This window comes from Ctenopharyngodon idella, chromosome 12 (genome assembly GCF_019924925.1).
Source record: "Ctenopharyngodon idella isolate HZGC_01 chromosome 12, HZGC01, whole genome shotgun sequence".
Classification (NCBI taxonomy): Eukaryota; Metazoa; Chordata; class Actinopteri; order Cypriniformes; family Xenocyprididae; genus Ctenopharyngodon; species Ctenopharyngodon idella.
The window spans coordinates 7,752,149-7,896,327 of NC_067231.1; the positions used below are offsets into that span (position 1 = coordinate 7,752,149).

The following is a 144,179-nucleotide window of genomic DNA, read 5'->3' on the forward strand; positions in this document are numbered from 1 at the left end:
TCTTGGATTTGTGTAAAGTTTTGAAAAAAATAGGCAAAGTTTTGAAAATGTGTGTAAGCAGTTGAAAAAAAACTAACTACACAGGAATAAATAAGTAACGCACTATTAGTAACTACTATTAACTAACGAGAAACTCTGATTAACAAATTAGTAATAGTGCTCAGTTGAATGTGGTATATCACTATTAGCTAATCAATAACTAGATTTAATAGCCAGATTTGTTGTTTATGTCCTATTCTATTTAGAATATGTTCTGATTTTCAGGGCAAAATGCATCCTTTGGAAATGCATGGATGTATTGAGTGATTTTACAATGTGGAGAGAAATAAATATTTTCATTAATGTGCAGTACTGGTCTTGTTTGGTCAATATATTCATGTACTTAACTTTAACAATATCTCTGAAAAAAAAAAAAAAAAAAAAAACACTATTTCATTAGAAAAGTAGAAGTGTTTACTTCTAGTTTTTAAAGGGTTAGTTCACCCAAAAATGAAAATTCTGTCATTAATTACTCATCTTCGGAACACAAATTAAGATATTTTTGATAAAGTCCGATGGCTCGGTGAGGCCTCCATTGCCAGCAAGATAATTAACACTTCCAGATGCCCAGAAAGCTACTAAAGACATATTTAAAACAGTTCATGTGACTACAGTGGTTCAACCTTAATGTTATGAAGCGACGAGAATACTTTTTGTGTGCACAAAAAAAAACAAAATAACGACTTTATTCAACAATATCTAGTGATGGGTGATTTCAAAACACTGCTTCATGAAGCTTCGAAGCTTTATGAATCTTTTGTTTCGAATCAGTGGTTCGGAGCGTGTATCAAACTGCCAAAGTCACGCTACCCAGTGGTGAACCATTGAACTTTTGGAACACTTATGATGTAACGAAGCCTCGTTTACTGAAATCACGTGACTTTGGCAGTTTGATACACGCTCCGAACCACTGATTCGAAGCTTTATGAAGAAGTGTTTTGAAATCGCCCATCACTAGATATTGTTGAATAAAGTAGTTAATTTGTTTTTTTGGGCGCACAAAAAGTATTCTCGTCGCTTCATAACATTAAGTTTGAACCACTGTAGTCACATGTAGTCACATGAACTGTTTTAAATATGTCTTTAGTAGCTTTCTGGGCATCTGAAAGTGTTAATTATCTTACTGAGCCGTCTGATTTTATCAAAAATATCTTAATTTGTGTTGAACGAAGGTCTTACGGACATGAGGGTGAGTAATTAATGACAAAATTTTCATTTTTGGGTGAACTAACCCTTTAAGATGTATGAACCATGTGTGTGCGATGCAGTGTCAAAATTGGGTTTTGTTAAATTATTGTGAAGTTTTGAATGAAGTGTTTAATTTTGCAAAAGATCTGATGTGTTCTACAACTTTTATTTCATTAATTGAATTAAAATTTTGTCTCCGTATATTTTATTTTGTTTAAAAAAAAGGTAATACTTTTGTTTTAACATAGTTATTTGTTTTGTTTGAAATTTAAAGGCAATGAATGAATGAGGCATTTATATAGCGCGTTACTATGTATTGTACATCCAAAGCACTTTACAATCAGGGGTCTCTCCTGAACCATCACCAATGTGCAACATCCACTTGAATAACACAACAACAGCCATAGTACAACAGCGCCAGTGCACTCCCAACACACCAGCTATAGGTGGAGAGGAAAGAGAGTTACATTCGGAGACAATGATTGATAAGTGCCAATGGAGGGAATTTGGCCAGGATACCAGGGTTACACCCCTACACTTTAAAGAGAAGTGGCATTGGATTTTTTTAATGACCACAGAGAGTCAGGATCTCGGTTTAACATCTCATCCGAAGGACAGTGCTTGTTACAGTATAGTGTCCTCATCAATACCCTGGGGCATTAGGACCCACAGGGTAACCACAGGGTGAGCACCCCCTGCTGGCCTCACTAACACCTCTTCCAGCAGCAACCTAGCTTTCCCAGGAGGTCTCCCATCCGGGTATAACCAGGCTCAACTTAGCTTCAGTGGGCAACCAGTCTCCAACTGAAAAAGGAAAGATCATGAAGTATTAGAAGGATTGTTGTCATAGAGGTGAAGGGTCAAATACATCAAGCTCATGGAACGGAAATGACCCAGTTTCTTTCCACCAGTGATGCCAGTGACGATTACTTTATATTTAGATTGATTCACTTCTAAATGTTCCCTTTTTGAACAGTCCTCCTCTTAATGATACACATATGTAAAAATGATCCTAGAGTTTGTAATAAATCATATGCAACAACATGATTTGGGATGAAATTCATTGCTGGATTTCTGAAGTAGTTTTGAGACAAAATTAAGAAAAGGTTTTTTAAAAATCCCCGAAGAGCAACGATTCATTATTTGAAAATGAAAATGAGATGTGGTGTCCCATACTTGGAATTTGTGCTCTGCATTTCACCCATCCAAGTGCACACACACAGCAGTGAGTATTGAACACACACACAGAGCGGTGGGCAGCCATTTTTGCTGCGGCACCAGGGGTTAGGTGCCTTGCTCCAGGGCATCTCAGATGCGAGTAATGAGAGTGGAAGACAGAACTCCCCCCCACCTTCATTTCCTGCCGGTACTGAGACTCGAACCCACGACCTGTTACAAGTCTGACTCTCTAACCAATAGCTTTCCACAATTGCTAACAAATCCAATCTGAATGCAGTGCCACCATGATTTGTGAATGTAGCAGCACTTTCAGTTATGAGTATCTGTCTGCCTATTCTGAGCTAGTTCATGCTAATGGAGGTTTTTGTGGGAACACACTGAATTTAGCAACACCAATGTTCCCCTTTCTCTATGTGTAAGTATGTGGAGCTGTCTGTTTCTGTTTCTCCCCCACTCTCACAAGGAAAACAGACAAATCTTTTTTCTGCTAAAATTAGAGACTTCTACTGTGAATGAACATGATGTGATGGTGAAGTCACATTTATTTTGCTTATGTCTTACACACAATACTGCTTGTTTCCATAGAAACATTTCTTCCCCTTTCCCCACATCACTTTGACACTCTCTTCCCCTCTGCTTCCTCTGAAGGAAACTCTGCCTGTGCTAGATTACACAACAATCACACCACGCGTTTCTACCATGTGTTTCGGTGTCATCGTAGGAAATAATGAGTGATCTATCTATCTATCTATCTATCTATCTATCTTACAGTCAAGAGAAAATTATTACGTTTTTCTCACCTCTGGACATTCTAACAATTAGTTCAGCTATAATCTCCAAGGAAACCTACTTAATGTAATCGTGAAGACTATTATTTGAAATAATAATCGACAGATGTATTTTGATCAATTTACATTTACTCATTTAGCAGACACTTTTTTGATTCATTGTGCACTAGGAAAGAATTGCTTACTGTATTAACTCATACCCATTGCAATGTACTCAAACTCATCAAACCAGTAGTGAAAATCCCATTTTACGTCATAACTGGTTGGCATCAGAAGTTGAGGTTAGTGCAACATGGAATTTCAGGAGTGAATTCATTTAACCTCACATATAGTACATGACCTTATAAAGCAATACTGATATATTTGAAAGTATCTGTCTCATCACTTTCTATTTTTATCTATGTTTCTGCTTGGGAGTAAAAGATAACTTAGCGGTCCAAAAACTACACTCTGTCTGTTGTGAAATCCATGGGAAAGAAAGAGTGCAATACTTTTTATGTCACACAGACTTCGAATAAGTGTATGAATACACCCACGCTGTATCAAAGGTAAAGATGGTATTACATCATAATATAACATAACATAATATCTTCTCGACCATAGATGGCGCAAAAATCTTATATTAACATTTAATGAGTAGCTATGCTCTTATTAACTTTGTCATTTCATTTGAATATCATCATTTGTGACATTTAGTCAATAAAACCTGTTTCTAATTGATCTAATTTTGTTCTCTGAAAAGTAGTAGTTTGTGACATATTATGTTGAATATCAAAGGCTTTTGTGACTATTTGTTATTGAGGCATTTGTGGAGGCGTTCACGTTTTTTAGATTTGTGGAGTAATTTATGAATTAATTAATATATTTATCTATTCTTTTGAAGGCAAAAGGTAAAAACATTTTGTGCTATGTCGCGCACAATAGCTGTTTCTATTTATTTCTTCCTTAACACATCACCTGCATCATCATCTGAAAGTCTGTATAAAAATCTCATGAAACCTGATAAGATGTCCCTGAAAAATCAAAAGAAAAAATATTAAATTATATCTTACATACAGACATTTGGCAAAAAAAAAAAAAAAGTTTCATTTGTTTTATTCAAATTATGCTTTCATAATCTCAGATTTTGTACTGTTCTCTGTTCATGATGTTTTATGTTTTTAACAGCATTTAAGTGAATTTGAAAAGTGTCTGTAGTAAAATAAAACTCTAATTCATCAGCATTTAGCTACATATATTGTAAATAACTATCAATAATAACATTTAAAAATGACATGCCAGTTTAATGTTCATTTAGTTAGTAAGAAATGTCGGTAACACTTTATTTTAGGGTCTTTTAACTAGTTGCTTATTAGCATGCTTATTACTAGAATATTGGCTGTTTATTAGTACTTATTAAGCACATATTAATGCCTTACTCTGCATGAACTTATTGTACATTCTTAATCCTACCCAATACTTAAACTTAACAACTGCCTTACCAACTATTAATAAGTAGTAAATTGGGAGTTTATTGAGGGAAAAGTCGTAGTTAATAGTTTATATGTGTTCCCTGTACTAAAGTGTTACCGAAATGTCTTGGAACTTTTTTATAAGGTTTACAATAAGGTTCATTAGCTAATGTATTAACTAACACGAACTAAGCAATACATTTGTAACTGTATTTACTAATCTTCGTTAATGTTAGTTAATGAAAATACAGTTGTTCATTGTTTGTTCATGTTAGTTCACAGTGCATTAACTAATGTAACAAGATTTTAATAATGTATTAGTAAATGTTGAAATGAACATTAACAAAGATGAATAAATGCTGTACAAGTGCAGTTCATTATTAGTTCATGTTAACTAATGGAGTTAACTAATGTTAACTAATGAATCTTATTGTAAAGTGTTACCGATATTTTTATATATACTCATATATGAATACACATGAACTACTGAAGTCTCTCAAATATTACATAATGTTTGATAGTGATGTACTAATGCATAATCATCAATAAGCTTAAGCATGCGTCGACCCAGAGTTGACTTGTCAGTCTACGTCAGTCTAAAAAAAAAAGAGGAATTTCCCCTGCAGGATATATAAATTCTGAACATGATGGGGCTTTGTTAACTGTTGGACTCTGGTGACTTTGCACATTTTCTTTTTCATTGCTGTTCTTATAATGAACTTCCAGGGTAAGCTTTTTTATTTTTCAAATAATTGAAATAATGATTCTGTTTAATATACTATATTCAATAATGTTTGCATATGCTATACTATTTCTACCACTTTAATATACGTTTATAAACATAAATGACTGTTTGGAAATAAGTATAAGTTAGGCAACCACAGTACCAGTCTGTTAGAATCAGGTGCATTTATGTGAAATCATGATGTTCATGTGAGTGCTTGAGCCATGTGTGTGACATCTACGTCACACTGTTATGCACTTCTAATTGTGTCTCTCGCTCTCTCTCTCCTGCAGTAGCTCTGTTAGTCACCTTAGTGGGAATCGTGGGATCTGCCCCTGTCTCTCACAATCCGAATATTATGGATACTATTGAACAGACCCACAGCTTAATCAGCAAAATTCTTGATGATATTCCTACAGTGCACACAGCCTGGATACAAAGTCAGGTAAGCATTTTCATGTTTCAGGGCTGTAACATGACACTGAGGGGCAATGTCCCCAAAATTCCGAAGAGTAGTCAATCAATATGGGGTTTTCACTGATTGATTCTATGAATCAAAACATTTTTGGAGGCGTTTGGACACTTGGGTCACATTTAGGAATGTTATTCGCATTAGATCCAAATATAAATCCAAGTGGAATCTCACCAAACAAATGATTTTAAAAACCTTTCTCAGAATAACTTCACTTTGAAATGATTTTTAACTTGTGTAAAGGTTTTTTTTTTTTACTGAAATTATTTTCCCAGCAGATTATCCTAGTAGTGTAACCATCAGTGTAGTTCACATTAACTATGGACAGTGTTCCACATTGTCTGACAATCATAGCATGTCCAAATACTTTTTGGGGCCGCTGTATGCAAATTTACTTTGCTCTGGCATGTCTGTGAGGAATTAAAGTAATAATTCTTTGTGTACTGACGCAAGAACAAGAAATTTTGACCTGTCGTGTTTTAACACGTCAAATGCTTGTCTTTTCCCTCAGAGCTTGATTTTGGGTGACAACACAACTAGGCAGCTGCTGCAGCACTTAAAGGAAAAAATGATACCCTCTGCCCCAGTTCTCCAGAACATCTCTAGTAGCTTCACTCAGGTGAGTTTCATTCAGTTTTTTAGATTAATTGCAAGTCAAGCATGTCTGTTGCTCTTCATCTAAGGCTAGGAAAACTCCTAACACCGTTTAGTACTGTAAAAACACACCATTTGTGCCTCAGACGTAAATGATACCGCAAACTATGTAGATTGTTAAGGAGAGGAATGGGGGTCTGCAGCGAAGCCAATATCTGTATATGTATCTGTAGTCAGATAAAACTTGAAGGGCTTGGGGCTTAAGTCTGTCAAATGTCATGAGAAGCCCATTTTAAATGTGATTTAAAACATTTATACTTTAAATTTAACAAATATGCCTCGTATAACTCATAAAATTTTCCTTCATAGAGTGTTTAAAACATTCAAATAGACATATAAAATAGTAGAAATGACATATAAATGATGTGTAGAATAGTAGAAATGATGAGTATGATGTAGTATAGTTGATATTACACTGATTTATGAGAGATGACAGCGCGACTATTTGATTTGACTGTTTGGTTTGCGATTGAGTTTACACTTACATTCACACACTCATTAATGCATGATTTTCTATGTGTAATATCGCGCTATCCCCTCACTCAAACATGAGGAGTGACTGTGCCTGTCGAATATTTTTCCAATTATTCCGTAAAATTCGTTATTTTGGTTTGAAACCATTATCTGTGCCTTTCTGAATAAGGTATTCAGCTTCTGGACCATCTACAGGAATATGCTATTCCTTTTCTAAGCAATCAGACTTATGAAAAATTTACACAGTAAAAAATTGTAAATGAAACAAAGATTAATGAAGTACACTTTACAAGAAAATACTATTTCATACTTTCAAAATTTCACGTTTAATTTTTTCCAAGCCAATTCTTTCCTTGTAGTTGTATTATTATAGTTTGAGAAGAATTCTTAGGCTACTTTGTTGACTTTATGATGGCAGATTTACAGAGGAACACAATTTAAAGATTTAACAGGAAGTTCAGCAAATAAATTGTGAGATCTCTCCGTTATTGTCACAGGAAACCTGCCTTGCTCACATAGCGAAGGGACTGCAACTACATCTGAATCTCTTGAAAGAGATCAGCAAATCACCCATGCTGGTTCAGACAAAGCGGGTGAACGATCTTCAAGATGAAATTCAAGACCTTCTGTATCAAATCGAAGAGGTATGGAATTCGACTTGGTGACTGTTCTTCTGTTAACGTGCACATTTATACGATTGCTTTGAACTACAGTCTTGTAGTCTCAGTTCTTGAATTGCATGAGTGTTAGTCATGGCTTGATTTAGGAACTCACTTTCAAGCACTGCTAAATTTAAGTCATGTCTGGAGTCATATTGCAGTGCCTCTCTTAGGATAGTAATCAAGAAGTGTGTTTAATCTAAAGCAATTTAAATAGGGAAAGTCAACCTGATTTCATGAAAAGTTGTAATAATTCATACAAGATTGCAGAAAATGTTCTAATCAAACCTAAATCTAACAATGAAGCCCATTGTAATAAGAAAAAACCTATAAAGGTCTTACTCATGATCAAGTGTGTTGGCGACTTTTGGTTTTCTTTTCAAATGCAGTTTAACTAAACTGTCTAATAATATATTGCATGTTATAATGCTTCATGTATTTATGTATTTTCACAATTGCAGAATCAACCGGGATTTGACCACTCACAGCAGGCATCAGACAAGAAGTCACAGACTGATCTGGCTAAACATCTGACAAGTGAATACTTAACTCAAGTGGCAGCCCACCTCACCCTGCAACAGCTTCAGGACTTCAGTTATGATGTCCTACGCAGTATCCTCAGTATACGTAGTATGTCCACCTCAGAGAACACTAACACTGTGCAGCTCTGGGTAAATGCATCAGGCGTATGAGTGATCTAGACTATTAAGCCCAAAGTGTACTTCAGTTTTAACGCGAATGCTTAGTGACGACAATGGCGTTTCGTCTCTGGAAAGTTTTGTCTTTGTCCTGCGTCAGTGCTCTTTTTATCCAGAAGTTAAGACTGATCAAAACTGCCGCCTTGTAGTGCCGTTGGTTTTTATTTTTTTTTTTTTTTCATTCATTTTTCCCAAAGGGATTTTTTTTTTTTTTTAAAGAAGCCATGAAGCCATATATTCAAGTATTTTGACAGCATAGCGAGACTCAATTTCATCATTTCGTGGAAATAGGCAAATTTTCTGTACAGTATAATGGGTAATGTAGTTATTCACCACAAACTCAGCTGTCAAACAAGATTATTTTAAAAATAAGTTGGAATAATAAGGCTTCAACAAAAGCATATACTCACAGTATATCTGTTTTTAAAGGTTTATAGGTTAAAAATCAATTTCTCTATGAAGAAAATGAACCCGACTATTGCATTCTATAGAGTAGAATATGCAAAGTTAGAAAAGTCGGGCTGCGTATGTATAGCACTGTACAGTAGTGTATTTGTAAAAACTGAAGTTTACTTTGGGCTTTACACTGAACAGATGAAATTTGGTAAAGTGACGAGCAAAAACAAAACAAAAAATATTTGATATGTTCTAAGGGTACGTTTCACGACAACAATGACTACTAAAAACAGAAAAGTTTTTCATTTAGTAAAAAGATTCGCGTACAGACGACAACGTTGTCAAAGGGATCCCTGTTCACACGGATCTGCATAAATGACTAAAAACGCTTTATTATGCATGCCAGGCCAGTAATTGGCGATGTCAATTTGTAAAAAAAAAAAAAAAATACATGCGCCTGTAGACTGAACATGTATTTCACATGTGGCATCACCATTTTCACTAATTCGTGTTTTATTTTAGTTTACACAGAGATGATAACAGTATTGCTTTCAAAAACTCGCACTTTGAAACCTGTTTTCTAAAGTTTGCATTTTTTTATACCCCCATAACGTGTTTTTTAGGCCCCCGTTGTCGTGTAAATGAACAGCCAAAACGCATACAAGTTTTTCAGTTTTTAGTTGAAAAAGGTGTTGTGTAAACGTCCCCTAACTGGCTGTGTTTTTCATACAGCATCTTTGCTTTAAACAGGCAAAGAGACATAGTGACCATTTAGACATGGTGGCACTGCAGGGTATCAGTTTTCTGACAGTTTTCAGTTGGTATTTTGTGTATTTATTAATTACATTATTTATTTTGTATTTCACTTCACATCTTATTTATTATTTATTAATTTAGGAGCTTATTTAAACTGCTGTATTATTCACAGTCTGCCTCAGAATACAATACATAATTTAACTGAATATGAAATACTTTACAGTGTTACACTTTTTAAAGGTTATTTATTGAGCACATGACCATGTCTCATACGTTGCTAAATGAGATCATGGTCATTGGATTGATCTCCTGATCTCTGTGAGAACTACCTACTGCTTTTATTATTCATTGCATGTGATATTATGTTGTTTTTGTTTTTCTTCCCCATAAAAAGCAACCATAAATGGAATTCCAGATTATTTAATGTATGATTAAATTATATTAAATTCTATAATATTATTTATTTATTTAAGTGAAGAATAGTTGTATTTATTTTTTGCCAATATTTGTTTATGATATGTTTGGAATATTTTATCAAAATAAAAGAAATATATATATATTGAAAAGTTTGTTATTTGTCATTTGCTCATATTTTATCCCTGTATTTTTCTGTAATTGAGATTTAATTGTGTCATCTTTAGCCAGAAGACAATTAACTAATACATACAACAACCCATTCAGTTATAGGCAAATAATGCACAAGTGGTATTGTGGCCACGACGCAACACATCAGGTGTGCATTATTTTTCAATAATTAAACAGTCCAAAGTTTTTTGCTTATATGGTTACCACACCTCAAAAATATTTTTAAATGTTTGTCCTTAAAATGCTCTTGTGTATAGAAGTACTTTAATGAAAAATGTCATGATGCTTTTCAGTAGTTTTTTCAGTAGGTTTTTTTTTTTTTTTTTTTTTTTTTTTTTTTACAGTCACGGGGCAGCACTGACAAAAAGTTCCTGTGTGCGAGTGCTTTTGTGTGTGTGTGTGTGTGTGTGTGTGTGTGTGTGTGTGTGTGTGATTTCCAAAAAAAAAAAAAACTTAAAAATAACGCAGATTGATGGCTTCAACAAAAGAATACCTCTTACAAAAGAATACAGTTAACTCTGGTAGTTTCCTTCTGTTACCAAAAGTGAGGTGACTTTTCATGAATGGATCAAAACATTTACAACTAGCTGAAATTCTTCTATAAATTCACAAAATCAGACATATTTCCACTTTCATTCAATAGATCCATGAAAAAGGGTGTATCATATTCAAACCTTTTGTGTAAAAAAATATTTTATTCCTGAAGGTGATATGGCAATTGTTCCACCCTTGTGAAAAATACTTTAACATACTTTTAAGAGTACTTATTACGGACAGTGTTGGGGGTAATGCATTACAAGTAACGCGAGTTATGTAATCAGATTACTTTTGCCAAGTAACAAGTAATGCATTACTTTTACATTTACAACAAAATGTTACTTTTTCAAATAAGTAACGCAAGTTTTATTTCACATTTATTTATTTACACCTCTCTTGACACCATGCTGAGGGAAATCAGGAGTAAGTGCAGAGGTGTTGTGTGCGCTGTGTAAACATGATTTTTTAGTCCATTTCTGGACTAATTGTGAGCATGCATTTATTCATGTTACTTGCACAAAAACAGATTCAGTATTCCACAAAATGAATAAAAACAGTAAAATACAAACTCAGAATATTATGCAAACAATAATTAAATATGTTAAATAATACAAATGTACTTTATGTATTTAATCTCACTTTATTAACCAATGTCTTTGCTGCTGACCTTTGATGATCCAATTAATCCAACAATATGATGTTAAAGGGCCTTTAAATGTGCCTTTTTTTTTTTTTATTAAAGGGGTAGTTCACCCAAAAATGAAATCTCTGTTATTAAGTACTCACCCTCATGCCATACCAAACCCATCAAACCTTCGTTTGTCTTCAGAACACAAATTAAGATATTTTTGATGAAATACGAGAGTATATCTGATCCACACATAGGCAGCAACGACATTGCACCTTTTGTCATACTGCTATGCTATTTTCGTTGCAGTGCTTCAGTGTTTTTGTCTGAATGTGGGCTCACGTATGCATCGTGCTCTTCACGTGACCAGAGCCAGCCAATAATGAGCCGCCGTTCGGACGTAAACACTGAAGCTCTGCAACGAAAAAGCGTAGCAGTATGACAGGGGACAGACGAATTTGTTGAATAAAGTCGTTATTTTTGTTTTGTTTTTGCACACAAAAAGTATTCTCATTGCTTCACAATATTTAGGTTGAACCACTGTAGTCACGTCAATGGTTTTAACAATGTCTTTAGTACCTTTCTGGCCCTCAAAATGTGCAATGTCGTTGCTGCCTGTGTGGATCAGATACCCTCGTATTTCTTCAAAAATATCTTAATTTGTGTTCCAAAGATGAACAAAGATCTTACGGGTTTGGGACGACATGAGGGTGAGTAATTAATGACAGAAATTTCATTTTTGGGTGAACTCACCCTTTAAAAATCAAAAAAGCAAGCCCAGCACAGGTGAGAAAAAGTAACGCAAAAGTAACATAACCAATTACTTGCCATAAAAAAGTAACTATGTTTTTTAGAGAGTAATGCAATATTTACTGATACATATTTATATACAATATACAATATTTACACTGGTTATGGAAATAATATACTATGGTTATATACTATTGTTTAAATATGGTGAAAATGTACTGCTGAATGTACTGACAAGATGGTAAACTAAAAGTTTAATTTAATGTGATTTCTATTAAATCGCGTATATCATGTATTTAAATATCTTTGTAATTACACATTTGTATTGATCAAGTTGTAGTTAAATAGGGTGGCCAGATTTCTCATGGTGGAAACAATACGACAAATACGATAGAGAGAAAAAATAAATAAACTTGTTTTTCAGATACAGTAGGTTTATTTACCATATATACATTTATTTAACTTCTTTTGTTGTTTGATTAACATTAATGACAGAAAAATTTAATTTGATTTAGGCTACTGTCCCTTTAAGACCGAATTCAATATACTGACACATATCCGGTTTTCACCCACCTGTTTACGTCCACTTAAGCCATAACCGACAGTATTTACGTGAGATACTCCACACGATGGACATTTTGACAACTGTGTGTGCATTTGACCATTCAGGCACAAGGAAAGCTGATCGCGCGGTGTCTGAAAACCGGGCTCGCGCGCAAGAAAAGAGAGAGAGCGCGTGCGAGAGAGAGCGCTTCTGGTGTGTGTCATTCAGCGCGATTCCGCCTATCCCGTCTTCACTAACTACAAGTTAATCGATAACGAATTGTGATTGGATGGTAATTTTGTTCTATGACGAATTGATTGGGCTGTTCTGACTTGTTCTATGATCACCCAGTTGTAACGAAATTAAAAATAAAACATAAAACATAAAAGCAAAAATAACAGTTATTTTAGAAGTCTAAAATAAGTTTACTTGTAGAATTCAGTCAAATAAATAGAATGAATAATTTTACATTTCTCCGAAGGAAAAAAAAAAAAAAAAAAAAAAAAAAAAAGGGCGACCCTCTGACAGACACTGTTCTGACGTAGTGGGAATTCCTTGACGTGCACAAGGGCATTATTGAAACACAGGATATGATGTAACAAGTTCTATTTTTATCCAGTTCTTTGGTTTTTTGAGTGGTATTGTTTTCCATTTGATCACACAGTGTTATTTCCCAGACATACAAGGTTTCAGTTGAATTTTTTGCTGACTCACAACAAATTGAGTTAACTCACTTTATCCACTATCACTTCATGCCTACTACAGTTACAATTTCTCTTAATTAATGGGTTATTATATAGGATCCATTAGCAGTTATATCACACACCACTGTTCTCATATTAAAAACACCAAGTGAAAATGACCAAACTTCCCAAAGATGTTCAACATTTGTGACCCTGGACCAAAAAAACAGTCATAGGGTCCATTTTTATGAAATTGAGATTTATACATCGACTGAAAGCTGAATAAATAAGCTTTCCATTGATGTATGGTTTGTCAGGATAACTGGCCAAGATACAGCTATTTAAAAATATGGAATCTGAGGGTACAAAAAAAAAAAAAATCGAAATCAAAATATTGAGAAAATCGCCTTTAAAGTTGTCCAAATGAAGTCCTTAGCAACGCATATTACTTACAAAAATACATTTTTGATATATTTACGGTAGGAAACATGGAACATGATATTTACTTAATATCCTAATGATTTTTGGCATAAAGGAAAAATCGATAATTTTGAACCATACAATGTATTGTTGGCTATTGCTACAAATATACCTGTGCGACTTATGACTGGTTTTGTGGTCCAGGGTCACATTTTGTATTCTGACTATAAATAAACAAAACTAAAAGACTTTGTGAACTAAATGAAAATTCTAAAACACTGAACACCAGAACTGCAACATCCTGTCACCTAATAAGAGATAAACAAATCAGAAGTATATAAACTTCTCTTCTTTGAACCACTGAATTGAAAAAGCATAACATTCATATGTATTTTTAAGAAAATAGCCACGCCATGGTATTCATCAGCCATAATTATTTCACAAACCTTGGTGTGTCTGGTCTGAACTGCCTGTGTCAGTTTACGTCAACTGGATTTGGGTCTTGACATTCCCATGCTTGATTTGGTTAAGGCTCTTTGGTGGTATAGGCATTGTTGAGTTGGTCTTTGTGCTGTCTTGCTCTTTAACATGATAAGCAACAACATTTTATGATGACAAGTGTCAAGATTAAAACAGTTTTTAAAAGGTTTTAACTCTGTAAAGCCTGACATGAAAAAAAAAAAAAAAAGCAAAAATTACTGTGGAAGTCAGTGGGGCCTATGTTTGGTCACAACATTCTTCAAAATATTAAAAAATTCAAAATAACTTGAGGGTGAGTAAATGATGATTTTGGGGCGAACTATCCCTTTAAGTGGAAAAAATACCTTAGAGTCTCAAACTGAGCAAAAATATATAATTTGGAGCAGTTGCTAATATTTATGTGGATAAAAAGAGAAATTCTGATAGCTTGTAATGTAAATCAGTTAGATCTCTATAACAATATAGCAGACTAGTTGCATAAAATGCATATTAATATCAGTTGTCATTTAATATGTTTCAGTAAGATGCTTACACTGTAAACCCTAACGCTCAAAATACTTAATTGATTTGAGTAGCACAAACTTAAATTAAACAAATTAGTTCAGTTAAATTAACTGTTACGAGTATTTAGCACTTTCTTTTTCTTTTGAGTTCACGGCACTGACATTTTTCAAGTAAACTGAACTGTTTCATTGTTTTGAGTTGTATGAACTCATTTCTTTTAATTTAGGCTAACTTAAGTTTAACTAAAACTGGGCTTGGATTCGAAAGGGAGAGTAAATGATAAAATTAAGTGTTATATAATGTTTTTTTTTTGTGTGTGTGTGTGTGTGTGTGCAAGATTAATTGTAAGGGAGATTTAGTAGCGATTAATGTTTTGTTATGCTAATTTAGAAGAGTTTCTGTTAATATTTTGTTTTTGGAGAGTTACCATCATGGTGACAAGTGGCACATGTTTGGTTTGAGAGCAGGTAAGTTACATGTTTTAAGTTGCTGTACACATTCAGTAAATGCTATACCATGCTATTGTTAACATGTTAGCAAATTAGCAAGTTGGCATTTTCTGAATTAGTTTATGTTTACTAGCAAAATATTTATGTTGAAATAACCTGATAATTTTAAGTTAAATGTATGAATCAAGTGTACTCAAATATTTCAAGTTAAGAAAAATAAAAATGTATGAGTGCAAAATAAAAATCTTACTTAAACTTTGAGTTTAACTTAAAAAAAATTCTCATTCAACTTTTTTGAGTTCTGACAACTTATTAGGGTTTACATTGAAGTAATTAACACATTTGATTTGCAAGAACTCAAAATAAAAAAGTTAACTAAATCTTTTATGTTAATTGATATCAAAATATATGAGTTAGCTAACTCAGTTCTTGAAGTTAGGAGCAATTAACATGCATGAGTAGGCTATTACACACTAAAAACTTGATAGTTTTGCTTGCTTAAAATTGGGAACATCATAACTCAAAAAATTTGATGTAACTGATTACCTCAAATTTTTTGAGTTAGCCCAGCTTATTTGTGCTTACAGTGTAGTTTTATAATCAAAGCTCTGTAGTTTTCATTGTGTGCAATGCAGTACAATGATGATCGAGAAAAAAACATTCCTCAAAAGTCTGATGCATCATTTTTGATGCATAATGTAAAAAAAACAAACAAAAAAAAGTAAACCTAAGAAGCTTCAGTGCAGTAAATGTTCATCTTTAAATATTACTAAAAATATAAAAGTTATTCATATGTTTACATTATAAAAATGAGTAAAGATTTTCACAGAAAAAAGACCTGAAGGTGGACATTTTGGACTTATATTAAAATGCCTTTTACTTGCTAAAAAAAAAGTGTAAAACATCAGTCAGATGACAGAAGGCATGTATAGTAGATTGTGTACATCAGGTTTTTCAGCAAACTTTTGATCATGTTGATAATTTAATAGCCTTAGAAAATTGTGTATCAAATATGATACAGTACTAGCCTATTTGTCTAAAAGGCCTCTAATTCAATACTGTTTGCATTTAGCATACAGGTGAGGAGACATGTTTGGAAGTTCTGCTAAAAGCCATACATATACAGTCACGTGAAAAAGAAAGGACACCCTTTTGAATTCTATGGAATTAAGTATCAGGACATACTAAAAAGTCATCTAGGGGCCTCATTTATAAAGCGTGCGTATGCACAGATTTGATCTTAGAGTGTGCGTACGCTTAAATCCACGCCAACACTCATATTTATAAAAACGTCTTTGACATGGACAGTGCTTAGCGCCACGTCAGGGTCTGAGCACACGTATGCACTTTTCCTTGTCAGATTACTGCAGGTTTTTGGAAATCTAAGCTATTCTTGCAGCTCACCATTCTAAATTAAAGGATTTGGACGATGACTGGTGATCTTTTATATGTAAATGACATTAATTAGGTGAACTGAAACCATTCAGCTGCGCGCAAGCTCTAGATCATTTGCGATTTATAGATTTTACATCTGAAAGAGAGGCGTCTGCTCATTTTCCGTGTGTGCGTTCATTCTATGAATCACATGTACGCACATCTGAGAAATGACCGTAAGATCAAATTTAGGGCGGTTTCTGCGCAACATTTTATGAATGAGGCCCCTGGTCTTTAAATTATACAACCTCAGATGAACAACAACTCATGACACATTACACTGTGCCATTATTTACTTAACAAAAATAAAGCCAAAATGGAGAAGCCATGGGTGTCAAACTAAGTACACCCTATGATTCAGTTGCTTGTTATTGCCACTTCAATAACTTGAAGTAATCATTTTCTGTATGACTTTATCAGTCTCTGACATCATTCTGGAGAAATTTTTGCCCACTCTTCTTTACAACATTGCTTCATTTTTTTTTTTTTTTTTTAGGTTTGTCGGCATTTGTTTACGCACAAGCTCTCTTAAGGTCCTGCCGCAGAATTTCAGTCGGGTTGAGGTCTGGACATTGACTAGGCAATTGCAACACCTTGATGCTTTTCTTTTTCAGGCATTCTGTTGTAGATTTGCTGGTGTTCTTGGGATCATTGTCCTGTTGCATGACCAATTTCTTTTTGGCCAATCTTTAGCTGTCAGACAGATGGCTTCACATTTGACTCAAGAATACTTTGTTATACAAAGAAGTTCATGGTCGACTCAATGACTGCAGAGTGCCCAGGTCTTGTGGCTGCAAAACAAGCCCAAATCATCAACCTTCCACCAACGTGATGGACAGTTGGTATGCTGTGTTTGATTTTCACCAAAAGTGGTGGTGCGTTATGGCCAAACATCTCTACTTTGGTCTCGTCTGTCCAAAGGACATTGTTCCAGAAGTCTTGTGGTTTGTTCAGATGCAACTTTGCAAACCTAAGATGTGCTGTCATTTTTTTTTTTTTTTAGAGAGAAGCAGCTTTCTCCTGGCAACCCTTTCAAACATGCCATACTTGTCCTGTCTTTTGTAATTGTACTGTCATGAACTTTAACATTTAACATGTTAACAGAGGCCTGTAGAGTCTGAGGTGTAGCTCTTGGGTGTTTTGCGATTTCTCTGAGCATTGTATGGTCTGACCTTGGGGTGAATTTGCTGGGACATCCACTCCTGGAAAATTGGCAACTGTTTTGAATGTGTTCCACTTGTGAATAATCTTACTTACTGTTGAATAACAGACTTCAATTTGTTTGGAAAAGGCCGTATAACCTTTCCTAGATTGATGGCAGCAACAATTGCTTCTCTAAGATCATTGCTGATGTCTTTCCTCCTTGGCATAGTGTCAACACACACCTGACTGCTCCAGACCAGCAAACTGCCAAAACTTCTGCTTTTATAGAGCTGGTCACACTTGCCGATGATCAAAGGCATTTCATCAACAATGCCTGACTGCTACTTACCCTCTTAATTCCTGTGGAAGCCATAAGGGTGTACTTAGTTTGTCACCCATGGCTTTTCCATTCCATTTTTGGCCTGGTTTTTGATGACTAAATAATGACACAGTGTTATATGTCATGTGTTGTTGTTCATCTGCAGTTGTATTTACCTAATTTTAAGACCTGCCAAGGACCAGATAATTTTTATTATGTCCTGATATGTAAAACCATAGAATTCAATAGGGTGTCCTTTCTTTTTCACATGACTGTATGTACATACACACACTGATTCTGAGATTTAAACAATTCAATTTAATTTTTTTAATTCAAGTTATGTATAGCACTTTTTACAATATACACTATATTGCCAAAAGTATTGGGACACCTCTCCAAATCATTGAATTCAGGTGTTCCAATCACTTCCATGGTCACAGGTGTATAAAATCAAGCACCTAGGCATGCAGACTGCTTCTACAAACATTTGTGAAAAAATGGGTCGCTCTCAGGAGCTCAGTGAATTCAAGCGTGGTACCGTGATAGGTTGCCACCTGTGCAATAAGTCCATTCGTGAAATTTCCTCACTACTAAATATTTCACGATCAACTGTTAGTGGTATCATAAAGTGGAACCAACTGGGAACAACAGCAACTCAGCCACGAAGTGGTAGGCCATGTAAAATCACAGAGTGGGGTCAGCGCATGCTGAGGTGCAAAGTGCGCAGAAGTCGCCAACTTTCTGCAGAGTCAATAGCTACAGACCTCCAAACTTCATGTGGCCTTCAGATTAGCTCAAGAACAGTGCGTAGAGAGCTTCATGGAATGGGTCTCCATGGCCGAGCAGCTGCATCCAAGCCTTACATCACCAAGTACAATGCAAAGCGTCGGATTTAATGGTGTAAAGCACGCCGCCACTGGACTGGGGATTATGGTGTGGGGTTGTTTTTCAGGGGTTGGGCTTGGCCCCTTAGTTCCAGTGAAAGGAACTCTTAATGCTTCAGCATACCAAGACATTTTGGACAATTTCATGCTCCCAACTTTGTGGGAACAGTTTGGGGATGGCCCCCTCCTGTTCCAACATGACTGCGCACCAGTGCACAAAGCAAGGTCCATAAAGACATGGATGAGTGAGTTTGGTGTGGAGGAACTTCACTGGCCTGCACAGAGTCCTGACCTCAACCCGATAGAACACCTTTGGGATGAATTGGGATGACTGCGAGCCAGGCCTTCTCGCCAACATCACTGCCTGACCTCACAAATGCGCTTCTAGAAGAATGGTCCAAAATCCCCATAAACACATTCCTAAACCTTGTGGAAAGCCTTCCCAGAAGAGTTGAGGCTGTTATAGCTGCAAAAGGTGGGCTAACTCCATATTAAACCCAATGGATTAAGAATGGGATGTCATTAAAGATCATGTGCACATAAAGGCAGGCGTCCCAAACCTTTTGGCAATACAGTGTATATTGTTTCAAAGCAGCTTTACAGAAAATGCTTGTTCCAATGTTACAGTTAGGAAGTATTCTGTTGTCAGTCAGAAATGAGTGTGTCCATATGTCAGTAATACAGCTATAAGATAATGCGTTATTTGGTTAGTTAATGTTTGGTTTTCAATTAAGCAGACACAATGAACATGTTAAGCAGCAATTACAGCTTGTGCTCATAATGATTACAATATAAGGATAATATTCAACAGTTTTGTATGTCATTCTAAATTTAGCATCGTCTGAAATCTTCGCAAAGATTTTAAGGTAAGAGAAGTTATATGCACTCAAAAAAAGCTTGCCATTAATTGTAATAATCCAGTGAGATTTTTGTATGCACAAGGATTCTGACAACAGCCGTTATGCTCCTGTTCTTCTGGATTTAGTCTGTCTCAGATTTTTTCTGTTTCTTCATGTAATCCCAGATGAACTCGATGATGGTGAGATCAGATCTCCATGTGGAGCATACCGGCTGTTGTCAGACTCCTTGTGCATACAAAAATATCACTGTTTTACAATTAATGGCAAAAGGAATGTTTGGAAATGTAAACGGATATTTCCTACTGACACATTACAGCAAAATATATAAATAACTGGCTTAAAACCAATTGTGTGTGTGTGTGTGTGTGGGTGAGAAAATACTAACGATTCGGGCAGATTGAGAAAAGGTGGCCAACTAATGCTAAAATACACCCCCACCCCCCCCCATTATTTGTTCCAGTGAGCACAGATAATATCTAATCGTACAAATCATCCAAAGACAGATATGTCTTGGTGTGAAACCAGAGAAAATTCTGACTGTTCAGTGGAAATCAAATAACTAGTAACTGCTGCTGAACAAACACTTTTGCTCATGTTTGTCGACAAGCATATCCTGCACCATATAAAGCCAAATTTAAACAAAAGATACGAAAGAGAAAGATACGAAAGAGAGAAAAGAAAAAAAAAAAAAAAAACAGTTTTACCATTTTATTAGAATTTTAGTAAAAATATACGTTGGGTTCTTATATTTTGCAGAAAATCCAAATCACAGATATTGTTTACAAAAACACACACACAAAAAATTCAACTTTTATAAGATACAAAATCAAACATTATCCCACAATGCAACTTTGTTTTCACTTCTGAATGATGGAAATAAATGTCAAATTAATGTGAACAGTCAGCAGTCAGTTGCTCTCAGTTCACAGGTGTGCCCACATGTGTCAAATCAGAACTAACACTGAGCTGTCCTCTAGACAGCAGACGCGAATGCAACATCACAACATCAGTGGTTACTGGAAGCCTATGTAGATGATGGGAAACGACTTCATTCTCTTTTGGCAAGAGAGGTCGGAGCAGTTTCCTCACTGTCGCACACCTACCAAAACCACATATTCTTAGAGGCGTGCTGGAGTGAATGTCCTCTATAGAGTAGCGATGGCTTTAGCTGCCATTCTCCGGCCCAGTGGAAGGCTCAAGTCTGTGATGGACAGCACAGTTTTGGGTTTTGCCAGTGCCTGAAGCTTAACCAGTTCTGAAATCTGTGAAGACAAATTCAAAAAGTAAATTATTTTCCATACTAAAATTTAGGGCTGAATGATAATGGTTAAACTAATGGTTAAAAGATTTTGTGGTAACACTCAAAATGTTTACATATACTTACTCTAGTAATAACAGTAAATTATGCATAACTACATGCAACTATAAACCAAACCCCACCTATAGTAAGTAGGTCGTTGATACTCCTCAGTACTTAAATGTATATTTACACTGAAACAAGGACACCTTTAAATAAAGTGTAACCGATTTCAATTATTGATCACAACTTCTCATTTGATAAATTTCTTTGGTCACATTTTATTTTAAGGTGTCCTTGTTACAGCGTAATTATACATTTAGGTACTGAGTAATACTAATTAACATTATGTACTTACTATAGGGTTTGGTTTAAAGGGTTAGTTCACCCAAAAATGAAAATTCTATCATTAATTACTCACCCTCATGTCGTTCCAAACCCGTAAGACCTTCGTTCATCTTTGGAACGCAAATTAAGATATTTTTTTATAAAATGCAATGGCTCAGTGAGGCCTGCATTGCCAGCAAGATAATTAACACTTTCAATGCCCAGAAAGCTACTAAAAACCTATTTTAAACAGTTCATGTGGCTACAGCGGTTCAACCTTAATGTTATGAAGTGACGAGAATACTTTTTGTGCGCCAAAAAAACAAAATAACAACTTTATTCAACAATATCTAGTAATGGGCGATTTCAAAACACTGCTTCATGAAGCTTCGAAGCTTTACAAATCTTTTGTTTTGAATCAGTGGTTCGGAGCGTGTATCAAACTGCCAAAGTCACGTGATTTCAGTAAACGAGGTTTTGTTACGTCAATTTTTTACGTCATCGAAATTTCAATGGTTCATCGTTACTTTGGCAATTTGATACACGTTCCGAACCACTGATTCGAAACAAAAGTGTTTAGAAATCACCCATCACTAGATATTGTTGAATAAAGTCAATATTTTGTTTTTTTGGCGCACAAAAAGTATTCTCGTCGCTTCATAACATTAAGGTTGAACCACTGTAGTCACATGAACTGTTTTAAATATATCTTTAGTAGCTTTCTGGGCATTGAAAGTGTTAATTGTCTTGCTGGCAATGCAGGCCTCACTGAGCCATTGGATTTTATGAAAAATATCTTAATTTGTATTCCGAAGATGAACAAAGGTCTTACGGGTGTGGAACAACATGAGGGTGAGTAAATAATGACAGAATTTTCATTTTTGGGTGAACTAACCCTTTAAGGTTAATTGCATGTAAATATGCACAATTTACTGTTAAAGCCATAGTAAGTATATGTAATATGTAACAAGGACATTGTAAAATAAAGTGTTACAATTTATTCAGACTTTTCATCAGAATTTTTGCACGTTCATATAAGCACAAATCAAGAGAAAGCCAACTCATATGCAGGGTTTATTTTTTCTCATCTAGTTTCCTGAATTATTATATGTATTATTTACATTAACACTCATGATTATGAAAAACTGTAAGACCTTAAGAAGCTTCTTTCAAAAGCTAACATCAATTCTAGATATTCCAAATTGTTAATGTTTTCCTATTAAAACAACAAAACTTTGCATTGTAGCACAGAGGCAGCGCAAGTGCATCCAAAATCGGCAAAAAAAAAAAAAAAGTCAGAGTCAAGTTTATATTTGGATTATAGTCAAAGAATGTTTACTCGCAGATTTAGTCAGCAAATAGCACAAGCGGCCTCACGAAGAAAGACTGGCTGTATTACGCTTTCATTTGAGCAGAATATCACAAAGCAGATCACTAAACTACAAAACAGTTTTGTCAGCATTTTCAGATCATCAGCGCTTTTTGCAGTGCAAAGAGAGCACGTGTGCATGGTTGCCATGTTAAGTAAAAAACTGGGACAGAAAATGTAGCCACAGAAAAGTTCTGATTGGGGGATTTAAACTCTTGACTTCTGGTGACCAAAACAATGCAAGATATCAGGAATATCAAATGAAAAAATCATGATAAATAACCAGTAGGCCAACCATCACATTTAAATCACGATTTAAATAAGATTAATTGTGCAGCTTTACCAGAATGTTGCATGTTTATCAGTGTGTGTGTTGTGCATGTATACTAGATAATTCCCTCACCATGGTAAATGGCATAAATTGCAGGATACTGCCCCGGCTGCCCTGCTCTGAACACTCCACACACTCCTCGATAAAGCTCTGAACAAACTGTGTGTGAGGGCCTGCTGTCTTAGACCCCAACAGAGAGGAAATCAACAGGAACAGATTTGCTAAAAAAAAAAAAAAAAAAAGAGACAAGAATCTGCTTGTAAGCACGGCTTGTAAGAGGTAGTGCAGTGATGGTACTACGGTACAAAGATCTAGTGGGACTAAATGTTCAGCAGAGATACAACACAAACCTAGCACTCTATTGAGAGGGTCTCTCATATTGACGGTGTGAAGTTGAGAGGCAGACAGTGAACTGCTCATGGATCGGTCACCTAGAAAGATAAAATCAGTTTACTTTGTGTCACTTTTCATTGACCTAAATGTTGTAACATACATAAAAACCGTAAAAAAGGAATTTTGTAATGTGTCACAGTGGCTATCAAAGCAGATTTCACTATACTTCTTTCTCGGTTCAATGCGTGAATAAAACCAACACTTTCATTTCCAGCTCTTCCTCCTCTTTTTTTTTTTATTTTTTAGTGAAAGTGACAAAACAGCCATGGCAGAAACTACTTATAACAACACAGTTTTCTTGATATTTCTCTATTTCTAGTTTCTATCTATCCATTTAGCAGATGTTTTTATCCAAAGTTACTTCCAAATGAGGAATAAAACAAGCGATTCACCCTAAAAAGATGATCATTTGAGAAGTGCTACCAATTTAAAGTTTCAATCATTGTCCAGAGCTAGAACAAGGAGGAAAAAAAAATCTATTTTTAGAGAAGTAACTGTAAGCTTAAAAGGCAATTAAGTGATTTTTATGAATTCAGCAAAGAATCTTAATCTAAATGAAGGAAATGTCTTCGGAAAATTATTTTTGGAAAATTATTTTCATCCATTGTGTCATGGACACACTAAGTGATACTGCCACAGGAAGCTCAAAACTATCGCAAGCTATGTTGCTTTTTTTGGGGATTTTTCTGTGAAATTGAGATCTTACAATTATTGCAGCATAAGCAGGTTTGGTTAACACTACACTAAAAGAGCAAGTTTCTAGATTGACTAATAGATAAAAATGACACATTAATCCCCAGAAGGACGTTCAGGTGCAGAATGAAGTTTACGTAAGTTTAATGCAGTTGTTGTTTTTGTGCAGCTTGTGGTAGGTGAGGCAGGCAGGAAATGACCTGGACTGGACAGCATAACAGTCTCATCCTCATTGGAGCTAAGCAGACGCATCAGTTTAGATGGTTGTGTGTCGTCCAATGGAAACAGGCTGCTGTAGTCCTACAACCAATGAGAAAAGAATGAGTGAGACTTACTATTTAGTTTAAGTTTTAAGAAGTATGTGTGAAAGATGTAAGACATACATGTGTTAAGTATGCAAATGTGTGTAAGCATACACAGCATTACTGAGTTCAGTTAAAGTGCCCCATTATGGTTTTTCAGACATTACCTTTCATGTAGTGTGTAATACACTGTGTTCCAAATTATTATGCAAGTGACATCTCAGTAGGATTTCAGTACAATAAACATTCAGATTTTAGTTTTTCTAAGAAAGTGTTTGTTTGTTTATTTATTTTAGATAACTAGTATCAATCTCAGACAAAATAATTTGCCAGGTCTACTTAACGCTACTTAAGTAGGAAACAAAAAGATGTTGTTCCACATTATTAAGCAAGTCACAGTTCTCATGTAATATGGGGAGGAAGAAAGATCTTTCTGAAGATGAAAATCATAAAATGGTGCAATGTTGTGCAAAAGGCATGAAAACAATTAATATTGTGTGAAAACTGAATGGAGATAATCGAATTATCATAAGATTTGTGAGTGATTTAGAGCACAGCAGAACTCGGTCAGATAAAGGCTTATTAAGGAAAGTTTCTATCAAATAAGTTAATTGTATTAAAAGGGCAGCTATAAAAAAAAAAAAAAAAGCCAGTGTTGAGCAGCAAACAGGTATTTGAAGCTGCTGGTGTCTCTGGAGTCTTGAGAACCTCTCCATGCAGGCTGGCAGTTGTGTGTAAAACTGCATTTCAGCCACCACTAACCAAACCTCACAAAGAGAAACATTTACAGTGGGTGTAGAAATACATTTTCAAACAGTTTTATTGATGTGGTGTTTTTTTTGCAGCATGGGATAGTGCATAGTGCATTGTATTTCAGAAGGCACTATCCTTCTTTTTTACCATAGCTGAAAATGGCCAGTTATAAACTCCACATATCTTTGAAGTCGTCATTTTGACACCCTAAAGGGACCTTCCATCTCACTTCCCATTATTCCATCCCAAATCATCACCCTGCCAGCTCCCTGCTGCTCCCTGCATGAAGTCTTGTTTGAACGTGGTGGCCACTCACCAACCATCCAGAAATCCATCCATTTAGACCATCCATTGTAGTATGGCATTCGTCAGTGAATAAAACTATTTAAAAATAGTCTTTACGTATTTCTGAACCCACTGTAAATGTTTCGCTTTGTGAGGTTTGGTTAGTGGTGGCTGAAATGCATCTTTACGCACAACTGCCAGCCTGCATGGAGAGGTTCTCAAGACTCCAGAGACACCAACAGCTTCAAATACCTGTTTGCTGCTCAACACTGGCATTTTTTATAGCTGCCCATTTAATAAAATTTTTTTTTTTGACAGGAACCTTCCTTGATAAGCCTTTATCTGATCGAGTTCTGCTGTGCTCTAAATCACTCACAAATCTTATGATAATTCAATAATCTCCATTCAGTTTTCACACAATATTAATTGTTTTCATGCCTTTTGCACAACATTGCACCATTTCATGCTTTTCATCTTCAGAAAGATCTTTCTTCCTCCCCATATTGCATGAGAACTGTGACTTGCTTAATAATGTGGAACAACCTCCAAGTAGGTTTTCCATTTACCTAAGTAGACCTGGCAAATTATTTTGTCTGAGATTGATACCAGTTATCTAAAAAGACATGGATAAATAAACACTTTCTTATAAAAACTAAAATCGGAATGTTTATTGTACTGAAATCCTACTGATGTGTCACATAATTTGGAACACAGTGTATACTGTTTGTGAATGTAAAAGTTCTGCAAAGTGCACAATAAATGGAGTTATTATTTGTCTCCCAAAAGGAAGATTGATTCTGCCTGAAACATCAGTATTTCCAGTCTTACTTCCTGCACAAACCTACCTAGGTTTGTAACAAATGTGCATAATGCCAGCCTATGGTCTTCATTGGCTGCATGTGAACAACAGTGACCGGCCTTCAAACACTGTAGTTGAGGCATGGAAGAGTTTGGTATGTGTTGTTGACATGTCGAAAAGATGCTGTTTTCTGCGCTGTGAAAGCAAATCCACTTTGCTTGCACTTCCAAAGGATGAGGACTCGGACTCGAATTGATGGTGAAATTGTTACTGTTCATATCACTGTGTATCAAAAGCTGAGGAAGCCTCTGGAGCAGGAATTCATATATGGTAATATAGGCATTTCCTTGACACACACTGTAAGCAACAGACTGGTACATCTGACCAATCAGAGCAGAGAAAGCTCTTGGTAAGGAGGGGTTTATAGAGACTGAATCGTTTATCGAACCATTTCAGACACTGTGAGAAAGAGGTAATGCTGCAATGTATATTATGAGGAAATTAAAGCATTTTTTGACCTTGAATGCATGTAAGCCTATTTCCAAAACCTTTAAAATAATATAATAGGGGCACTTTAACATAGGCTGGGTGAGAAACCTCTGTGACCGACCTCTATATCCTCACGTTGTCTCTTGCGCTGTCGTGCTGATGCTTGACCCTTATGATGAGACGAGTAAGAACTGAGAGCACACCACACTGACAATCTATAACACACACACACACACACACTCATTTTTTCATAAAGACCTTGTGAAAACAAAATTGGAGTTTTGTGGCTTTTAGTTCCTGTCTGTTAGCTTTGAAATTAACATCTCAGTGCTAGTATACTTTGAAAGGTTGAAAGAATAGACATTTGAAATCTCTCCTCTGAGTTAAAGCAGGTGTTCCTCCACGCAAATTCTGTCAGATGAAAGAAGGTTTACATCTAGTAAGGGTGTTTGATCTCATCTAAATGTTCATTTAAGTTACTGTAACTAAAATTAAAAAAAAAAAAAAAAAACCAAAGGAGAAACCAAAGGAAAAGCCTGACAATTGCATATCCATCAGAACGGATGTCCGTTTTGAATCTCAGACTGATAAAAGAGGAAGCAGATGAAAGAAAGCAAGTAAAAAGAGGAAAAGAGAGTAAAGAACTTCAGAGGCCATTCATATATAAATTTACTATTAATTTATGAATCAATCCTTTCTACGAAAAACTTCTGACCTGCAAATGAATGAATAAAGTATTACACAATAAAAGCAAGTAAAGAGTTATTTGGTGTCTTTCAAAAAATTAACACAAGTACATGATAATGGGGACTTTCTTGTTGGAATAAATAATAGTGTGAACTGAACTGTGAAAGAATACAGTTGTTATAGAGGATATTAATAATAATATTTATATAAATTGTATTTACAATAATATATTAATTTAAATCATTTTAATCCTGTGGAAGTTTGCTGAGGCACTACTGTGCTAGGGTGTTCTCAGTGTTTCTTTTGATTATTCCACCAGTTATATTTGTGCGTTCAGCATGAAAAAATTATGATATTAATACTGTATCTTAATGTGGCAAGCAGGAGGAGTGGTGACGTGATTAAGTGTGCCTAAAGTGTGTACTGTGTTTTTATTCAACATTTTAACACAAAATTCTATTTAAAAAAATTCATGTCATACTTTGCAAGGGCTCTTCCGGGCGGATCTACCAGGCTGTGCCAATGTGCAGGGTCAGTGAGGAGACGTGGCAGAATGTGTCCCAGCAGGGTGAGGGTGATCTGTTGTGTGTCCAGGCAGAAAATACTGTACAGCAACTCCACCACACGAGATGCCCACTCTTTACGGGTCTCCTTTAGGAGCTCCTACAACAGACACAAGCAAAATTTTACAAAGTCTGATTACAGGTACAATTTATTTCCCATAATTTTTAATAGTGCAATCCCAAACACACTTACCTTAACCAGGTTGTTAGTAAACCAGAACACCCCTCCCATATGTAGTAGGTTCTCAAAGAGATGGAATGCATGGGAGTCCACCCAGCCCTTCTCCAGAACCTCCCTGAACTGGGTCTGCAGAGCCTGGCGGATAGGCTGGCGTGCTGGGAGAAGGTTACGATAGGGAATAATCTCCTGACCCTCGACTGCTGGCCGCAGGGACAGTCCTGTCTGCTGAAATACATCAGCACACATGTGCTCCAAGATAGAGCTCATGATCACCACACTGGAGAAGGTGTGAGAGACAGGGAGACAAATACCAGTCTTTTAGGGCTATTCAATTCTGTTCCTGAAGGACCACGATCTGCAGAGTATAGTTCCGAACCTACTCAAACACACTTACCTGTAATCTTGAAGACCTGGAACTAAACACTGCAGGACATGGCACACAATTTTCATAAATTTCATACATTTCAAAAGTTTTGCTTATAATCACGTTTACCCACAAACGTTCATTGCGACGTTCGAATAACATAAAAAAACTAAATTAGACCACGTCTCTCACACACACACACACACATACAGTATACTGTAAAAAAGAACGGACACCCTATTGAATTTTATGGTTTTATGTATCAGGAAAAACATAAAAAATGATCTGGTTCTTGGCAGGTCTTAAAATTAGACAAATACAACCTCAGATGAATAACAACACATGACATATTACACCATGTCATTATATATTTAACAAAAACTATGGGTGACAAACTAAGTACACCCTTACTGCTTCCATAGGAATTAAGAGGATAAGTAACAGTCAGGCTCTGCTAATCAAATGTCTTTGATTAATTGATCATCAGCAAGTGTGACCAGCTCTATAAAGCAGAAGTTTTGGTAGTTTGCTGGTCTGGAGCAGTCAGGTGTGTATCAGTCTAGGAAAGGTTATACGGCCATTTCCAAACAATTTGAAGTCCATTATTCTACAGTAAGAAGATTATTCACAAGTGGAAAACATTCATGGCAGCTGCCAATCTTTCCAGGAGTGGACGTCCCAGCAAACTCACCCCAAGGTCAGACTGCAATGCTCAGAAAAAAGACTCTACAGGCCTCCGTTAACATGTTAAATGTTAAAGTTCATGGCAGTACAATTATAAAAAAAAACAGGATAAGTATGGCATGTTTGAAAGGATTGCCAGGAGAAAGCTTCTTCTCTCTAAAATGAATATGATACCATGTCTTAGGTTTGCAAAGTTGCATCTGAACAAATCACAAGACTTCTGGAAAAACGTCTTTCAGACAGACGAGACCAAAGTGAAGATGTTTGTCCATTATGCACAGCGCCAAGTTAAGTGAAAACAAAACAGCATATCAGTACAAACACCTCATACCAAATGTCCATCACACTGGTGGAGGGGTGATGATTTTTGGCTTGCAGTCATTGAGTCTACCATGAACTCCTCTGTACAACAAAGTATTCTAGAGTCAAATGTGAGGTGATCTGTCCAACAGCTAAAGCTTGGCTGATATTCGGTACGCACAAATTTATGTGTGAAATGTGCGTACGAACGATTTTAAGAACAAATCATGATTCCCCAAAAATTTCGGTGTTTATTGTGAGAACTGATGAGAATGGCACACTTGGAGTTGCTCAAGGATTGGTCGAGAGCGCGTCTGCAAACAGCGGCATGTTTGCCGAGAGTGACAAAAGGCTGTGCGGAAAGCCATTATTTGGAGATGGTTTGGAGACGCAGCTGCTCATTTAGAATACTCCAAATTCACTAACATCAGAACGAGGTTAAAAACAAATTCAAGTGCGTATGCACGTGTTGCGAATTAAGCGGAGATTAAGCGGAGTTCTCCTGTGCGTACAAATATGGAATAATCCACACAATTATTAGCCAATGAGACCCAATGGTCCCAAGAACACCAGCAAATCTACAACAGAATGAGTGAAAAAGAAAAGTTGCAATGGCCAGACCTCAAATGATTGAAATGCTGTGGTGGCAGGACCTTCAGAGAGCTGGCATTAACAAATGCCCACAAACTTCAATGAAATGAAGCAAGGTTGTAAAAAAGAGTGGGCCAAAAGAAAACTATTTCCTTCAACTTATTGCTGCTAAAAGCGGCTCTACAAGCAACTGAATCATAGAGTGTACTTAGTTTGTCACCCATGGCTTTTCCATTTTGGCTTTATTTTTGTTAAAGGGTTAGAAAATTCTGTCATTTATTACTCACCCTCATGTCATTCTATACCCCTGAGACCTTCGTTCATCTTCGGAACACAAATTAAGATATTTTTGATGAAATCCAATGGCTCAGTGAGGCCTCTATTGCCAGCAATGTCGCCGAACCAGTAATTTGGATCGCGTATCAATCTGCTGAAATCACGTGACTTTGTCGCTCTGAACAACTGATTCGAAACAAAAGATTCGTAAAGCTTTGAAGCAGTGTTTTGAAATCGGCCATCACTAGATATTGTTGAAAAGTCAATTTTTTTTTTTTGGCGCACAAAAAATATTCTCGCTTTTATAATATTAATATTATTTTATAATATTAAGGTAGAACCACTGTACTCGCATGAACTGTTTTAAATATGTTTTGAGTACCTTTCTGGATCTTGAGAAGTTCAGTGTCATTGTTGGCAATAGAGGCCTCACTGAGCCATCGGATTTCTTCAAAAATATCTTAATTTGTGTTCCGAAGATGAACGAAGGTCTTACGGGTGTAGAACGTCATGAGGTGAGTAATAAATGACAATTTTCATTTTTGGGTGAACAAACCCTAAATAAATAATTACACAATCCAATGTAATTTGTTGTTGTTCATCTGAGATTGTACTTACCTAATTTTAAGACCTGCTAATGACTAGATGATTTTTATTATGTTCTGATATGTATAACCATAAAATTCTAAAGGGTGTCCTTTCTTTTTCACATGATTGTATATAAACATTTTTCAGATCTCGTGACCTGTGGAATAAAGTGAACAAACTAGCTAGTCTTAAATCAACCACAAAGAAACTTTAGAACATTTTACCCCTTATTCAAACTAAACTTATATATATATATATATATATATATATTTAAAAAGGACTCTGTTCACGTTCAAAAGTTAGTTGTGAATTACACCCTGCCTATGTATGCAGTTTATTTCATAAGATATAATGTGGTTATGTACTCTGATGTGTGTAAAGATCCGTACCGCTCATGGTAGAACTGCAAAGTGTTTTCTCCTGACATAGGAGTCATGAGCTGACGAATCATAGTCTGAGGTTTTTCTCTCTCATCCAATCCCAGCATCCGAACATGAGCCACCAGCCACGCCACTGCACAGATGGCCATACTGCACACCTTCCCTTTGATGTTATCTGTGATCTTCTGCACTCACAGAAAGAGACTTCTTCAGTTACAGTCAAAGATGAAACTACTGTATTCTGACAATATAGCACAACTCAGGAAAAAAAAAAAAAAAATCTTTTCAAATTGTCATTATTCTTATTGATTTTAGAAACAGTGAGCCTGGTTAGGACATCAGGATGCTTGGTTTCTCACCTGAACAGCTTCTACTGATAAAACTCCATTCTCCCAGGCATTAAGAACCTCCAGTATAGCTGCTGGAGTACTGAGACATATTTCATGCCATTTCATCTGACTGCAGAGAGAGACACAGAACATGTTTTACTAATAGATTCTTAAGACAGAAAAAAGCAGATCATTAACATGATGGTTCACATAACCTTGATTCAACAATTAATTTGAAGTCAAAAATGGTTTTCATTTATTAAAACGTTCCTCAAAAGATTGTCCTATCCCTTGTATGACTATGAATAAGCAAATTCTCAAATGCAGTCTGAGCGAGTTCATAGAACTGCCCTGAGCGAGTTCACAGTCCGCCATTGCTGCACTGATGAGAATGTCTCCCAAGCGTTTTAGGTGTTCTGAAGCTGGGTGGATTAATCTACATAGCTCTCTCTCCTTTTACTCCCTAAATCTGAGCTGCTGAAGATGAGGTGGATTCATTTTGTTTTTGAAGAAAATGCTCCCTCAACTCTACCGAAATTCGTTTATGTCTGCGTGAATCATTTCACACCGGACTGCTTTATGAACGAATATCAATACAAAGGGACAATACAAAACAGAGGTTGTGCTAAAAATTTGTTACTCAAGGATATACAAGTACAAACTGTTTGTGATTCAGCTTACAGTCTCCAGAGTGATACTGGATACGGCAGTAATGAAGGTGAGAGCACTTTATTACAGTTCATCGGAGTTGATTTACGGATATAAAGTTTACCAGTTTATTTAGCACCACCCAAAAAGGCATAAGGTCTTTATATTTGTTTACTGTTAGTTGTAACGAGTGTTTCTGTGTACTTCGCTGTGTATGTTGATGATAATACAAGGGAAAGAGAGAGTGTTTTTGGATGTTTTAATGCACACTTGCACTGTGTTTTATTAAGCTCTTACAGTGATTTTCTAGAGTGAAAATGGACGCTTCATATTTTGTGCGAAGTACAATAAACGTCATAAAACTCATCTGTAAAGTTTTGGCCATCATTTGGACAGGTACAGACAGTACAACAGGCTTGTAGTAATATAGTGGATAAAAAAAAGACAATATAAGTTATAACCGTAATTAAACTAAACTATACATGTTCTATCTCCATATATGCATATATTCGCAGTTTTTGACATTATAGTGCGTCCTGACTGAATCCTGTCACCGGAGAACGAGCTCTTGAAGCTCTTTTCATTGAAGGGTCATTAAAAACATGATGTGGCTTCAACAGCTCAATGGCTTTTGATTTATGAGAGGTGGTTCAGAGTGTAGAAAAGACAACCATCTTTTTTAGAAACAGTGGCTAAGAAGCAGTCTGCCAAAAAAACTCATCAACTTTTCCATAAAATTTGCTGTGGCCTTTCTTATCACTCAAAACTGACTCATTTCAAGTGATAAAGGCAGATTCTCACTGTCACAGCAAATTTTATTATGGAAATGTTGATGAGTTTTTGTTTTTTTTTCCTTATCTGATGTTACACTAAAATGATTTACTTCATGTAAATGAATGCAAATATAATATTATATTAAGAACAATGAATAATGCAGCCATGTGATCGGCTAAAGAAAAAAAGAAAAAAAAAAGAAAAGGAAAACACAACCAGCCACTCCCACCCCTTCTGCCAGAAGACCTAATTCCGAATTCCATCGCGTCAGTTCCGTAAGTTGAATAGGGAAGGTGTAGGACGTAGCATAAGCTTTTTGAACTGCTAGAGTTTTACACTTTCTTCGTAAGTAGAATACGAAAGGTGGTCTGGTGGAAGCTAGATATTTTACTTCATTACTTGTTTATATATATCTTCAGACGGCCTTTAATAATCCCCCGGAGCCATGTGGAATATGTTTATGATGGACGGAGACACTTTCTTCAGCTCATACTCGTTTGGTAACGCTTACTGCCATTATAAAACTCGGATGCGCCAGGATATTTATTAATATTTCTCCGATTGTGTTCATCAGAAAGAAGAAAGTCATATACACCTAGGATGGCTTGAGGGTGAGTAAAGCTTGGGGTAATTTTCTTTTGAAAGTGAACTAATCCTTCAATGCTTCTCTGTTTGCTGACAACAACAGATTTATAAACAATTCTTATTGCAAATTTTGGAAGATGTTTGCCGCACATTTCATTCCCAAATGCAAATTACAAGCGACTCAAACACTCAGCACTTGCAGAGAAGCATTTGCTGTAAATGGAAACTGAAAGCTATGCTTTACTCCTAAACATGCACAGTGTCATACTATATTTACAATGGAGAGAGAAAAAAAAAAAAAAAAAAAAAAAAAAAAATTTACATCCCTGATAACGCCATTATTACAGAACACTCTCAAAATAAGTTTGGGAGAGAGTTCAAGACTGGATGTCAAATATCCTGCACTGAGACGGCACTAAAGCTGAACAATATAGCAAAAAAACCTTGACATTTTAATGATATTCAATTGATATATATAATTTTATGCATTTTATGCCTTAAAAGGGTTCTTATCTTTTTCTCTCCAATCAGAGGAACTATCATTTTAAACAGCCAGTGTAGACAAGAAATATAGTTAATTTTTTTTTTTTTTTTTTTAATTAAAATAATGAAGGCAATTTTTTCCACACAGGTTCCACATATTATCGACCAGCTCTCTATATAAAGTTGGATATATAACTTTACATAACTTTAATTGCATACATAAAGTACGCTCATGTAAACCGATATATACTATATAGCACATCTTAACTGCTTGATTGTATATATTGTCAAAAAATTTAAACAATATTATTATCAATAATATTATTATGTATATTATCATTATATAAAGTTGGATATATAAGTATATGATGAATATTACCTATTCAGTTAAGATTGGTATTTCACCATTTTCATTTTTAAGCACAAATATATATAGTCAAAAATGGCATACAGGGACTTTTTTTGAGTGATGACCCAAATAAATTGAAGAAATTCACAAACAGTTTGAATTGATTCACAGAAATAAATTAAACTTGATCATTTTAACACCTCTTGTAGTGGACGCTATATAAATCAATGTTTTATGAAGATACTAATGTGACAAGAGTGATTGGTTGATGTAGCTGATGTGAAGAAGCACTTACACAAGCTTCATCTCAGAGGACGAATTGAGCAGGGCCACCAGACTCTCCACCTTCCCAGACTCAGGTCTGAAGCAGGGGTGGTCTGGATTCAGGGTCTTCCCTTCCTCTGGCATGCAAGTCTGCAACCATGTCTCAAAAAAGGGCGTCTCGCTCGACGGGCTGGGGTCCGAAAGAATCACCTGGACAGACAAGGAAGATGTCAATGACAGATATAGGAGAACATCTGAAAAAGAAGAAATATTTTTTGATGGCAGGATGTGGTTATGAATTATGTAATAATGTTATGCAACTTTATCAGATTGTAACATCCATCCGCTCTATAGTTCAAACACTTGATCTGTATAATAATTGTGTGTGTGTGGAGACTGACCTCTGACCCATAGGTCTGCACGACATGACACAGCATGAGGAAGGAAATGTCGAAAAGCAGAGCTCGAACTGACGCAGACTTCGCTAGAAAGTACATTCACAGGCATTATGTAAAAAGTGAATTCAATCTCAGAAAATACTCACACATTTTCACACACTAAAGCTAAAAATAATCAAGATCACACTACAAATGTGGCCTGTATTACCGTAGTAATACTTGAGGACACAAAAGTGTGTCTTTCCGTTATAATTTATACATGAAGATGACAATTAAAAGTGCACCGAAATTTTATCTAGCATAAACAGCCTAATGCCCATCTGAAAAATAGCAGATTAACAGGCTGCATGTAATCGTAGCAAAATAGAGCATGACTTACATCCTTCTCCACTGATGTGTTTGGGAAACTCATTCAGCCTGGAAGAGAACAGCAAATATATATCAATCTCCTAGACACTTTGTTTATGTATTTATTTGAGTAAATATATAAGGTGGCTGTGATGCAATGTATCCAGTTTCTGTCATATTGTCTTACTTGATGAATTTGCGAGCGAAAGACTTGAGCTTTCCAGTCGCTGCGGCAGCGGCGAGTAGCAAATCAAGACTCTTCCCTGAGAGCATGTGACCCAAAACTCCCAGCAGCCCCTCAGGAGACTTAGAATGATCTGCGTCCACTGTCTAGACAACCAGAAATAGAAGAAAATCTGTCAGCTAACAGTAAAACTTTACAATAAGGTTCCATTTGATAATATTAGTTAACTGTATTAGTTAACACAAACTAACAATGAAAGAAATATTCAAAAGCATTTATTAATCTTAGTTAATCTCAATTTCAACATTTACTTTTACATTATTAAAATAAAAAATTGTATCTGTTAATATTATTTAATGAACCTGAGCTAATAGGAACTAACAATGAGCATTTGTATTTTTATCAAATAAAGTTAAAGATCAATAAATACTGTAACAAAAGCATTGTTCATCGTTAGTTAATCTGTATTAACTAACATTACCCAATGAGAACTTATTGTAAAGTGTTACCCAGTACATTTTTTTTTGAACTTGTTAAATAAATGTTGAGAGCATGAAACCATTTATTTAACTCACTTGGAAGAGACAGACAATTAGAGGTGAATGTCATATTCAAAAATCATTTCACACTCCAACAGGGAAAAAAAAAAAAAAAAAAAAAAAATTATACATATATACACACACACATATACATTATACACACACACATATACATTATATATATATATATATATATATATATATATATATATATATATATATATATATATATATTTTACGTAATAAAAATGAAGCCTATTTCCAGGACCATTACTTTTTTTTATTTTGCCATTATTTTTATAACAATTACACACATTTCCCTCCAAATTCTCATTACTCCAATACATCAAATTTTATTTCGATGTATACATTAAATACGTGGTTTAAAATATTAGCGGTTGGCGCTCTGCTTTTATAAAGTGGGACCGAAGGCCTATTCCACTGAATCGTTCTTCTTCTTAAGACCACTGATTTGTCACCGTTTCAACAAGTCGCCACAGAAAAGCACCTCTTCAGTGGACAGCATCACAAGTTGCTATTGTGAACACGCCATTCTGCTGCAGTGTTGTGGCGAGAAGACGTACAAGAAGCTGAGACCAAGAGGCTCTGTCAAAAGAGCTCACTGCGGCCACTGATTATATATTGTTCATCCAACGCATCACTGAAATAAATACTTTTTTTGCTTATTTGAATTAAAAGTTATGTTCGGAGCTATTATTCTCTCTTTCTGTTTTGTTTTTCTATGATTCAACGACATTTTTTTTTTTTAAAGGTTTAAGGGGGGGGGCATGAACAAAAAAAGTTTGATAACCACTGCATTATGATAATGACAAAAAGTTTAAAGTACTGTAAATTTGAACGTAAAAAACGTTTATGAAACTAAACGTCACTAAAGAAAATCTTGAAATGGAAATTCAACCTATTTTCTAAATGCATGTTATAGATTGTTCTGTGAACGATTCATCCATGTAAGCGTTTCACTTTTTTTATTTTATTTTTTTTTTACCTCGAAATTTATCAAAATGCCATAACTGGCTCTTCCGGTGAAAATGACAGACTTCTCTCTGGTGATGTAAGCAGGACTTCTCCAATCATTTAGTTTACTTTGCTTAAACCCCACCTCTGCAATCTTGTGTTCATCTGTCTGTACTTTTGAGTGCCACACCCACATCTCAAAAACCAATCAAAAACTGACTAAGTCCCCTACATTTTTCTTTCTGATAATCCGTTACACTCGGATGTACATCATAACGTGCTACTTCTGTTTCATCGCGACTCTAAACAAGCTAATTTCTTATTTTTTGATATTGGGGTAAAATATAACTTACACAACTTTTTAACAGACTATGTGAGATTCATCCCAAGACATTCTATATAAAATTATATTAAACCAGCTGTGGACCTTGAGGATGTTGGTGACTGTTGGTTCGGCTCTCAAGATGAGGCCTGGGTTGGGCTGAATAGCGGCGCTCTCTGTTGTCCTCAGTCTGGGTGCATGTTCTCTGTCCTCACTCCTGAAGATAAAAAAAAAAAAAAAACAGCAGAGAGAGAAATCAACAAGGAACATAGATGAAGAATGTTAATATTGTCACATTTTAATGATAAAATAAAAATAAGAACAAAACTTTCTGACCATACCGTTTTTCAGTAAGATTGGCAGTGTTCGCCTCAGACAGCAGGCCCAGTTTATTACACTCCTGCAGTAACAGACTCAAGCAGTCACAGCTACACACACACACACACGCGCACACACACACACACAACAGTGAACAACATCCTTATAACTAAACAAAAACACTGTTGTGAAGCCAAAAACAATTGTGGCGATTTAGTGGTATTCTTAAAGCACCATATACACACCATGGTTAAAAAATCAGTGTGTATATATTTATGTAAGCGCCAGGCTCTACCAGTTTATCTATACTGTAGTATTGATAAACACCTTGAATGTACTGCCAGTCATTTTGATTAAAAGCAACATGAAGTTTCAGTCCATACAAATCATTATTCCAGCTTCCTGTGGTTCAGCACATAACTAACAAAGGTATTGGTAGTGGCGACATACTTGCATCTCTGGTCGGCTTTATCCAGCAGTGGAGTGAGATTCAGAAGATTTTCAAATGCCACATTCACATCCTCCGTAAAATCCTAACAAACACACACAGAGAGGTCAAATGGAGCGATTAACATTTCGGATGATGTGGACTGACATATTTTGATGGCAGACATATGAGGGGTCAGGTGTTATGAGAGACACAAATTGGAACTAGAACCAAAATAGTTAAAATCCTACATGAACAGGTGAGGTAAACAGTTAAATAATTGTACCTGTGTCTTTTCTCCTTGTGGGTACTTCTTCAGCCTTAGTAAAACCTGAGGAATCTGGAAATGTAATGTTTATGGAGTAAAACTCAGCTTTTTCACAACAGCTTGACTCCATGTAACCTCCAAACAGAGAATAATTATGTATGAATTCTGAAACAAAGTCACGTAACATCGATAAGGATATTATGTGACTTTGTTCTTCCAATAAAGTGATTGTTGACCAAAAAAATAAAAATATGCTGTCATAATTTGCTCACCCTCATGTTTTCTCAAACCCATATGACTTTTTTCTTAGGCGAAACACGAAATGAGAAGTTGATGCTGCTTCTTCCATACAATGACAACAAATCGCACCTGCTGTGTTACACATGATAATTTGTGACGTTCTTGAGCTCAAAACGCCAGCAAGGGTTTGAAATAGCCTAACATCCAACTTATATAATATAATTAGAGTTATGTGTGACTGTTACGCATGCTAATCTCTTCCATACTAAATATACTTTATACTAAAACAAATAGGCCTAGCAGAGACCCCCAAAATGTCTTGTCTGCTGAGAATTATTGCTTTTCTGTAATTGGCCAAAATGTGACATTCAACATTTCTGAGAACCTCTACTCTTCCCTGTGGAACCCCGAAGTTGGATCTCTGACCTAATTTCAGTACGTTTTGAATTTTGGAAAATTTGGTGTTTCAAATTTACTCTTCAATGTTGAAAACTTGAAGCTGCATTTTTAAGAAGTGGATATTTGCAGTCTAAGAATTTAGAACAAAAAAATATGCTGTTTGAAAATACATATATAGAAAATTATGCCATAAAAATGTTCAATTTTGTTAAATATCAAATGTCCAGGATTCGAGTTTAAAAAAATTCAAATTCAAAACGATATAAAATGGCACTTAATATTCAATTATGCTAAATGACATTTGTCTATAATTCAAATTTACACAATTCAAATTCAAATCATATTTTCATTTCTAGCTCCATAGTTTTTCCCCATGGTATTGATTAAAAAGCACAAGCCACAGTGGCTGGTGAGCAAAAAGGTTTGGAACGATATGTGGGTGAGTTTTGGGTGAACTCTTTAAGTGGCCTCTGTTGACATAGCCATTATTACAACTGAAAGTTCAAGAGAGACCAGTGATTGTTTACTCAACCACACCTTTAGGAAGGTGAAGGCCGTCCACTTGAGCTCCTCGTTCCCCTCTGGAGACTCGATGAGTCCAGTGAAACAGGCTTTCCAGATCTCCAGTACAAACAGTGGAGCTGGGATACGCTACAGAGAAGGACCACAAAAACACATCAGAAAACCCAAACATACACCACTTAATCTCAAGTACGAATACCGCTGTCTGAAGCCACCTGCATCCTCTTGATCATCATGAGCTGCTCAACTAACGGCTGCGTCTCTCCGGTGAGATTCATGGTTCCCTCCAGCATGATGAAGGCGTGGACTGAAGGAAATGACGTGTGGACCGGTGGATCACACTGAAGACACAACATCTGAGGAATACTACGAAAACACAAAGGAATCATTTAAAACAAACAAACAAACAAACAGTTTGAACTGAATCATGGAAATTAATCAAATTACCAATTTAAGTTTTAAAGACCCCCTGTGGTGAAAAATCATTTTTTTTAAAAATGTTGTTTATATGTCTATATGATGTTTTTAATATGCTTTAAGACAAACCATGTGCAAATTCATCAGTCAACACAAATGCTAAGTATTTTCTCCTTAAAACTGCAGTTTACCAAAGACAGTCTCAAAAACGCAGTTTGAAAATTGCCCTTGTTCTCTACATCACAAATATGATGCAACCAATCCGGTCAACACGGGAAGCAGGCTTTAGCATAACATTAACTATGCTGCGAAGCAGGGGAGTCTTAAGAGAAGCCAGGTTATCCCGGTATATTTTTCTGTTAATATGAAAAACCGGGTACATTTAGCAGTATAGCGGGTGAATTATGTATATGATGTATATTACAATGTTATGAGGAACTATATGCCTTTCTCCACTGACGTTTTAAACTGTTCAAAGTGTTTCTAAGGATAGGCTGATTTTTAGAAGGCAGACTGAGATGGCAAACAGGAACATAGTTTGTGTTACATTAGCAACACATTATTAGCTGTTTGATAACATAGTCATTAGTCAAGCAAAAGGCTAATCATTATTTACCGTTATGTGTCCGACGTTGTAGAGAGCGATACATAAAATGCATTACCATTTTTATAGATCGACTTGTAGACCACCCTGTATAATTCACTTTTCCTCATCTTCTGAATCAGTTTCTAGTTCAAACATATATGGATGAATTAAACCAGTATTTCCACTTGCCATTGTGCAGCGTTTACTACAGTAAAGTTGAGTGAGTGGATCAGGTATTCAGAGCTTGTGTGATTGAGTGGAGGCGGAGACTAATTTGTATATTAATGGATCCGTGTATATTAAATGAAGGGGTAGAGTTACATTCAAGCTAATTTTTCAAGCTATTTTTCACAGGAAAAAATGTTTAAATATGTAATTTTGGTGGTGAAAGATGAGTTTTAAGAGAAATATTGACTACAGGGGGACTTTAAAGACTTATCTTTGTCATAATGGTTTTTGGATATTAAGTGTTAAATGTAGAAACATTTAAATGATTCATTTGATACAATGCAATTACTGTTTAAATACATGTAGGTTTTTTTTTTTTTTTTTTTTTTTTTAAACCTTTAAACCAAACCATACACCATGAATTCCGTCTCGAACCTTACCCATATCCCACCTCAATAGCAGCAAAACTGTTTTGCAATACAACATGAACATAAGTACATTGTACCAAACAATTAACTTTTTTTGTCATAGGTGCATAGTAGCGGAAGGGATAGTTCACCCAAAAATGAAAATTTGATGTTTATCTGCTTACCCCCAGGGCATCCAAGATGTAGGTGACTTTGTTTCTTCAGTAGAACACAAATGACGCTCAAGGCAGATGGACATAGTGGTGTGTTAGAGGTAAAAAATTATATAAATAGTGTTCGGTTTCTCACACAAAGCGATCGTTTCGTGTCTTAGGACATCAATGTGTCGTCACGAGCCGCAGGGTTTAATTTGGATTTGTCTGTGCATGTTTTTTTTGACTCTTATAGATGTAATTCCCATTGACATGCATTATACGACTGACAGACCACAACGGTTGGACTTAAAAATCATCATTTGTGTTCTACTGAAGAAACAAAGTCATGGATGCCCTGGGGGTAAGCAGATAAACATCAAATTTTCATTTTTGGGTGAACTATCCCTTTAAAGACACCTAATATAAAGTGGGACCGTGTCTCCTCGTTATTGTGAAACTAGCCTAATGACTAAATGGCCAAATTGCAATAAAATCACTGCAAAAAAAAAAAAAAAATCACAATGTTACTTTTCTACAATGTTATTTTATAATTGCCAGCAACATCTTTGCAAATGCATTGTGAGTAATCAGTTTATTGTTCAGCTCTATCATTGCTGCACTCCAAACAGTCAGTCTGAGGTCTTTTTGGATTCTCACCTCTTGACCAATGAAACACACTCCTCAAGATTTTCCCTCAGCGTTTCATTGGTCACAGCATTGAGATTTTCGGACAGCTTGAGCAAAGCTTGCTCTACATTGGTCCAGGATGCTTATGAGACAAGAAAAGACATGGAATGTTAAATTGCATTCAATATAATGATCGTCATGATTTAATAATTTATAGACATTAAACAGTCATTCAATAAACATTAACATTTACCCACATATAATTTTTTAGATTAAAAACAACAATTGAAAATAATTTCTGATTGGTGATGCAAACAAATTGGTAATTTGTTTCTCTGAAAGGCAGAGTTTAAAAGAAATGATTTGTAAAAATGAATCACACTGAGTCACACTGAATAATAAGCCGATTCAGGACGCAAAAGGGTTGCATGGGAATGAAATACAAGATGACTACTAACTGTATCCTGTGCAATACACTAAGTGAAACTGCAGGCATTATGCAATAAACATTGCTGCAGTGTCACATGGCCTCATCATGTTACAAGTGACAGAGTAGGCAACGGTGCCCACAAAAAATGGATGAGAGTGAGACAAAGAAACACAGTACCAAAACAAAAAACAACAACAGAAAAACAAAGCAGATATTGCAAAATATGAAATTACCAGTTAAAGGGTTAGTTCACCCAAAAATGTATTACTCACCCTCATGCCGTTCCACACCCGTAAGACCTTTGTTAATCTTCGGAACACAAATTAAGATATTTTTTTTTAAATCCGATGGCTCAGTGAGGCCTCCATAGCCAGCAATGACATTTCCTCTCTCAAGATCCATTAATGTACTAAAAACATATTTAAATCAGTTCATGTGAGTACAGTGGTTCAATATTAATATTATAAAGCGACGAGAATATTTTTGGTGCACCAAAAAAACAAAATAACGACTTATATAGTGATGGTCGATTTCAAAACACTGCTTCAGGAAGCTCGGAGCGTTATGAATCAGCGTATCGAATCATGATTCGGATCGCGTGTCAAACTGCTGAAATCACATGACTCTGGCGCTCCAAAACGCTGATTCATAATGCTCCGAAGCTTCATGAAGCAGTTTTTTGAAATGAGTTATTTTTTTATTTTTTTTATGCGCACCAAATATATTCTCGTCGCTTTATAATATTAATATTGAACCACTGTACTCACATGAACTGATTTAAATATGTTTTTAGTACATTAATGGATCTTGAGAGAGGAAATGTCATTGCTGGCTATGGAGGCCTCACTGAGCCATCGGATTTCAACAAAAATATCTTAATTTGCGTTCCGAAGATTAACGAAGGTCTTACGGGTGTGGAACGCCATGAGGGTGAGTAATAAATGACAGAATTTTCATTTTTGGGTGAACTAACCCTTTAATAAATCAGTAATTTTTTATACATGGTGTCTTGACTAACTTTTTATCTAGTTACAATTATTATTATTCAATTTGATTGGGTTCCTAAAACACTAGTGTGAATGTAATGTGGACTGAGACATTATTGCAATTAAAAAGAAGTGTGTCCACTTTAAAGTCCAGCTACAAAGTAAAAACAAAACACTTACTAAAAAAAAATATTCTAAGATATTTCTATTATCGATTTATATTAAATATCTATTTACTTCCATGTCATGTGACCATTAACTGACATCAGAGAACTGTAAAAATGTGAATGTGTCATTAAATTATTGAAATATTTACTTTATAAATCTTTATAAATCAATATAAATCTCAGGGGGTGATTCAAGTAAATATTTTATGTCTAAGGGGTTCGGCTAACAAAAAAAGTCTGGGAACCCCTGCCACAGCCTATACTATTATATTATATTGAATGATTCTTTAAAAAGAATCAAAAGATAGATTTGTCAGCTATTACTGTATTTGTACGTGGAGATTTTTTTTTTTTTATCATTGTTTATATTGTTAATGTTATTATTACTTTTTTATTTGGTTGTAATGAAAAACCCTATTTACTTTATTGCCTTCACAATGTTTGACAAATAAAATTATTGTTACAAAAAAAGATAGATTTGTTCATTGTGCACTAAACAGAGTGCATTAACACTGTTGTTTCATTTTATAAAAGCAACATTCTTTGTAAGTATATCAAAAAGAGATTATTATCATTAATAATTCTTAGTGAATACACACACACCTTGTTCCTCCAGGCGTGCGATGTGCACCAGGGCTCTGTTCTTGGTGCTGTGTAACAGATTGGTCATGCGCTCCAGGCAGGCTCTCAGGCTGTTTTCTACTGCAGGCAGAGCGCTGGACTCCCGCAGTCTCTCACAGTACCACGCACAGCCCTGCAGGAGCCAAACCACGGTACACAGCATTGCACGGCACAGCCCGATACACTCTTCTGCCTTTCCATGGCAGCTGCAGAGATGAAACACAAGAGAGAAAAACATATTACTTCTGTCCTAGGAAATCTGCATCTCACTGACCGTTAAATGGACTGATGCGTCTGACTGATGGATGGCTACCTGAGTCTGTTGGAGAACATGTCCATAATCTCAAGCAATGATTTGATACATAGCTCCCGTGAAAAATCATCAAACTGTGGATGGACAAATGAAAATTTGGTTATTTCAATTGAGTCAAAAAAGTCTTTAATTTAAAAATAATTTGTTTAAAATAAAATAAACACCAACCTTGCTGATTGCTGTCAGCACACTAGAATATGACACCATCTAGAGGTGGGAGAGAGAATATCATGACAAGAAGCACTCGGGATTGTTTTATGCGTGCTGTGCTGGGCCTATAGCAGTCATCTTGAACTTATACCGACACCTAATGGTGTAAATGCAGCATCACACAACAGTAAAGTTTACAGTTCCTGTTATTGTAGAAATTAGCTATTAGCAGACAGCCATGATTCATTTATTCTCTGAGAAATGTGGCAAATAATAGGATATGATAAATCAAGCAGTATATTTTACCTGTGAACTGATAGCATACTTCAGGTAGGACAAGATGAGAGGGTTAGGTGATGGGCCAATCATAGCCTGCTCCAGAAGAGCTTCTGTATCAGGAGAAACAATAATCACACCTTAACAACTATACGACAGGTTACATGCATCACAGAGAGTTATCTAACACAGCGACTGCTAACTGGAGGGTTACAGGTTCCGTTCTGAAAGGGTTGTGGACAACAAAGGGAAAAAAAATTAAATGTTAAAAGCAAATAATAAAATGCAGCTAACCATAATGTGCATATTCAATTATACTAAAAAAAAAATTCTAATTAAAAGTTGCTGGGTTCTCGACTGAGCCCAGTTTCTCCCAAGGTCCATTCTGTCACCTGATGGAGTTTGGGTTCCTTGCCACTGTCGCTTGCTTAGTTGGGGACACGTAATATTCAGCAATATTACTGATTTGACTGCACTGACACTACTGGATTAGAACTTAGCTGGATGATGACATCACTGTTTTCTGCAGAGATGCTTTATAGCTGAATTAAACTCATTTCATAACTGATGAGCTTTACACAGTTATTGAACTGAAATGACTCAACACTGAACTGATTTTAACTGAATAATGACTGTTTACTATTGTCTTTTTAGAGCTGCTTTACAGCAGAATTTAAATCTGTTTGCATCATTGAATCATTATTTTCCTGTTTATCACTGTAAAGCTGCTTTGAAACAATCTGTATTGTATAAAGCTCTATATAAATAAAGGTGACTTGACTTGACATGACATGTGTCCTCAACAGTGGGCAAAATGAATTGGCTAAAACTGGGTTGTGTATAGTGTGATACAGTAATTCCTCTACATATCATGACGTGATATATTTAGATATGACCTGCTAGATTGAGGTAGTCCCATGTGGCTCCTTTAGGGCAGTTCTTCTTGATGTTAATGGCCCATTGATAATCACTCCAGCGCTCCTTCCATGCCTGCAGGATAGCCTGCTTCAGATTCACCACCTTCATTCTGCCTGTTTTATAAACTAGAGATCAAAACATCAATTAATCAACCATGTAAATGGAGTTTAAAAGTCGAATCCCAGTGTATGGCAGAGGAAAACCAGATATCAGCTCTTTTCATGGCGTCTCACAAAAAAATAACACACATTCTCGTATAAGGTGCATAAATCAAATGCACAAATGGGCTAAAATACAATTTTGATATTTTTTTGTATTAAAAATCCTGCTTACCACAAAATATTCCAGTAAATGAATCAGGTTTTTGTTCATTTCCAATTCTCAACACCCCAACGCTGCCATATTGGTCTGTAAGATCACGTCCTCTGATTGGCCGAGAATGTCGGTTTGCTGCAGTATAGCTCATTCCGATTTGATGGTGTGATATCGCGTCCTCTTATTGGTCGAAGATTGTGTTTAACTTTTGATTTTGGTGGAGGAACGCTGACAATGTTTCAGTTATAATAAGTGATATCAAAAGTAATTTAATGTATTGACATAATACCATGGTAATGGTTTTCTTTCATGTAAATACATGATATGGGGATATTGTAACTTAATAGCCGATAAAATGAAATGATGAAATGATGTAAATATGTCGATATCGTTTGAAATATATCACAACTCTAGTCTACATCACTTTTTTAATTATAAAAACAATATGGGAATTTATCAATTCTGCTGGTTCCGATTCTGGATCATCTGCTTAATTCCAAAGATTATTAAACATGGTTTTACTACAAATAAAACAAAAGAAACAATGGTTAATGTAGTTAAACCATGGTAACCACAAATTAACCATAGTTTTACAACAGCAACTATAGTTTAACCATGGTATTTGTAGTAAAACTGGTTATAAAAATGGTAATCAATCTGTCAAAAAAAAAAAAAAAAAATGTTCTTACTCTAGTAAAGTAAAAGTGTTTGTTTTTCATTCTTATCCAAATAAAAGCACAAAATAATTACTCTGATTGAAATATTTAAATAATACTGAAATATTGACTTGTTCTTACCTTATCATTGAATCCCTGAGTTGTAACAGTTTTTCTCAGTCGATCTGACACATTTCTCCAAACACAGGTCACTGCTCTAAGTGAACTATCCCTTTAAATGCTCTTCTCTTCTCCACTCATCTTTTTCTGCCTGTTTCACACTTCCTCTCCCTCTCATTACACCCATTCCTCAACTCTGTCTCCACCACTTCCCAGTCTTACACCTCTTTCTTTTCCCCTTCCCCTTCTCATACTTATTCTTTTTTTGTATAACAAGGTTTGTTACTTTTGAAAATATTATATTTAATGCAAGTGTGATAGCTGTGTAAACAATTAGAAAAATTGCATTTCCTGTGATCTGTGTATTATTAAACCAGTAGATACCAGTTTGGGGCCAACTGAAATCATTCCATGTGCAATTGAGAATACAACAAATTACAGATTACAATTTGTATGAAATTAATGAAAACACTGGTCACATTAAATGTTTCTGATTCACTAAAAAGGACCAGCAATTTGTTCATTTGGGCATTGGTCTACTCAGGTCTCTTTGTATTGGACAGTAGATTTAGAAGTTGAGGCCCTTTGGGTGATAGTCTAGTTCCTCCTGCTCATCCATGTTTTGCCCAAAGCTGCAAAATCACATTAATGACATTGATTTTTATCTACAAGACAGCTCCATAGCACCCCATGTCACCATCACAACTTACATGAACACCCTTGAACTCAAACATTTCTCTGTAATGACAGATCTAATGATACAGGTGGCATATTTATCATTTATTTTGTCAAGTGTAAGTCTGTCGTCAAGCTGGCTGCTATTTAAGCGCTTCTTGAACTATTTTTTTATTTCTAAATTATGTCAATATTGGTTATTTGTGGAGGATTTCATGTCCAATAATATGTTGGGAATGTCTTATTATTGTACAATAAGTTACAAATGTACCACAATGTACATTAAACAACAATTTCTGTGACCCATAAGGAGTTAAATTAATGATAATTAATAAAAATGACACACTTCATCTGCTTTAAACATCTTGCACTGATATTCCAGAATCACTTTTTCAATAAAATATCTAATGAACAATTTTGCAAGTTGTCTTTATTACTATATCAGTAATACATTGTGAAAGCCAAAGCAACGTTTGACATTAATAATGGCACCTGCAGCATAAATGTATTCAGTCTTTCAGAAATGCCATCAAGTGGTCAGTAATTTTTGTCCATCTTCACTGTGTCCATTTTTCCCGCTGTCCCGTTTTCCATTAACGTTGTTCTGTCGCTCCGTCCTATCTTTACCAGCAGCAGAAAGCATCTTCTTTTTAAAACTGAAATCTGCGCCTCGACTGTTGTCACAGTCATTCTGAAAAAAAGGAGCAAACTATACCTTTAATGTTATGCAACAGTGGTTACAGGTGTAATGTTTAAAGAATGACTTAAGCAAAACAACAGGCAAATGTACCAAATGCTTTAATTTAGCATATTCAAACAGCACAGCAGTTTATTCACTGAGCACAAATTGAATATGCAGCACAAACCACCTCTAATATGATTAAGCTAGTGTGAATCTGTTTTACTTCAATATAATATGATTGTCCTTCATAGTGAAAGATGGTTGTATGCTGTATAGCAGTGTGCCAGTGCCATCGATCTCCAAATGTTTCTCTTTGCATTTGAGAAGACTGAAACAAAAAATCTATATTAATGTTCTACCTGTATATACTAAAATGTTCCTGCAAGCAGTTCTGCAACCTATCTGTCCCTTTTTGCATTTAGCATTAAATAGCTGCACTCTTAGGTGTAATTTTTATACACTACCATGCAAAAGTTTGGAATAATTATGATTTTTTTTTTTAAACATTTTTGAAAAAAGTCTCTTTGCTCAGCAAGGCTGCATTTATGTAATCAAAAACACAGTAAAAACAGTAATATTGTGAAATATTATTACAATTTAAAATAAATGTTTTTGTTTGTTTGTTTTTAAGATATTTTAAAATGTAATTTATTCCTGTGATGGCAAAGCTGAATTTCCAGCAGCCAAGTAAATAGCATTTATTCAGGGATGCAAACAGGTAAGGGGGAAAAAGGTGAGAACATTGCATGGGGCAGGGGGCATGCTCCGCACTGATTTTTTTTACATTTCGCTTTGCTTTTTACATTTCGATTTGCTTTACATGCTTATTTGTAGTTATTTTAAGTTTTTTTTTATTAATTTTTTTTTTTTATTACCTTATACAGACGTGGACAAAATTGTTGGTACCCTTGATAAATATGATCAAAGACTGTAAAAATAAATCTGCATTGTTTATCCTTTTGATCTTTAATTCATAAAATTAGCAAAAATCTAACCTTTCATTTGAAGGAAAAGAATTGAAAGTGGGGGTAAAATCACATTATGAAATAAATGTTTTTCTCTCTTGGACACAATTATTGGCACCATTTTATTCAATACTTTTTGCAACCTCCTTTTGCCAAGATAACAGCTCTGAGTCTTCACCTATAACGCCTGATGAGTTTGGAGAACACCTGACAAGAGATCAGAGACCATTCCTTCATGCAAAATCTCTACAGATCCTTCAGATTCCCAGCTCCATGTCGGTGCTTCTTCTCTTCAGTTCACTCCACTAATTTTCTTTAGGGTTCAGGTCAGGGGACTGGGATGGCCAAAGCAGAAGCTTAATTTTGTGCTCAGTGACACATTTTTGTGTTGGTTTTGATGTTTGTTTTGGATCATTGTCCTGATGGAAGATCCAACCACGGCCCATTATTGGATTTCTAGCAGAAGCGGTCCGGTTTTGATTTTTTATCTGTTGGTATTTGATAGAATCCATGATACCATGTATCTGAAAAAGATGTCCAGGACCTCCAGCAGAAAAATAGGCCCACAACATTAAAGATCCAGCAGTATATTTAACCGTGGGCATGGGGTACTTTTTATCCATGTGTGCACCAAACCCATCTGGTGGGTTTGCTGCCAAAAAGCTCTTTTTTTAGTTTCATCTGACCATAGAAGCCGGTCCTGTTTTGAAGTTCCAGTCTTGTCTGACAGCTGAATATGCTGGAGTTTGTTTTTGGATGAGAGCAGAGGATTTTTCTTGAAACCCTCCCGAACAACTTGTGGGGATGTAGGTGCTGTTTGATCATTTTTTTTTAGGCTTTCTGAGACTCAAGACTCAACTAATCTCTGCAATTCTCGAGCTGTGATCCTTGGAGAGTCTTTGTCCACTCAAACATTCCTCCTCACCGCACGTTAGGATGATTTAGACACATGTCCTCTTCCAGGCAGATTTGTAACATCTTTAGTTGATTGGAACTTGTTAATTATTGCCCTGATAGTGGAAATGGGGATTTTCAATGCTTCAGCTATTTTCTTACAGCCACTTTCTATTTTGTGAAGCTCAACAATCTTTTGCTGCACATCAGAACTATATTCTTTGGTTTTACTCATTGTGATAAATGATTAAGGGTATTTGGCCTTTGTGTTTCCTCATGTTTATACTCCTGTGGAACAGGAAGTCATGGCTGGACAATTTCATGCTCCGAGTCACCCTGGTGTGCTAAAAAAATGTCAGTATGAATGGGAATATACTTCAGAGATATTTTACATAAAAAATTCTAGGGGTGCCAATAATTGTGGCCAATGTGTATTGGAGAAAAACATTTATTTTATAATGTGAGTTTCCACCCACTTTCAATTATTTTCCTTCAATGAAAGGTTAGATTTTTGCTAATTTTATGAATTAAAAATCAAAAGGATAAACAATGCAGAATTATTTTTACAGTCATCTTTGATCATATTTATCAAGGGTACCAACAATTTTGTCCACGTCTGTATGTCCAAAACTGTAATTTTTCACACACACACATACACACACAAAAAACAAAAAAACAAACAAACAAAAAAACAAATAACAAAAAACATATTGTTGCAACATTTTACCAAAATCAACATTGGGTCATGTTATAAAAGATGAAGTGCTATGCACGCTATTTAAGGCGGTATTGGCTGAATAGACGGCAATACTGCGCTAAACTGCAAACTGTTTGCCCTCTCTCTCTTCACCGTTCCCACATCTCAGACCTTAAATACATAAAATATTACCCTTTATAGGCATAGTTTTTAAAGTAAAGAGTAAAGGAAGCACTGTACAGTACTTATTGAAACAACCAGTTCTTTATCTACCCTTGTAAGTTCACAAGTACCTTTGTAAGACGTATATTAGAATGATTTCTGAAGGATCATGTGACACTGAAACCTGGAATAATGATGCTGAAAATTCAGCCTTTTCAACATGTTTGTCACATGCGTCCCAATTCAGAGGCTGAATCATTCGAAGGCCGATTGCATCACCGAGGCACGACAAAGGCTGTCCTAATTTGAAGGCTCCTTCAAATGCGGCCTTGAAATGCATCCTTCATTTCGGGTAATGAAAGATACAACAGATGGATCCTTTGCGTCCTACCCTACCCCAGAATTCATTGTGCACCAGTGATGACAGTATTTTTTGAAAGAAATTGCCAGATTACACTTTTAAATGCAAGTACTGGGTTTCAACTTTTACTCAAAAAATCTTTTGTATTAAATGATACAAATGTAAAAAATAAAATAAATAAATAAATAAATAAATAAATATATAAAGCATTATATAGAGGGTATGCATTGATGTCACTTTCCCGCCAGAACACGCCCCCTCAGCCGGACTGAGTGGCAAAAAAGCCTGCTGCATGACTGGATTTAATAGGGGAAACTGCGGAAATACGAGTAAAACACAAGTAAACAAATGATTAAACTGAAGGTTGGACTCGATAGTGCTCCTGTTACAACTTACCAAAGATTCAGTAATCCATGGATAGTGACATGCAGCCAGGAATCGTGTTTCCAGACATTTATGTGCCTGATTTCGACACCAGGGAAACACATAAAGCAAATTTGGCTGTGAACGCTTTATAGAAATGCAATATAGGAAGGTCTAAATCCGGGTGATCACTTATATCAATGTTATATATATCATCCAGTCCTAAAACGTATAGTTTCGTTAGTGTTTATTTAAAAACACCCAATTATGCAGAATATAAAATGGTAAATATTTAATTGATGAGTTGTCAATACAATATATAACAATACAACATATAGGGTATGATTTTACCGGTAACACTTTATTTTAGGGTCTTTTAACTAGTTGCTTATTAGCATGCATATTACTAGAATATTGGCTATTCATTAGTACTTATTAAGCACATATTAATGCCTTATTCTGCATGACCTTATTCTACATTCTTAATCCTACCCAATACCTAAACTTAACAACTACCTTACTAACTATTAATAAGCAGTAAATTAGGAGTTTATTGAGGGAAAAGTCATAGTTAATAGTTTATATGTGTTCCCTATACTAAAGTGTTACCATTTTACCCCAAAATTCAACATATTGTTAAAATGATAACTGCAAATTCACATTTCTCTGCCTGGAGTCTAGTTGTTTCTGTGAATCGCAGCGAACCATTTGCTTCTCTTTTCTATAGCTTTTGACAGTGTCTAAAAATATACCTCCGATTTCTTGTCAAATCTATTTGTACTGTCAATCGCAAAGCTCTTTCCCATTTTGAAGGAGTTTTGTGTGTTTTTCGTGGCATTCACGCTGAAAACCAATGCTTTTTGCCACTCAGTGGGCATACTCTCTATAAATGTTGACTTATATCTTACCAAGATGCTTTTACATAGTTTATTCTCTTAATTATGTACATAAATGCACCAAGGTGAACATATTTAGACAGATTTGGAACCCTGTTTTGTTTTTAGGCAGTTGAATATAAAAAGTCCAGTACAAATGTTACTGCTGCTCATCAACGGCAGCTGTCAGAGTTGCCAAGCGACAAGAACAGTCCTCTGTAGGCTAGACCGTCCCATTTAACAACAGCTCTGTCTGACCTTTGTGGCCTTTGAAGTTCTTCAAAGAATACAGCCTCTGAATTCAGACGCATCTATTCATTTCAGTTCCCTGTGTTCATTTCCTTATTTGTTGCTATGGTTACTGATTGCTTTGTGCACCTGTTTCTTGTTCAGTTTGCTTTCTCCTGTGTATTTAAGCCCTCAGTTTAGTTCTACTCATTGTCCAGTATTGTTTTTGCTTTAGTGTGAAGCTGTTGTGTTGTTTTTCTCCTGTGGCCTGTGTAAAAGTCTTGCAGTTCAAAAAGCTTACGCTATGTCCTCTACGCCTTCCCTATTCAACTTATGGAAAAAGTGTAACTGAAGCGACGCCAGTTTATACTTTCTTTGTAACTTGAATATGGGATGTGGTCTGGCGGAAGCTAGATATTTTACTTCATAACTTGTTAAATATTGATATTTTTCTTACACAAACGCATCGTTTCACTTCAGAAGGCCTTTATTAACCCCCCGGAGCTGTGGGGAGTACACGTTTATGATGGATGGATGTGGATGGAAGCACTTTCTTCAGCTCATACTCATGACCCCTGTTCACTGCCATTATAAAGCTCGGATGCGTCAGGATATTTATTAAAATATCTCCGATTGTGTTCATTAGAAAGAAGAAAGTCATATACACCTGGGTTGGCTTGAGGGTGAGTAAAGCTTGGGCTAATTTTCATTTGAAAGTGAACTAATCCTTTAATGAGCATAGGTTCTTCTTTCAAAAACATTAAAAAATTGATAAATATTTCAATTTTGAACTGTTGTATTTGAATGAACTATTCGATTAAAGGCACAAACCAGTTGGACTGACCAAATTTAGACATGTGAGCGGGTGATTTGTAGTTATCTCACCCCATCTGAATGCTCAGGGAGGGTCTGATATGGTTGTGATGACTCAGTCTTGCAGGGTCTGCAGTCTTCCAGTAAACCCACTGAAGAATCAAAGTCCTCATCAGTACTGGAGCCCTTGAGAAAAGAGGAATGAGTGCTATAACATGCCATAATTGCCTGAAAAGAGTTGTCATCTGACGGTGGTGTAGTTTGTTTATAGCCTACGTTTAGCTTTTTACTTCTGGCGATTGTATTTAGGCTCTAAAATTCATAAACGTTTTGGTGGTCATTTGTGAAGATTATGATACAAAAAACCTGTAAGAATCATAAACTTTTGTTGGTTACAAAGCCAATGGAAAAATCTTATTGAGGTTTTGTCAAGAGAACAAGGATGATACTGACTTCTGGGTTGGCCTACAAAAATATGTCATCACTGCAGCACTTTATTGAACAATAATAGGAAATGTGGAATCTAGTTAAGGTTAGGTTACCTGGGTGAAAGGTTTGGATTGGGACTGAATGTTCTTGGGGGAGCCAGAGCCTCTTAATCTTTCACTGAACCATGAGAAAGGCACAAACGGTGGACCAGAGGAACGTGAGGAACGGTTCTCTGTTTTCTCTGAATCCCTGCATAAACACACAAAATATCACACACATTTGCGTCTATAAAGGTACGAAAGGAAACATATTGGTGCTCAGATGACTGAAATTAGCTGAGTAAATACAGGACAGACTCACACACATACCGATTTCCTGCTGATAGTCTGTTGGATCTGTCTTTCCTGACCTTTCCATATGTGCGACGTAAAGTGACCCTATCCCGCAGAAAAACAAGCAGATAACCTTTAGAGCCCAACTCTGGCCACTACTACGGCATCTGTATAATGTTAGTGCTTGACAGAGAGCATGACAAATATTTTCATATTTGTACTCATTTACAAAGGCACAGTGTTTACAGTCGTCAGGATACGATAAAAACTGTGGTTAGATTGTACACTGTACATTGAATAAAATTGTAACCTAGAAATATTCACATCTATATTAACTGGTTTTATTCAAGTCAAAAATATTATTTAACTGAATCAACCTAAATACAGTTATTTAGGACCAGTAGGACACTAACCCCAGATCAAGAAAACGTCTCCTGGTTTTCTTGTCCAGCAGCACTGTTGGACTATCTGGTTCATCAGGGCCTGTGTCATGACTGTCATCTGAAAACAGATCATCAAATTTAGCATCAGAATTCAGATCAGAATCTGGTCCCAGTTGGCCAGATATTTTAATCTTTAATCATTTAGCAGACCCTTTTATCCAAAGCGACTTACAAATGAGGAGAACAATAGAAGCAATCAAACCAACAATAGGGCAACAATATGAAAGTGCTGTGACTAGTCACAATTAATCAAGCACAATTCACGTAGCAAGGTTTTTTTTTTTTTTTAAAGCAAGATTGGATTGGATCACCCTAAAACAGATACAAACTTTTCCAGATTACCAAATCCAGATTACAAGTGTTCTAAATGGGAATGCATATAACAGTGGCTCCTATACTACTGTATATAAAAAAACAACAGGTTTTGGGACACTTTATGTGTTTTTATTTGAATTGTTAGAAACAACTTTTGACTGGTTCATCTCTGATAAATGTCTGATCATATTTAATATACAGTAATAAATGTTTTGTTTAATATTGACAGCTGTTTGGGGGATTATATGATGGAGAGAAAAAAAATACTTTACTGTACTTAAAGAATTAATAGGCAAACTAATGTCTACTCTACCTACCTTTTTTTACTGTAACGGTTAAACAAATCAAGTGCAAAATGTAAATAACTGTGAGTGAACATATACTACATGATGCAAATGTTCCATTATTTGACCAATTTATTATTTTATCATATTTTTTTCCTGAAATCCACCCTGAATCCTCCCTTCTGCTAGGATCAGGATAATCCTGATTTTTTTAGAAGGTATACCAATCTTTTTTTTCTTTTGAACAACCCATTTTCAACAAGATTTGATCAAATCCGATCAAATTCTTTTTGAGAAACTGGGACCAGGATAAGAATCAGATTCAGAATCATAATTTGTCAATATCAGATACACACACACACACACACACACACACTCACTGCCCACTTTATTAGGTACACCTTGCTAGTACCCTCTTTTGCCTTCAGAGCATTAGTTCACTTTCAAATGAAAATTACGCCAAGCTTTACTCACCCTCAAGCCATCCTAGGTGTATATGACTTTCTTCTTTCTGACTTTCTGATGAACACAATCAGAGAAATATTAATAAATATCCTGACGCATCCAAGCTTTATAATGGCTGTGAACAGGGGTCATGAGTATGAGCTGAAGAAAGTGTCTCCATCCACATCCATCCATCATAAACATACTCTGCACGGCTCCGGGGGGGTTAATAAAGGCCTTCTGAAACGAAGTGATGCGTTTGTGTAAAAAAATATCCATATTTAACAAGTTATGAAGTAAAATATCTAGCTTCCGCCAGACCACTTTCCGTATTCTACTTACGAAAAAAGTGTAAAACTCTTGCAGTTCAAAAAGCTTACGCTATTCCTACGCCTTCCTTCAATTTACGTGACGCCAGTTCCGTTTTTTTTTTTCCGTAATTTGAATACGGGAGTTGGTCTGGCGGAAGCTAGATATTTTACTTCATTACTTGTTAAATATGTTTTTTTTTTTTTTTTTCACAAACTCATCGCTTTGCTTCAGAAGGCCTTTATTAACCCCTCCCCAGAGCCGTGTGGAATATGTTTATGATGGATGGATATGGATAGAGACACTTTCTTCAGCTCATACTCATTGATCCTCGCTCACTGTCATTATAAAGCTCGGATGCGTCAGGATATATATTAATATTTCTCCGATTGTGTTCATCAGTAAGAAGAAAGTCATATACATCTAGGATGGCTTGAGGGTGAGTAAAGCTTGGGGTAATTTTCATTTGAAAGTGAACTAATCCTTTAACTCTTCATGGCATAGATTCAACAAGGTGATGGAAACATTCCTAGGAGATTTTGGTCCATATTGACATGACTGCATCATGCAATTGTTGCAGATTTGTTGGCAGATTTTCTTAGCTCAACTATCAAAGAATGGAAAGCACAGGATTGTGGGATATCAAAGGCAGCGAAGGATAAATCTATGCTGCCTTCATAAATCGATCCGATGAAGGTATCTCAAGAAACAGGAAGTGAAGCTAACATTGGATTCGGACATGCCTTGCCTACCTTGGAACGCAGCCTCCAGAGGCAGCATTTTTAAGTTTTTGGACGCAGCCCCCCATCTACACACCTAAATCAATTCAGTTGCTGCCATGTGATTGGCTGATTAGATATTTGCGTTAACGAGCAGTTGAACAGGTATACCTAATAAAGTGGGCAGTGAGATGAGATGTACTTATGCAGTTCAAACCTTCGCTCTGTGAGAATTCTCCATAGTGTAGGAGGGGTTGGCTGCTCTCGCGTGACTTGAGGTGGTCCGTCTGGCAAAGATGGGCTGGGGAAGATGTCTCTGAATGGACGCAGGGTCTGCAGGGGGATTTAGAACGGGTGAAGGGCAAAGCCTCCTGAGAGGAGGTGTTCAGGAGGTGTCTGTAGCTCCGTCTTTCATCTTGTACCTCCCTTTCTCCAACCACAGTGTAGGGGTCAAAGGTGAAGGATTGGTCTCTCCGTGAGGAAGGGGAGGAGAGAAGCAGGTCAGAGGAGGGGGAGGAGCAACGAAAGGAAGGTTGGAGTGGAGAAGAGGAGGGCTGCACGGAGCCGCCATAACTCTAAACCGTAGACACACACAAAGACATACACAATATTTTTGAACTGGCATATCACGTTCAGTTATGATACAAGACCGAACCGTGATGTTTAGTGTCAATGACCTCAAACCTGGCTTGATGTAAGTGTTGATTTGAAGGTTCACAATAATTCAAAGGTCTTGTGTCAGTAAGATTTTTTTTTTTTTTTAATTTAGAAATAAATTTTGAAAGAAATGAATACTTTTATTTAGCAAGGACCCAGCTAACAAAAATATGTTTTAAGAACATTTGGCTAATGTTCATATTAAGTTATGAAAATGAATGTGAATTTCTGAATGTTCTTTGAACTGATTTTTTTTCCTAGTTATGCAAATGTTAAGGAAACATTCCATTTTATCTTTTTGCAAACATTATGGAAACATTAATTTTGAATGTAGTGATACAAGTAGTAATATTTAAAAAAAAAAAAAAAAAACATTGGGCCAACGTCAACCAAAACATTTCAGAAAAAAACCGTCAAAAAAACCTTCCATGAACAATGTATAAACAATGTTTTTGTGCTAACATTTTGATAACAATATTAAAGGGATAGTTCACCCAAAAATGAAAATCCTGTCATCATTTACTCACCTTCAAGTTGTTCCAAAGAATGTTTGTAACCAAGCAGATCTCGCCCCACATTGACTACCATAGTATTTTTTTCCTACTATAGTAGTCAATGGGGGGTGAGATCTGCTTGGTTACAAACATTCTTCCAAATATCTTCCTTTGTGTACAGCAGAGCAAAGAAATGTAGACAGGTTTGGAACAACTTTAGGGGGAGTAAATGATGACAGAATTTTCATTTTTTTGGATGAACTATTCCTTTAAAGGCCAGATAACTTTGAACGAACATTCTATTAATGTTACTGGAAGAATGTTTTTTAATAGCTTTGAGAGAACCTTAACAGAACGTTAGCCAAAGTTTTGAGAACATTCATTGTTAGCTGGGGACATTACATTTATTTTGAACTCATTAAAGAATCCTGAAAAAATGTATCAAGGCTTCCACATCAATATTATTAACTGTTTTAATTATAATAATAATAATAATAATAATAAAGAAGAAATGTTTCTTGAGCACCAAATCAGCATATTAGAATGATTTCTGAAGGATCAGTAGCTAATGAATCAGAGGTCTCGCACATTCACAGAAAAGAGCTTACTTCCAGTTGCAAAATAAGGTGGATGGGGCATTAAGTGAGAAACAGTTGTATAATGATGGCCCTTATAACAGTGAACAAGTTTGGAATGACATGAGGGTGAGTAAATAACATGACACAAAACAGAATTGTAATTTTTGGGTGAACTACTCCTCCAGTCAGATGCATGAAATCTACAGTGTATACACACCATTCTATCAGTGCTGTCATCCCCATCTATCGAGCTCACACTGTCTCTCAGGCGGGTTCGGGATGGCCGATGCCTCCTGGTTTTGATTGACAGTTGTGCTTTGGCTTTTTGTAGGCTGCTGTCAAGTCGTTCTGTCTCGGGAACCACCTCTGTCAGATCTGATGTGGAATAAAACACATACATTAGACATATGTAATTAGTTTTTTGATATTGAGTATTTGGAGGCAAATATGTCAACAAAGACACAAACATTGCAAATGAAAATCATGATAAAAGACTGCTGCGCTGGTCTTAACACACACTCATGCACATATTAGTGTTCTCGTTACAATCTATAAAACGCAGTGACACCGTAAAGCAGGCCTGAAGCTCTATTAAGCTGTCAACGGCCTAGATTACTTATATGAATGATGGGCGGTCATTCCTCATGTGCACCCTGGGGGTGTGTGAGGGTCAATGAAACAGGAAGTACACAAACACACACTGACAAATACACAAAAGTGAGAGAATGACACTGGGCAGTGTGTAGATATGTGCAAAATAGAAACTTAGAGCTACAGATTACATATTATTCATATTTGAGTATTTTGTGTTTAGAAAATGAACATGTAGTTAAAACCAAACTGCACAGCTTCACACAACTATATTCATAAATATAAATTTGCTGTCATTTAATGATTTGATGCATAAATACATACATAAATAAATAAAATGACTATACTGTGGTTAAATTCAGCAGCTTTTGTTTACCAAGGATTTTGCAAATGTATTTTCCTTCTTTATATTGTATACTGCCTACTATTAAAAAGTATTGTTTAACAAATGTTGTAAAAAATAAATAAATAAAAAAGGACAGTAATATGATACTTTGTTGTCACATGACATCACTATGTTTGTGACATGACCTCATCACAATTAATTTTTATTAATTTTATGGGGTGGTACCCTTTCAAAAGGTACTAATGTACACTATTTAGGTACTGTACACTTTAGGTAATAATCATAGACTGTAAAAAAAAAAAAAAAAAAAAAGATGGACAGCGCATCTCCGCTTCCTTCCACTTTAGAAAAATGAAGCCAAAATGTCCCAGTAACCGATGACATTGTTCAGAGCCCGAGTCTGCGCAGTAGTGATTCAGAGATGGAGCCACGGTATTAAGGTCCCGCCCACACTCCCGCACCCGCAGACTCAACCGCAAGTACAGCTGTCGATCATGATGTTACAGACGTTACAATCATGACGTTACATAACTAACTAAAACCAAACTTACTGGGAAAACGAACACTTGAACATATGTCTATGTGATAACTACCTAAAATGACAGAAACGATCTTTGGGAAAAAAATATTTGAAGTGTAATTGGATTTTTTAGTTTGGCTCGCGTCCCATTCGATTACATGGAGAGGGCAGGGTTTAAGACCTATACTGCTGCCAGCCACCAGGGGGCGATCAAAATGCTTTGGCTTCACTTTTCAGGACTTGTGCGGCACACTTGGCAATAATATGTACCTTTAAGGCACTCATATGCTCCGTTTAGGGGTAAATAAGGTACTGCATTACTGTAAATAAGGTTCGGCACTACTCCACTTTCCTGCAGAGTTTAACTCCAACCTTGATCAAACTCACCTGCCTGTAGCATTCTAGAAATCCTGAAGACCTTGATTAGCTTGTTTCAGTCTGTTTTATTAGGGTTAGAGCAAAACTACAGGAAAGTGGACCTCGAGGGCTAGAGTTGAGAATGGCAAGGGTGATCGGCAACACCCTCTTTACGGCCGATATGTGCCCTCAATGTGCACTTTTCCCAGACCTGCACTGAGGCAAGCTCCAGTGCAGACCTCTACCTGACAGTCAATGTGGCATTATGCTACAAAAGTGTGGACAGAAGAAGAAGGTGAGGTCTTCCATTTGGGAAAGGGCCAATATGACCCCAGACCCTCTTTAAGTAGCGAAAAACTACCTCATGATTTTGAGTTGAACTGCAACACAGCTGGCTGCCATTTTGGAGTAAGGCCCGAAGGCTTTGCTTAGCTGATTCAGGTGTGTTTGATCAGAGATGGAAACTGCAGCCTGCAGGGAGGGGGTTGGCCTCCAGGAGTGCAACTGCGCACCCCTGTATTTAGGAGGCCTTTCCACCTGTCGAGGAGCTCCTCAAAGGCGCGTAGGAATTTCAACGGATGTACTTGTGGCGAAGCGCGACATAATAAAAAATAAATACATGAATGTAGGAAAATGGCCCATGGAAGGTGTTCTGACATGGTAGCGTGGCCGAGCGGTCTAAGGTGCTGGATTAAGGCTCCAGTCTCTTTGGGGGCGTGGGTTCGAATCCCACTGCTGTCAAGACAGGCTTTTAGAAGGCTCTTGTGGCTGCTATGCCTGAGCAAAAAGACTGGAGAAGTGACACTGCATGCTCCCGCTCTCTTCCTTGGCCGCACTCGACGGGCTTCAGAGCCTCAGTGAAGGTCCATGGCCAATGTTTTCTCTATTGCTGGGCAGAATGGGGCCCACGAAGAGAGCCCCCGCAGGGTAGCGTGGCCGAGGGGTCTAAGGCGCTGGATTTAGGCTCCAGTCTCTTTGGGGGCTTGGGTTCAAATCCCACCGCTGCCAGCTGTGGTTTTAAAGAGGGCCAGACAGCTTAAGCGTGCTCCGAAAAGGCGCAAAAGTGCTGGGAATCGAAGAAAACGCTTGGCAACAGCCAGGGCCTTCAGGGACGGGCAGGATGCGTCAATTTCTCCCACAACGATTGTCTGATTACCAAGGCGGGGTGACTCATTCCTACTCCTGGGCCCCGCCCTTTGTACGTGGGTTACTAAATAACCGAGATTTGATCGTTTGCACTTTGAGTCAATCCCCGCAATCCCCTCTTGAGTAGGTACTTATTTTGAATAAGTAATTACTTAACAAGCACTAAAAAAGTATGTTCTAAATAGTATGAATGTGTGTGGTATGAATGTAATTTGGACATACTACATCTGCCATGTTGTCATTGTCATGTGACATTCAGCATCAGTTGCGTCACTTCACTGCCATTCACAAATCCTCTCCCGTGGCCTCATGGGATAGTAAAGTGTCCATCGTATGCACACTTCAGAAACTTGCCGGAAGTACTTTTTCCGGGTACTTATTGCCTACTCTTTTATGAGTTCTGTGAATTTGGACATACTTGTTTTGTCACATACTATTTTTCACCCACTATATAGTAGGGAAGTATGCGATTTATGCATGACAAAAGAAAATATTTTAAAGAATGTTGGGGTAGCAGTTGACGGTAGCCATTTACTTAAGTAGTAGGAAAAAAATACTATGAAAGTCAATGGCTACCGTCAACTGTCTGGTTACCAACATTCTTTAAAATATTTTCTTTTGTGTATATATGGGATTAACAGGATTGTAGTTCTTTCCCTCACTAAAGCCGTTAAGTACACAGTCTTGGAACTTTGTCTTTTTGTCTGATTTTCAAATACTTTTTTGCTTCAAATTAAATTTTGTAATGTTGTGATTCACTTTGTACCTGGTTGGCTTGGTTCATCATGGCTTATAACACTTTAACAAATCCCAATGGGAAAAATGAAAAAAGAAAAAAAACTTCCGGATCCAATGCTGCTGGAAAAGTGGCCAGCACTAATGCACTCTATGTTGTAGGCTGCTTATTGGGTCTGGGGGAGTGGGGGCATGCATGCAATATTTCGTATTTTTAGGAACCACCCTGCCACACGGTTCTACTCCATTCCATTTTCTGAAAACTGGTTTTCAGATCTCAGCACTAATTCCTGTGGTGACGTAGAGACTGACTCAGCAAGGCTGCACCTTCAAAGCCTGTACTAAAATCCTATGAAGCCAGCCTCTTGAATGTGCCCATTACATCTACCATTAATTCCTCAACCATGATAGATGGCATCTAAAAATTCACAAAAATGTTTAATAAAATATTTACACTCTAAAACAAACCAATGCACATCCACAGAGAGAATCGTAGCCCCTGGTGCTTTTAGAGGCCAGACTGTAGCTGCTCTCTCCTGTAATGCGCTCAGTGTATTGGGAGTGTGGAAATGAAGATCTGGACATTAATGGAGGGGGGAAGGGTTGGGCAGACAGGAGAGGTCACTCACCAAACACATCCTCTTCTGCCTCGGCCAGCGGAGTGGAGGACATCTTCAATCTGAAAAAGTGAAACTTTCAAATTTAACTGACAAGAGAACATTTCTATCCTGACCACATGTAGTGCGGTGGTGGCCGGTGCTTTCACGTGGGGAAGCACAGATACCATTGATCAATTGCAAAGTACTAAGATATGTTTTTTTTCTTTTCTGCTTCTTAAAGGGGTGGTTCATTATGATTTCACTTTTTAAACTTTAGTTAGTGTGTAATGTTGCTGTTAGAGCACAAACAACATCTGTAAAGTTATGATGCTTAAAGTTCAAAGCAAAGAAAGATATTTTCTTATAAAGAATTCTCTGTTTAAGGACTACAACAAACGGCTGGTAGGGACTACAACGAGCTTCTTCCCGGGTTGGTGACATCACTAACCCTTAAATTTACATAAACCCTGCCCCCGAGAACACGCAACAAAGGGGTGAGGCCATGTTATTGCAATACAGTACGTAACAAATGCAATAGCATGTCATGAAAGCAAGATGCCAACATAAGTCATAACCATAATTAAACTAAACTATACCTGTTCTTTCTTAATGCAGCATATATTCTCTGGGTCTGTAGGCATCTTATAACAGTTCCCACATGAGCAATTTATAGATTATCATGACAGAATATGCTAATCATTGACTTAGATATCTCACATCAGCTACATAAATTAATCAACTAACCATTCAGAAACATCCTGGTGCATTCTACATGTTGTCACTTTTTCTTGAATCTCTCCATCATTGTCCGAAATTAGATTGAATATAAAAGGCTGAACAGTTTCTGACATTTTCAGTGAGTCTGTGTAAAGTAATCGGTGCTGCTAACAGTACTATGTGCCCTCTGCTTAGGAGCAGCAGCTCATTTGCATTTAAAGGGACACACACAAAAGGGACACACGTTTTTGCTCACCTTCAAAAAGTGACAAATTTAACATGTTATAAAAAAATTATCTGTGGGGTATTTTGGGCTAAAACTTCACATACACACTCTGGGGACATCAGAGACTTATTTTACATCTTGTAAAAATTGCATTATACCACCCCTTTAAACTAAGCAGTGACATTAATTGAAAATAATTTAGACCAAGTTTAGAACTATATGTAGACACAATATGGCAATTACCAACATTATGAATGTTAAACTAAATGCCTTACAACAGACTATTTCTGAACATTTACAGCTATGTTTTAAATTTCATATTTATTTTGATTGAATTTTAGATGAAGACAGGCTTCCCTGTGCTGTTTAAAAGAGTTCACCAAAAAAATGAAATGAATCATGTTGATCCAAACCTGTATGACTTTCTTTTTCTTTCTTTGAAATTGGACCACAAAAGAATGTAATTTGAAGAATGTTGGTAACCAAATAATTTTGATTGCCATTGACTTCTATTATATGGACAGAAAAGAAAAAGAAAAGAAAAAACAGACATTTATCAAAAATATCTTCTTTTATGTTCAACAGAAGAAAGTCTGGTTTGGAACGACATGAAGGTGAGTCAATGATGACAGAATTTGCATTTTTGGGTGAACTAACCCTTGTTTCATTCTTTTTTGTGTATCTACATGTTTTATATTGCATATAAATTGTTAAATTCACATAAGCACAAAGTCTCTTAGTAGGGGCACACACAAATACACACATATACAGCACCGACCAGTTGGCCAGGTTAGATTTGGCTGCCACATACACAGTGTCCAGGCAACAGGCCGCTGTGCCATCTGCTGCCCAGCACCTTCAGAACGGTCAGTGCCCCTACCATAAAATTCATAACACTCATAACATCTATCTATCTATCTATCTATCTATCTATCTATCTATCTATCTGTCTGTCTATCTTGTTTGTAACTTAAATCCACAGTTAAAAATATATTCAATTAATATAACAATTACAATTACATTGACAACCACCTTAAAAAACATATGGCAAAGAGAAAGCCACTTGATTAATTACGTTCATCAAATACGTTCCACAAGTTGAATTAAATACTAATATACAGTATATAGAGTGCACAGTGTCATACACACAAATACACACTAAAATAAAGCAATAAACATTAATTTGACAATATAAGATGTAACATAAAACGCTAATGTACATGAATAATAAGAAAAAGCTAAGAACAAACCGTTATATCAATGAAAAACCATCAAAAGTGAGCTGTCACACAGAGAATTCTGTGGCAATTTACAGTTTTTCACTGTAAATTATAAGTTGACGTTCTTTTTCACTTCCAAAAACTATATTTAACTGCAGTATTTTACTGTAAAATTACATGAAATGACCCATTAGATTGTTTCCCCCCCCCCGATCTATTACCGTTTTTAACCGTATAGAGTACGGTAACCGGTATTTACCGTAGGATTTTTACAGATTTTTATCGTAATGGAAAAGCGAGTAGAGAGGGATTGTGATAAGGAGAGGTGGTTGAAAGGTTCATCTCCCCTGTGGTTAAGTTCAAACACCTGATCCATTAACTTAGCTTCTTCTAGAGCTACACAGTTACTAAATACAAAATAAACAAGACAGGACTACAATTTGATCGCAAACATCTAACTTTTGGTTCTTGTTATGAAATCAGTGTAGGCTGATTGTCTGTATGACTATAAGGGCCTCACTTTCACAAGTCATCTCACTGTGATGGAGATATAAAGCTAATGGCCATAAAACTGCCCCCGCACACACATTATCCCATCTATAAGAATTAGGGGGGGTAGGGCTGCTAAGTAGCTGACAGGCAGGGAATGGCAATAGCAAACAAATCGATATGGAGATGGGAGGGGACGAATCTGACCTGTGTGCACATATCAGCAAATAAAAGCTTACTTTCACTGCAGGGCTAAAAAAATAAAAAAGGTACATGCTCATCAACATTTCCTTAGCTACGTAGTGATGTATATCCTTCTATGCAGTAAAAAGCCTGATTAATACAAACGTGTGAAAGAAGTACAGTCTTCATAGAAAGCATTAATATAGCTCACCTCTGCTATACAGATGACAATCAGGACAAACAGAGGCTGCAAATCATGAATATTTCATTATGACACATGGATGGAAGGGGGACAGGATGGAAGAGAAAGATGGATAAACAGACTCACCTCTATGTAGTTGCGTATCCCACAGCAAAGCTCAGCTGCTGGGATGGGCTGTCATACTGCTCCTCTGCTCTGCTCACGGGATGCTGCTGGAGGACTTCTGTTCCTGGATGAGCACAAATTTACAACGTCATTGGGCTACTCTGCATGTACACACACCCACACACACACACAGAGGGAGAGAGCCCTCAGCAACAGAATGTCTGCTATACACACCCAAGGACAGTGATGAAATGAAGGATGCTGAGAAAGAGGGAGAGAGAGAGAGAGAGAGAGAGAGAGAGAGAGAGAGAGAGAGAGAGAGAGAGAGGGGAGGGAGGTAGAGGCACATGTGCATCATGAATCAATGTTATTACCACTCCAACAACCAATCAGCTTTTATACCCCCGTCACAGAGGAAATCTATCTGTGCGAGTCTGCTTCCATTTCACTTACAAATACATTTAAATAAAAAGGTACTTACGTGTAGGATTTGTATGGTAAATCTTCCTATATGTGGATTATCATCTTTAAAAATGCAGTCACACAACTTCAAAAACATATAAAGTGTGATTTTCATATGCATATTATTAATAATAAAACGTATTTTTACAATAAATTTATAGGTGAAATCTTTTTTTACACTGAACAGTGTGTAAACACATTTGCGTTGTGCATAAACCTATTTTATGGAATATTGCAGCATTTATTATAAATGATTCATAATCTATCACATTATTATTATTATTATTATTTAATTCATGTGCCCTAGTAATCGTTAATCATTCAAAATAACTTAAATAAATAAAAATATAACTTCCCCTCCCTCCTTGCAACGACATCTCTGAAGACGTGTTTACTGGCGCGAGGGCGGGACAACCTGTCACTCATGTGAGATCGACAATCCAACGAGCCAATCAATTCCCGATGTACAAAGTCGCGCACTACATTTTTCTTGTTCTAAAAGCCGTTTCATTTGGAGATACATACCTCAATAGTGAAGAAAAGACTATAATATACTTTAAATATTATTGTTTTTTAATAATTATTATAATATCATAGACTAAACGTTATAAACATCTAAATGTGATTTTATATATTTAATACTCAAACTCTTATTTTTCGATTTTTTTTCTCAATATATTTTATGCCATTCAAATTATATAGACAACAGTGCACGTATTTTCCTACGCGTTGACAATAACGTCAACGTTTTGATCGTTTGACCGTGAAAGAGACCGGAAGTCCAGAACAAATATCTCATTGGATAAACCGGTGTTATCTCTTTTGTTATTGGACTCTGATTGGACCTATGAAAGGAGGCCGGTCCCTGTTTAGAAAACTGTAACGCCATTGGTTAAGGATGCAAAAACCCAACTCACACCGGACAGTGATTGGCCAGTGACTTTGGCGGGAGGAGGAGACATGTGTGATTTGAAATTTGAAAAGCAGTTAGTGAGGTTCGTTGTTATAGTCCCGCGTGTGTTAGTGGGTTAGTTCAGGCCAGAGCCGTTGGTCCAGGCGCTCGGTTACAACTTTAGTCTAGGTAATTTGAGGAATCATCTGTAATTGAGCAGGGCTAGTGATTTGATAGCAGTAGAAGACAAATCTGTATAGATTAAAGTTGAATTTGTACCGTTTCGTTCTAGAGGTAAACAGTGAAAATGGCAGGAACAGAAGGACCCCTGAAGGTAAATTAATTTATACTTATGCTATGATGTATATGACGTATTCATATGTATTTTAATAATAATAAAAAAAAAATAAGATGAAAAGAATACTTGAAATTTGTTCTTTGTCCTACCGATGAGCGGCCTGTAAAATCAGCACGATACAGTTTCCTATGGTCTTTTTGTTCATGTTGTTCAAGTACTCATAAAACTAGTTACTTAAGGGTTGAGATGTTAAGTATTTTTACTCCAGTATACTAACGTTACACGACCGTCATCATATGGGTCATGCTTTTGCTAGAGTTTAGCTGTTATGTTTTCCACTACATTAGCGAGAGTTCTGTTTTTCCTCCAGTTGCACATTGCGTTGTTCTGTATTTTAGGCTAACGTACATTTCTGCATTGTGTTGTATATTGAGTCGTTTGATGAGTCGAATTCAATAAAATGGATGTCTTATGAGTAGACCCATACAAGAACGTTACCATAGTAATTACAGTTTCCGCTACATTACTGTTGTTACAATAAACTGGTAACGTGGTGCTGGCTATCCTAGTCACCAAAAAGGTAAAAAGGAAATATCCCTTCACTACCCTCCCCCCTTTTTTTTCCTGTGGCTGGTGGTCTCCCATGCCTATTAGTTTTGAGGCTAACAGTGCACTCTTAATGTTGGCTAGAAACTTTGATGTTTAAGGTGCATGTTAAACTTTACAGTCATTCTCCTTTGACTAGTAAATGGTCCACAAAATTGATGACACTGTTTGCACTCTATCCAATTATTTGTCAAATACTTTCTGGAATAAGTCCCTCATCCCAACCTCTTAACCTTTTGTATTATGCTCAGAATTTGGTATTTTGGTATGATTTTTATGGCGTAGGTTCGTATTGACACTTATTGGATTCAATACAATTAACCAAAAATCACACTATTAAAAAAAAGTAATGTCTTTTAACATTTAAACCGCTCACTTTTTTTAAAATTTTATTTTATTTATTTTATTTTTTTAAGGATTGTACTTAACTGTTTTCATAAGTTGAATTTTTATTATTCCCCTTTTTGAACTTAAAAAAAAAAAAAAAAAAAAGTGTGGAAAAGCATTTCTTCTGTGTGCCTTCCTGAAGATCAAAACAGTAGAGCAAGACGCTAAATGATGCCAAGATCATGGGTTCGATTCCCACTGCTGAACTTGAATGAACTGATGATAATTTACACCTGCAATGTAAATTTCTTACGAGGAAAAGCATTTGCCAAATGCATACATGTAAATACCCAGGCAGGGTAGTTGAGAAACTGGCATAAATTACATCAAAAATGTTTTATTCAACAAATTTTGTATGCACGTTCCACAGTCTTGACACTTTGCAGGTGTTTTCATGGCCATAAATGAGAAGGTCACAAAATTTCAAGAATACCGTCAACTCAAAAATTGAAATGGGTCAAATGAACCTGCAACATAATGTAAAGCAAAAAATTGCTGGACTGTTTGCTGTGACATAACCTATTGTCTTTTGCCCCACATCTTCTATATTTCAATTTCTAAAAAAAAATACAACTTTCTTCTATCAATCTTACCATGCATCATAATTGCTGTAACTTTTTGTGTCTTTTTTTAGAGTTTGTTTGAGAATAAGGCTCTTAGTAAGTCCAAGAAAGATGAGAAGCGGCTGTCGGTGGAGCGGATCTATCAGAAGAAGACCCAGCTGGAGCATATCCTGCTCCGGCCTGACACCTACATTGGCTCTGTGGAGCCCGTCACTCAGGTAGGGACCATCCATTTGTGCTGAGAGGTCATAATGTTTATCAGGGCCACCCGCACCCATTTATGAATAAAGCATACTGCCCCATGACATGTTTCATTAATATTAAAGAATTGTTCTACTCTTGTGGTCACTCACTTTACTTAAGCAAGAAATCTTGTTAAGCTGTACTGTAAAAGTCAAGTGTACGTTAATCAAATTAAAACACTGAATCTCCTTAATCTGTGAAGACCAGCTCATATTTCCTAAATCAGACTTTCAGCAAAACATTTTATTCAATTTTATTTTAAGGTTTTTCATTTTTTTTTTTTTTTTTTAGTTAAATCATAAAATAATCCTGTGATGATGCTAAGGTGTTTCGATTTTTCCAATAGATGGAAATGCCATCGACCCAACATTTCTTCACTTTCTCTTTTGTGTTTAGCAAATGTGGGTGTTTGATGAGGATGTGGGGATGAACTGCAGAGACATCACATATGTGCCAGGACTCTACAAGATCTTTGATGAGATTCTGGGTGAGTTTTGTCATGTGGTTTAGTGAATGTCAAGTAGTCTGCAGCTAACAGTTTTTACTAATGTACTAGTCTTACCATTATTAGAACGATTAATCGAGTATTCTAGAGGTCATTGCTATGATTAATAGCTTTTATTACACAATTTTGTTCAAGCTTTTATTGTATTAGGCATGTGCTAAGCTTAAAAACAAGATGAAACTATCTTTGAAAAGAATGACCTTTGCTTATAGAGAAATCAGCTATTTTATTAAATGTTAAATTAGGTATGCTCTCAAGTATAGGGTTAGGAATCGAAAATCTGTTCCAATTCTGGAATCAGATACTTAAGGGTTAGTTCACCCAAAAATGAAGTGTCATTTATTACTCACCCTCATGTCGTTCTACACCCGTAAGGCCTTCGTTCATCTTCGGAACACAAATTAAGTTATTTTTGATTAAATCCGATGGCCCAGTGAGGCCTCCATAGACCGCAATGTCATTGAACTTCTCAAGATCCAGAAAGGTACTCAAAACATATTGAACCCTCTACAGCACAGCGTTGCCCTCAGGCAATGGGAAGTTTTCTTAAGCCCTATGTTTAGTAAATTTTTCTTTAAATGATTACAACCAATTAGAAAGTACCAAAGAACAGTCCAGTAAGGTGTGGGAGTCACTATCAAGCACCATTTAAAGGTGGGATGTCCTGTTCTGACATATGGTCACAGGAGCACATGGTGTGAGAAGAAGGCAAGATTATTTGCCTTAGTAATCTTATTTAAAGTGACATGAATTGTACATAAAAAATATGTGTGTGTGTATGAAGGTGTAGAGAAGACTTTTGTCAGGTTTTATGAAGTTTTTTTTTTTATTTTGCATGTTCAGAAATTCAGTTTTTCTTTTCGTTGCCTCAGGGCAACATTGTGCGATAAGGGGTACTTTTCGAGGATGTTTTGGACAATACCTCACATTGATGGCAATGTGTTATAAGAAGGGAAGATGCAGGGTTCCTGGGTGTGCAGGAACATCCCAAGTGATGTGCAAAAATTGTAACATGCACCACTATTTCACAGCAGAGAAGTGCTTTTTGAAGTTTCGTACAGAGTGAAATCTTATTACATGAAGTACATTATATGGCATGACACTACATGATACAGACCTATGCATGTATCAAATTCAGTATAACAATGTCTTAAGTGTGTTTCCCTTTTTACTTAATGATTTCTTGACATTTAAAAAAAAAAAAATTAGATTTTGATAATTTTCTCTATGATTCTGTACCATTGTTGCACAACGTTGCAACAACGAAAAAATATTTTGGAGTGGGGGGCCAATATTTTATTTTATTTATTTATTTATTTATTTATTTATTTTTAAATCAATCAGTTGTTCCCAAATGAACCCAAAAATGTTATTTATATTTATATATACCTTTTTTTTTTTTTTTTTTTTCATGTGCCATCAACATGTATGCAGTAGTTCAGTGGTTCAATCTTAATATTATAAAGCGACGCGAATACTTTTTGTGCCCCCAAAAAAACAAATAACGACTTTTCAACGATAGCTAGTGATGGCCGATTTCAGAACACTGCTTCAAATCTTTTGTTTCGAATCAGTGATTCGGATCGCGTGTCAAAATTCCAAACTTCTGAAATCACGTGACTTTGATGAACAAAAGATTCGAAGCAGTGTTTTGAAATCGGCCATCGCTATATATCATTGAAAAGTGGTTATTTTGGTGCACAAAAAGTTTTCTCGTAGCTTTATAATATTGAGAGAGAGAGAGACAAACAAGATGTTCTATATTTATATATGTTCTATATCTATATTGTTGTTTTGTTGTTTTGTTTGTTTGTTGGTTGGCACTTTGGTTTTCTCTTGTATTATGCATTTTCTTATTGATTGTTGTAAACTACCTTATGTCTGATACTTATTTTTTTTTTTTCGCTATCTGTGTGTGTGTGTATGTGTATGTATGTATGTATGTATGTATATATATATATATATATATATATATATATATATATTTTTTTTTTTGTCTTATGTACTGGTTTGTTTGCATTGACTTTTTATTCAGGCAAACTAAAATTTAACAATCATAAAAACATGCTAACATTAATCCATATGAATTAAGCCCTTCAATCCAAGTCTTCTGAAGAGACACGCTCACTTTATATAATAAACAGATTTAATTGAGGTTTTTATTCACATAAACATTAATCAACGCTCATATCAAATATTGTAAAAGCGAGCACGTTTGAATGTTGACTCAATTTTAGCCTTATAAAGAGAAGACATGCTCAAATGACTGCTGCTTGAGTGTAATATTCTTTGATTCATAGTGAATGCTGCTGATAACAAACAGAGGGACAAGGCTATGAACTGCATCAAGGTCAACATTGACCCGTAAGTACTGCTCATACTCTGGTTGGTCAGTGGTGTAGATCGAGAGGATGTCTAAGTGATTTGTGTTTGTGTGTGCAGAGAGAATAACACCATCAGTGTGTGGAACAACGGGAAGGGTATTCCTGTGGTCGAGCACAAAGTAGAAAAGGTGTATGTTCCTGCCCTGATCTTCGGCCAGCTCTTGACCTCCAGTAACTATGATGATGACGAGAAGAAAGTCACAGGTGAGGTTGCACTGGAAGTGATTGGATTCATTTCAAAGCTCTAGACTTAATGGATATGTGTAATCATTTGTATTGTCATCAGGTGGCCGTAATGGATATGGTGCGAAGCTATGTAATATCTTCAGCATTAAATTTACTGTAGAGACCGCCTGCCGAGAGTCTAAACATTGTTTCAAACAGGTAAGCCTGATACCGGACTACTCAAAGCATGTTGAATTCTCACAAATGTTTTTTTTTTTTTTTTTAACCTATGTTTTATTTATATATAGATCATTTTATTATGAATATTATATCCATGTATTAATGATACAAGTATACAGTAGTATTGTTTTGAATATTTGAATTATTAATCCAAAACAATACGAGGTATGCTATGCTTATTTGTATTATGATCACTGATATATAACAAACAACTGATTTGCTTATAACATGACACCCTCATGCTGCCATATTGGGATTCCCACACATCCTATTGAATAAATAGGAAATCATCTGATTTCAATAGTGAACATTATGTAATGAGTCAGGATTTTATATCTGAACAGGGTTTTTCCTGAATTGAAAATATTTTGGCAGCCGCCAAATTGAATCTTTGTGCTGCCAAAGATTTATTTGATGTAATGTAACTATACCTAACGTTCTGCAATACCGGTATCCGCTGATAGCTGGCTGCTTTAAAATGCCCCACATGAGTGTTTAAATGTGCTCAGTGAAGAGCATGAAAGGTTTCTATTTACATGTTTTTGCAGATTTTTTTTGAGCTTTGTAGCCATTCACAGACATATGTTAAACGGGTGAACTAAGGATGTTAACGATTAATTGATGATCGATTAATTGTCTAATACATTTAATCAATAAAACTTATCGACTGTCGCTTAAGCAGGTTCATGCACACGCATGCTGCGGGCACGGTTTGGAGTGATCACACTAGTCAAACGAACCGGGCTTTGGGGGTCAAACGCGCTCGGGCACGGTTCAGAGCGCCTAGTGTGAGTACGCCCTTAGATTAAGCCAGAATTAAGCCTTAGTTCAATTAGGGCATTTAAGAAGCTTATATAAACATACCTTAGAAAAAAAAACATTACTGGTGTGTATCTTGAGAAAAATCAATGGCTCTGACATATTTTAAGATATGTCAGAGCAAGTTTTTTTCAGTTAAAACAGCTCAACATGCATTTTAGTCTGGGACTAGGCTTAAGCCTTGACTATGAAACCGGGGGCAAGAGAACAATATTGTAATAAAACATTGTGAATTATTTTTATTTAGTTGGCGTGATTCATTGCATTGTTCCAGGAAGAGTGTGTCAAGTCACACATTCTGAATAGCATGTAACTTAGTTCAAGTTCACTTGTACTTTCACGTCATTTTGTGCAGATATAATTTGTAATATTGTTTATTTTGTATATATCTGATTAGTCTCGTAGGATGCATTTCTTTGAGTTAAATTATATAAAGTGCTCTGGTTTACCGGTGTTCATTCAGACAACGATGCACGTTTAATAACTATGATTTGGTCATATTACATAACATTGAGAGCACTATTTTAATAAATCGTTAAAATAGTGCAAATTTAGTTGCCGTTTCAGCATGTTGTTCCAGGAAGAGCGTGTCCACAACAGGAGTACACATTCTGACAAGCACACATCCGAGGCGGCGTTGGTGACGTGTTAGTTGTTATATTTGATTATTAAATAAGTAATTGATTATTTATTAAATCACATTGACTCATTTTACAATCCTACTAGCCCTTTATTTAGATTTAAAACCCTTCTCATTCATTTGGACATGGTGTTTTGAGCAGCATTTGCACACCTTGTCATGCTGTTGACTCTATGCCACTGCAGTAGACGCATATTGCAGTATTAAGGCGAACGATTAATCAATCAATTAATTTATTATTAATTGAAACGGAGATTGATCATGGGAATTTGTGTAAACTGACATCCCTACTGTGAACGCAATGGCCAATCATATGTTAAAGGTAGTCAGAATCTGCTCAAAATGGCGTTGCATGCTTGCGAATTCTTTTATTATTACCAACAATTTATTTATTTTTTTTTTTTTTTGCTTTTCAAATTCAGTTTTTACATGTAAATGTACAAATTACATATAAAATAGTTCTAAGCACTTTGTTTTATGATCTGTGCTGACAGTAAATATATTTTAGTTCATGAATAAATAGGATAAGTTAATATTACAAACTGTTTCGTTGCATGTATTTTGGATTTATTGTCAGTACTGGGCTCCCATGTTCACATGGAAAGGATACTTTGTACTGGGTGTGTGGATGACCGTGTTTGTCTGCCACCACTGAAGACCATTTTTGACCCAGGAAAAACCCTGTTTCTATATTTTATATCCTGCATAAAATTACCATAAACAAATATACCTATAATCCTTAAAACTAATCTCAATAAACATTTCTAACCATGTTATTTCAGGTCAAGGTATCTGCATTTAGCATTTTGACACCCTCTGGTTATGGTGATATCAATATGGCAGCTCGAACACTTAAATGGCTTCACTGCCTGCTGGCAATCCAGTCATATTAAGAGATCAGTGATGGTCATACTTTAGCTATAATACAGCCAAATGTGACTTAGTGTCAACCATTGATCAGAATGTGATGTGCCTTATCTTGGAACAAAAGTGGTAAAAGTTTTATTCTTTTCCCCAAAGACATGGTTTGATAACATGGGCCGAGCAGGCGAGTCTAAGATCAAACCCTTTGATGGTGATGACTACACCTGCATCACATTCCAGCCGGACCTGGCAAAGTTTAAGATGCAGGCTTTAGATAAAGACACTGTTGCGCTGCTAACTCGACGAGCATATGACATCGCTGGCTCCACTAAGGGCGTCCGTGTCTATCTCAACGGCAAGAAACTGCCAGTAAGTAGATGATTGGGTTTTGCACTTGACTCCGTTAATTTTTCTGTTGTTTGTTTATATCACTGTATTTTTCCCATCTAAGTTTGTTCCTTTATCTTTCAGGTGAATAGTTTCCGTAGTTACGTGGACCTGTATTTGAAGGATAAGGTGGATGAGACTGGTTCTCCCCTGACGATAGTCCATGAGAGTGCAAATGAACGCTGGGAGGTGTGTCTTACCCTTAGTGATAAGGGGTTCCAGCAAGTCAGCTTTGTTAACGGCATCGCCACGACTAAGGTAAACGTCTTCAGGTTTACAACATGGCATTGTTGTTGGCATAATGATTGATTTTGCTAAACTGTTTGATTTTGACTATATTTGTAATGAAACCTCACTTTTGTCCCTCCATTAAAAGTATGTTTGCAAAAAGCTTAGTAATAGTAATCCATGAAAATCTAGTGGTTTAATCCAAGTCTATTGAAGAGGCATGATTGCTTGATATAAAGATTTAATTGAGGGTTTTATTCTCACTTAAACATTTATCAATGCACAACAAATATGGTAATTGGAAGCTCAACTGTACTTGCTTGACATGAGAACAAACCCCATCGATTTTGTATAACTCTTGCGGAATCTGATATGCCTATGTGACACGAGACTGAAATCAAGTCACATTTATATAGTGCTTTATACAATACATGTTGTTTCAAAGCAGCTTCACAGTAATAAACACTAAAATAGCATTATTTTAATGTTGCAAAATTCAATTATCATTCAATTTCAGCTGTCATTCAACGTTCCACAACCACTAAGCAAAATGGTCTGTTTGAGAGTGCCACCAAGTTATTTGATCGTTTTTAAGGGTGACCTGAAACCCCATTTAGAGTTTACCTGTAAACTTAGGTGGACATAATATGCCTCTTTAATCTGTCTCAGATACTGTGAATTGACAGAGGGAGGTTCTTTCAATACAGTGTTTGTGTTTCAGGGTGGCAGACACACAGACTATGTTGCAGACCAGATTGTGTCCAAACTGATTGAAGTGGTGAAAAAGAAGAACAAGGCTGGAGTGGCTGTCAAACCTTTCCAGGTACATCCAGATTATGAGCAAACCTGATAAAACTCAAAGATTATGGCTGTCTGGTTGACCTGGTTGAACTCTGTGTGTGCAGGTGAAGAATCACATGTGGTTGTTTGTGAACTGTCTGATTGAGAACCCCAGCTTTGACTCTCAGACCAAAGAGAACATGACCTTACAGCAGAAGAGTTTCGGTTCCACCTGCTCTCTGAGTGACAAGTTCATTAAACAGGTAAGAAATGTGACCCCTTAATCATTGAGACTGAACCATGCTAAATTAAATCATGGGATAGTCGATGTGCTGCATGTAATGCTCCTCTCCAGCATTTGACAACAATTATTGCTGCCATGATCAATAGGAAACAGTCAAATTTTAGTATGCATGGCATATTGCTATACCAGCAGCACATACAGTTCGGTTTGCAGGTAATAGTGTTGTCAAAAGTACAGATACTTTGGCTGTAAAACTCCTGAGTGAAATTACCTCTGTGTCTTGTCTGTAGGCTAATAGCTGTGGAATTGTGGAGAGCATTATGAACTGGGTGAAGTTTAAAGCCCAGGCTCAGCTCAATAAGAAATGCTCTGCTGTCAAACACACTAAGATTAAAGGAGTACCCAAGCTGGATGATGCCAACGATGCAGGTAACAAGAGATTTGTTGTGCTCTTAAAATGTTAGGATTGTTCTGCCTGGATGTTTTCAGGATGGTTTGTTTGTTTCAGGTGGGAAGAATTCCACTAGCTGCACTCTGATCCTGACTGAAGGAGACTCAGCCAAAACTCTGGCTGTGTCGGGTCTGGGTGTGGTGGGACGTGATCGCTATGGTGTCTTCCCTCTGCGTGGTAAAATCCTCAACGTGCGAGAGGCGTCACACAAACAGGTCAATAAAAAAAAAAACTACACCTAAGGCTTTTATTTACCACTTGGGTCATTTCAATTACAGACTTCACAAAAGAAAAGAGAAATTTTGTGGGTTATTATTATTATTATTATTATTATTATTATTATTATTATTGTTGTCTATTAGCGTTGTCATGTTTCCTTTTTTTTTTTTTTTTTTAAAGATTTTTCTTGGCTAGAAAGCTAATGTGACAGTTCACATTTTTCATGTAAATCTAAGGGAATTTGTATTGATTATAACCCTATGGGCTGATATACGCAAGCCATCTGCCGTATTGAAACGATCAAAGCTGGTCTGTGAACACTCAACCAAGTTGACTGCATCTGCAAAGTAGTGATCCACTTGTATGAATATCTATATCTGCTAAAATATTTAGTAGCTGATTTTCACAATTTAGTTTCTCATTAAATGTTAGATAATTCTATGTATGGTAAATAAAAGAATATTGTTAGCTAATAAATATTACTAATCACCAAAGAGCCCTACAATAGATTTCTGTTGTTCTTAACCATTTGTGTGTGTGTAGATATTATGATTATAGTACTGGTGTAATGTATGTTAGCTTAATGGCTAATTTAAAAGCATGCAAATTGAGAAATGTGCAATTTGCCATTTGAAGTTTCTCTTTTCCATATAATGAAAGTGAATGGTGACCACAACGGTCTCAAATCCCCATTTACTTTGTACATACAAAGACATTCTCCTGTTCTTCACACAAGAAAGTAAAATGGGTTTAGAATCATTTATTTTTCAGATAAAGTATAGGAACAGTAGTTTTACATTCTATGTCATTTGAGACAGGTTTTCTTTTTTTTGTAGATCATGGAGAACGCTGAGATCAACAACATCATAAAAATCCTGGGTCTGCAGTACAAGAAGAACTATAGTGACCCTGAATCACTCAAAAGCCTGCGTTATGGCAGGCTCATGATCATGACAGATCAGGTCAGACTCAACTACAGTGTGTCCATTACAGGATATGGGACAGTTGTAGTTTGTTTTGTGTAATGTTGGGTGATTTCTGCAGGATCAAGACGGATCTCACATTAAAGGTCTTCTCATCAACTTCATCCATCATAACTGGCCATCACTGCTGCGCCACAACTTCCTTGAAGAGTTCATCACCCCTATCATCAAGGTAGATGCCAACTGCTCTTGTCATCAACAGTGCCTAAAAATGTTTGTTGTGGAAACATCTTGTTGATTATCGGTGTTATTTTCTAGGCATCCAATAAGAAGCAGGAGCTTTCTTTCTACAGTATCCCAGAGTTCACGGAGTGGAAGGAGAAACAAAGTAACATCAAATCCTGGAAGATCAAATACTACAAAGGTTTGTCTCAAACACCTGTGGTAGTCCACTGGCAAACGTAAGCAATGTTTTTACTCAGTCCTTATCTCTGTATAAGTGAAGGGGTCACAGACTGGGTCACCAGCACACTGGGTGTTTACTAGGCCTAGGTGGTATGATAACACGTGCCTATCGTTAGAGGTTTTGCTATTTCGTTTATTTGCGGTTCACAAATATGTCAGTAGCACAGCACTACTTAAAGTTATTGACACTTCAGAGCAGTGGTTCTTAACCTTTTTCACTCCAAGACCCCCATGGTTGAAGAGAAAATATTTAAAGGCCACCCCTCACCTAAAAAGATTAATTATTTTTTATTTTTTTTTAAATATTTGAAGTTATCTTAAGACCCTCATAGAAGTCAGCTCGGACTCCCTAGTGGGTCACAGCCCCCTAGTGGGTCACAGCCCCCTAGTGGGTCACAGCCCCCTAGTGGGTCACAGCCCCCTAGTTGAGAACCACTGCTTTAGTGATTAAAAAATGCGTGAATGAGAAGGTAAAAAGCAGGATGTGCATGATGTAAAAAAAAAAAAAAAAAAAAATTAAGCGAAATAAGCCGTCAATGCAGTGCTCACACTGACTGATAAACACCTGAAGCGCATGCACAGAAATACGCCTCAGACAAATTCAGTTCACTTTCGCAACTTATTGTGCTTGAATGGTCAAAGACCATTACCCCAATAGCAAGATGTTGCAACTTACACACCTGATACATATGATTGTTACGGAAATAAGACTGACTTATTTCCGCAGTTCAGAATCGGTTCATTCTTTTTGGAGACAATTATTTTGATCTTTAAAACTTTGCAGGCCTTTTACATTCACAAACAGCTATATAACACATTGCATGAAAGGTAAAATCTGAATAAGCCTAATAGGGGCACTTTAAAGAGACGGCAGCTAATATACCTGCTGCCATCTGTTATTAATTTTAAATAAACAAAAGATAAAGAGAATTAGTCTTTGACTGAATAACTTTAAAAATCAATTCATTTACTTCCAGGGTTGGATGTCGTTCGAAATTTATTGATTCTGCTTATTGATTCCTTTTGATTCTAAGGTTAAAAAAAAAAGTCAAACATGTTTATTGTCTTTTTGAAAAATTCTGTTGCAGCTAAATAACAAAGAAAAAGATAAATCCGCAGCCTACAGAACACTTAGGCCTACAAGAGGAAATTAACTGCGTGGCACGCAAAACAGTGCGCGACTTCTTTCATGTCGTCTTGCACTTAAATGGTTTAAAATTACATTATAATGTGAATACTGGAATCATAAAGCGGAATCGAAATGCACGTCTTATCGAATCCTCGGTTCTTGGAAATTTGGTACCGGTTTTCGATACCCAACCCTATTTACTTCATACAGTGAAGACTGCAGTATTTGTTTTAAATTTGATTCAATTTATGTAGTATTTCTTGCATGTTAAATCTATTGTACCTGAAAAATAATTCAATTTGTTTCTTTACTCTATTTGTTCTGTTTTTGTAGTTTGCTTTATTTTTAATAACTAAAAATAAGAAATGACTATCTTAATATTGTTATTGTAAAACAATTACTCATTGTGAAATAAGATTTTGGTCATATCGCCCAATCCTAGTGCTTACAATAACATTTTAAAGTGGTTCTAAAATGTGCATGTGCATGTGTACGTGGTTGGTTGTAAATATCTCACATGTAGTTTTCCATCTGCCTCTCTCCAGGTTTGGGTACCAGCACATCTAAGGAGGCCAAGGAGTATTTTTCGGATATGACGAGACATCGAATCCCTTTTAAGTACTCCGGGCCAGCCGATGATGAGGCTATCACCCTGGTAATCTATTTTTCTGTTGTAGTACATTGTATTGTTTGACTAAATTTACAAAAAACAGTAGTGTCACAGTGACCTCATAAAAAGGGCTTTAAAATTAAGCTTCCTGAAGATGTTTGCTGCTTTATTTGCAGGCCTTTAGTAAGAAGATGGTAGAGGAGAGGAAGGAGTGGCTGACAAGCTTCATGATCAACAGACGTCAACGCAGAGAACACAACCTGCCTGAGGTGCCACAACCCTGAAAATCAATCTAGAGATGTGCTTTTTAGGAATAGAGATAATGTTTGTGTTCCACCAGGAAGCATGATCTTGTTTCTGCTTTTCACAGGAGTATCTGTACGGACAGGAAACTACGTCCCTCACCTACCATGACTTCATTAATAAAGAGCTTGTGCAGTTTTCCAACTCTGACAATGAGAGATCACTTCCCTGCTTGGTGGATGGTGAGAAACCCTACATTCTCCAACATTACATATGCATCAGTCATTTCAATATTCACTGTTGCTTTATTTCTATGTAGTTGTAAAGGCTATTCCAAAGGTTAGGCAGTACAATTTAGGGTTTTCATGATACCATAAAAGCATCATGGAATACTATACAAGCTGAAGTATTACAATACCAAGTAGTACTGTGATACTGTGCAGTACTGTTAATTCATAATTAAAATCTACAAAATGGACCAAATTAAGCCATGAATTCTACACAGCATTTACTACACAGGGCACATAAGGCAACAGCACTCAAAAAGACTTTTGTAATGTTTTTGCAACCATAAGTGTTCAAATAGTGTAACTGCTGCAGATACAACATAACTTAAGGTACTGCCATATTGACGATACTACGGTTTTAAAAAAAAAAAAAACTAACTTTGCATTATGAAGCATGTCATGAAGCAGATGTTGCGACTGACTCTAAGATGCAGGACAAGAATTAATTTTTCTGTAGGATTGAGAAAATATAGTAACTTTTGAACAAACATGCAAAGAAGTAATTTGTGTGTGTTTCAGGGCTGAAACCAGGTCAGAGGAAAGTGATTTTCTGCTGTTTTAAGAGGAATGATAAGAGAGAGGTGAAAGTGGCCCAGTTGGCTGGATCAGTGGCTGAGATGTCAGCGTACCACCATGGAGAGGTGAGGACTTATTTGCTTGATTTCATTGTGCAATCTGTATTTTAAGAACGTTTTGTTGCTTTTGTTTTTTAACAAGACATAAATCTAATACACATTCAGAAGAATTGTGCTAAGACTCAAAAATACATGATCATGTTTTGATTATTGAAACATGCAAAGTGATGTCATGATGTTAAGCCAATGAACCTGGTAGTTTTTTTCAAATGATCCAACAGTCCACAGAATTTATATCAGTACACAATACTCCAATAGGCCCATACTCCAATAACTTGAGGCCATGCTAACTTTTTTTTTTTTTCCTCTTCCTCAGGTCTCTCTGATGATGACCATTGTGGGTCTTGCCCAGAACTTTGTGGGCAGTAATAATTTAAATCTGCTTCAGCCTCTGGGTCAGTTTGGCACACGTCTGCATGGAGGCAAAGACTCTGCCAGCCCCAGATACATCTTTACCATGCTCAGGTACACAGACACACAGCCTGTGATTATGGCTCTTTACCAGAACCCAGTGAGCTGTCTTGCTGTCATGACTACATGGGCAGCTGCTATCTTTCACTGCATTAAAACAATTATGCAATCTTTTTTTTTTTTTTTTTTAAGCACGTCCAATTTAATCTGTACATTTTGTCATATTTGGCATTGAATTATATGATTTATTGGTAATAATGCTAACAAATTAAAATTGCATTACTAGTAAAGTAAATAATTTTTTTTTTTTTTTTTTTTCAGTCCGCTTGCTCGTCTACTGTTCCCTGCTGTGGATGATAACCTGTTGAAGTATAACTACGATGACAATTTGCGAGTGGAGCCAGAGTGGTACATTCCTATCATCCCTCTGGTGCTAGCTAATGGAGGTGAGGGCATTGGCACAGGATGGGCCAGCCGCATCCCCAATTATGATCTGCGAGAGATCATCAACAATATTCACCGCCTGCTCAATGGAGAAGAGCCACTTCCCATGGTAAAAATAAAAAATTTAACGGTTTACTACCATAAATGTGTAGTGATTTTAATAATGCATGTTCCAAATCAGTATTGATTAACATTACACTCCTATTATGCCCACTCCTATTACGTATAGCTGCCCAGCTATAAGGGGTTCAAGGGCACCATTGATGAACTGGCGAAGAATCAGTATGTTAACAATGGAGAGGTGGCCATCATTGACTCCACCACCATTGAGATCACTGAGCTGCCAATCAAAACCTGGACACAGGTATGTGAAGTCTGTTCTTGTACTTGCTTTAGGACTGGCTGTATGTATTAAAGCTATATCAAATCTTATACATGCTTCCTCACAGGACTCAAATGTTGATGTTTACCCTCATTTGGTATGTGACAAGTGGACAATATTCAGGTTGTCTCACTGGTAGAAATTTGACAACTGATACATTTTGGGTTATCGTGTCACTGTTACACTCACATTATGGTGCAGAGTTGCGTTGTCATGAAAGTGTATAATTTTCATGTGTTTTAAGCCTTGCCAGTTTAAGCTTAAGCAATTAAGCCATTCATGCACACGACATGGAAAGGATTTCAATTCCGTTCTCATGCAGTTCTGACAGATGTTTTCTATAATTGTGAGATTTCAATGTTATCTAAACTTTTGGCAACAACGTTATTTATAGTAAGAATAGCTATTACTTTAGGGATAGGATTAGTGTTTGGTTTAGGGTTAGTTGCATGTAATTATGCATAATTTATAGTTATTACTACCGTAACTACATGTAAAAATTGTCATTTACTCACCCTTGTCTTTCCAAAAAACAAGACTTTCATTCATCTTCAAAACACACATGGTCTTTCAGTGGAGGGACATTAATCTCTCAGGTTTCATTAAAATATCTTGATTTGTGTTTTGAAGATGAATGAGTCTTATGGGTTTGAAACAACTTGAGGAACAAATGACAACACCCAAAAATGAATAAACGATCCCTTTAAGCCTTTAGCAGTGTCTTCTAGGGTTTAAAATGTATTCTACAAATATTCTAATCTTGGTAACACTTCAGTATAGGGAACACGTATTCACTATTAACTACAACTTTTGCTTCAATTAACTCCTAATTTACTGCTTAAGTTAGTAAGGTAGTTTTTGTAGCATTTAAATTTAGGTATTGGGTAGGATTAAGGGATGTAGAACAAAGTCATGCAGAATGAGGCATTAATATGTGCTTTATAAGTACTAATAAACAACCAATATACTAGTAATATGCATGCTAATAAGCAACTAGTTAAAAGTGAGAATTAAACCCTAAAATAAAGTGTTACCCTAATCTTTCATCCACTGCAAATTCATGTTTCATGCTGTTTATAAAACAAATTAGCATTGCGTTTAACCTCTCAAATGTGACGTAAGGCTGGGTGATACAGAATGTTGAGCAGAAAATGATGGCAGTCTGTTCAGCACCTAAAATTGACAACTTTTCTTTAGAATAAATGATTAATAACACTATCTCTCAGGCTTATAAGGAGAATGTGTTGGAGGTGATGCTGAACGGCTCGGAGAAGGTTCCTCCTCTGATCACAGACTATAAGGAGTATCATACGGACACCACAGTGCGGTTTGTCATTAAGATGACAGAAGAGCGCTTGAGAGAGGCGGAGGCAGCTGGACTACACAAAGTCTTCAAGCTACAGAACCTGCTCACTTGTCACTCCATGGTGAACAATGCACACCACATTTTACACTTCGCAATATGCATTTGTTTTTCGCCTAATCCTGCTTATAATCTCCTCCTCATGCAGGTGTTGTTTGATCATGTGGGCAGTCTGAAGAAGTATGAGTCTGTTCAGGACATCTTGAAGGATTTCTTTGAGCTCAGAATGAAGTATTACGTCCTCAGGAAAGACTGGCTGTTAGGAATGCTGGGAGCTGAAAGTGCCAGACTCTCCAACCAGGCCCGATTCATTCTGGAGAAGATCCAGGGCACTCTGGTCATTGGTGAGACATGCTTCGTTTTTGCTTTTTCTCATTGCTTTTGCACCACTTGCAAAAGCAGCATATATTAATAGGCTAGAGCATTCTCCCTACACTTGGATCGGTGCTGTGTGGTACCAGAGTCATAGATGCAGCAATCAGTAATGTTTTGGTGCTGAGCCCATTTTTGCATACATTAAACTGAAAACTTAGAGATGCATCGATACCTATTGCCGATTATTCAGAATGATATCTGCCGATAGTTTGGTTTTTTAAGGAAAAAAACCTCTCCTAAATAATGTTCAGGGTGTCCGTGGGGTCTTAAAAAGTATTAAAAGTTGATAAATCAATTTAGAGAAAATGAAGGCCCTTAAAAAGTATTAAAGTCTTAAAAGCCATTTCCAAGGTATTACATTTTGTATAATCTTCATTATGTATATTTGTCCAAAGAGGTTGTATGCTAAAGTTTACCTGAATTTAATCATTGCGTAGGCGAATAGTGTGATTCTGTGTAGTTTATTTATAGAATCCCGCTAGATTTGATGTCATCTGTTACCGCGCTCACTGACTGACTGATAGCACAGGTCCTTTCACGCACGGTTGTTAAGCAACATCATTGACTAATGGGGAAAATAGAAGTTTTCGTGCAAATGGTTGGAGGATAAGGAGTTGGAACTAGGGGTGTAACGGTTCTCAGTAAAAAAATCCAACCGTGCCGTTCTCCACACACGTTTTGGCACACACTTGCACCTCGGTTCATCTCATATCTGACAACGCATACGCATCTATAATATGGTTTGTTGAAAATAAATAAAACAGAGTTAGGCTAATGTATGTTTCTGTCGATGGATACGCATTCTGGCTTCCCCTAAACTTTGTTCAATGCTCTATATGAGCAGTCATTTATGCTGTCATCATCCGAGTGTTGATAGCGCGTGAGCACAGGTGAGACCCGAACAGAACACATTGCTATCTGCCTTTAAACTAAACTCATTTAAGCCTGGCTAATTTAAACATTCGAGCGCAAGGCGTGAAAGAGAACTTACACGCACGCTGTGAGAAGATTTGTGCACTCATCCGAAGCGCGCACGTGGAAGCGCGTGTACAGTGTGCTAACATTGAGTTCTCTTTCAAGTCTTGCGCTTGAATGGATAAATTCACAAAAATTGTCAACATGCCTGTCTTGGCGAGTATCCTAGCAAACATAGTCGGTTATTAAGTGAACTTATACACTCAAAAGAACGCATGTGTTCAGTGTCAGTGTACTGATCCATGCATTATGTCTTAAAGAGACAGCAGCTCTTGCATTCCTGTTGTCTGTGTGTTTTTAATGTTAATCGAACAACAAAAGACAAGGAAATCACTCACTGCTCTTGATGAAATAGCTTTTGTAACTTAATTAATAATAATTAATCTTGTGAACATTATGCAGTGTTGTTTTAATAGCTAACGTTACTTCATTCAGTTTCTGTATACCTGAAAACTACTGATACCAGAAAAACCTGAAACCTTTGTATCTTTGCTCTATTGTATTTATTTGCTTGCAGTTTGATTTTTATTTTCTTTTTTTATTTGACCATAGTCCTTTTTTCCCTGAACATAGCACATACCGAACCGTACCGTAACAGTGACCCTAAAACTGCGATTAAAAACTGAACCGTTGCACCCCTAGTTGGAACCATGGGTGAGGGCCGTCTCTGGGAATAACCGTGAGGCGTACTGCTCTGTGTGTCGGAAGGCAATTAGCGTAGCCTCGATGAGGATCAACGCTGTCCAGTCCCACATGCTAAGTGCTAGCCACAAAGCCGCTATGGGACGCAAAATGCAGGTCTCTATCGCGCAAATGCTCAGAGCTTTATTTTCCCTCTTCAGTAAGTTTTGTCAATTGTTTTGTTTATTGGTCTAATTCTTGTTTCTGGTTTCTCTTTCTAATAAACCTTGTATTGGGTTAGTCACTCAATTAATTCTCTTGTACTTTGTTCCCACCCTTCTGAATTATGTTGCATTGATAAGGAGTTATCACAAACTAAGACTGTTTAGTTGTGCTATCTTACAATCAATATATAGTATATTTAAGTTAGTGTCGCTGATGTAACTGGTTAAACTTGAAGTGGCGATGAGGTCTTAAAATGTATGGGAAAAAGTCTTAAAGGTCTTAAAAGGTATTAAATTTAACTCCATGATTCCTGTATATACCCTGATGTTGCAAACTATACAGGGGACCCTCTAATTTGGTACACTACACATTTAGAAGTTACAATTATTCAGCTGCTGTTTATTTTCAGATATAATAATTACACAAATAAAAACTGAAATGTTTGTATAAAACTTTATCACATAAGGTAGTTTTCATAAGCACTTGTTTTCTTCATGGTAAATTTACACAAACATATAATTAACAGTAAATAAGCTCCTCTCTAATTTTTATTATTTTTATATACACGCATACACATAAAGATAGCTAAGGAACTGTGAACAGTGGAAAACATTCCTGAGGTAAATGTGACATATTGTTCACAAGCTGTTTTATTGACGTCTTTTCGTGGTTGAAACACAAATAAGGTGATTACATGAGACATGATACATTCCGGTAAGTTGTACTATATCTTTCAACATACATTTGATGTTCCTGCATGTTTTCGAGATATAACTTGTATTGAAGAGGAAGAAAAGACTCGCGCTTCGCACTGCTGCCTGAATTTAAGGCATTACAGTGATCTGACATGTCAAAACGCCATTTATTGTTTGAATTTCATGATAAAATGGACAGAATTTGAAAACTGAAACTTTTATTATTATCAGAAGTAACAAAGAACACAGCTTTTTGCGATTATTGGATGGGAGGCCAGGGGCACATTTAAGCTCAAACCGGTGCGCAACCTTTTGCTATGGTTTCCGGGTTGAACGACATGTTTCCTGGAAATGGTGTGCAACGGGGTTTGAGATGCGTTTTCTATTCATCACTATTTTTAAACTGTTAATGCATTAAAATTCAACACAAAATTGATTTTCTTCACACACAGTATGTATGAGTTGCAGTCTGATCACGTTTTTCCGCACTCTTTTGATTGACAGGATATAATCGGCCCTGATCATCAGCAGTTTTTAAACAATTGGCTGATAGTGATAATAGCTTTTATTGGCCAATAACGATTGTTGGCTGATACATCGGTGCATCTCTACTGAAAATGCGTTGAAAGTAGGGCTGGGCTCTCAGTATTTTTTTGGCTAAATGGCAGTATACGGTATATATCTTGGTATTTTCTGTGTTTCTATTTGCATTTAAAAAAAAAAAATCTTATTTAACATCCTACCTAATGTTGTACTACAATGTTCATATTGAAGGCTGTTAAAAAAAAAAAAAAGTGAATGTAACCATGTAGTCTGTTTATATATGTGCAAAAGGGAAAATTACATTACATTGTAACATTACAATCTATAAGTAAAAATAATGCTTTTTAAAGCAGAAGTTAAAATCACTGAACTAAAAATGAAAATAAAAACAAAAGCACAGACTAATTAGCTATAAGCTTATATTTTGATTACCCCATTACAGCAGTCACTTTACAGTTACTGCTATAATAATAATAAAAAAAAAAAAACACTTGTAGGTTTAAAATTTTGCACATATGGCACATATGTTGTTCAACAACACACGTTTTAGCAAAATGGATATTTTTGTCAATTATGGCGATCCTATTCTATTGCACTCTGTTTGACGCGTTCGTTCATGGAAGTCTATGAAGTTTAGAGGAGATGCGCTAGCAGAAGGCTCGTCCACTCCTGACAGCAAAATGGAAATATTTGCATACTTTGTAACATTTACGGATGGAAAATATAAACTTACGGACTGCAGCTTTAACTATTTAACTATTAGCTTTAACTATTAGCATATTTAAAACTGTCTTTTTTTTTTTTTTTTTTTTTTTTTTTTAGAATAGGCCTTTAGGTCTTTGATATGATGCTTCTCATCTTATTTTTAGAAAATAAACCCAAGAAGGAGCTGATCCGCATGCTTCAGCAGATGGGCTATGACTCTGACCCTGTCAAGGCATGGAAACAGGCTCAGGAGAAGGTACGCCCCACAACAGCCTCATATCAAGTGAAATGCTTTTGTTTTCTCCCTATGTTACCTGCATTAGTGTCATTTTGTGATTGGTAGGATGCTGAGGAGGATGCTGGGGAGGATGAGGAGGAGAAAGAGGAGGAGACGTCTGGCCCTGATTATAACTATCTTCTCAGCATGCCCATGTGGTTCCTGACCAAAGAAAAGAAAGATGAGCTGTGCAGACAGAGAGATGCTAAGGTGAGTCTGTGGTGAATGGAAACCAGGGCTCTGAACCGGTTCAAGGAACGAAAACCGGAAACGAACAAAATTTTGACCTGAACGTAACCAGAAGCGGAAACAAAATCAAATGTAATCGCTCTGAACAGAAACGCTAATTTAAAATGGCCATTAACCGGTTAATAATGTTGTTTTTTTCGTTCTATTTAATATTTTGATTTGGCAGTCAACCAATCATGAATTCAGATAGCATCACATTTGCATTAGCTGTACTGACGCATCCAAAGTGTGTGAAATGCCCAAGCTCAGGCTCTACAGTGAGTGAAATGCCCGCGCTGACGCGCTCAGGCTCAGCTGTCAAGTCATCATAGGTTAGGTAAGTCACAATGGCAATGCCCTGGACAGTATACGTCACCAACTGTCAAGCATTAGGCCTACATTTAAGTGAAAATGAATGCCAAGTAGGCTAATATGCAGCTTGTTGTGCGTTTTGAAACCAGCAAAAATGGCAGGTTATGTAGAACACGAGTTCATACAACGTCACAGGCCTATAGGCTATGCGATATTTCACTATATAGGTCTGCAGATTAACAAAACAAAAGTGGTTCATTGTGGCGCACTCCAAAGATCTAGGAAAGGAAACAGACATTCTGCTTGTTTTCGTTATTTAAGTGTCTTTTGTAAATGTATCAATTATGTCTTGCTTTTACCTGTATGACCATAAATTACAGAGTACAGTTTACTGTCTTAGAAGGAAAAAAAATTCCAGTGGTCGCGCCGGCGCCTTGCGCACGCACACAAATTCTTGCATTGCTTACTTGATATCGCAGCCTGTTAAATAATTAAAAAATATACTATCAACCAAAATATAAAACGTTACACTGCTCAGTTCAGTTCTGTAATACAATCTGCCGTTTACCACCCGTGATCATCGCCTGACTGTGCTGTTATGTGAAGGATGATGTCGATAATGCAAGTGAAGTACAAAGCTTACATAATAAATAGTTTAGCATTTGTCTCAAAAATGGAAACGGTGCCGAATGAGAAAGGTAGGCTTCAGATTCACTTAAATTAATTTGTTTAGCATCTTTATTTAATTTTATTTCTAATAAATAAACCTGTTTCTCGCCTTGAATATAGCAATAGAAGCTGCAATGGCGTTAAAAAAGAAAAGAGAATTTTTTTTTTTTAAATTCGTTTTGACTTGACGTAGGTATAGCCTGAATTAACTTTAGAGGTTTTGTGGTAAAATAAAATAGGGCAGTTTTGTTCATAATTTTGTTTACAAACATTTATATATATGAGATAGGCTAGGCTATTTGTAAACCATTTTATTTTATTTACCAATAAACTACATTATTTCTGAATGTAGCCTAATAATAAAATGCAACGTATACGCGACATATCTTTTTTTTTTTTTTTTTTTTTTTTTCTTTCCTCTCAGGAATAGCGTCGGTATTTTTAACCATACAGCAAACATTTTAAAATATCTTGGAAAAATACTTTATAAACCATTGATAGTTTTTCCTTTGTTTAATAGGTTTACATTTGGACAGAATCTTGTTATAAAAGATAATTGTAGGCCTATTGGCTAAGACGGCAAATACTCTTTGTTTGTTTTTTTTTAATAAATAAAATGCTGTACTTATTGTTATTGTTTATTATTAATAATTAAATCGGTAATAATTATTATTATTTATAATAATATTTTATTTATTAAAAAACAGTATTTGCCATCTTAGCCTTATTATTATTATTATTATTATTAATAATAATAATAATAATAATAATAATAATAATAATTATTATTATTATTAATAATTAGGCAAAAAAAAAAGTTAAATACCGTTAACCGTTATTTTTTTCTAAACAAACCGGTTTCGGAACGTTAATACAGAAGAAACGCTGGAACAGAAATGTTAAAATGACGATTCTGCTCTGAGTGAAACAATTGAATTTTTTTTTTTTTTTTTTTTTCGTTTTTAAGCCCTGATGGAAACAGTGACTTAGTATAGCAGTGGAGTTTAAAAAGGTTCTCATGTTTTTGTTCTGCAGATGACTGAGTTGAACACACTTAAGATGAAGGCACCCTCTGATCTGTGGAAAGAAGATTTGGCAGCTTTTACTGAGGAACTGGAAGTAAATGAGATATCAATTTGTTGTTTGCATTTGGTGGATCCTTTATTTAAATTGATGCTTCTGCTTTGTGCAAAGAAAAGACAAATTTAAGTCATTTCATGAAAATCAGGCATTCATGTTTTCAAAATGAGTATTTCAATGTATATCCTATTTATTAGTGTTTTGTGCAGTCATCAGTGGTTATCTGTTTTTTTTTTTTTTCTTCTTATAGCGTGTAGAACAGAAGGAGAAGGAGGCACAGACTATGATGCCTCAGGTGAAAGGCAAAGTGGGCAAATCAAAAGTGATTAAGGTAAAGAACGAGACGATGCCCACCCCGCAAGGCCGCCGCGTCATCCCCCGTATCACCAGCACTATGAAGGTCCAGGCCGTTAAGAAGGAGGGAGCCAAACGAGGCAAAACTGCGAAGGTATGGCATACAAAATGGCTTTTGTTAGAATACATATCTGAATGGTCACTATCACAAATACAGTATCAAAAATCCAGTAATATTCTAATATTACAATTAAATTATTTAAATGTATAAAAATAGGGAAAAAATTAATTTATTCCTGTGATGGCAAAGCTTAACTTTCAGCAGCCATTATTCAGGTCTTCAGTGTCATACGATCCTTCAGAAATCATTCTAATATGCTCATTTGTGTAGGATTGTTTTACAGTGTCAGTGGTTTTTCATAACCAGACCTTTTATAAGTTTAGCTGATCCTGAGAGAATACTCAGAATACTGTGCATTTTTAGAAAGAGGCTGATGTGGTGATGAAGATGGAGTTTGATGATGAGGCAGACACAGCAGCGGATGGCTCTGAGACTGGACTGACTGCTAGAGTCACTAAGAAGATCAAGAAAGAGCCAGCCAAAGACAAAAGTAAGAACACACAGACATGTACTGTATGAAACTGGAGGAAATTGTCTGTGGTCTGCTGCTTTTCTGGTCCCTAGAGCTGTGATCTGTCCTGTAACAAACTGGTTTAGCTCAACTAACGGTATGCAACACATGAGCTTCCACTCACCTTTGTGTGCAGCGACATTGGTCTTTGCCACTCTTTCTGCCTGCCTAATACTGAAACTGTATCATTTGTTGGAAGACTTCTAATCTAATCTAATCTAATCTAATCCTCAGTGCAGCGTAACCAGATCATACGAATTCATAGGAACTTACCAGGTGTATGTGTGTAGTGCCATGAAATTCTGATCCTAAGGTTTCATCTCGATTCTGTGTCAGACTCAAAGTCAGACAAGCAGACCACCCTCACCTTTAAACCGGTCCAGAAGAAGAACCCCTGGTCTTCTGAGGAGGAAGAATCTGAGTCTGAAATGGAGTTCATCCCTGAGGATGTGGCTCCAAGACAAAAGAGAGAACGCAGAGGTGAGGGTCTTTTTACACACGCATTATAGATATGATATAGAAATTTGCATATTGAAGGATGCTGTACGCCTTATATTGTAAGGGTACTAAATTATCAACATTTTTTTCTTTTTTTAAACTTGTTAAAGGCCCTTTATAGTATAATTCTAAAAGTGATTCTCACAGGTTGTGATAGTAAACTTCACAGCTTCAATCCTAAAATTAAGCATTAGACATAATATTGGGAGATATAGAATGACTATATAGAATCAGAATTGTTGCTTTTTTCCATATAAATATCACAACTGCAAAAATTGCATATTTTCGCACCATTTAGGCCTCTGAACTTTAAAGAATTTTATTTTATTCTTATGGGGGAAGAAGGAAAAACTTGTTTTTAGTACATCGTTGTGGTGTAAATGTACCCTTAATCTAGTGTTCTGCACATTTCTGTGATGGGTAGGTTTAGGGGTATGGGTAGTTTTAGTACAGACGGTACTGAAATTTTAAAAATGTGATGCTTTGAGCGCTGTTGAGTGGATTCGTAAACGCCTCTGATTGGCCATTGTGTTCACTGCTCATCGGATATGTCTGTGATTGGCTTCAATGATCAACGTTGTAAATAGTCATCAATTAAAGGGTTAGTTCACCCAAAAATGAAAATTCTGTCATTAATTACTCACCCTCGTGCCGTTTTACACCCGTAAGACCTTTGTTGATCTTCGGAACACAAATTAAGATATTTTTGTTGAAATCCGATGGCTACGTGAGGCCTACATAGAGAGCAATGACATTTCCTCTCTCAAGATCCATAAAGGTACTAAAAACATATTTAAATCAGTTCATGTGAGTACAGTGGTTCAATATTAATATTATAAAGCGACGAGAATATTTTTGGTGCACCCAAAAAAAAAAAAAAAAAAAAATAACGACTTATTTAGTGATGGCCGATTTCAAAACACTGCTTCAGAAAGATGCGGAGCGTAATGAATCAGCGTGTCGAATCATGATTCGAATCGCATGCCAAACTGCTGAAATCACGTGACTTTGGCGCTCCGAACTGCGGATTCGGCACGCTGATTCATTACGCTCCGAAGGTCCCGAAGCAGTGTTTTGAAATCGGCCATCACTAAATAATTCGTTATTTTGTTTTTTTGGTGCACCAAAAATATTTTTGTCGCTTTATAATATTAATATTGAACCACTGTATTCACATGAACTGATTTAAATATGTTTTTAGTACCTTTATGGATCTTGAGAGAGGAAATGTCATTGCTCCCTGTGTAGGCCTCACGGAGCCATCGGATTTAAACAAAAATATCTCAATTTGCGTTCCGAAGATTAACGTAAGTCTTACGGGTCTGGAACGACATGAGCGTGAGTAATAAATGACAGAATTTTCATTTTTGGGTGAACTAACCCTTTAAGCTCTTCAAGCGCTTACACAGATAGACACAGGAGCATTTAAAAGCTTTAAAATGCTCCCGCTTTCAAATTCAATTATTCAGTTTAACCAAATATAAGAGGTGCAATTTCTATAAGGTTATAGAAGTTATCCAGTAATGAAGAGCATCCAGTATGCAAGTCATCGAAATGTCAAAAGGTGTGGGATCTTTGTTAGCTAAAGCTAATAATACAATTAATTCAGAAAACGATATTAAAAATGAGTTTGAGAACTTAAAGCTAATAAGTCTTGCATGTTGTTGCAGCTGCAGCTGAAAAGAAGTACAGTCTGTCAAGCAGTGAGGATGAGTTTGATGACTGGATGAAGAGCAGTAAACAGAAGCGTGCTGTTGTTGACGATGAGTCTTTCAACCCTGAACCTAGTGGTGCACCTGACAGTGATATGGACTCCCCTCCTCCCGCACCTGTTGTGTAAGACTGACATGACTTGCTTTTTACCTCACAGTTCTTCTCTCTGTCTCTGTTCTCTATTACATCTTCTAATACTCTCCTTTATTCTTTCAGGAAAAAAGCACCAGCAAAAGCCAGCAAACCGAAGGCAGAGAAACCAGAAACCAGCAGCAAATCCAGCAGTAAGTACTGCACAACTCTCTGCCCATCACAGATCATTTCTTTAGCTTTGTCTGTAACATCACCTGGCAGCTGATTTATTTGTTCGCTGTGCTTGTTAAATTAGCTCTTTCTGAGACCAGCCAAGAGCCAGCTCCTAAACCTGTAAAGAAATCAGCTGAAGGAGCCACCAAGAAACCTGCCGCAAAAAAGACAAGTGCTGCTTCGAAGAAAAAAGCAACAGGTACTAGAATGTTGTAACCTTTTCGGAGAATGATAGAAGTTAAATACATGGTTTCAGTAATAAAATGGCATTACTTGGTAATACTGAATATCAGTATAGATAATTTTATTAACATTAATGGTTTCATCATTGTAGATGCAAAACAGCCCTCAATCCTTGATGTGCTCTCCAAGACAAGTCCTAAAAAACCCAAAGCCACCAAGAAGCCTACTGCTGTCAAACTATCATCCACCGACTCGGAAAGCGCAGCCCCTGCTGTAGTTGAGAAGAAACCAGCCAAGAAAAGGAAGACCGCCCTGAGCAGTGACCAATCGGACAGCTCGGATTCTGACGGTGGCAATCTCATGGCTCGCCTTAAGGGCAAAAGCACTGCTGGAAAGGTAGTTAAGCACTTTACTGTTGAGAAAAATTTGCATTTTAACTCTATAAAGCCAGCTGTATTATATTTGATAAGCAAATTTCTAAGGCCTATAAATTATCAATATAATAACTGTGGTACAAAATCTACTACATGCCTTCTGTCATCTAGGTTGGTTGATTTTTATTTTTTTAGCAAGTAAAAGGCATTTTAGTATTCTAAAAACATCCCAATTTCAGATTGTGGTTCACATCTTTTTTGCTGTGAAAGTTTTACTGATTTTTGTAAAGTAAACGTAAGAGTAAATTTTATATTGTTGGTAATATTTTAAGATGAACACTTGCTTGACCAAAAAGCAACTTGATTATCCATATATAATGTTTTAGAAAAATCTTGTTAAATATGATGGAATTAAAATCAGTGTTGCTGTCTACACTGGATGTGATGCGACCCGACAAATCCCACGACAGTAAACTGATGGCCAGTTCCATTTCTGATGTACTCGAAGTGCTCGTGGTACTTCTGACACAAAGAACAAATAGATTTGCAGTGGTCGCTTTGTCGCATCCGGTGTAGATGGTGTTATAGTGACAGCTGATATTGATATGTATTTTATGTGAGTACTCTGCTAATATCTGCTATATATAACTCTTAACCAAAGTGAAAACAAATATTCTGATTAAATTTGGCAGATTAAAACAATAGCATGTAGCATTCAAAAACAGTGCTTTACAAATATTTGTTCAATGCAAATAAACTGTTAGTAATAAAGTACAGAGAAACAAAGTATAAGCATTAAAGCAAATATACATGATTTTCTAGTAGCTAAGAATTTATTTGAAAGCTTGCGAGTTTAATCATGATTTCATTTCCCATTTCAGAAAGCGAAGAGCTGGGATGATGACGACGACAGCTTTCAGCTAGAAGAGAAGGTAGTGACATCTGCAGCTCCCAGAAGCCGTGCTGCACGCACCACCAAACCTGTGACCTACGCTCTCGATTCGGAGTCTGATGACTATTAAATCTTCTGAAATAAGCCTGTATTCATTATATTCAAAGAGCTGTTAGATTTTTTTTATTATTATTTGAGTGAAGAAAAAAAAACAAAAGGATATGTTTTTTAAAAGAAAATAAAGCTTAAAATATCTTAGGCTTTCTGCAATAAAGTTAAAGCTATTTTATATTGGCTCTTTTTTTTAAAGAGACCGACAGACTAACTAGCCACATGTATTTGACCTGTGTTCTTAGTTTCTCACCTTGTTCATTGTTGTTTTTATACATGTTGTCTTGTCTTGTAAATATTTTATATGTTCTTTTCAAAGCTTGTAATAAATTTTTCCAGTAAGATTTGACTGTTCTAGTCATTTTTACTATTAGTACTGTTGGTTTCCCGTTTCCTGCAATCAGTGTTGGGAAAGTAACACAAGTTAAATAATCGGATGACTTTTTTCAAGTACCTAATAAAGTAACACATTACTTTTAAATTTACAATAAAATGAGTTATTTTTCCAAATAAGTAACGCAAGTTACTTATTTGGAAAAGTACGCAAGTTAGTAATGCATTGCAATATTAACTCCACAACACTGCCTGCAACAATTCTGTAATTTGCCTACTCTCCTGCCATTCTAAACCCATATGCTGAGAATTTTTGCAAAATCTAGGTTATTTATTTTTTTATTTTTTGGCAGCCATTCACTCTGCTTAGATCATTGGTTCTCATGTGTCTTGTGACCAACTGTTTTGTTTGATGCAATGCATCATATATCAGAGGTGCCCAATCCTGTTTCTGGAGATCTACCTTCCTGCAGACTTCAGTTCCAACCCTGCTCCAACACACCTGTCCGTAATTATCAAGTGTTACTGAAGTTCTTAATTTGCGGGTTCAGGTGTGTTTGATCAGGGTTGGAGCTGAACTTTGCAAGGAAGGTAGAACATCCCAGGAACATGGTTGGGCACCCCTTGTATACACATTTTTAATTAATTTAAAGGAACACTCCACTTTTTTTGAAAATAGGCTCATTTTCCACCTCCCCTAGAGTTAAACAGTTGAGTTTTATTGTTTTCGAATCCATTCAGCCGATCTCCGGGTCTGGCGGTTCCACTTTTAGCATAGCTTAGCATAGTTCATTGAATCTGATTAGACCGTTAGCATCTCGTTAAAAAATGACCAAAGAGTTTCAATATTTTTCCTATTTAAAACTTGACTCTTCTGTAGTTACATCGTGTACTAAGACTGACGGAAAATGAAAAGTTGTCATTTTCTAGGCCGATATGGCTAGGAACTATACTCTCATTCCGGCGTAATAATCAAGGAACTTTGCTGCCGTATCATGGGTGCAGCAGGCGCAATGATATTACGCAGCGCCTGTGACCCCCTGCTTGCACAGGGAGCGTGCCTTGCAACCATGGAGACATTTGTGAGAGACGCTGCGTAATATCATTGCGCCTGCTGCAGCCATGGTACGGCAGCAAAGTTCCTTGATTATTACGCCGGAATGAGAGTATAGTTCCTAGTCATATCGACCTAGAAAATCGCAACTTTTAATTTTCCGTCGGTCTTAGTACACAATGTAACTACAGAAGAGTCAAGTTTTAAATAGGAAAAATATTGAAACTCTTTGGTCATTTTTTTTAACGAGATGCTAACGGTCTAATCAGATTAAATGAACTATGCTAAGCTATGTTAAAAGTGGTACCGCCAGACCCGGAGATCGGCTGAATGGATTCAAAAATGGTAAAACTCAACTGTTTAACTCTAGGGGAGTTGGAATATTAGCCTATTTTCAAAAAAAGTGGAGTGTTCCTTTAAAAAAAAAAAAAAAAAAGCGTACACTGGCATCCATAGTACCAACCTACATGTTCTCATTCTGATCGCCGCTCTGATCTGAAGTCTTTAAAAACAAGAGTGGGTTTATGTACTGAAGAACTGAATTTAATTGTTGGATTTGACACCTGAACTGGCAATGAATGGAAGGTGCCTTGTTATAATTTGTGCTGTTAAAATATGTTAAAGTCTGCTTGAAACGGAAGTTGCGATAGTCTTTTCTTTCCTATTGTGACGTTCATCCAAGAGAAATGGCTTCTTGAACAAGAAAACATGTAGGGCGGGACTTGATTTTGTCCATCTGGAACTGGTTGGATGGTTGTGGTTTGCTATTGCTGTGATCTCGTGATTGACAGGTTGTCCCGCCCTCATGCCAGTAAACGTCATCAGAGAGGAAATGATGTGACAAGAGGGAAGGGGAAGTTAGTTTGAGGATTATTTAGGGCACATAAATGTGCAGAAGTCATTTATAACAAATATTGCAATATTTCAATAAAAACTAAGAAAATGGTCCATTTTGATTTCACGGTGACTTTAAAATGCATGACATGAAACGTGCATGCTGTTGAGGTATATTATTGTGTGTGTGTGTGTGTGTGTGTGTATGTATATATATATATATATATATATATATATATATATAATAATCAACAGTATAATTGTTCTGATATATATATGCTATATCCTATTTGCTAAATTTAAAGTCTACAGAACCTAAGATAACATTCAAAACAAGATCATTTTTACAAATACCCAAGCATGATCAATTACATGTTAATAATTTTTGTTCTGTGACTGGTCAGTTGTGCTATTCTACAGTCTAATATTTTTGTACAATGACCTAAATCACTGACAGTTGTCAAGTTTTCCATAGCAGTCAATTTTAGCTACAGTCCTCTCTAATCCAATATCCAACAGTCACCCTGAACAATACAATATTTTAAACTCTGTAATAAGCAGGACATTACCATTACATATGCTCTTGTTACAAGACAAAGATGTTGGGTGGATCTCAGCATGATGTTCATTTGCAATACCTCACTGCAGACAGGAGATGGTAGAATTGTCTCATTTTCTCACAACACTGTTTTTCACTCTGTCTTTCTTCCTTTTGTCTTTGCTCTTCTCTGCTACTGAGACAATTGCGCAACTTTGTTCAATGCAAATTTAACCCTAAAAGTCAAATTTAAAAATACACTTTTATCAGACATTCCAGAAATTTCTCAATTAGGCTAGTGTTTTTGACCATGTAAAAAAAATGCTTTTACATTTTTTTTATATTAAAGAGTTGTGTTTTATATTTAGATTTGTATTTAGTAAGAAAGTAAATAAAAGATGACTTTTTCAACAGCCCCAATGAAATACTTCTGTGTCCCAGTGAAATATTATTGATAAATCCTTGTCTGATATTACCGCATAGATAATATTTCCTCAATAGACTTTATTCAGAGCAGCACCATGACAGGTATGAAAGCATGTTTTCAATGGCATCTGCTGTATAAAGCTCCTAGATCATATAGCCTATAATTTTCCACAGCTCATGTTTTCTGGAGTTTTTTGTCTACTGAAATTTCTTGAAATCCAAAAACATTAAATAACAGTACAACCCACTGGGCCTAAAATTAACATTTGCCAAATGCAAGTAAAAACAGGCTTTAGCAAGTATGAAACGGTGTCAATCGCCAGTTGGCCAGTAACATTTTTATAAATTCGAACAATGCAATGTTGTGAGAACTTGAACGTGAACAAAGGTGAAGGACGCTCTAAACAGTTGACGGACCAGTGCTGCATCGTCACAAAATTTTAAGCCTTGTCCATTTAAATATGACAGTAAATATGGCAATACACTATGTGCAATCAGCAGTAGATGCTATTTACACTAAGTGAAAATAGTATATTTTCTTAGCAATAGATGATATTTACACTTGGTGAAAATAGCGATAGATTTTATTTATACCATGTAAAAATATCAGTTCTTTGCAATAAAAGTAAATAGTATTTAGATGCTGTCTGTACTTTATATTGGCAGATACTATTTGTACCTCAGTATTTTTGTACATTAACAGGATGCTATAATATCATAGAGTGTAAATGATTATATTTATTAAAATTATTAAATGGATGCTGCTTTATTGGGAGAATAAAAACCCTCCCTACACCTACCCTTAACCCTACCCAATAAACACTTTTAATATTATTAAACACTCATTCGCAGTTTATTTCCACTTTTAGAAAATTATTTTAATTTTTATTGAAAATAAATGTGAGCTCGGAAAAAGGCGGATTCAAACCCGCGTAAAAAGCCAGGTCTGTGAGCCTTATTCGCTACTGCTGCGCCACTAAAGACGTTGAATCTTGTATGTCTTTTTTAAAACTTGAGTGGGCCAACCAGACATTGGTGGGCGGAGCTAGTGTAAATAGTGTTTGCCAACAAGGGATGCTATTTGCACTTAGTGTAATTAGACGCTCCGTTTAAATATTCAAGCACAAGACGTGAAAGAGAACTCAATTAGTTTATAGCGGCTGTTGAGAAGTTTTCTGTGCGCCAACATCCGAAGCGCACACCCAAAAAGCCGTGTCTCAGACAGCACGCAAATACTGAATTGAGCTCTCTTTCATATCTTGTGCTTGAAAGAACAAATTCACACAAAGTATCCTAGTAAACATGGTCGGCTATGTCTTAACGTAAATAGTTGAGAAAGAAAATGCATGTGTACAGGATCAGTACACGCTATATTAATACACATTAATAATTAATATACCGTACACAGCCTAATTATCCTGCTGCTGTCTGTCGTTAATGTTAATCAAACAACAAAAAACAAAGAGAAAATCACTCACTGCTCTTGTCTGAATAACTTTTTTTTTTAACTTTAATAAGGATTCATCTGTTTAATTTATACAGTGAAGATGCAGTGTTTTACATTTAAATACTACTGCTAGACCTACCTGAAAACGTCCCTAAAAAGTACAGTTTATTAGGTCCCGAGCACCGATGGTGTGAGGACCCTATTGTAATTGCTCGGACAATTATTCTTCTTTTCCAAAATTAATCGCATTTTTGAGGGCCTAAACATGCTTGAAAACCCATGAAACTTTGCACATGCATCAGAAGTGGTGAAAATTTACATCTGAAATTAAGACATCTAAATGACAATATTCAGTTACAGTCATAGCGCCACCTGCAGGCAACAGGAAATATCGTGTTTTACACTGTGATTAACTCCTCGTAGAGATTTAACCAGATCAACATCATATTTGATCTGTCTAATCTTAAGGCCTTAACAATGTTAACTTGCAAAGATCTTGAGTTTTCGCTGAAGGGCGTGTCCTTGGCAGCCTGACAAAGTCTGATGTTTCGCCATGAAAGAGGAAGCTGCTGTAACTCAGGCATACAATGTCCGATCTGCTCCAAACTTCACATGTTTGATAATAGTCCTGGCCTGAAGACATCTACATGGCAATATTCAGTTATAATCAAAGCACCACCTGTTGGCAGCAGGAACTGTGGTGCATCAAAATGACTTTGCCATATTTCTCCTCTGTTTATCCACTTAAATGACCATCGCCCACTGTTCACAGTTTTCCTAAGGCCACCGGGTGGCGGTGAGCCCGGGTGTGAGGGCCCTTTCATCGCTGCTTGCAGCTTTAATTTCATTTGTATTTTTGTTCTGTTGTATTTTTGTGCTATTACTTACTTTATTTGTCTTTAATAATGTTTTAAATTTATATTAGGGTATAGAGAATTCTGAATTTTCACTGGCATCTAAAATGTTGGTGTCATAACTGCCTGTTTTTGCAAAAAAAACATTTCATGGCCAGTAAAAAATATTTATGGCCAGTAAATTATGGCCAGCCATTTTACTCAAGATACCTTCAAAGGAGCGAGCAAAGATGAGCATAAACGATGTTCATCGCATATGCAGATTGATATCTAAAAGTTTTAATTTTTCTTATTCTCACTAAAATTTAGATATTTAAATCAAATAAAACACAAACAATAAAAAGAACTAGCTAGCTTAGCTAATTACCTTAAAAGTCCATAGATATTGCCATCAGTTCGTACTGCCGTTAACACTTTCTCTGGCAAGCGGATGCAATAAGACCTGTTTCGTTTGTTCACGTGACATTCATCATAAAGCATCATGTCGTATGTCTGCTATCAGCTGTTTAGAATTGGAACTAGTGATGCCAGATTTGCTTATGTATTACTCTTTTGAACTAATTGGTGAAACAGTTTTGCAAAATAAAAATAAAAAAAGGTCTGAATTTAGTTTGATTCATTTGCACCTCAAGAGCACTGGATGAAGTGCTATTGTCGAAAACCAAACTTGCTATTGAGTTTTATCATTTGTCAGCAATGAAAAAGATCTTTATTGTGCAGATTTTGAACGACTCTCTACTGGTGGGAAAGACAAATTTTTGTACATATAATAGCATTTAAATAGGGACACTTTAAATGCCCCAGTATACTGATGAAGCCCCCTGACCACACATATGGTGTGTTCAATTCATGTCGGAAAGATCATATTTACATGTTGAATGCACATGAATGCCACCACAAAGACGTAAATACGAGTGGGAAGCTTTATATTTTTTTTAAGCCCCAAGTTTACGAGTTGGGGGTGTGTCAGTGAGAAACATGGCTGAAAACCACAATACTTATAGGTATTTAGCAGTGACATTAACAGGCATTTTTTTATTTACAACAAAATAATCTAATTGCCTGCACAAAATATACTAGCATTGTAATACAACAATATAATATGTAACAAAAGTTTATTGTGGCTTCGTAAATTAATTTAAAATAAAGCAAAACACACCTGATGCACAATCTTTGTTCTTCATTTTCTAGAAGTGGAATTTAAAATCCTTTCTATATTTTTGGGTAATTAATTAAGAAAAGGTACACCGCCACTTTGCTCCAACAAAAGTGACTTGAACACACTTGACGTCGTAAATACCACTTCCCAACTTGTAAATATGAACTTCCCTGGAGGAATTGAACACACCAATATACAAATAGACCTAAAATAACATTTATTTTTATTGACAAAACAAGTGTTAGTATAGCAATGAGCTTCTAACGCACAATTTGCATAACCCAGCCAAATGTTCACAGAACTTTGGATGACGTTCTGACAAGGTTCTTTCAAAGTTGACGGGCCCCATTGACCTCAGTTGTATTTTTAGATGTATTTTCCATCAACTGTTTGGTTACCCATATTCTTCAAAATATCTTCTTTTGTGTTCAGAAAGAAAGAAATTCATACAGGTTTAGAACAACTTAAGAGTGAGTAAAATGATGACAGAATTGTCATTTTTGGGTGAACTATCCCTTTAAGAACAAATGTTCTTTCAGTCATTGATGTAACTTTGTTTAAAAAGTGGGTGGGACGGGGGGTGGGGGTGCTAATACAAGGAAATATCAGAAATGTACAATAACAAATTGCACAAAAAATAACATTACAATATCAATTAAAGCTGCAAGCAGCGACGAAAGGGCCCTCGCACCCGGGCTCACCGCCACCCGTTGGCATCAGGAAAACAGTGAACAGTGGGCGACATGCATGTAAGCGAGTAAATACAAGGGAAATATGGCAAAGCCATTTCAAAGTGCCACACTTCCTGCTGCCAACAGGTGGCGCTTTGACTGTAACTGAATATTGCCATGTAGATGTTTTCAGGCCAGGACTATTATCAAACATGTGAAGTTTGGAGCAGATCAGACATTGTATACCTGAGTTACAACAACTTACTGTTTTGTGGCGTTAATCGCACACATTAGCATTTAGCCAGGTGATGCATGATTTAACGTGTTTCTAGTATGTTTGGCACTTCATGGCATATTCAAATGTGAGAGACCTTTTTTGTAGGTATTGGGCTGTGAGATGTGTGTACCGAATTTCATATTTGTACGTGAAACATAGAGTCAGGGGCACTTCCTTGAAATTTTGTAGGTGGTGCTATCGAGACATTTTGCCACACATAATTCTGAAACCCATATCAGACGTACATTTTCACCACTTCTGACGCGTGTGCAAAAGTTTCATGAGTTTTTGAGCATGTTTAGGCCCTCAAAATGTGATTCCCCTTTCATGGTGAAACATCAGACTTTGTTGGTCCGCCACGGACACGCCCTTCAACGAAAAGTCAAGATCTTTGAAATTTAACATCGCGAAGGCCTTAAGATTAGACTGACCGTATATGATGTGCTTCTGGTTAAATCTCTATGAGGAATTAATCAAAGTGTAAAACATGTCATTTCCTGTTACCCACAGGTGGCGCTATGACTGTAACTAAATATTGCCATGTAGATGTCTTCAGGCCAGGACTCATGTGAAGTTTCGGACAGATTGGACATTGTATGCCCGAGTTACAACAACTTCCTGTTTTATGGCGAAACATCGAAGTTTGCCAGGCCGCCACAGACACGCCCTTCAGTGAAAACTCTAGATCTTCGCAAATTAACGTCTTAAAGGCCTTTAGATTAGACTGACCAAATATGATGTTGATCTGAATAAAGCTCTAGGAGGAGTTTGTTAAAGTACAACGTGGAAATGGCAAAAACTGCCAAAATTTTGCAGAGAAAATTCAAAATATCTCACTTCCTGTTGGGTTTACAGATTTTGCACCTATGGGCTATTTTGTAGGTATTGGGCTGTTACATCTGTCTACCGAATTTCATACCTGTACGTGAAACGTAGCACGAAGGGCGCTTATAATTTTGTAGGTGGCGCTTTCGAGCCATTTTGCCACACCTAATTCTAAAACCCATATCAGACTTAAATTTTTTACCACTTCTGACGCGTGAGTTTTCGAGCATGTTTAGGCCCTCAAAAATGCGATTCATTTCGGAGAAGAAGAAGAATTGGCCGAGCAATTACAATAGGGTCCTCACATCATCCATCAGTGCTCAGGCCCTAATTACAATAAGTTTAATTTATTGACAGAACTTTTAATGTGTTTGATGTGATAGTTTCATCTTTACGTCAGTGAATAAATGTCAACCTGCCTTCAATGTTTGTATGGTCTGGTAGGAGAATTTTTGCTAAGCATGCCAGAGGTTCAGTGTTCTAATCTGCCCTCGTATATTTATTTATTTTTTCTCATTAAAACCAAAGATGTTAATCAGTGATTGTATATCAAGTGCAGAGACACGTTTGGTTTGTTTTGTGATTTCACCGGAACGAATAAAGTGTCTCCCGAACAGCGTTAAAGCCAAAGATTGAAGTGCTCGTCTGTGTGAACGCTGTGAAGTGTGTGTACAAGCCCTTAGAGAACATTGCCTTCCACCACTGATAACAGTGGCAACAAACACTCAGCATTATTTCGAAAACAACACATTCCAGTGCCAGATAGCCTCTTAATTAACACAAACTAACTAATAAACTGGAGATGCCTCCTTTTATATTAGATACATCCGTGCCGCGAGATGTTTTAAAAAGTGGTGGGGACATGTCCCACTCGTCCAGGGCTGTAGCTAGGGTATCCTGGGCCCTGGTGCAGGTTGTTGCTTTGGGCCTTCCTCGGTTGAAATTGTGTTCCCGGGTGGGGGGTGCGTGGTTGGTGGGGTGAATCGCCCTCAACCCGTCTCTCACATGAGATCAATCCAGTTAATTCCCAATAGACAAAGTCCTGTCCTACATTTTTCCTCATTCAGAAAGCCATTTTACTTTGATATGTATCACAATAGAGAAGAAAAGACAATTGCAGTTTTCGTTTTAAACCACTTTAAACGGTTTCAACAACCTTTAGACAAATACAGAGCGCAGCTGGTTTAAATAGCGGCTTGTCTCGCACTTTTGCATCAGCAAGAAAAAAGGTCACCACATAAATCTCCTTGGCTGTTTTACAAAACGTGGGGTTTCTGTGACTGTACAAACATGTGATATGAGTAAAGTCCTTTCAAGGAAAGTCAGTTCACTCCATGGCCATATTTGCAATGCCTTCGGGCAGCTATTTCGGACATCCAAGGCCCTGTCCCAAATGACACGCTTCATGTGCACTTGCGGTGTTGTGGACTTAAAATGGCCGTCGTATGCGCATGTCAGTTCAGTCCACAAGACTGTAGGGTGTCCCTTTTGTCATTGTAGGTTTCAGAAGTGTGCTCGCAAGCGCATCCTTTGCTGTCAATATGCGCTCTCGATGCGCGAAACACCAAGCTCCACAGAAGACTTCTACCCGACAGTCAAAGCGGCATTATGTCATGAAAGTGTGGACTCGGAGGAAGATCACGAGCGGCCAGGGTTCAATGTGGGACAGGGCCTAAATCTACTCAAATGGACCGCTAGATGGCGTGATTGAAGAATCAGAATTTAGTATTGTAGGGAGCCATGTAAAATATATAAATGAATGATGCATGGTTATGCACTAAGTATGGATAAGTTTGTGAAAGCACTGCCAGTGCCAGGTAAACATAAAGCAGACGATCAATCTACTTAAGATGTCACAACTACCATAACAACGTGTCTACACCAGATGCGAGTGGCGCAACAAAAGCAAACAGAGCCCAATATAATCAGTGATGCTGTCTGGTCTGCACTGGCTGGGTAAAAAGCAATGATCACCCCCCTTCCAAATTCCAAGTGTAAAACGCTTCTCTAACCCTGGTTAAAAAGTTCAGAACATTGATATCTTGGGGTCAAGTGCAGTGTGAAAAGCCCTGTAGTGGATTAGTGTCATAGGTTGCTTGTATCAACCAGTTTATTGTTTATTAGGACTGTGGGTTTATAGATTGCTTAAAGAAAGGAAGAAACTCTCCTCTCTCACACACACACACACGTGTGTCTGTGCCTGCGGGTGTGTAGCCGCATGTATGCAGATTGGGTTCTTGTATTCCTTTGATCCGCATGAAGGGAATTATAGATGGCTTTTACGTAACTGTTCTCCTGCCCAAAGAGGGAAAAAAGATTAACGTCTCAAACTTTATTCTGCTTTACTCTCAGTGTTTTCCTCTCTCCCTCTCTGAAGCCCGGCAGGCTTGTGTGCGGTGTGGAGCTGTGCCTGTATTTAGGTCAACTCACTCAACGAGTGATTCTCTGCATGGAGAAAAGGAACAGAGAGGAGCAGTGGGAAATATAGGTGCCGGTACTCCCCTTCTTTGCATACATATGTGGGTATAGAAAGAGAGGCAGATTTCAGCAAATTGAAATGTATTTTAACTCAAAAAACAAAACGAAAAAAAAACAACCTGAAATTAATTGATTAATATTTGTTTTAATTTACTCAAAATGCTGATGAATATTAAAGGGTTAGTTCACCCAAAAATGAAAATTCTGTCATTAATTACTCACCCTTGTGCTGTTTTACACCCCTAAGACTTTCTTTGGAACACAAATTAAGATATTTTTGTTTAAATCCGATGGCTCATTGAGGCCTACATAGGGAGCAATGACATTTCCTCTCTCAAGATCCATAAAGGTACTAAAAACATATTTAAATCAGTTCATGTGAGTACAGTGGTTCAATATTAATATTATAAAGCAACGAGAATATTTTTGGTGCGCCAAAAAAAACAAAATAACGACTTATTTAGTGATGGCCGACACACAGTTTCTGCCAATCTCATGTTAATTTTGAGTACCTATAGAGTAGTAGTGCATCCTTTATATCTCCAAAAAGTCTTTAGTTTAATCATATTTGTAAAAGATACATACGCTGTACCGAGTGTTTCCGAAAACAGCCGAGCGCCTGGAGGCGTGTCCTGTGAGTGAAGATAGAGTGACGAGCTGTCACGAGCACGCGCAGCTTTTGCATAGCGATCGTCTACTACAAGCTATCAATGGTCAGCTAAACAATACAGCTAAACATATTTAAACACAAAATACACTATCGCATTATCCATGGATAACTTTTGAATCACTATAATGAATATAGTGTATGAATGATAAATAATGAATTCACTACGTTCGTGTTGTTTACATTATAGGTGCCTATTGTCAACAAAACAGACATTTGAAGCAGTTTTACTCACCACCTGCGGTTCCGACTCATGACCGGGATCATTATCGCTGTGACCGCTCCATCTTTCATTTTCAAACGATCTGTAAATCCAGCGTAGAACTGGGCCTTGTTTATAAAACCATAAGCGCAGATCCTGAGGGCTCTGAAAAACATGAGATATTCTCCATTCATTTGAACCAATAGAAAAGTGATTGCAACTATCAGTTTCTATGGTTATTTTAATAACAAATATCGAGAGTGCATCAATGTAATGCGTGACAACAAATCTCTCAGCTCCACTGAACACTGGGTTCTTTGGGAAGCAAGGTTATCTTCCCCTCACAACCAAAAACACACTTCTTTGGTGACATTGTTGATTTCGTGCAGTCCTGTGACCTGTGCAGCGCTGCCGACGACTTCCGTAAACCCGAACGCGCGTTGATGGGCGTGCTCTTGAGCTCTCGCTCAGGTCCACGTGTGCGGGAGAAGTGCCCGTATAAGGAATTCTGACCTTGTTGACATCACTCAGGCCGATACTCGAAAAAAAAGTCTGAATCCTGTGAGGATTTGGAAGAGAATTTTTGGAACAGAAATACTCTGTCATACGTCCAACTCATGTTTTGAAACTTTGGCCATGTTTAGCATGAGAATCCAACTCTTTAACAGTGTAAATAAGTCAGAATACATGAAATAGCATTATACCCCCCCTTTAAATATCAGAATAATGTCAATAAGTCAAACTTTGGGCTTATAAGACTAAAGATCCATTCACACAAAGAATTTTCGGTCTGATTTTCACATAATTGTTCTGCTAGACCAATGCGTGTGAAGCCCGGAACACACCAAGTCGACGCTGATGAACTAGTGGCTATGAAAGCAGACTGCAGGGTTGGCTCACGTCGGCAGCGTCTGGGTCCAAAGTTGCCCTGACACACCAAACCGACGCTGGACACCCGCTGGCCAAGTAGCACGTCCGTTCTGCGCCTGCGTAAGAAGAAATGTCTTTCTGTACCAGCAGGTGGCAGTAGCTGAACAGCCGATCGGAATGATCAGATGGCCCGACTGAGCGACGAGCTGAAAAAAAGCCAACGAGGACCAACTTCAGCCGGCGGTGCGGAACACACTGAGAAAACTTAGTTGGCCAACGAACAAAAACTGCCTGACAGCCGACTGTCGGCTTGGTGTGTTCCGGGCTTAAAATGGCAGATGGCCTGAATGAAAATGCAAATTCAATCTCAGGCTGAATGTCTGATGCACAACAAATGGGAAACACTTGTGGAGTTTTGAAGTCATCATCTGATTTGTTGATTTCAACAGGACAGCACGCTGAACAAAACAAACTGTGATTGGTTGCTTTACATGTCGGTCAGACGTCTTCTTGGGCAGTCTTTGGCAGAGGTGGACAGTAACGACGTACAATACATTTACTTGAATACTGTACTTAAGTACACTTTGAATATCTGTACTTTACTTATTTTTTTCTGGTAGGGTTTCACTTTTAATACTTAAATACTTTTAAATGCAATACTTCTGTACTTTTACTTAAGTAAAAATCTTTCTTTACAACTTTCACTTTTAATGGAGTAATATTTGACCAGTAGTATCTATACTTTCACTCAAGTAATAGAGTTGTGTACTTTGTCCACCACTGGTCCTTGGCCAATGAAAGCTCCTACAGAGTCCAGACCTTCTGCCGTCAATCTGAAGGTCTGGCTGCACAAGACTTCTCCAGGACACCAAGTTCAATTTCGCTTGTCACAGACAATAAAGGAAGTGAAACTGTATTTACATGTTTCAAACACGCTCTAATATGTGTGACTGAAGTGTCGTCTATGTTTACATTTCAAATAAACATGTTTTGTCAAGTAAAAATGAACTTTAACAGATACTGTACCCCGTTTGGGACCTTGTCAATTGGAGCACAGCTGTAGTTTTATGTAACAGCAGTGGCTCTAGGCATGTGAAGGGGTGGATTTACAGTCCCTCTTCTTGTATTATATAATGAATTGGTAATCATAGTTTTCTTAACACCAGTGTATCTATTTATGTGACAGGCAATGTCTGTATTTGGTATCTGAGAGGTGAATGAGGGTCTGACCCGTGTCAGGAATGCAGTAACAGTGTTTTGCTCATACAACAGTAATTTGCTCATACAACCAAATTAATATTTTGTAGAAAGAGAATTTGAACTTAATTCTGCTCTGCTCATGATAGCTGTATGAGACATGTAAGACAACTGTGTGTGAGGTCATGAAGGTCAATAATGTATCCACATATGCATACTTATCATGTGTAATTATTTTTAGGATTTATAGCACCATTGGTCACTATATATTTAGTCTCGTGTAGCCAGACCTTCGGACTGACGACAGAAAGTCTCTCTATTGCAGCTTTTATTGGCTAAGGACCGCCCAAGAGGATGTTTGACTGACATGTAACGCAACCAATCACAGTTAGTTTTTTGTTCCACGTCATGTTTAGGGGCGTGAAAATGTAAAGTCGATGTTCCTACAATAACAGACCGACGTGCATTTAATAATCATTCATTCAAGAATGTTGTGCAAGTTTACTGTAAAAATGGAGTCGCAAACTTCACATACGTTTGAAAATCCAGCGTTTAGTTGATCCTGGTAAGCGTTCATCGTCACAGTTGTAAACATGACGGCGTTCTTCTTCCACGAGGGGGTTTGGCGTCACGGCATTTGTTTCCAGGCAGACCGTTAAAGAACGCGACACACACGTCTTCCGGACATCCTGTAGAATTCAACCAACCAGATGACGACTTAGAAAAACCTGAAGTGTTTCCAGTTAAGTGTACCATATGCATCAGACGTTCAGCCAACAGTCCGTGGGTGTGACGTCTGAGGCTGAGACTACTATATATTAAACTATGACAGTGAATCATGTGTAGAAGTTTGTTTCATTGCTCTGTGGATGTTGTTTTTATGTTCTGTTCCAGTGAAGTCCTAAATATATTGCCAATGTTTTATCTAATTGTGCTTGCAAGGGTTGTTTATTATTTTTAGAGGCATGTGACCATGCCAAAGGAATAGTCTCCAAGAGAGTTTAACAGCGTCCCAGATGAGAATAGTCCTTCTGGAATTTATGACTCACCTGTGACACTTACCAAAGGTTCTTACATATATAGAATGACGTGTGTCCAAGATAATGTCTTTAAATGACTTAATTTGTGTAAAGAACAGAATACCATTTTTGGATACAGCTAAAATTATCTGTAATGTTAACCTATCTGAACCTGTAGAAATGACGTCAAATGATTATCCATATGACTATAATAAAGGTGCATCTCAATAAATTAGAATATCACGAAAAAGTTATTTTTTTTTCTGTAATTTAATTCAAAAAGTAAAACTTATATATTCTAGATTTATTAGACATAAAGTAAAATATTTCCAGACTTTTTTGTTTTCATTTTGATGATTACAGCTTGCTGCTCATCAAAATCAACAAATCAGTATCTCAAATTATTAGAATATTTAATTTCAAGTTCTATTAAATTACCATTCTCAGGGCATAAATACTGGGTTTAGGTCAGTAATCTCAACAGCAGTCATGGGGAAGTCTGCTGACTTGACAGTTGTCCAGAAGATGATCATCAAGGCCCTCTACAATGAGGGTAAGCCACAGAGGGTCATTGCTGAAAGAGCTGGCTGTTCGCAGAGTGCTGTGCCAAAGCATATTCATAAAATGTTGACTGGAAGGAAAAAGTGTGGTAGGAAAAGGTGTACAAGTGAAAGGAATGACCGCAGGCTTGAGAAGATTGTCAGGCGGAGCCGATTTAAGAACTTAGGAGAGCTTCAAAAGGAGTGGACTGAAGCTGGAGTCAGTGCATCAAGAGCCACCACACAGACGTCTTCAGGAAATGGGCTACAACTGAACCAAAGACAACGTCAGAAGCGCCTTACCTGGGCTAAGGAGAAAAAGAACTGGACTGTTGCTCAGTGGTCCAAAGTCCTCTTTTCAGATGAAAGTAAATTTTGAAATTCATTTGGAAATCAAGGTCCCAGAGTCTGGAGGAAGAAACCATGTTGCTTGAAGTCCTGTGTTAAATTTCCACAGTCAGTGATGATTTGGGCTGCCATGTCATCTGCTGGTGTTGGTCCACTGTGTTTTCTGAAGTCCACAGTCAATGCAGCCATCTACCAGGAAATTTTAGAGCACTTCATGCTTCCTTCTGGTGACAAGCTTTATGGAGATGCTGATTTCATTTTCCAGCAGGATTTGGCACCTGCCCACACTGCCAAAGGTACCAAAAGCTGGTTCAATGACCATGGTGTTACTGTGCTAGATTGGCCAGCAAACTCACCTGACCTGAACCCCATAGAGAATCTATGGGGTATTGTCAAGAGGAAGATGAGAGACACCAGACCCAACAATGCAGATAACCTGAAGGCCGCTATCAAAGCAACCTGGGCTTCCATTACACCTGAGCAGTGCCACAGGCTGATTGCCTCCATGCCACACCGCATTGATGCATTAATTCATGCAAAAGGAGGCCCAACCAAGTATTGAGTGTATAGAAATGAACATACTTTTCAGAAGCCTGACATTTCTGTTTAAAATATCCTTTTTTTATTGGTCTTATGAAGTATTCTAAGTTATTAAGATAGTGAATTGGTGGGTTTTTGTTAAATGTGAGCCAAAATCATCACAATTAAAAGAACCAAAGATTTAAAGTACTTCAGTCTGTGTGCATTGAATTTATTTCATACACGAGTTCCACAATTTGAGTTGAATTACTGAAATAAATGAACTTTTCCACAACATTCTAATTTATTGAGATGCACCTTTAAGTACTAATGTTACTTCATCCTAAGTGAGTTTGAGGCTGGATCCTCTTATTCATTTTCTACGCCCTTTGGAAGTGTGGAGAACTTTGACTTTAGTAAACTCTGTCAACTTCATCTCCTGGTCTTCATTGAGCTTATTGGGCTCGTTATGGGGTCTAGCTGTGATTCCCCTACACATGTGACCAAAAGTGCAAATCTGGTTGGCCAGTTTTCTTTGCAGTGTGATGGAAAAGAGATAAGAAACCCACTCCATAAAAAATTCTGTCGCATTGACTTAATAAACACATTAAAGCTGGTCATTCAAATTAAAATGTTTATTGCACAGAATTTTCATACCAAATATTTGTCTTGGTGCGGACAGCTCTTTATACAGAAAACATCGTCAAAGTTAGTTCAATTGTCTTCATGTTTATAGCTAGATGCCAGCTGCCTAAATAAATAATAACCATCTTTTTTAGAATGTACAGAAGCCCAAGACAGTACAGAAGCTTATGAGAGTTGTTGATATGAAAGTGTATCGTCCCACTTCAAGCACTGGAGAGAAGTATTGTCTTTCTCTGATTTTCCCACCATGCTTTTCCTGTTTCATCCTCCTGCAGTAATCTTCCCCTGACTCCCAGAAGACATGTGTCTCTCTCTTTGTCCGAGAAGGAGACATCATGTTTCATGTACAGAGGCTTTTAGAGAATACAGTACATCTCCAGCAGGCACATGAACTCTGTGGCCCTCTCGTGCCGCCAACAAGCCTGGGAATGGCTTTGTGTGATGTAAACATGGTAAATTGACGTAGTTACGGTGGGGGTTTTGGTGACAGCAGAAATATTCTGCTCTATGATTGGAGAAATTCTCTGACATGGAGCTCAAACATCCTCTTTCTAGGTCATTTCCTTCCTCTTTTGGGGTCAGTGTGTTTATCCGTTTAATCGAGCCTGATTGCCATCCGTCTATCTCTTGTTTGGGAGAAAGAGTGTGTGTTCTGTCTTGTCATTTGCATTGTGTTGTTAGAATGCAAGTCTAACTCAATGTGACAAGTCAAAGTCTGCTGTACGAACGGCATCTATCTATCTATCTAGAATGATGTTTTAGAAGATGATTTCAAGCTCAAGACCAAATTAATACAACCCGAATTCCGGAAAAGTTGGGACGTTTTTTAAATTTGAATAAAATGAAAACTAAAAGACTTTCAAACCACATGAGCCAATATTTTATTCACAATAGAACATAGATAACATAACAAATGTTTAAACTGAGAAATTTTACAATTTTATGCACAAAATTAGCTCATTTCTAATTTGATGCCTGCTACAGATTTCTAAAAAGTTGGGATAGGGGCAACAAATGGCTGAAAAAGCAAGAAATTTTGAAAAGATTTAGCTGGGAAAACATCTAGCAACTAATTAAGTTAACTGATATCAGGTCTGTAACATGATTAGCTATAAAAGGGATGCCAGAGAGGCAGAGTCTCTCAGAAGTAAAGATGGGCAGAGCTGTGAAAGAGTGCGTAAAAAGATTGTGGAATACTTTAAAACAATGTTCCTCAACGTCAAATTGCAAAGGCTTTGCAAATCTCATCATCTACAGTGCATAACATCATCAAAAGATTCAGAGAAACTGGAGAAATCTCTGTGCATAAGGGACAAGGTCCCGTGGATGCCCGTGGTCTTCGGGCCCTCAGATGACACTGCATCACTTATCGGCATGATTGTGTCAATGACATTACTAAATGGGCCCAGGAATACTTCCAGAAACCACTGTCAGTAAACACAATCCGCCGTGCCATCTGCAGATGCCAACTAAAGCTCTATCATGCAAAAAGGAAGCCATATGTGAACATGGTCCAGAAGCGCCGTCGTGTCCTGTGGGCCAAGGTTCATTTAAAATGGACAAAGTGGAAAAGTGTTCTATGGTCAGACGAGTCTAAATTTGACATTCTTGTTGGAAGTCACGGACGCCATGTCCTCTGGGCTAAAGAGGAAGGAGACCTCCCAGCGTGTTATCAGCGTTCAGTTCAAAAGCCAGCATCTCTGATGGTATGGGGGTGCATAAGTGCATACGGTATGGGCAGCTTGCATGTTTTAGAAGGCACTATGAATGCTGAACAACATTAAACGAAAAGTACGTCAAAGACAACCACAAACTCTTCAGCAGCTGGAAACCTATATCAGGCAAGAATGGGACCAAATTCCAACACCAAAATGCATTTTGTGCATAAAATTGTAAAATTTCTCAGTTTAAACATTTGTTATGTTATCTATGTTCTATTGTGGATAAAATATTGGCTCATGTGATTTGAAAGTCAAATTTGATTGAAATTTAAAAAACGTCCCAACATTTCCACTAATGTGTCAGAAGAGATTTCAAACTGTGCTTAGACGTGCCAAGATACCAAAATCACCAAACAAAAGTCAGACATCTCGATATGATGACTTTAGGTTTCACTATCAAGGGATAGTTCACCCAAAAAAGAAAATTCTGTCATTAATTACTTACCCTTATGTCATTCCAAACCTGTAAGGCTTTTGTTTATCTTCAGAACACAAATAAAGATCTTTTTGATGAAATCTGAGAGCTTTCTGTCCCTCCATAGACAGTCTACACAATTGAAACTTTGACGCTTCAAAGTTTTGGAGTTTTGGATGCCTTTTTGGAGTTTACAGCAATAATTCATGGTGACTTTGTCTGCCAAGCAACATTAAGTTCATTAAGTTCATAAAAGTATCATAAAAGCACCATAAATGTAGTCAATACATCTACATGCATTACATTTGAAGTCTTCAGAGTTTTCCATGTGATAGCTTTGAGGAACAGATACAAATTTAAGCTGTTATCCACTTATAATCTTTTTTTATCACATCTGCATTGAGATTCAGCAATGAATTTGGGTTTTGGATGGCAAAATCCCATTGGTTCTTGTTTGTATCATAACCAAACTCAATGCACCAGTTCTAATAACATTTAAGAATAACATTTGAGAGCTGCAGTGAAGGGGAAGAATTTCAATAAATAGTGGCTTAAATTTACATCTGTTTCTCACATAAATCGTATGATGCTCTGCTTTAAGAAGATTCTTCATAAAATCTCCATTTGTGTTCTACGAAAAATATAAACAGCAGGAAAGTTCATATAACAACATACTGTATGTGTGAGCTCGATTTTCCTATGTATAGAAGTATGTTTTTGTGCCCCTGCCATTCCAAGACAAGTTTCTTGGTGCATAAGCAGGTGAGTTTGTGATGAATACAGGACTGACGGCAGGTTCTCAGGGGGACGACTGCTGAGCGCTGTGTGATGTCCCAGCCACAAGCCCCCCTCCCTAGGTAACCTTTACCGCAGGTCTGCCTGTCAGCCTGGAGCTTTGACTCATCTGTAGCCATGCTGCCCTTTTCCCTGAGAGCACCACCAAATGTGATGTGACACGGAGGAAAGAGAGAGGGAAGACAAAAAAAAAAAAAAGAAATAAAGAAATAAAGAAATCAGGTGAATGAGGGAAAGACATTATTAATCTTGCCCTTAGGTACCAGCGAAATGATATATATATACTCAGACTCAAATTTTTACCAGTACATGCATAAGAGTCAACAAAATATTTACATATTTGGAGGCGTTTCTAGTGGTTGCTGGTTGTTCTGAGTGGTAACTAGGTGCTGGCTTACTGGACCAAGTCAAAACAGCCTACCTTCAAGTCTTTATGATATTCTAGTCCTGGGCCTTTCCTTATTCTCCAGGCAAAAAAACACAAGTATATGATTGAAGTAATGGTATCATTTATGTCTGTAGCCTGTGTCATGGATTTGACTGACAGGTGGACTGAGTATTACCGACCTTTATAACAGACATCAACCATAATTTCAGATTTGCTTTTGTAGCCACTGGAAAGCAGCAACAATGTTAAAGCTCTGGTTTAGATCAGACAAAGAGTCTATTAGTGTCTGACAGAACCTCCTAGAAAGCCAGACAGCCCTCCAGAGACAGAGAGATAGAGTATTCATGTCCAGGCAGGTAGGGGAAAGTAGATCAGTGGGCCTGTAGGGGTCTTCAGAGAGGAGAGTACAGACAGCGTATGTGCATTTTCTTACACTGCAAAATGTAGGCCTATGCAACTGCAGCTCATCTGTATTGGCAGGTGGGGCAGAGCCCCACCAAAATAGTCATCCAAACATAAACCTGGATTAATAATAAATACACCGAATTAATAATAAATTATAAATGTGTTCAGCATTCTGCAACAAATATTTTTGGGATTTTCTAGACTATTTTAAGTCGTAAAGTGAGCAGGTTAAATGAAGCACATGAATTCGGCAGGCATGAATCATGATACTAAGCGAGGGCAGTCGGTCTCAGAGCAGCACTGCAGTTCCATTTTTCACCAGAGATTTACATTGGAAATTTGTGGGGCGCTGTAGAGCTAGGGAGTAGCTCTACAGCGCCCCACAAATTTCCAGTGTTTCAAATTTCTAGGGAGTAGCTCTACAGCGCCCCACAAATTTCCAATGTAAATCTCTGGTGAAAAATGGAACTGCAGCACGCTCTCATAGAGAGCCATTGGGGCAGATTTCTGGCTGCCCCGCTTATTTCCACTTGACATTACCTCACATAAACCTCCCTCCAGACCAAGATGATATCAGTCTGCTTCAGATATGCTTTATGAATCTTTTGTTTCGAATCAGTGGTTCGGAGTGTGTATCAAACTGCCAAAGTCACGGGATTTCAGTAAACAAGGCTTTGTAATGTCATAAGTGTTTCGAAATTTCAATGGTTCACCACTGGGTAGCGTGACTTTGGCAGTTTGATACACACTCTGAAGCACTGATTCAAAACAAAAGATTCGTAAAGCTTCGAAGCTTCATGAAGCAGTGTTTTGAAATCACCCATCACTACATATTGTTGAATAATGTCGTTATTTTGTTTTTTTGGCGCACAAAAAGTATTCTCGTCACTTCATAACAATAAGGTTGAACCACTGTAGTCACATGAACTGTTTTAAATATGTCTTTAGTAGCTTTCTGGGCATCTGAAAGTGTTAATTATCTTGCTGGCAATGGAGGCCTCACTGAGCCATTGCATTTTATCAAAGATATCTTAATTTGTGTTCCGAAGATTAACAAAGGTCTTACGGGTGTGGAACGACATGAGGGTGAGTATATAATGACAGAATTTTCATTTTTGGGTGAACTAACCCTTTGATGTTTTTTTACTTGTAATTAATACATTATTGTATTTTTCATGAAAATCCATTAAAATAGAACTTAGTGATATTATATATAAAAATCTACTAACATTTTATGTAAAGCATTCATAGCACACTTTTAAGTAATGCACTTAGAAAACACTTCTGTATATATGGTTTACTTTATCTGACTACACTTCAAATCAATTTAAGTGTTAGTGCTAATTAGTGCATTTATATTAAGTGTACTTAAGTACCACAGTTGAGAAAATGTACATAAACTAGTATATTAGTAATATATTTTTAATAAAATCCATTTAATTTAAATTTAGGATTAATATATAAAAGTACTAAGTTTGAACTAATTTCAAAGCAAACTTATAAGAAACAATAATAAAACTCCTCTGTATATTTTTTAAGTATTATTTATTTCATTGCACTAAAAATCTATTTAAGTATTAGTGGTATTTAGTATACTTTTTCAAGTGCACTGAAGTACTAATTTTAATTAGTGTATTTATAGTGTATAACTTTTACAATTTTATTTAGTACAAAAAATAAGAATGTACTACAAATGTACTTGCTTGTATTTAAGTATTTTTTAGTGCGTTCAGATATACTTTATTTTTATATTTAAGGTCAGGTTTAGGGTTAATTCCATGTAATTATGCATAATTTATAGTTATACATGTAACTTGTAACAAGGACACTGTAAAATAAAGTGTTATCATTTTTTCTTGTATACAGCAAGGATACGTTAAATTAATCAAAATGGACAGTAAAGATTTTCACATTGTTACAAAAGATTTCTATTTCAAATAAATGCTGTTTTTTTTAACTTAAATCACATAATTGTTTTCCATAAAAATATTAGGTAACACTTTATTTATGATCATTTTATTTCGAAGTAACTTTGCATCTACATGTCAACTAACTCTCATTAGAGTATTACACTATCTGCTTAATATCTGGTAACACTTTATTTTGATGCTCCCCCAACAGACATTGACTATAAGTAACTTTGAAAGTACATGTCAACTTATTCTACTAGCCCAAACCTAACACCATCTTAGCCCTAACCTAACAGTCTACTAACACTCTAAATGAGACTTAGTTGACATGTAGTGGCAATGTTATACTTTTAGTTAGTACAGGGGTACCCAAACTCGGTCCTGGAGGGCCACTGTCCTGCAGAGTTTAGCTCCTCAACACACCTGCCTGGAAGTTTCTAGTATGCCTAGTAAGACCTTGATTAGCTGGTTCAGGTGTGTTTAATTGGGGTTGGAGTTAAATTTTGCAGGACAGTGGCCCTCCAGGACCGAGTTTGGACACCCCTAAGGTAGTAGAATGTCTAAAGTGGACTACTGAAATAGTGTAACCAAATGGGCAGCAGTACAACTGTTTTCAACATTGACAAAGAAATGTTTCTTGAGGGCCAACTCATCATATTAAAATGATTTCTGAAGGATCATGTGACACTGAAAACTGGAGTAATGGCTGCTGAAATTCATCTTTGCCATCACAGGAATAAACTACATTTTAAAAATATATTTAAATAGAAAACATTTAGCTTTTGTGAGCATATGTGACCTCTCAAAAGCATTAAAAAATTGTACCGACCCCATGTCCCACTAACTGGCTTGATTATTTACAGTACTGAGAGACAGATCAGTGGGGTATTTAGAAAAGTTTCAACATCAGCTGTTCACTGTTTGCCAGCTGCCCTCTTGTCTACATTTATTAGTTTTTCCTTTATATTTTAACATTGTTTCTGCCTTTTTCTCCCTTGTTTTTTTGTTTTGTTTTCTCTCTCTCTCCCAGACACTTATATTCTGGACGTTCTGCAGAAATTCAAGCCTCTCAAGATATTATTGCATTGAATTTTTGAAATAATTTCTCAACAGTGTTCTCACTCAGCCCTCCACTCCATATTTCCCTTTTAAAAGTACTATATAATAAACATACTATAAATGAAACTTTCATTTAATATACATGTATATATAACTCATTAAATCATTTTATTTTAAATAATATTTATCACAGGTATATCTTGAAGAAAATTAAAATTTCTCACATATTTAGAACTATATTTAGTGACATAATACATTTAGTAAAAAAAAAAAAAAAAAAATTTCATCTTTTATTCATGAAGTAAATGCACTACGATCATTCTAATTCTCAGTGTTGCTCAGTGGCTATATATAACTTCTCTTCGCTTTATGCCTAACAACACTACTTCTAAACCACAGTTCTAAATGAGACTGTAGACCATTTGTTATTAGATTAATTATTAACTTCACAGATCTTCATCAGCAAGAAAACTTGCAGATACATCTTCAAGATTTCACTTCTCTCCTCACGGTAACCACAGCCATATCTGTCACTACAACTTCCCCAAACAAAACACTTCTGCTAAATATTTTTCTAACTATAGTCCCACTGAACTTGGACTTATTTCCACTGACTTCTAACTTTAGAAGTGAACACAAACACTAGAAAACCTTTAGCCTCTCTCTGGGCTACATTATATTCAAGTTCTGTTTCACTGTGGCAGTGTGTTCAATAGATTTATTGGCCTAATCTAAAATGAGAACCATTTACTCCTAATAACCATTTAACAATTCCTTTACTACGAGAATTAAACAATAATAATTGTGTTAATTACAGTGTCAATAAATGAAGCCTAGCCTATTGATATATTAACAATGTAGATATTACAATATATAAACTATGAATAAAGTTTGGTAATGATTTGTAAGTACTTTATTACTGTATACTTATTCCCACCAGCCCCGCATACGGGGAATTGTTGATGTAATGGCCCATGCCACACACAGGTTGAACCTGACATGGTCGTGTGAGAATCAGGAAATTGCTTGTGGACGTTTAGACGAGCGCTTCCTAGCTGGCTACAAGCGTCCTTCCCCTGTGAGACTACAGTTTCTTCCTGATCTTCATACCGAAGGTAGAGAAGTCATGGAAGAAGCCATACTCAGCCCGTATCTTACCTTTCCAACATTTGAGTTATTCGAATGTGGAGGGATTGTGTGAGCATGGGTATGTGAAGATGCCCCCTGTGGAGGAACCACTAGTTAGTAATCTTTCACAGGGCGAGGTGTCTTTACTTAAGGCTTTTTGGGTAGAGCAGAATTAATGGAATTGTATAGGTACTTACAAATTCCTTCAATTCCGTTTAAATCCGAGTTTATATCTCAATTCTTAGAAGGAAAAACAGAATTGTGAGATATACTTGTTATTCTGTCTTTTTTCCTCAGACTTGCGAGTTTATATCTCGTTTATATACTTTTTTTCCTCTCAAAACTGTGATATAAACTCACAATTGCGAGTTATAAAGTCCGAACTGGGAGATATAAACATGCAAATGCAAGGATTTTGAGATAAAAATGTTATATGTTTAAAAGTAATCTATGTAAAATGTAGGTTTAAATATTATTTTGTTCTGTAACTATTTATGTATGGCTATTTATGTACATACCCTATGAACTTGCATATGTGAATATTATGTAGACTTACTGTTTACATCAAATTCATGCTTTAATAGTAGACCAGGTTTCATCAGTCCAGTCTGTGACTTGCAACATAAACGTCTGCATTTAGCTTCAAAGGACGTCTTCAACTACGGTATTCTATAAAAATAAAGACTATATTTTTTGCATTCCAATTCTGACATCCAAAGATAATATTTTTTTTCTTATTCTGTGGATTTTGCCTATTTTCCTTAACTTGTTACCACTGTTTTTCTGCCACCGCTATGTACGCGCAGCTGCAAGTGACGTAACAGTGATGTCTGCTCCAAATTAGTCTATGCTCTTTGTGTATTTCCATCCCTTCTGATGAAGTGAGGGCTATATTCTTCCCCTTGGAAGTAATGTTAGATCAAAGGTTGTAGTTACTCCCTTTGATAAGCTACTCCCTGAAGGCAAAGCATTGACATAGCTAGCATTTTATTGGAGCTTTTTTGCTCTTGGGGTTTTGAGGTTCTTTACTTGCCCTTCAAGGGAGGTAGAAAGGTTGTAAAGGCTGGGACTTCCCTTGCAATAGAGCATAGAAGCTGAGACACCTTCTCTTGCTATTAGAGATATTGAGCTTATAGGGAGTGGCTCCACTAAGCAGTCTATGAGTTGCATTTTTGCACCCTGGGGGTTGATGCGGTTTGACTCTAGCTGGTTGATCTGTAGAGTCAGGTTATTCTATGCCCTTTATGGTCTGCATATCTACAGTCTAGTGAGGCAGGCACTCCCTCAGCATGGCGGAGTGGCTATTGGTTCCCCATAGCGTCACTCCAGACACAGCATCAAAGTTCCACTTTGAAAGGGACATCTAGCTTACGACTGTAACCGTGGTTCCCTGAGAAGGGGAACGAGACGCTGCATCTTGTTGCCATACATCGGGTTTGCCTGCACGTCACCTTCAGACAAAAGAGTTGATGACGTACTTTGCATGTAATTTGCCCTCTTATACTCGTGGGCGCTCCACTCATGATGTCATAGACTGCCGTCGGTCAATAAAAGGTGCTGTGTGGGTACAAGAGGGCATTACCATAGCATCAACTCCAGATGCAGCGTCTCATTCCCCTTCTCAGGGAACCATGGTTACAGTCATAGCCTAGATGTTTTATGATTTTGCAAACATTATGGGAATGTTCAACTCGTAAAATTAAGAATGGTCCAAGGCACTCGAATCTTATAAAAAAACATTTTTAAAAAGCCTTTATTTCATCATGGCTAAATGTTAAAACAGGTGACAAGTGCACAGTCTGCACACCTACGCATTGCGGCTAATTTTGCCTTTGTCAGGTTGTGTGAGTCCTTAATTTTACGAGTTGAACTATCCCTTGCACCCAAAGAGCACAGAGACTGAACTCATACCCTGTGCAGCACTTCTTTTGCATTCTTTGCTTTGAGGAATTATGGGAATGTTACTTTTGAATGTTATCTGAACATTCTGAAACAAGTAGTAACATTAAAAAAAAAAATGTTAGATGAACATCCAACTAAAATGTTTCAGGAAAAAAAAAAAAAAACATTCCATGAGTGATACATATATAATATTTTTATGGTAATGTTTTGAAAACATTATTAAAGACCAGATAACGAACATTGTAGTAACATTACTGGAAGAATGTTTGTTGCCAGAACTTCAGCCAAAGTTCTGAGAATGTTCCCTGTTAGCTGGTCACACATTATAGTGGCCCTGGAAAGAATTTTTCCCATTCATTTTCTGCATGGCATTTTCTGCATTTGGCAGTCGTAAGTAATAATCAAATCGAAATAATAAACAATGGTACAATATAAAACAATTTTCAAGTAATTGATTATCCTCATTAAAATATGATTTATTCAAAGTTTACTGCAAAAATATTCAAATTTGTTTGAGAGTGTAGGGGGACTGAACTGATCATCTGCAAAGCTTTATGGCAGTGGGCACAGTATTGTAGGCCACAGCGATAACTGATGGAAACCACTCAATATAATGCAACACATATTACTGCATATAAACTCAGGTGTCAGGTACAAAGGGTGTACTCCCCTTTCTTATTGTCTCTTTCTCGGTCTCTGTCAGTCATACACATTCATTGCGTGACTGTGGTTTCACACATCGCTCTGCTTTTGTCAGTTTGAGAGGCTGGTGAATGTCAGAACCGTGTTAATGTGTCGTGTGAACTTTATCTCTCACAGCCAGATTTGAGCATGTGATAAATGCCTGGACTGACATTGTCACATATGAATATATTAAAGGGTTAGTTCACCCAAAAATGAAAATTATCCCATAATTTACTCACCCTCAAGCCAATCTAGGTGTATATGACTTTCTTATTTCTGCCAACAATCAGAGTTATGTTAAAAAAATATCCTGACTCTTCCAAGCTTTATAATGGGAGCTTCCGGTAATGGCCATGCGCAAGTCAAGTTCCGGCCGAAGATGTAGCATGATGTAGGATGTAGGAGTAGCATAAGTTTAGGTGAGAGTAGACGCCTCTCGCTGTTCAAACAAATAGGGCTGGGCAACAAACTCAAGCTCCTCCAACATTTCTCTTTAAAAATTCTCAATTTAGACTTCTAATTCGTGACACGTGTTTTGTTTTGCTCCATGCTCTTCGCTTCCATGTTCGTCAATACGTTGTGGGTCAGGTCAGAGTTCACTCTTGGGCCGGAACTTGACTTGCGTACGGCTGGTACCAGAAGCTAGTGATTATAGTTTATTCACATTCACAAGTTATAAATATGGATATTTTTCTTACAAAAACGCATTGCCTCGCTTCAGAAGGCCTTTATTAACCTTGGATTACTTTTATGATGGATGGATGCGCTTTTTTGGGTTTACTATTCACTCCCATTATAAAGCTTGGAAGGAGCTAGGATATTTTTTAATATAACTCTGATTGTGTTTGGCTGAAAGACGAAAGTCATACCTAGATTGGCTTGAGGGTGTGTAAATTATGGGAAAATTTCATTTTTGGGTGAACTAACCCTTTAATATTTCATGTGACAATGTCAGTCCAGGCATTTATCACATGCTCAAATCTGGCTGTGAAAGATAAAGTTCACACGACTCAGTAACACGGCTTTGACATTCACCAACCTCTCAAACTGATAAAAGCAGAGCAGCGTGTGAAACCACAGTCACGCAATGAATGTGTATGACTGACAGAGAAAGAAATAATTAGAGACTCTATTGCCAAAAGTATTGCGACACCATCTCCAAATCATTGAATTCAGGTGTTCCAATCACTTCCATGGCCACAGATGTATAAAATCAAGCACCTAGGCATGCAGATTGCTTCTACAAACATTTGTGAAAGAATGGGTCGCTCTCAGGAGCTCAGTGAATTCAAGCGTGATATCGTGATACGTGGTATCGTGATAGGTTGCCACCTGTGCATTCTGTGCATCTGAGTCCATTCGTGAAATTTCCTCACTACTAAATATTCCACGGTCAACTGTTAGTGGTATCATAACAAAGTGGAAGCAATTGGGAACAACAGCAACTCAGCCACGAAGTGGTAGGCCACGTAAAATCACAGAGCGGGGTCAGTGCATGCTGAGGCGCACAGTGCGCAGAAGTTGGCAACTTTCTGCAGAGTCAATAGCTACAGACCTCCAAACTTCGTGTGGCCTTCAGATTAGCTCAAGAACAGTGCATAGAGAGCTTGCCAGGAGAACGGTACTTGCTTGACTGCATTGTGCCAAGTGTAAAGTTTGGTGGAGGGGGGATTATGGAGTGGGGTTGTTTTTCAGGGGGTTGGGCTTGGCCCCTTAGTTCCAGTGAAAAGAACTCTTAATGCTTCATCATACCATGACATTTTGGACAATTTCATGCTCCTAACTTTGTGAGAACAGTTTGGGGAAGGCCCTTTCCTGTTCCAACATGACTGTGCACCAGTGCACAAAGCAGGGTCCATAAAGAAATGGATGTGTGAGTTTGGTGTGGAGGAACTTCACTGGCCTGCACAGAGTCCTGACCTCAACCCGATAGAACACCTTTGGGATGAATTAGAGCGGAGACTGCGAGCCAGGCCTTCTCGTCCAAACATCAGTGCCTGACCTCACAAATGCGCTTCTAGAAGAATGGTCAAAAATTCCCATAAACACACTCCAAAACCTTGTGAAAAGCCTTCCCAGAAGAGTTGAGGCTGTTATAGCTGCAAAGGGTGGGCCAACTCCATATTAAACCCTATGGATTAAGATTTGGATGTCATTAAAGTTCATGTGCACGTAAAGACAGGCGTCCCAAAACTTTTGGCAATATAGTGTAATTAGAGAGAGGAGTACACCCTTTGTTTTGGGATGTTGGATAGCAGTTTTTTCTGTGTTTGACCTGACACAGTTGGTGATTACACATGCTACATGCAATATTTTGATTCCTGCAGAAACCCTTACAATAACTCTTTAAAAAAAAGTGAAATTGACTGAAAGTGATGTGACATGAAGGCCCAATAAACCCATACTCGGAATTTGTCCTCTGCATTTAACCCATCCAAGTTGCACACACACTGCACACATTAGGAGCAGTGAACACACACACTACAAACCGTGGACACACACACCCAGAGCAGTAGACAACCATTTGCTGTGGCGCCCGGGGAGCGATTGGGGGTTAGATGCCTTGCTCAAGGCCACCTAAGTCGTGGGTATTGAGGGTGGAAGAGAGCACTTTTCATTCACTCTCCCACCAACATGTTCCTGCCAGTATTGAGAATCGAACCTGCAACTTTCGGATTACCAGTCTGACTCTCTAACTATTTGGCCAGGAGGGAAAATGCTATTAATATCGGTGACATGAGAAATGGTTATAGAGCAGAAGGGGTCACAATAAAGTGTGCTATCATGTCAAAAGTAGTAAAAAGTAGTTGTAAAGTAAGCCACTGATAAAATGTAAGCTAATTTGAGTGAAATTGTTTTACTGATAATATTATTTGAAAAGATAACATTTGTACTACCCTGGCCCCGCATTATTGTTGACATATATTACTGAAAAATGTGTTTTGCGGGAGTTTGCTCGATGCCTGAGAACAAGACAGCTCAAAGTGCTTGAGTGGCAGGCAAGAATAAGCCTCTTTGGTTCTCGGTTGTCAAGCAAACACGTTTGAGCTTTCATTTACCATATTTAATGTGTTGTGTTTATGAGCATTGATTATAGTACATAAAAGCCTAAATTAAAGCGATTGTGTCTTTTAAATCGCCTGAATTCATTTGGATTTCGTTTAAAGTCCCCCTGTGGTGAAAATCAAGTTTTTAATGTTGTTTATATGTCTATGTGGTGTTTTTAATATGCTTTAAGACAAACCAAGTGCAAATTCATCAGTCAACACCATTGCTGAGTATTTTCTTCTTAAAACTGCAGTGATCTAAAGACAGTCTCAAACCCGCAGTTTGAAATCGCTGGTGTTTCTGACGTCACAAACCTTGTAACCAATCAACATGCCGGCGGGCTTTAGCATATCATTAAACATGACCGCTCAGAAGCAGGAGAGTCTCAAAAGAATATAAACCAGTATATTTTTCTGTTGATATAAAAAATCGGGTAGATTTGGCAATATAGCGGGTGTATGATGTATATAACGATGTTATGATGAACTATATGCCTTTCTCCACTGTTAAGGTGTTCAAAGCATTTCTAATGATACTGATTGTTAGAAGACAGCTGTCTGACTGGCGAATGGGAACATGGTTTGTGTAACATTAGCAACACATTATTAGCTGTTTGATAATGTAGTCAAGCAAAAGGCTAATCATATTAATTACCGTTATGTGTCTGACATTGTAAAAAGCAATTCCATTGTGCAGCGTTTACCTCAGTAAGATGACTGAGTGGATCTCTTGAGCCCATGCGAGTGAGTGGAGGCGGGGATAATTAGCTTATTCAGAGATCCGCGTATAATAAATGAGGCAAGGGTTTAGTGTTACATTCAAGCGATTTTAAGGCGTGAAGATTTTTTTTTTTACAGGGAAAACTGTTTAAATGTGTCATTTTGGTGATCAAAGATGAGTTTTAAGGGATAAAATTATTGACCACAGGGGGACTTTAAGATCTCTTTAAGAACTTTTTGAAGCGTAAAAAATTCAGGTGAATGGACTTTAGATGGAGGGACAAATTTACTAAATTTACGGTCAAAGTTTTTAGACAGCAACAAATAAATCTTAATGGAAACGCACAAACACTTAAAATGTTTCATCTCTCTTCCAGATGCACTTTCTAAGCAGACATCTTTCTTCATGTTATTCTATTTCTCACGTGGTCCATGAGGACAGGAAGTTGAACTCTTCTGCGGTCATGAAGAAGAATGCCAGACATTGTTCATGAACCATCGACACTAGAGGTTTAAGTTTCAAATGTTCCAGAGTTAATTGTTCTTTCCCCTGACTCTCTCTTTATCAGATATGTACCTTTTTCTTACAGTGTGATGTTCCATTCACAAATGAAGAAGTGTGTTAAAATTCTCATAGTGTACTCTCATCCGTCTTTCCCTCACATGTTCATTCGCAGCCCCTGCATCTCATCTTCATTACACCGTACATCATTGTACGCTATTGTGGTTTCTGTGCTAGACATTCCTGCCTCATTCCAGAAGAGATCAGCTGTCAGACTCAGCCTGAAGACTCTTTCTCAACAAACACCTTTTTGATCTTCACTGTTTACCTGTACATTACATCACAGACCATTCACATTCACAACCGCCGCAGCGCAAGCAGTCTGCTCTGGTCCAGAGACACAAGAGCACAAAGCGGATCATATGCGCAAGTCGGCGCAGACCACAAAACGTATTGGACCCATTTGAATTCTGCACAGAATTCTATATTTTAAAGCGATATAGAGGAGATTATGAGGAGAAATGATTAGAGATTAGAAGGAAACCAAAGCTTTACCGAGCTCAGCGGTTCTGGCCGAGATATGATATAAACGGAACGCTATTTTATTATTATTATTTTTTTAAAAAGGTTGGGGCTGTTTGATATATCCCACCCTGTCTTTCTGTTTCTGTTGAAATTACGTCAACCAATGGTGTGCGGTGGTGGTTTAAAATGAGGAGGCAAAGTCCTCCTTCATGTCTCTGTTACACAATTTTCCTGGTTAAGTTAACATTACATAAAAAGAGAGACCGAATACAATTCTATTTTGTTTTTTTACACTATGTAATGTTCTATTTATTAAAACCAAGTATAAATTTCATCAAGTTAACGTTAGTGTTGTTGTTTACATTTATTCCCAAATAATAAATAAGGCAGTAACAATTTAAACTATATTATTTATAAACTAATATTCAGCATTTCTTTTTAATAGTCAATTTATTTTCAGCAGTCATCAAGCTTGTACACACTGGTCAGTGGTCACAGACACGAAGATGTAACTTTAATTTCACCACGCTGATTGCTCACTAAAAACACCCGGAGTCATCATGTTTTCAGGCCATTTCAAGTTTGATTTTGACATGACATAAAGCGGTGATATCTGACAGTTGTTTACTTACTTTTTATTTAGTCTTCCCATTGACGCCATTACTGTCTTCATTCAGGCCGATTCGACGGGAACGCGCATGAAAACTTTATCGCACAAACCAGTCATGTCCAATCATAACCGATCATATCCAATCATAGCGCAATGTAGGCACTGCCTCCTCTCATGTGACTTTCCCCCATTCTTTCTCAATTACCCCCCACTAAATCCACAGCACGCTATACGGGCTCTGCTTTATTTCTATGAGCAAAAGGAGCTGGCGCTCCCGCTGTAACTTCACCTGCGGGTGTCGCTGTTTGACAGTGTTTCTTTAGAAAAACGATCGACTTTTACACTTTCTAATGTCAAATTTTGTAACATTTATCCTTGTAATATAGATTATTTTCTCATCCAGTTTTTTTGAGGAGGCACTGCCTTCCTTGCTCCACGGAGGAAACGCCCGTGACTTTAACACATTGAATAATGCTGCGTGTTCCAAGATGCTTCAGTGGACCTTTAAAATGAATATGCTGTCATTCACTTTCACATAGTTCCAAACCTTTATGACTTTATCGGAGCCCTCTCCTCGGACAGCATGCCAAATGCGCATATTTTATACTGTATCTTATTATATGTAAGTGTGAACTTGTGGAATGTTATCATTGGTAAAATATTGTCCTTTAATAGTAATTAATAGTAGCCTAGTACTTTAATAGATATACTTTACTTATGAGTAGCTTGTAGCTTAACAACTTACAGTTTTCTTAATGGAAGATGTTTTTTTCCCCCTCATTGGAGATTCTTATTACTGTACTACGGGGGTGGAGGTATGATCAAGTGCATGGGGGAGGGGAGAGAGAATTGTTTATATGTCTTGTCCTTCAGTAAACTCTCATTTCTAGTGCAAGTTTCATTCAACTAGAGGAATGTGAAATCTTTGCTTCGACCCTGACTAGCATAGCATCATCAAGAAGCAGCACATTAAAGCCAATGGGGCAACACAGACCCACACTCACTCCTGTGGGAGTTTGGTCGGTGAGGTTCTCTTGTCTGGTGTATTAAGATTTTTCTCTGTCAGCTTCTATGTCTGACGAAAGCCAGAGTCCAGAAAACCACTTCAGAGACCAAATAAAAGGAGACAGAGGGAGAGAGAAATTATGAGATAATGGGAGTTCTTGATAGAGGGGACAGGGTGATGATTTGTTAGATAAAGAGAGATTGGGGGATGCTGGGAGGCTGTATTAGTGTGGGCGGCTCAGTGTCTTGTCTTCCTTTGCAGTGACACACACTCTGCTCTGAGCAGGATGTTAAACTTTAAAATGTCCCCCGCTGTGATGTAACAGTGTGTCATGAAACAAAACCGAGACAACTTGATCTGTACACACACACACACACACACACACACACACACACACACTTCCATGTTTTATGGGTCTTCCCATAGACGTAATGATTTTTTTTACTGTACAAACTGTATATTCTATCCCCTTACACTAACTCTACTCCTAAACCTATCGCAGAAAATTTTATGCACTTTTGGATTTTCAAAACACTTCATTTAGTATGATTTATAAGCTGTTTTCCTCATGGGGACCAAAAAAATGTTCCCATAAGGTCAAAATTTACTGGTATTACTGTCCTTGTGAGGACATTTGGTCCCCATAACGTATGATTTTTATACTGTACAAACTGTATATTCTACCCCCTAACCCTAGCCTTAAACCTACCCATCACAGAAAACTTTCTGCATTTTTACATTTTCAAAAAATATAATTCTGTATGATTTATAAACTGTTTTAGTCATGGGGACTAAAAAGTGTCCCCACAAGGACAAAAAAACTTTAAAAAAATTTTTTAATCAGTTGTTCTGTTCCTAGTTTTCTAGTGTTATGAGTTTTTTTGTTAAACAAATCTGTTAGATCTGTTTCCTCATCATTTTACAATCGAAGCTAAAGTACGGCTAAAGTAGTTCTCTCACATCTCTCTGTCCTCATTGAGTCCACTTAAGCAGATTGGGACTCATCCTCTCTGATGCATGTCTCCCAACATCAATCCATGCATCCCTCATCTGCTCCTGAGACCTCAGGAAGGGCAGGATACATGACATCATACTGATGTCAGCATCGTATGACTATCAGTTGAGGTCATCTGTAAATATTGACATATTAGAGCAATGAAGGCATGTATTAGATCAGTGGTTCTCAGCTGGTTTTGTTTCAAGACTCAGATTTTACATTGGACATTGATTGTTTGCATTTAGTGACCGTACCAGATGGGTAGTTCACACAGATGCATTCTTGCATTCAAACAACAGCTATAAAGCATGGAATCAAAAGGAATTGTATCTTAAATACATTTTCAAAAGTTGAATATCATAAAAACATGGCACTCATGACATCAAACTGTAACAATGTTCCAAATGTCCACCTAGTGCATGTTAAAAAAGCAGGACTGGTTTACCCAAAAATGAAAATTCTGGCATCATTTACTCATCCTTATGTTGTGCAAAACCTGTATGACTTTCTTTCTTCTGTGGAACACAGAAGATGATATGTTGAACAGTGTTGGTATTTAAATAGTTTTGGTCACTATTGACGTTCATTATATGGACAACACAGACATTTTTCAAAATATCTTCTGTTATGTTTATGTTTCTAGTTGAACCAAATTCTGCCATTTAAAGACATTTAAGCTTACAGTAAATTTTTCTAAGCCCTTTTCTCAAACATTTTTGTTATAAAAGTTAAAAAGTTTTGTTTTGAATAACCCCTTAGATGTACTTACCCACTAAGATTTTAAGTTAACATTTTAATAAATTAGGGGTTTAAGCGCGTAACGCTGAAGCCTTATTGTAATTGTTAAATTTTCCAAGGATCAGCATTCTGCCCTAAAAGTGATCAGGCAGAACAAACCATAAGTCATAGAGACTTGACACTTTGAGGGCTGGTAGTACTCACACTACCTACAACGTCACCAAGGCTCACCCCGATCAGCCTCACGGGGGCGCTACAAAAGTAAGAAATCGCTTATAACTCCTAAACCGTTAGCAGTAGGCTCAAGTTCCTTATGTCATTGGAATCCTTGGCTCAAGATGGACAAAATGCATTCCTCTGATTCACTTGGTGAAATTTTTGGGTATTTTGGATTTTTTGAAAATCCTACTTTTGCAAACTGGTCCTAAGTTTTTGGCCCGATTGGAACCAAACCAGTGCAGTGAGATTCTTCGGAGTCTCATTGTCAATACTTATCAAAAAATGTTGAAATTTCTATTCACAGCCCCTAAGGGCCATCAAAACGATCAAAGTGGCCGGAGTCACTATTCCAAAAATGGCTATAACTTGTGAACGAATGAGATATTTTCACCAAACTCAGCACACCTACACTGTATCGCCAAAAGTTTTGGGACGCCTGTCTTTACGTGCACATGATCTTTAATGACATCTCATTCTTAATCCGTAGGGTTTAATATGGAGTTGGCCCACCCTTTGCAGCTATAACAGCTTCAACTCTTCTGGGAAGGCTTTCCACAAGGTTTAGGAGTGTGTTTATGGGAATTTTTGACCATTCTTCTAGAAGTGCATTTATGAGGTCAGGCAGTGATGTTGGCAAGAAGACCTGGCTCGCAGTCTCCGCTCTAATTCATCCCAAAGGTGTTCTATTGGGTTGAGGTCAGGACTCTGTGCAGGCCAGTGAAGTTCCTCCACACCAAACTCGCTCATGTCTTTATGGACCTTGCTTTGTGCACTGGTGCGCAGTCATGTTGGAACAGGAAGGGGCCATCCCCAATCTGTTCCTACAAAGTTGGGAGCATGAAATTGTCCAAAATGTCTTGGTATGCTGAAGCATTAAGTGTTCCTTTCATTGGAACTAAGGGGCCAAGGCCAACCCCTGAAAAATAACCCCACACCATAATCCCCCCTCCACCAAACTTTACACTTGGCACAATGCAGTCAAGCAAGTACCGTTCTCCTGGCAACCGCCAAACCCAGACTCATCCATCGGATTGCCAGACAGAGAAGTGTGATTCGTCACTCCAGAAATCATGTCTCCACTGCTCTAGAGTCCAGTGGCGGCGTGCTTTACACCACCGCATCTGACGCTTTGCATTGCACTTGGTGATGTAAGGCTTGGATGCAGCTGCTCGGCCATGGAAACCCATTCCATGAAGCTCTCTACGCACTGTTCTTGAGCTAATCTGAAGGCCACACAAAGTTTCGAGGTCTGTAGCTATTGACTCTGCAGAAAAATGTTGGTGAATTCTGCGCACTGTGCGCCTCAGCATGCGCTGACCCTGCTATGTGATTTTACGTGGCCTACCACTTCGTGGCTGAGTTGCTGTTGTTCCCAATTGTTTCCGCTTTGTTATGTTACCACTAAAAGTTGACCGTGGAATATTTAGTAGTGAGGAAATTTCATGAATGGACTTATTGCACAGGTGGCAACCTATCATGGTACCACGCTTGAATTCACTGAGCTCCTGAGAGCGACCCATTCTTTCACAAATGTTTGTAGAAGCAGTCTGCATGCCTAGTTGCTTGATTTTATACACCTGTGACCATGGAAGTAACTGGAACAGCTGAATTCAATGATTTGGAGGGGTGTCCAAATACTTTTGGCAATATAGTGTATGTAAGAGCTCATTCTATGGTCACGTGAAAAAGGATGTGGCGACTGGCCACTTGGTGGCGCTATAACAGCAAAAAAACAAAAAACAAAAAACAAAAAACAAAAACAAAAAAACATGAAAATGGCTATAACTACTTCACCGTTAGCCCAATCGACTTGAAAATGAGCATGCAGTGTCTTTGTCTGAGGTGCCATTATTTTCTATGAGGACATTGACGTATCTCAAAAAACATGTCTGAGCAACTTTGCCTCTAGGACCGCCTCTATCCATCGAATCGTTCGTTAAATATTGGAGATTATTTCAAAATTTTGATGAACTAGTCCTAAGTTTTTGGCTCAACATTGATAACTGTTAAAAAGCTTAAAAAACATAAATTTCCTGTGGTAAATTGCCTGTATTGACTGTAAATGGTCTTTTCCATGTATGATCCAGATGGTTACAGGCTTGCTAAATAAAACAAAAAATCTTTTTATGAATGTGCTTAAAGGCCTTAAAACGCTTGAACCCCGTTAATTGCTGCTTGCAGCTATATTTAACATTGCATTTGCATGTTCATGGTTCTCTGATATTGGTTAAAGGTCAAATGACATGAAAGTAAACAGATAAAATATTTTATCTTTTTTTTAGGAAGTGTTTTATTTTAATTGTTTTTATTTTAAAATGTATATATATATGGCTGCTTGTTATTATTACTATTATTATACTGTTTTAACTCTAATTATATAATTGGAAATATAAATATATTGTTGTAAAAACTGTTGTAAATTACAATTGTCCTGTAAAATAATAAAATGAATATTTGGTCATTATAATAATTATTAAAAATGTTAGTATTGCAACTTCAAATCCTTAAGCTTTTATTTTATATTGTATTTCTGAGCCTCTTCAGTCAGAACTGACCAAAAACATCTATGTTTTGAATTTTTTCAAATGTTTTGCTTCACCAGAATGGGATAACACTTGGTGACTTTTGTCGCATTAGCTATGTGAACACACACACAAAAAAAACATGGACATGTTAAAGAGTCAAAAAATAAAAAGTAACACTTGGTAGCTTCGTGGTCAAAAAAGACCAACATAGGAAATGAATGCAAACATATTATTATTTTTATTTTTTTTTCTGCTTCATCGGAATGGGATGACACTTGGTGACTTTTTTTGTGTGTTCACATCGCTTTAGCTATGTGAACACACACAAAAAAAATCTTGGACATGATTCGGATATGTTAATTTGAAATATTGCATATTGAAAAATAATTTTAAAAAAATTGTTAATTTTAATGGAAAAAAAATAGCTCATACAAATTGTATAAAAATTGCATTGTATCAAAATTCTAAATAATAATCAAAATATTTTATTGAACAAAAATATATTACATTGATTTTCTTGAAAAAAAGTTACATTTCAAGGCTTCAATCACTTTTGACCACGAAGGTACCAAGTGTGACCTAAAAATGAAGGGGCTCAGATTGTGCAGCCATTTTTATTTATTTTCATTTTTCATTATTCAATTTAGCTTTAAGTATACCTGTAAACCATTCTAAATTTTTGGTAGGATCTTTGCCATGTTTTTGGCTTGAAACCACAATATAAAAAATACACACACATGCACATTCATATTCACTTGGCTTGACTTGTGCCATCTGTCAACTTCCTGAGTTCCTGAAACGTGACTTTACGGAAGGATTATCTCTTCAGGCAGATGAGCACTGCCCGATCTCACAGTGCCAGCTCATGTACCCAGCACCCTTCCCATGTCTCAATCTCACCCTCAGTCATGCTCATACAGGTGCCACTCCTGAAGCCAGGAGCCTCCCCCGTCCTCACTATATCTGCTTGTGTAAGCTTTATGCCAACATCCATGCCAGTCCGTGTGCCCATTCAACTGTATGGTGCCAGGGTCATACCTGCATTCGCTTTAATCTGGAGAGTATGTTCAGATGCCAACTCTTCTAGACACTAATCTGTGATCTCATGTGTGAAGGGCATTCAATTCACTGCCTGGGTAAACTGTGTAGAACATGTCCACATCAAATTTCACTGAAAAAAATCTAGTTAGAAAATAAGAAACTAAATTTTACACAGAAATGAAATTTTGGGAGGAAAATCTGCCTAATTCTCACAATTTCAAAATTCTTAAAGTCCCCCTGTGGTGAAAATCAAGTTTTTAGTTTTGTTTATATGTCTATGTGTTGCTTTTAATATGCTTTAAGACAAACCATGTGCAGATTCATAAGTCAACAGCATTGCTGAGTATTTTGTCTTTAAAACTGCAATGAAAAAAAGACAGTCTCAAACCTGCGGTTTGAAATTGCTGGTGTCTGTGACATCACAAACTACCTTGTAACCAATCACGCCAACGTGCCAGGCGGGCTTAGCATATCATTAACTACAACTACATTCAAGCTATTTTAAGGCATAAAGATTTTTTTGTTTACAGGAAAAAATGTTTAAATATGGAATTTTGCTGATCAAAGATGAGTTTTAAGGGATACAATTATCGACTAAAGGGGGACTTTAAGGGTTTTACAAATAGCCTTCAACTACTGGTCAAAAGTTTGGTATAATTAAGATTTTTAGGGCCAGGTTTACTAACAGTTTGCACCAGGGCAAACCCTCTTTTGGCGTTAAAAAACTACTGTCAAGATTTACTAAATACACGCAGTGCAATATTAGCACTGAAAATGCATGGACTGAGTTGTTTTTGTGGCTGACCTTATTGCATATGCATTTGTAGGAGTTTCCCTTTCAGACGCAAAATTTATGGGGAGGAGAGTATTTAAATGAATCACGAAACGCAATTTACTAATGTTTGCGCTAGTCAATTTTACTGGTATTTGCACCATTATTTAACACCACCAAAAAAAGCATGTCTTTACCCATTTTGTGACAGAATGAGACTAGAATGAGACACCGCAGAGAAAAGAGAGTGCGTGGTAGGAGGGAGAGAATATTTTCCACTCGTATTAATTTCTTTGGAATGCCAGAGGAAAACATTATCCGTATATCACATGTAACAATTTGCGCCTGTGTCAACCCGCATCTGATGAGCATCAGCTCTGCATATTTGCACTGCTCTTGGTAGATTGTGTTGGTCATTATGTAAATGATTTAATTTGCACATCAGCAGAAGATCACGTGCAAAACTTGGCACTTCCATCGGCGCATTTGTGGAATTGCGCTCTCATGCTAATTTACCCCGTTTAGTAAATCTGGCCCTTAATGTTTTTGAAAGAAGTCACTTATATGGTTACCAAGACTGCATTTATTTGATCAAAAACAGTAAGATTGTGCAAAAATCTTTAGCTGTATGATATAAAATATATCTGTCAATTGATGAATTTAATTTGTTGTATATTTAAATAACTTCTGGCCATTTCTGCAAAGCCATTGCATGATATCATAAAGGCAATGATTTAAATTACTTTGTGTTGTTGCAAGTTATGTAGTCAAGTCATGTCAAGTCTCATTTATTTATAAAGTGCTTTATACAATACTTTGTATTGTATAAAGCGATTGTTTCAAAGCAATTGTTACAAAGCAGCTTTACAGTAATAAACAGGAAAATAACAGTGATGCAGACTTCATTAAATATTAGACAAATTCAAATTCTGCTTAAAAGACAATAGTGTCATTATTCAGCTCAAGTCAGTGTTGAACAAAGTTCATCAATTATAAAATGAGGTTAATTCAGCTATATAAAGCATATAAGCTTATAAAGCAGCTTTACAGAAGACAATAGTGTTGTTTTTAAAGGCTAGTTCACCCCAAAAATGAAATTTCTGTCATTTATTACTCACCCTCATGTTGTTCCAAACCCGCAAGACCATTGTTCATCTTCGGAACTCAAATTAAGATATTTTTGATGAAATCCATAATTTTTTTATTTCTCTAATAGAAAGCAACGGAATTACTAGAGAGTATAACAAAAGAGTATAACAAGAAAGCATTCTGAGAGAGGCCAAGAACTGGCATTATTTGGTTGGTTTATATGAGGCCTAAAACATTTTTTGATTTGTTTCAAAGCAAATGGAGTTTGCTGAGTGACAAAAGTGAAATAGTATAAGAAATGTCATACTGTAGCCTTGGTTAGAGTGTTGTTGTGGGTTAATTGATTTAGACCCATGACTGCATACCTTTAACCAAACTATGGACCACAAAACCTAACCCAACCGCATACTGGCTGTCAACAGCAACAGGGTTATTATAGTTAACGAAAACTAACACCATACTTTAGTTACTTAAAATTAAACCGAATAAAGTACAATATATATACTGTATATATATATATATTAAAAAAAACTTAAACTTATTTTATTTCAGCTAGCTGCCAAGGAAACATTTCTAATTTCATTTCTAATTTCATTTCTAATTTCAAATAACCTGAAATAAAATTGATAAAAAATTATATAGATATTAAAAAAATAAATAAATAAATAAATAAATAAAAAATTAAATGAAAACAGAAAATCTTAATGATCTAAGTGATACTAAAATAACTCGGGACAGCAATACACACCACAACAGGAAGCTCTGGCAGATTTATAGTGAAATAACCTCTAGCTGAGTTCAGTTGAAAAGGTCTTTGCTGTAAATGTAGGGTGTGACACTCACTCCGGAAGCACAGATACGAAAGACATAACCCTTGATTCAAAACACCAAAACCACAAAGGGGCACAGCACTGGTGTTATTCTAACACCTTCAGCACAAACATGAATGTTCAGAGGTGCTTCTAAAAAGCACACTACCTCCTTTTACCTCTTCCACTCTTTCGGTTTTCTGTTTGAAGTGTTAAACCACCAAACAAGGTCATTGTGTTTGAACAGTGTTGACTTTTATTTCTTAAAGTTTATCTGAGGTGACTATGACCATGTAGAAAAGGACTCATTAAGTGTATTGAAGTACACGATATATTGCAAATCACCTTTTTGACTGTTTAATATCATCACAAAATGTAAACTATATTATCACCCAGAGAAACATGAAAAGTTCAACTTACCTGCATACATATAGTACGGACAGTCATGTAAAGCAATATTTACTATACAGCAACTATATAGCTATGTGAATGTATTGTTGCAAAATGTAAACTTCTTATTGCCCAGCTCTTTATATTTGGAGGTTTATCCAACTTTATCTGCATCTGCATACATACGATATACTCACGTTAAGCAATATTATAGCAAATCTCAATTGCTTGATTGCTTGTATCATATATTATCACCCAGTTCTAATCTTCTAAATGTGACTATAAGACATGAAGATATTAAGATGCAACAAGGCAAAATCCTTCTTTTTTGTTGTATTTAAGACGGATTTTGTGATTTATTGACACCACAGAAAGCAGAGAGAGTCATCACTAAGAATTCACAAGCATTCTCAGTTCTGAGACACAACAGGATTATTTCTACCACTTGCTGTGAGTTTCATCAGCTATGTAGTTAGATATTACTTGAAGTGTACTTGAGTCAGGAGATTTTGGGCCTCCAGGGGCTTCTCTGGAAGTGTTCATGCTCAATTTGACATGCAGGTCAGAAACTTAATCAACAGATTATTGCATTAATCAGCATTGATTTCATTTTATCTTCTGACTGGGAAGGTTTAAAATCTGCCTAGCCTTCCTAAATGGCTGCTCAAAAGACATTCCATGAATAAGATACTCTTGGTGTTGCATTACACAATTCAAGAGGCACAATTCAATGTTTTTTTTTTTTTCTTCTTCTTTTTTTTCTTCAAACTATTAGATATGTTAAACTATTATTCCATAAAATTAATCTAGCATGAAAAGTCAGTTGTTTTAAACACATCAAAAATCATTCCTTAAAATTGTGATTTTCGGCCTGTGCTCTATTAGACCTTGACTTTAAGGGGTCATGAATTGAGAAATCATATTTTCCTTGATCTTTCACACATGTCATGTAGTAGTAAATACAGGAGAGACACAGTATTACTCCAGCAACAAAATGATAGAGATTATTTTTAACAAAGTTTAGTGACATGTTACAATGCCTACTGATTTTATTAGGCAACCCTGATTAAACTTTATTTGCCACAACCAAGACCTATAAAGCATACGCTATTCGCATAAATGTTTCATATTGTTGGCAAATGTTTCGTAACGAGCTATTTTTCGACATCGTATTTTCTATCCTGTTTTTGACCCTATCTTTGAAACACACTGTTTTGATGGACATGCCACATTCAAGACTTGAAAGTAAACGTTCACTGCTATGATTGGGTAACAGTTTTGCATATTAAAATAATTTTCAATTGCCCCAACATTACATCTTGAAAAATTTTGATGTTGAAAAATATCTTGTTGACACATTTGCCAACAATGTAAAACATTTATTGCTTTATATGTCTTGGTTGTGGCAAATAAAGTTTAAGTACTTGGAGTTAAAACAGGTATAACTGACAAAGGATGTTTTGTGTAAACTGAATTATAAATGAATGTACAATCGCTTGTTGTACTGTCGTTCTTATAGGCTATTCATAAAATAACATCCGAAACGAGTCGTTTTCTGAGCTTGGTTTCAGTAAAAGCTTTTTTTAGACTAACAAGGAAGTTTTGAGTTCTAAAATTTATAGGATATCTTTATAGTACAATAACCTCTGATATGTTGAAAAATTAAGGAAAATTTGATTTCTCAATTCATGACTCCTTTAAGTGCGGGTTAAGGGGTAAGTGAAAGGTCAACAGTGTAATTAGATGTAATTACAAATGTAATTGCATGCAGGTTTTTAAAAATAAGTGTAATTTTACAGGTAAGGGTCTGTATTTATTTATTTATTTATTTTTTACCAAATTTTCCCGTTTTGTCATTATACAATGAAATACCTGTTATACAGATATTTTATATAAAGATATTTATTGTAATTTAATTTTCCACTATTAATTTACATAGAATTGCTTGAATTTTGATTACATCAAATCTGTTTTTAAAAGGAAATTTTCTGTATTTTTACAGAATGTGTAATTTTACATAAAATGTTGATTAATATTTTACAGATTTTTTTTCTGTAAAAATAGAAAAAAGGAAATGAATAACACGACAAGATGACATTTTAAGCTCCTTGCAGCCGACTATGAATATTAATCTGACATAATAGCTGGTTTGTATTGGCTGCCTCCAGCTAACCCTGTGACGTAATTGTGACGTCGACACTAAAAGGGTCTATATACAGTGAATAACTGTAATAGATTACATTTAATGTAATTTTACAGTAAAATACTGTTACATTTACAGCTTTTGAAAGTGAAAAAGACCAAGTCATTGTTTAATTTACAATGAAAAAACATAAATTGACATTCCCAGAATTCCCTGCGTGATACTTCACATTTGATTTGATTTTCGTTGAAATAACTATGATTCTTCTTAGTTTTTTTCTAATCAGTTATGTACATTAGGGTTTTATGTTACGTCTAATGTTGTTAAATTAATGTTTATTGCATTTTTTAATGTCATGTGTGTTACCATGATGATGTTTAGTGTTTGTGTGAATGACACTGCGCACCTTCTATATACAGATGCTATACACAAATGCTCGACTGGATTGAGATCTGGGGAATTCAGAGGCCAAGTCAACACCTCAAACTCGTTGTTGTGCTCCTCAAACCATTCCTGAACCATTTTTGCTTTGTAGCAGGGCACGTTATCCTGCTGAAAGAGGCCACAGCCACCAGGGAATAACGTTAAGGTTTCATAGCAGAACATTGCCCAAAGCATCACACTGCCTCCGCCAGTTTGCCTTCTTCCCATAGTGCATCCTGGTGCTATGTGTTCCCCAGGTAAGCGACGCACCCGGCCATCCACGTGATGTAAAAGAAAACATGATTCATCAGACCAGGCCACCTTCTTCTATTGCTCCGTGGTCCAGTTCTGATCCTCACGTGCCCACTGTTGGTGCTTTTGGCGGTGGAAAGGGGTCAGCATGGGCACCCTGACTGGTCTGCGGCTATGCAGCCCCATATGCAACAAACTGTGATGCACTGTGTATTCTGACACCTTTCTATCAGAACCAGCATTAACTTCTTGAGCAATTTGAGCTACAGTAGCTCGTCTGTTGGATCGGACCTCACGGGCCAGCCTTCGCTCCCCCTGTGCATCAATGAGTCTTGGCCGCCCATGACCCTGTCACCGGTTCACCACTGTTTCTTCCTTGGACCACTTTTGATAGATACTGACCACTGCAGACCCGGAACATCCCACAAGAGCTGCAGTTTTGGAGATGCTCTTACCAGTCATCTAGCCATCACAATTTGTCCCTTTTCAAACTCACTCAAATCCTTACGCTTGCCCATTTTTCCTGATACGTGTGTGTGTATGTATGTATGTATATATATATATATATATATATATATATGTGTGTACAGTGCTCAGTGTAAATGAGTACACCCCCTTTGAAAAGTAACATTTTAAACAATATCTCAATGAACACAAAAACAATTTTCAAAATGTTGACAAGACTAAGTTTTATATAACATCTGTTTAACTTAAAACATGAAGGTAAGGTTAATAATATCTTTTTTTACAGTCTATGCTATAAACCCATTCAACGGAACTGCATGTGCATCGGCCACATTATTTACATGACGCACCACCCAGCATACCCGGTTAAAAAATCATTGCTGAACGACTTCTGAGCTTAGGGTAGATCTGTATTAAAAAGTTAATAAGTTATTGTTAAAAATCAATTTGTCTGAGAGTTTTGAATAGGATTTTTGTGTGACTGTTGTGCTCTATTCCTCTGCCTTGCCTCTCGCTCTTGTATTTCTTTTTTTACAGGCTACCATTTCCACACAAATTAGTGCCCAGGGTTTTAATTGTAGTTTACGAAGACCATTTATTGGTGTACAAAGAGAGGTTGCATGTGCCTGTTTGTGTCTGTATGTTTGTGTTTAACAATTTTGGGCCTCACCCAGCCTTCCTGTGGTGGTTGATGTTTTTCCACAGTATTCGTTATTTTTTCACCATATGAGTTGCTGCCTCTCACCATCCAGCCGCTGTTTTTATAGTGAATTAGCACTTCAAACCCCAAAACCAGACTTTGACTGTGTGACTATAAGCCTAGTGCTATAGTATTGCAGTACTGAGGCAAACCTTTGCAGTTTGACTTTTACTGTATAATGCCAAGTTAAATTTGAGATGTATTGCAGCACATGGCAGGTATAGTTATTTATAACTAATAAGGTGAAAATTTGTTAAGACAAGCTTTGTAAATTTAAAACAGCTTAAAAAGTCTTGGTTATTTCGAAGTAAATCATGGTATAACCACAACAGTCAGAAAAAAAAAAAAAAAAAAAAATGTAAGGAATTTTCTAAAATGAATGATAATAAAATGGTATGTTTTTGTTAGGGTATGTTCATCCTTGTTCATCCCCTATCATCCAAGGTTGATAACAATAACGATAACTTATAACATTTTAATAATCGTTCTAATTTGATGAGAATAGGAAAGTCCACACCACAACTATAACAATAATGACACAGAGGAATGATATAGATGGAATCACTTTCACAATTATTTTTGTTTAATACATTTAAAGCGATTGAGCATTTAAAGCAGCAGATGCAGTATGCACTTAGAATAAACAAAATGTTAACATTCCCTTGTGTGGATGATAATATAGTTATCGTCATAGTTATCTTTATATCATTGGTAGTGTGAACAGCCTTAAGTTATGATTTAATGACTTAATTCTATTATACTGTAGAAGTAGCTTCTATTTCTGTGACGTTGCAGCTGGAACAACACTATACAAAGTATGACAATTATAATCTCACGTACTGTTTATGTGCTTTATGTAATATTAAAATAACTTAATGTGAGTTTGAATATCACTATCATCAAAATTTCCCTCTTCATTATCTCTCAAAAGTACTCTCCTCTCTATCTCTGTCTAGAGGCCCATCTTCCCCTCTGTGCCCTGCTCTTCTCTCTCTTCCTGCCCTCCTAGAGGCCTCTGGGACCCTGGAGGTTAATTAATAGTTAATTAGATTTGTTGAGATTGATTACTGATTTTGTCCTGCCGCTGTTGCTGCACATCATTGCCTCCTGCAGAGACATCATTAATGTGTCTTAACTCCCTAGGCTGTCTGATTACACACACACACACACACACACACACACACACACACACACACACACACTGCCCTTGGAGGGCAATGGTACTCTCAAGAACAAGCTCTCCAAAATATCCCAGAGGGAGAGAGAAATAAAGACAGAAATTACGAAACAGGGAAAAACAAGAACAAAAGAGAAAGAGTGAGGATAGCCCATATAGGCAACATTTTAAGGCACAGCAGGTATGATTCAATAGCAAAATTAATGAAATTAAATTAAATTGTGACATTAATTTAGCAACATGCTAACGTCAACCTCTTTAAAAAACAACACTGTATGATGTACAGAATTGCTAAAATGATAACTATAACCACACAGTATCTAGATTAGCATCCACATCAATGGACAACAATATTGTTTATTCCAAGCGTGCTGATGTCGTCTTATGTAGGATGAATTTTGATTGGCTGTCGATAAGTATGTGTCATGTGTTGGTTGTAACAAGTAAGCGCACGACAAATGAGAATGAAAGTGAACAGGCTTTAAAGGGGTCATGAATTGAGAAATCAACTTTTCTTTGAGCTTTTGATATATAAGAGGTCATCACACTATAAG

At 36.8% G+C, this 144,179-nt stretch overlaps 4 protein-coding genes and 2 non-coding genes across 8 annotated transcripts; 4 read left to right on the forward strand and 2 right to left on the reverse strand.

The window, feature by feature from the left end:
- Nucleotides 1–5,229: 5,229 nt before the first annotated feature.
- Nucleotides 5,230–10,047, forward strand: csf3a (colony stimulating factor 3 (granulocyte) a). Its single transcript, XM_051915350.1, has 5 exons — nucleotides 5,230–5,372; nucleotides 5,663–5,814; nucleotides 6,353–6,460; nucleotides 7,467–7,613; nucleotides 8,090–10,047. Exons 1-5 carry the CDS (start codon nucleotides 5,360–5,362, stop codon nucleotides 8,318–8,320), a joined length of 651 nt encoding a protein of 216 aa, XP_051771310.1. The 5' UTR covers nucleotides 5,230–5,359; the 3' UTR covers nucleotides 8,321–10,047.
- A 10,346-nt stretch (nucleotides 10,048–20,393) lies between these two features.
- Nucleotides 20,394–46,443, reverse strand: med24 (mediator complex subunit 24). The gene is made up of 26 exons (XM_051914929.1): nucleotides 46,277–46,443; nucleotides 45,922–46,068; nucleotides 45,056–45,138; nucleotides 44,768–44,806; nucleotides 44,600–44,673; nucleotides 44,269–44,492; nucleotides 42,113–42,224; nucleotides 39,938–40,088; nucleotides 39,738–39,851; nucleotides 38,580–38,633; nucleotides 38,317–38,399; nucleotides 37,890–37,976; nucleotides 37,654–37,765; nucleotides 35,716–35,858; nucleotides 35,560–35,597; nucleotides 35,184–35,266; nucleotides 34,814–34,992; nucleotides 31,710–31,809; nucleotides 31,360–31,535; nucleotides 28,180–28,444; nucleotides 27,905–28,086; nucleotides 26,858–26,951; nucleotides 24,309–24,408; nucleotides 23,373–23,453; nucleotides 23,095–23,243; nucleotides 20,394–20,960 (listed from the first exon to the last, which is right to left on the reverse strand). The coding sequence occupies exons 1-26, from the start codon at nucleotides 46,407–46,409 to the stop codon at nucleotides 20,844–20,846; spliced, it is 3,120 nt and encodes a 1,039-aa protein (XP_051770889.1). The 5' UTR covers nucleotides 46,410–46,443; the 3' UTR covers nucleotides 20,394–20,843.
- A 1,678-nt stretch (nucleotides 46,444–48,121) lies between these two features.
- samd14 (sterile alpha motif domain containing 14) lies at nucleotides 48,122–66,476 on the reverse strand. Of its 2 annotated transcripts, XM_051914806.1 has the most exons (10): nucleotides 66,424–66,476; nucleotides 66,211–66,313; nucleotides 63,078–63,127; nucleotides 58,971–59,128; nucleotides 57,242–57,599; nucleotides 54,924–55,011; nucleotides 54,547–54,615; nucleotides 54,292–54,427; nucleotides 53,822–53,935; nucleotides 48,122–48,400 (listed from the first exon to the last, which is right to left on the reverse strand). In XM_051914806.1, exons 3-10 carry the CDS (start codon nucleotides 63,118–63,120, stop codon nucleotides 48,239–48,241), a joined length of 1,128 nt encoding a protein of 375 aa, XP_051770766.1. In that variant the 5' UTR covers nucleotides 63,121–63,127; nucleotides 66,211–66,313; nucleotides 66,424–66,476; the 3' UTR covers nucleotides 48,122–48,238. The 2 variants fall into 2 exon arrangements, with proteins under 2 accessions (XP_051770766.1, XP_051770765.1); XM_051914805.1 differs by lacking the exon at nucleotides 66,424–66,476 and having other exon boundaries at nucleotides 66,211–66,417.
- trnal-aag (transfer RNA leucine (anticodon AAG)) lies at nucleotides 61,227–61,308 on the forward strand. Its single transcript has one exon. It is a non-coding gene; the product is annotated as a tRNA-Leu (tRNA).
- On the forward strand, nucleotides 61,494–61,575 carry trnal-uag (transfer RNA leucine (anticodon UAG)). The gene has a single exon. It is a non-coding gene; the product is annotated as a tRNA-Leu (tRNA).
- Nucleotides 66,477–67,630: 1,154 nt separating the features above from the next.
- top2a (DNA topoisomerase II alpha) lies at nucleotides 67,631–96,510 on the forward strand. Of its 2 annotated transcripts, none has more exons than XM_051914803.1 (35): nucleotides 67,631–67,877; nucleotides 69,469–69,615; nucleotides 70,037–70,127; nucleotides 72,446–72,509; nucleotides 72,588–72,733; nucleotides 72,816–72,913; nucleotides 75,414–75,626; nucleotides 75,729–75,902; nucleotides 76,594–76,695; nucleotides 76,778–76,915; nucleotides 77,187–77,325; nucleotides 77,405–77,562; nucleotides 78,403–78,528; nucleotides 78,611–78,721; nucleotides 78,808–78,913; nucleotides 80,629–80,738; nucleotides 80,870–80,962; nucleotides 81,064–81,178; nucleotides 81,743–81,864; nucleotides 82,175–82,323; nucleotides 82,591–82,822; nucleotides 82,943–83,077; nucleotides 84,322–84,522; nucleotides 84,607–84,802; nucleotides 88,762–88,853; nucleotides 88,941–89,084; nucleotides 91,119–91,202; nucleotides 91,414–91,611; nucleotides 91,942–92,068; nucleotides 92,426–92,569; nucleotides 94,258–94,423; nucleotides 94,517–94,584; nucleotides 94,689–94,805; nucleotides 94,941–95,185; nucleotides 96,045–96,510. In XM_051914803.1, exons 1-35 carry the CDS (start codon nucleotides 67,851–67,853, stop codon nucleotides 96,183–96,185), a joined length of 4,719 nt encoding a protein of 1,572 aa, XP_051770763.1. In that variant the 5' UTR covers nucleotides 67,631–67,850; the 3' UTR covers nucleotides 96,186–96,510. The 2 variants fall into 2 exon arrangements, with proteins under 2 accessions (XP_051770763.1, XP_051770764.1); XM_051914804.1 differs by having other exon boundaries at nucleotides 88,950–89,084.
- Nucleotides 96,511–144,179: the final 47,669 nt, after the last annotated feature.

Excerpts from the sequence above, each read along its gene's own strand:
- csf3a (XM_051915350.1), top strand. Across the intron at positions 5,815-6,352 it reads CAGCCTGGATACAAAGTCAG|AGCTTGATTTTGGGTGACAA; the intron begins GTAAGCATTTTC and ends CTTTTCCCTCAG. Across the intron at positions 7,614-8,089 it reads TTCTGTATCAAATCGAAGAG|AATCAACCGGGATTTGACCA; the intron begins GTATGGAATTCG and ends TCACAATTGCAG.
- med24 (XM_051914929.1), bottom strand. The coding sequence starts at position 46,409 with ATGAGCTATACTGCAGCAAACCGACATTCTCGGCCAATCAGAGGACGT. Across the intron at positions 44,674-44,767 it reads TGCTGACAGCAATCAGCAAG|TTTGATGATTTTTCACGGGA; the intron begins GTTGGTGTTTAT and ends GTCCATCCACAG. Across the intron at positions 39,852-39,937 it reads TGATGATCAAGAGGATGCAG|CGTATCCCAGCTCCACTGTT; the intron begins GTGGCTTCAGAC and ends CCTTCTCTGTAG.
- samd14 (XM_051914806.1), bottom strand. The coding sequence starts at position 63,120 with ATGTCCTCCACTCCGCTGGCCGAGGCAGAAGAGGATGTGTTTG. Across the intron at positions 57,600-58,970 it reads ATGACAGCACTGATAGAATG|AGTTATGGCGGCTCCGTGCA; the intron begins GTGTGTATACAC and ends TCTACGGTTTAG. Across the intron at positions 53,936-54,291 it reads AATCCAAACCTTTCACCCAG|GGCTCCAGTACTGATGAGGA; the intron begins GTAACCTAACCT and ends TCTTTTCTCAAG.
- top2a (XM_051914803.1), top strand. The coding sequence starts at position 67,851 with ATGGCAGGAACAGAAGGACCCCTGAAG. Across the intron at positions 72,914-75,413 it reads CTAAACATTGTTTCAAACAG|ACATGGTTTGATAACATGGG; the intron begins GTAAGCCTGATA and ends TTTTCCCCAAAG. Across the intron at positions 76,916-77,186 it reads GTGACAAGTTCATTAAACAG|GCTAATAGCTGTGGAATTGT; the intron begins GTAAGAAATGTG and ends TCTTGTCTGTAG.